This window comes from Lonchura striata, chromosome 10, assembly GCF_046129695.1.
Source record: "Lonchura striata isolate bLonStr1 chromosome 10, bLonStr1.mat, whole genome shotgun sequence".
Lineage (NCBI taxonomy): Eukaryota > Metazoa > Chordata > Aves > Passeriformes > Estrildidae > Lonchura > Lonchura striata.
In genome coordinates this window covers 24799779-24943957 of record NC_134612.1, presented here as the reverse complement: position 1 = coordinate 24943957, position 144179 = coordinate 24799779, and positions in this window count along the sequence as shown.

The following is a 144179-nucleotide window of genomic DNA, read 5'->3' as shown; positions in this document are numbered from 1 at the left end:
GAGGTTAAGTGGGAATCCTCTGGCTGGCTGTCAAAAGCAAATTTCCTTCCAAGAGGAAGCTCTTAAATGTACCTTGGGAAAGAGTTGTTGCTCATCTCTGTGGCTGATGATGGGCAGTGCTTAACACAGCTGCTGGAACGTGTTTGGGGTTGTTTTTTTTCCTCCCTTACACGGAGGGAATTTTCATCTTTCCACAGCTGAGAGCTCTGTGGCAGCACACGGTGAACTCGCACAACCTCCTCTCCCTGTCTGCTGGCATTTCATTGCTGACAAAAACGCTCCAATGTGCCAACACCGCCAGTGAGCACAGAGAACAAAATGTGTTTACCCTTTTAGTGGGTTTTATCAGCTCTATTGATTTCTCTCTAGAACGTCCCCAAGATCTCTCTGTTACAGAGCAGAGCAGCCTCACGTGTTCCAGAGGCTTTTCCCATGTGCCCCACTGGGAAAAATCCCAGAGCCTGCGAGGGCTAAATCCTGATTTCAGGCACTCTGCAGAGAAGGCAGCTTGGTGTTCTGTGTCTACAGGGAAACCACTTGGAAATGTGATTATTGCTGCCCCTTCCAGGGGCTTGGAGCAACCTGGGATAGTGGAAAGTGTCCCTGTGTCTTGGTTTGGAAAGCCAGGTGTCTGCTAAGGAAGGCAGGAGCCTCTCTTGAAATGGAAAATGCAAACCCCCTTACTCTCAGTTATTATAATTTTGAAATTAAGGGGCTCTCAGGCAAAGATATGGGAGTAGGAATAACAGTTCTGTACTAGGAAAATTAAAATACAAATGCAGTAGTACAAATCAGCACTGCCAGAGCCAGAGCAGCCCTGTCCCCTGTGGGTCAGGGAGTGGCTCAGCCCCATCCCAGGGGGGCTCAGCCCTCCTGCAGTGCCAGCTGTGCTTCTGCTGGAGCAGGATCCTGCACAAAAAAATAAAATAAAAAAAAGCTTAAAATTCCCCTGATATAACTTTTTGCTGCTCTCTTTTTCTTTGTTGCTAAAGATTTGCAGTAGCAAAATATCAAGGTCCAACTTTCATAAACATTGGAGGGATTTTTTTTTTTTTTTGCAAAGGTCTCTTTAGGCTTCTGCTTTCAAAAACCTAGAGAAATTTGCTAATTTTCAACATCCAGGCCCAGGCAGATTCTAGGGTTTATGATTTTAAGGGCAGCATTTTTAATTCAGCAACTTCCATGGCAAAAAGACACCACTAAGTCAAATACATTTAAAATTACGAGAGGTTAAATATATTTAGAATTCAGAGATTTAGTGTCTTTTGAATTTCTGTCTACAATGGATCTCTTTAGGGACCGTTATCATAACTGTTGAGAACTCTCATTTCACGAGTAGGAGTCTGATATTTCCTTTTTATGCAACTCCTTTTTTTGCTTTGGTGGCTCAGGATCAGGCTCTGAGATGGGAGATAGAAGCCCTGTGATAGAGGGTTATTTTTGTCAATAGCAATCCTGGGTAATGAGATGTATCTCTTGGTTTCATTTGAATTTTAGAAGACGTTTCAAGTTATTTTTAAAAACTTTATCACGACTGTCTGAAAGGAAAGATAAGCCAGAAAGGATGTGGAAAGTTTCAGAAACTGCTTTGGAGATGGGTGAGATAAAGGGTCTGAGTGCAAGTGGGAGAATGAGCCAGTGTCATGCCAAGAACTGATAATATAAATACAGATATAAATTTGGATATAAATATGGATATTAATATAAATATGGGTATAAATATAATTATATATAAATAAATATACATGCAAACATGCAGGTAATTAGAGTATTAATGATTTCAGCAATTTTTGCTGCAATATGAGAAAAAGTTACATTTTTTCACACCCCAGTTAAGTTCTGCCAGCTCATGGCTCCTCTGGAAGAAGGGCAGGGAGAGAAGGGATCATTCACTGCTCACTTCCATTGAGGAGATGTGCTTGGTGTCAACTGGTTCTGGGCTTTGGGAAAGGACAGTTTTCCCTCTAAATCCTCTCCTGGGAATACCCACTGAGCACTTTTAACTGGGTTTTTGTCACTCTTTTAAGGATGGCAGATAAGCTATTGCCCTTAGTGTGAAAACAGTTGATATCACAGGGAGTTTTCTTCAATTTTCACTTAAATTTCTGCTAAAAATAAATTTGTGTGGGCCACTGGAGCTGCTGGTGGCTGCTGGCCAGTGGGACACTTTAATTTAAGTGAAAATTAATTTAATTTTCATTTCACTTTTCATTTTTTCATGCAGCACCTGTGGAAAACATGGAGAGGGTGTTAATCCCCGATTTTGTTGAGAGGTGACAGTGTTTGTTCAGGAGAGGGGATGCAAAGATCCCCAGCAGAAATAAATAAAAATACAGGCATGGAAGGCAGCACAGAAGCCACTGGGCTGTGTCATGATGGAAATACCTGCTGTGAAAATTTAACAGGGTAGAAATCTATTTGGATTTAGGTAAAAATTTGCCACTTTAAGCTTGCTAAATATGTTGTTTAGTCTAGTTAATATGTAGCCTTAGCAAAATTACTTTAGCTAAGGAAAAGAATGTAAATTTTCACACTAAAAGATAAGAGATAAGAAAGGCTCCTCGGACCTTGAAACAGTGACCCAAGAATTCTTTCTGTACTTTTTGACAAAAACTGAGTACAAGTGTTAACTAGCTATAAGTGTAATGTGAAATCAACAAAATAAATTAACCTATTGTGAAATTCTATGCATATGGAAATAAGTAAGGGTAATAAAAAAGATCAAGAGTTCTCCGAGGTACTCACGTACATTAAAGGGCAATGAGTCCCCACATGTGTCCAGTGCTGTGAATAAACATACCCATTCCCTACAAATCTTCATTGGAATCGTGGAGCTTGACTTCTCATCCACATTTCAACAGGAGCTGGGATGATCCCTGGGTGTTGTCCCTTTGCTCTCAGGATATTCCTTGGTTTTTACAGACAGCAACAAAACTGATTTATTCATGGATTAAGCTGCAGCAGAAGTCAGTTAAATTAAAGCATGAGACTAAAGAATGATTTTCCTAGCCCAGCCTTGCTCTGGGCTCCCTCCTGCCCAGGTCTGACCAGCAGCTGGACCCATCTCCATGTGCCAGGTGATGGAAGGAAGGATCCAGCTGGTTATTAATAACCCCAGACCTGTCAGACATTAATTTCACACTCAGTAATGAGCACACCCTTCCTGACAAACTCTCTTACACAAAAAAAAACCCAACCCCAAACCCCTCCATATATTAAATATACACTTGAGAAACACGACCTAGCAGCACTCCAGTTGCTGGCATATGCTGCTGAGAATATGCAGCAATTTCAGAGTCAATCATATGCTCTCCAAGGAAACCCACTGATACCTAATTAGGGAAAAGATTACAAATGATAATGACAACATAATGAATTACAGAACCTTCGTGACTTATTAGCACAGCTTCCTGCTCTGCAGCGAGACACTTGGATGGGATGTGAGGAGAGCTTTGAGTGGCACTGGCTGGTGACTTCCAAGGGAGGCCACGGGGTGATGCCTTGTGCAGGCTGAGCTGGAGCAGAGGCTGGGCAGAGTCCCAGAACAAAGCAGGGATTTATTCAAGGATCTCCTCCATGGATCCACCTTGGGCAGCACCAGAGCCCAGCCAGGGCTGCACCCAAATGACCCAAAATGGTCCCAAAATGCACGAGCGCTCCCGGGGCTCTCCCTGGGATCAGTTCTGCTCCATTGGCACCTTGGAGTTCATTGTCCCATTCCAGCTCCAGCCCATCAGTCCCACCCTGCTTGTTTTTCTCTCTCCAGCCCACGCTGTTTGTGCTCCTGGGCTGAGGTTTGGATCATTTGTCCTTGGTGCCCAGCTGGAGCAGGAATTGTTTTGTCTCTGCTCTGTGAGGAGAGCTCACCATCCCATAAGGTGAAACCCAGACCCACACACTAAAGCAGCACAGAATGTGAAAAATCTAAAAGCTAAAACCCGAGGCATCAGGGGAATTACATCCTGGTTTTATCAGGATGGCACAAATTCTTGTGCCTGCTATGGGTTTTATAAAGTTAGTGCCAAAAAGATCCTGATTATGGCACTTTCAAAGCCTTTCCCATCTCTCCTGGAACCATGGTGTCTGCTTTTCCAGTTATTACATTGCCATGATCCCACTTTTTCCTTTTAGCCCTAATTTATTCCATTACCTTTCCTTCCATAACCTACAGGCTGAGCACACACAAATAAAATTGCAAACCAAAGGAATTCTGGAGTTTGATAAAGCCAAGTTCTCACTTCCTATCACTGCTCTTCCTCCCCTTTACCATTCATTGGGTTTCAGCCATGGACAAGACCACGCTGTAATAATTATAGATTTAATGTAGATAAAAATCTCTCTTCAGTCACAAAAGTACTGTTGATTTTAAAGAAATCATATTTAACCCCTGGTATGCCCCCAGATGCCACAGGGGTGACCCAGGCAGAAGTCTGTAATTTTATAATTATCTCCTACAGATAGTCCTAAATTCACTGCTGACTGGAAAAGTTGGGTTTCAGTTTGAACAGCTTAGCCAGGATTTCCTTCAGTCTTGCTAAGCTTTATTCACTTCTTGTTTAACTCAGCAATATCTTGGCAGAATTAGATACTGTGGTTTTCAAAGTGGAATTTATTTCAACCAAAAAAAGGCACAGGTGAGGTTTGAAAGAAAAGGAGAAGCCTTTGACTAAAAGGCAAAACAATATCCAAGGAATTTATAAATAATTTTCCTCCCTAAAGGGTATCATGGCTAAGCAGACAAGAAATGTAATGAGCACACAGTAAATGAAAAGAAATCTTGTATTTGTTTGCCTCATTCAAAGCCAATTTAAACCCAATGTGTTTTACCCACGGGAGGAGGAAAAGTTGTTTGTCACTGGTGTCAAATGCAAGACCTCGGGTCATTTTAAGAGAGGTGAAACAAAAGAATTTCATGAAACCAGTACATTGAGCACGAGGAAAATATCAAATATCCATGTGTGTATCTGTAGAGTTGTTGGCAGTGCTCTGGCTTTTGCTCGCCATGGAAACGAGCATTTTTATTATTTTTTTTTTTATAAAAATTGAACCCTGGAGTCTCCTTTTCAATGAAATGTCACTCTTCTCTTGTGGAAAACAAACCTTTGCAGGAAAACAATGTCCTGTGAGCCCTCCCTCTCCCTGATTTCTCTTAGGAGTGGCAGGAAAATCTTTTGCCCAATCCCATTTTTAAGTTTAGTTTTGCCACTTGATTCCTGGGAAGTGCATGGCAGCTGCTTTTTTATCATTATTCTTCCCTGGCAGCTGGGAGCCTCACCTGGGTTGTAGGGCTTGTCCTCATCTTCCCAAATCCAGAGTGACTTGTACAATTCCTGGGTCTGGGAACCCCGCATTTTGAAATAATTATGAATTCCTACTTGAATTCTGTTGTGAATAAGTGGGAATGAAGGAGCTGGCCCAGAATCTGGAGATTCAGTGGAACAGACTGAGGGGCTGGCATCAAAGAGAGGAAAGAGAGATCTGATATAGAAAAAGGGATTGTCACAAGCTTATTCTGGGAACATTAAAAAAAAAAAATCTTCAGAAATCTGTTCCAGATTTTTAACCACACCTAAATTCCTGCTAAAAAAACAATTAAAAAAAAAAAAAAAAATCTGTGTGCTCCTCCAGAGCTTCTTGGAGCCATTGGTGAGATAATTGCTTCCAGTTGTGACTTTTTAAAATATCTTTGAATTTCTTTTATGAAATAGAAATCTACCTTAGAGAATGCTGTTTCCAATATCTTATGTGTAGATTTTAGATAAAACGCTTCAAATAAAAGTAATTTGGAAATTTGAGGCAGGTTTAAAATCATTTTGTCATTGAGGGATGGTTAGAACCATGCATCCAAGTGTTGGGCTGTGTGTACGCAACTAAGGAAGAAACAAAGAGTTAAAAAATAAGGATAAGGAAATTATTATTTGACTTTTTTTAAGGGGGGAATGTGGGGTGTGAATTCTGTAGAAGACAGTAATTATGATTTTGGTTATATGAGCTATGAAATTGTTTAGGCTGCAAACCACCCAAACCCATCAAATTTCCTTTGGAGCCAGAGTGCCACAAATTCAGAGGAGCAGATTTGATCTTTTTTCTAATGTATGAGTTATAAAAAAATTAAGATATCTCATTCTACTTGCTGAATTAGAAAACAGAAATAACTGGAAGAGTGTTCTGATATTTCAGGCACTCGAAACCCAAGAATTGAATGCAAGACATTGATTTTCCCTTCCAGTAATTGTCCCTAAGAAAACGAGTTTATTCCACAAAAAAGAAAGGAATGGATGAATGCCTGTTGAAATATGTGATGGGTTATATTGATAAATAGATGGGCAGTCGGGAAACTGGGAGCCAGAATCAGTCGTTTAGTTATGAAATAATGATTAAATTTCCCAAAAGCACTCCCATCAAAGGGTTTCACTGCAGCCCAATGAGGAGTTCAGGCTGGAAGTCTGGGATACCTGCAGCCAGTAAAAAATCAGGCTCAAACACCTCCAGGGGTTTGTTCAGCACGTTCTTTAATTCCGTTTTTACATCTGTTCTGCAACCTTTCAGGCTGTTCTCCGAGTTAAGGCAACAACTCCAAAGGGCTGGAGTGGAAAACTTTATCTGTGATTCCGAGCTGGAAAATTGGACCAGCGGGTGAGCACAGGTAGGCAACTGCTTTATGGGAAGAGCAAATGGTTCTGTGATTGTTGAGGTAAAAGTGCTTCTGGAAACCAGAAATATATAAGAAAATATATAAGAAACCAATCATCAGCCGTAGCAACTCCAGGCTCACAGTGCCTTGATATTGGAAAGAAGTAATTTTTAGGTGTGCTGGAAGATTTGCTGAGGTTCAATTTCCAGTTTTTATTTAGTCCTTTCATTCGGTCTATTGTGTTTAAAAAAATTATATATATATATATATATATATATATATAAATCCCTCTGGCGTGAATGGAGGGGTTTCTCCTTTCAGTTCTGTTTGTTAATAATTTCATTAAACACCCCAAATATTTAGAGCCTGAAAGGACACTTATTTCTGAGTGTGCAGCTGGGTGGGATCCAGGGCAAGTTAAGATGATGCTTGAGAGATCCTCCTGAGAGAGTTTATTTTCCCGGCAGGGCTCCAGGGAGGGGTGGAATTCAGAGCCGTTTTGCAGGTTTTTCTGATGGAACATTTCACACCTATTGCTGGGAAAAGAAAGAATTATTCAGCTTATGTTTACTGGAGCTGATGTATATCCTAAAATCAATTTAAACACCTCTCCTGATTGAGGAACTAGAGAGGGTTTACATGCATCTCAATGTTTTATTTTTGCTTCAATTTGCGAGGTTAATTTGAAAAACATGCCCTCAGCCTAATAATTGAGATTTTTTTTTTTTATTTACAAGGGTTCTTCAGTGATTTGCTTATTAATCCAATTGCAAACAGATGGTGGTGAGTTGGTTTTTGTTGTTTTTTTTTTTTTCTTTTTTTCCTGGCTGTGTTTCTCTCCCATCTCACCTCATTGAGAGGTTTCCCAGTAAGCTGAGTGAGGAAAATTTGGTTTGGACTTAAGGTTCAAGAAAAATCCTTGGAAGAAGATGGTTCATGTGCAAAGATGGCAGAGGAAGACATTGATGAACAAAAATAACACCTGAGATTTCCTGCTAGACCCAGAATGGTTCACATCTGTTCCACAGCTGGGGAAAGGCTTTGTCAGAGAGAAGCTGAAAAACTAAAAAGTGACCAAAAAAATTCCATTTTCTGGTCTGTTTTGTGCTCTGACAGGAAACTCAGTGGCAGCAGATGCATCTCCCTTGTCCCCTCCAAATATTTTGCTAATTGAACAAACTCTGATCTTAAAATATTGAAGAGGAATTTATGCTGCACGAAGTGAAGCTGCTCCTATAATAATTTTATTTGCTGGGGTTTTTTTTGACATTACATGAAGACAGATTGGATCAGAGAAGTCCAATCAATCTGGTACCTGAGCAATTTTACTTTATAAATGCAAAATGCAGAATTGTTGAAATTCATCAATATTTCCCCTTCATTAATACTAAAGGAAAAAAAAACCCCAGTCATCTTTGAAAAAAAGTTCAATAATATTTTATCTAATGAAGAATGCTCATGCCTCATTTATTTCTGGAAAATTCCTTCCCTATTAAGTAGCTGGTAGTTTTTAATTATAATTTTTCTTTAACAACCAGGCCTTTTCACCATTCATTCTTGTGCTATTATTTTTAATAATAATAATATTTTAAGAACCATGCCTTTCCTCCATTCATTCTTGTGCTGTTATTATTCATATTAATATTTTAATAGCCAGACTTTTCCACCATTCCTCCGAGCTGGTTTTTGCAAGGACACAGAGGTGACAGGACAGGTGAGAGGTGGTTCTGGGCAAGGTTTTTCTGGGTATTTTTGCAGGAAACCCCTCTGAGCTGAGGATTTGGGCTGCTGTTGAGAGTTCCTGCTGTGAGATGCAGTGGCTTTGTTTGATTTTTCTGTCTTTTGAGAGTTGCAGTGACTGTGGGATGTTTTATCTTCCCATAAATTTAAATTAACTGCTTTTCCCAAGCAGCTACAGGAGATTTCCAAGAAGGAAACTGCAGTGACCTCGGTGGGTTTGCACGGAGAATTGCACCAGCCATTAGGGGTGGTTTATGATTTAATCCATTTTCAACTCTTCCTGTAAGTACTTATATTTTCCACTTAATTGTGTCCATTTGATCCTCAGCAGTCCTTCAGGAGACAAAGTTATTGGACCATTATCTAGTCATGAGGCATTGATTTGTGCTATATAAAGAATGTATGGATCTTGGTCTTTTAAAATGGGAACACCTCTTTGTACTTGATCTTGTAAATGGAAGAAGACTTTTCCCTCTGTGAACTTCAGGCTGAAATCTGTCCAGATCCCAATTTTATTATTTTTTTTTAACAATATACTGCTTATAACACCTTTAGAAATGGGATTGGGATTTTCCTTGCGACATTTGAACGATGACATTTAGAGTCTAATGAAATGATGTGCCTAAAAAAAGAGGACGAGGGCTATTTATGGGATGGAATTGGATTTTGTTCAAAAAACATTGTGTTAAAGAGGAGTTGCCAGGGGATGTGAGCAAGGGGGTTGGCAAAACTGGGTAAGCATTTCTGAAGGTTGGTGTCTGTGGTGTCTCCTCAGCACCATCAGCTTCCGAAGGTGCAATAAATCCTGAAAGAGTGTCGGGAATTCTGACTTCCCCCTCTTCCAGTGATTCAGCTCAAAGATAAACCCACAGCTGGGATGCCCTCAGTGCACACACCTTCCCCAGGGCACTCCAAGCCTTGGCTGGTGCCCTGATTTTTAAAAGTGTTACGTTTTCTTTTATAGTTCTATTGAAAGTTTTAAAGTTCTCGTAAAACTTTAGCCTTCTGAGAACATTTGCATCTTTCTACTGGAGTTGTCACGCGCTGTTCATGTAAATAATGATTATTTTGCATTCTTTTTTTGCAGGAGGGGAGAATTGATGCATTGTTGGTTTGACCAGTGTGATTGGAGAGGTGGTAATTCCACCCCCCAATCTACTATCACCTCTGGAATTCTATAAATACCAGATGTTAGAATAAAACTTTCTCTTTTTTCTCTTTTGAACTTACCAAGTTTCTGTGCTCTCACTTCGTGTCCAATAGTGACACTTGTCTGTGGGGACAACTAAAAGGTGCTTTCCCCTGCTTTTAGAACAAATGTGGAATATTTATTTCTACGAGCTGCTGCTCAGGGATTCCATGTGAGGGTGAGGTGCTGGCAGGGCTCTCATATTTTAACCTCATCAGCTGGTGGCATGACTACATGGAAAATTTGTCTTTTACAGGTCCACTTAAGTCAGAAACTCGTACTGGTGGTTCACCACCCTCCCAGGGAACAATTCCTTCCAAAATCCCACCCATCCCTGCCCTCTGGCAGTGGGAGCCATTCCCTGGGTCCTGTTCCTCCATCCTTGTCCCCAGTCCCTCTCCAGCTCTCCTGGAAGGACTCTGAGCTCTCCCTGGAGCTTCTCCTCTCCAGGTGAACATCCCCAGCTCTCCCAGCCTGGCTCCAGCCCTGCAGCAGCTCCGTGGCCTCCTCTGGCCTCTCTCCAGCAGATCCACGCTCTTCCTGAAAGTTATATCCCCCAAAATCACAGTTCAAGTGAACGTGGTGGAAGAAGGAATCCCTGTCCTGAGGTGCTGATGGCTGCAGTGGGCACAGTGGGAATCCACGAGAGAATCCCCCCTTGGATGGCCAAATTTATGGGCACAGGCTCACCCTGATAAAGCAAAATGAGGAGCAGTAAAGAACACAGATGTGTCAGGCTGAAAGGGCATCTCCAGTCCTGCTGCCTGTGGGAAAGGATTTCTGTGAAGGGCAGGAAACAGCACTTGAAGGAAAGGGCTCCCTGGGCCTCCTGAGATTGATGGGAATGCTCATCTCTAGCTTGTGACTAATTAACGCTCACCACAAATCTTCTGATGGTCTTTGCAGGCTCTGCAGCTCCCTGACCCTTCCCAGCCATTTATTCCTCTGCCTCTGTCTGTGTTAATATCCAGCAAATCCATTTGTGCTCCCTTGTGATCGCTCTGCCCATGGCACACGAGGCTGGAGGTTTGTTTAAGGCATCAGGAGTGATGTTCCTGTTAATATTTCTTCTGCTGAGGTGGCACCGAGAGGCCACAGTCAGAGCCTGAAATAATCCTGCCTGGCACTGGATATGGGCACAATTTCCAGGTAATGCAAGGCTGGGGACATCCATGTGGTGATGGTGGAACGTTGAAGTATAGGAGAAAAATTATAAAGAAAAGCTTTATAAAATCAGCCCTGTGGGAATCCAGAGCTTCCCTCTGGCTGCCCTGGCAGGGGTCAGGAACCCCCTGGACAGAGCCCCAGAGACACTGGCTGTGATCTCTGTCCATGGAAAAGAGTTTTCAATCTTACAGCATGAATTACCAGCTCTGAGTGTTTGATATAAGGAATAATTAAGTGTGGCACAGGTGCAAAAGTAAAATTTTAGGATTCTAGATGAGGTGTCCAAAGGGGATAAGATGGAGGAAATTGGGTGTGCCTTGTCCTTTTTCTCCTTCTTCATGCCCTCCATGTGTCACTGTGGTGTTGGCATTTCTCTGTTGGTTCAGGCTGGGGACACACTGTCCAACGTAGGTGACAGATATTGGCACCTTATTGTAAATGCAGCCCAGGGAGTTTCTGGTATTGAATGTTTGTCACATCCCACTGAGGGCAGAGCCCCACACGCTGCCCTGCAGGACAGAGCTGGGCAGGGCAGCAGAACATGTGAGAGATCAACAGAATAAACAACCTGGAAACCAGCACAGACCAATTATGGCTTCTGCTTTGGCAGGGGGCTGACAGACAGAGACTTTTACAATCTTGGAATTGTCAATACCACAGATCCTGACAAGGCCTGCTCTGGCTGTTCTGTCATTTCTTCTGAGTCAAGGCAGTCTCTGCAAGTTCCCATGTGGAAGCAATCCTGGTGTCAGCAGTTTGTTAACATAACAATCTATTCCTGGGGAAAAAACACCCAGCACCTGTACAAACTGCTTTTACACCATTAGAAAAATGAAAACGAGTCCTCACAAACAACTTTTCACCACGTGCACCCTGGGGTTTGAGTGACCAATGAATACAGAATAACAACTCGTTACTGACCAATAATTAATTGGCAAGAAAGCTGCTGAGCAACTGGAGTCACCCACGAGGTTTGTAAAACTGGATAATGAAGAGTTATGTGGATAAAGAATGGGCTTTTTATTTATTTTTATATTTTATTAATTTATTCCCACAGTGGAATCCCTGGAAGTGTTCAAAGGTGAGTGGATGTGGCGCTTTGTGATGTGATTCAGTAGCAGGGCAGTATCCAGTCAGAGGTTGGAACTGATGATCCTGGAAATATTTTCCAACTTGAATGATCCCGGAAATATTTTCCAACTTGAATGATGCCAGGAGTCTGTGTGGACCACTGGGACATCACCCCCAGCAGACGTCCTATTTAAGTATGGAGTTAAAAAAGGAGGATTAAACAGTCCTTGCTACAAGCTTGGCTCATTTTGTGCAGGTGATTATTTGTACAACTCCTTCCTTCTCATCCTTCAGTTCAGCCCATGCCCTGTCCCAGGAGAATCTGTAATTCCTGCCCTCCCTGTGCCACTCTTGCTCACATTCACAACTAACCTGTTGTCACTCCTTCTTTCTCTATTTTTAGAAGAGGAAAGTGATTTTAGATGTTTTCGTGGTGTGTGATGGCTGCATTTGTCCTGTTGTGCTTCAAATGCATCACAGGAATTTAAAAATATTACCAATATTCTCAGGCATGCACATTACTCCAAACACATCCTGATAAATTATTCATGTTTAATGTATTTATTATGCCCATGTGCAGGCACACCAGTAAAGTGAATCATGTTTTTAGTAAAAGCAATATTTTATTTTCTTTCCCCTTTGCCCTTATCACTACTTTTGAGGAAAGTCTTTACACACTTTAGCTGGGACTGGGATTTAACTGGGAACTGAGTCTTCATGTGCTTTGGAGCTCATTTTATTCCATTAATGAGTGTTTCTCTTTGGTTCTTCAGTACAAAATGCTGATAATAAGAAATATCACACTGATTTGGTCCCCAGTTCCCGAAATTCACAGACTCAGGGAAGGGAGCACAGGGATCATCCAGTCCAGCTGCTGGCCCTGCCCAGGACACCCCAACAATCCCACCCTGTGCCTGGAGCATTGTCCAAATGATATTTTCTGCCTAAAATCCATCATTGTGACCCACCCGCCTCACCCAGTGCCTCTGCACCCCCTAGATCTCAGCAGCAATGTCCACCAATCCATATCCTCCTTCCCCAAGCTGAGTTTTCTGCATTCCAAATTCCTCTCTGTTTCTAAATTTGTGATCAATGCTGCTGCTGCACTTTTCTGAGCTGTTGTTTTATTATTTTTTTTAGTCTGGAGTGCTTTAATTTGCTACCAATGCAAATATGTCTCTAACTACTGCTGAACTCCAGCTGACAGCACCTTATGCTAATGTGGCAAATAATAAAACCACTTTGTTATCAAGCAAATAATTGAAAATACATAAAGAAGAATTCATTATAATCTGTTGTAAAAGCAATGAGAAAAGGAAGACAGCTTTTCACAAGGCCATAAAACATGGCTGGTGGAGTTCACCCACAGCACAATCATCCAGGAGTAAATGATGCTATAAAATCAGCCTTGCCATCCTTAATTGCTTAATTAACACTGGATTTTAAAGCAGGATTTTAATATAAGGCCCTGCTAAGCACTGCAGAGATTCACCTGAGATAAAATGTAGGCAAGTGAAGTAATTTTTAATTTGTTTACAGCAGAGCTCGTGTCAGCCTTTCCTGCAGCTGTCATCACAAGGAGCAGCTTTGGCTCCTGATTCCAGCCATCACAGGGCAGGACATGCCAAAATATTCTGGATTTCTGAGCTGCCACGCTCCCAGGCCATTTGTCTGGAAGAGTGATAGGATCAGCATGGAGCAGCAGGGATATTTTTAGGGGAATATTTATTTATTATCCCACGGTATCGCCATAGGATGGCATCCAGAGATTCAGGAGCAGAGCCTTTGACACACACCAGAAATGGGACCCAGATAAAAAGTGTCTTCAAATGTGGAGTGGTGTGTTGTGGAGCTTAAATTAACTCAGTAATTAATTAATTGCTATGGGGTCTTTTCCTGAGAGGAGTTCTGTGTGGTGGGGCTCTGGTTGTATTTGTGGAACTGAGGTGGAATCTCACAAAGTTGTTTGCTCCATAAAACTCCCTGAAAAGAAATTGTGGCCAGGTGAGAGTCGGTCTTTTCTCCCAGGTAACAAGAGGAGGAAACAGCCTCAAGTTGCTCCAGAGGAGGTTTAGATGGATATTAGGAAAAATTCCTTCACCAAAAGGGCTGTCAAGGCTGCCCAGAAAGGGTTGGAGTTACCATTCCTGGAAGTGATTACAAAATCCGTGGATGTGGTGTTTAGGAGCATGGGTTAGCAGGGGATGATTTTGATGATTTTGGCAGTCTTTTCCAACTGGAATAATTCTGTAATCATGGCTTGGAAAGGCTGTGCAACAACTTCTACTTTAATTTTCCTTTCCTTGTGTTTTGTTTGATTTGGTGTGGTGAGGCTTGCTGTGGTTTGGTTTGTGGTGGTTTGGTTTGGTTTGTGGTGGTTTGGTTTGTGGTGGTTTGGCTTGTGGTGGTTTGGTTTGGTTTGTGGCGATTTGGTTTGGTGTGATTTGGTTTGTGGTAGTTTGGTTTGTTGTTGTTTGGTTTGCTTTGGTGTGGTTTCCTTTGGTTGTTGTTTTTTGGGTTCTTTTCTTGTTTTTTTTTTTATTTTTTTGGTTGCTTTGGGCACGGTGAAGCCCGGACATTGTGAAAAGAAGGCTCAGCCTGTATCAAACCTCTCCCATTTTACAGAGTTCCTGCTCTGTGCTTGCAGTGCCTCGGTGACACAGCCATACATCAACGTCATTGCCTGGGTGCCAGCTCAGGGATAATCGATGGATTTACAGGTGACACTCTCCCAGATGGGAACATTCCTTTGACTGATGGGTTACTGTTCCTTTGCCACTTGAAATTAAGCAAATAAATTAGCTCCAACTTCTGTGTGGAGTGAAAGGCAGCTGGAATAGGAGGCACATTCCCAAACAGAGGTGTGGGGGCTTTGCAAAAATTCAAAGTAATCAATTTAAAGTGCAGTTCAGACCATCAGTATCCAATTAACCTGTTTGCTCCAGTTCTGCAATTCCTGCTTTCCTGAGCCATTTGTGAAATAACACTTTACTGAGGCTTGAAGTATGGTGCAAGAAACAAAACATTTTGTTTGTTTATTTATTTATTATAATGGTACTGTTAATACAGGCTCGAAACAATGAAAATAACAAAATTTGATTTCTTATTTTAGAAATTCCAGGAGATTTTTTGGTGCTGATCCTAGTCCATGCTTAAGCCATGACATAATTGTGCAGCCTGGTGCTCCCCTCCTGCTCTGGGACAGCTTCCATGGGAATTACTGGGCTGGTGGCTGCAGCAAAGCCACAGGTGACACCTCTGCCTGTGCCAGGGACAGAACAGAGACTGGATGAGTTGGTTATGTGGGAAAATTAAATCCACTTTTTTAATTTCCCAGTTTCTGAGGCAGCTCTGCTTAAAAAGAATGGATTTAGAGGAGGTAACACCATGGTAGCACTTTACTCATGTATTGATTGAGCTTTATTGTGAAACACGGAGGTTGTAGGATCAGGAATTTGGCAATCCATGGAGTATAGGCATGTGAGCATCAGGAATTCTCTGAAATCCCATTTCAGATGTGGAAATTCCAAATGAACAACCAGGAGCCCGAGGGGCATTGGTTCCAGGACAAGCTCCTCTCACTTTCTCCCTGTCAGCCTCAAAGGTTTCCTGTGGACACGTCCTTGAGCCAAAAATAAAAATACTCTGGGAATAAAATGTTCTTTTGCAACTTTCCTGTGCTTCCCAAAAGTGAAAAATGAGGGAAAAACAAGGACATGAATTCCTACCTTTTCCTTTGACTGTGTGCAACCCACCTGACATCAAAATTCCTTTTCTTGCAGTGAAAAATGCATCTTTTTCTATGCTGCTCTTGGAAGCACATTCCAAGGGAAAATGTTTGGATGGAAGACTTGAAAAATAATTATTTGTTTTCCTGCAAAGACACCCTGTGCAATCTAAGCAAATAGAAATAGCACTCCTAAAATAGGAACTATTGTTTCTATTTGTGCTGCTTCATCAACTGAACCACTTCATGATCCTGTTTCTTTATCAAGGAGACATTTAAATGGAGGAAATGATTTTTAATACTAGGGCAGAAATTAATTTCATGCATCTGCTGGCAAATGCCTACTATCAAGAACCAAGTAAACAAACATTTGCACATCTGCTCCTGCTCTGTGACAACAGGATTCAAATTAAAAAGGAAGTTGGGGTTTGTTTTTTAACTTTCTAAAGGCTGTAGTTTGCCATTTTAAATGTGGTGAAACACAGTGGAAGAACAGAAAGTGATTTTGTAGCCAGGATGAGGTAGAAAAATGTTCTTGGTGGTGATATTATAGATCTTTAATATGAGCTAAATTTTTAGTTTAGTGTGTTTTAGTTTGGTGTTTGAGCAAGCCCAAGTCCTGCACTTGGGTTACTGGGAGAAGTGTTTGCAGATATGTTCCTCACCATTTTTTTTTCCCCCTTTTTGGATTTGGGTGGTGAAATCTGAGGCAGCAAATCAGGTTGCTCTCATTATTGGAAATTTCCTGTTCTTGGACAAGCTGGAGTCACAAACCTGGCAAATTCCAGTGGGGGAAGGCAGAGGAGCTTCTGCTGCTGGAGGTGAGAGCAAGCAGCAGGTTCTGAAGATTTTAGGGAGTTTCTAGTTCTTTCCATGGCTGTTTTTGTGTGGTATAAAGGTATGGGGTGAGTAGAAACAGCTAAAAACTGTTGGTGCAGGGTGAAATATGAATCTCATTCGATCACACAGACCAAAATCATTTGGTCATAGAATCATGGCATGGTTTGGGTTGGAAGGGACCTTAAATCCCATCCCATCCCCTCTGCCATGGCAGGGACACCTCCCACTGCTCCAGGTGCTCCAACCCCAGTGTCCAACCTGGCCTTGGGCACTCCCCAGGATCCAGGGGCAGCACCAGCTGCTCAATCCCATCCCATCCTCTCCCAACTCTCCCAGTAACAATTCCTTCCCAAAAACTGATCCCAAGCTGCCCCCTGTGAGTTTGAAGCAATTTTCCCTTTGCCTAGCCCATCTCTTGGCTAACAGGACTCGGTTTGGGATGTTTTGGCTTTATCCTGCCTGGCTCTGTTTGCTTTCTCAAGTGTCAGATGCCACACGAGGGTTTTTCATACTACAGGGGGAACGGCCTCTGAAGAGCATTTTGCCTAAATACTTCTGCAGTGTGTACTGAAGAGAAAGTTAAATTTCCTTTGGCTGTAGCTTTACTCGAGGAGTGTGTTTTGGATGGTGCTGATATTCCAGGAATAGCCGTAGAGGCACCAGAAAATGTGGGAATGTCTCCATAGGGAGGATTGTGCCAGACAGCTGATTACACACTATAAATAGAGATTTAAATTTGGTTTAAGCAGTCTGTGGAAGGCATCATTTAAATCAGTCACAGACACATGCAGTACAGGCATAATAACATATTTTATCTCTGACAGTGACTGCGGTTAATTCTCAGGTTGGATTTTTCGACATCTGGCTCCTCGCAACACATCCCAAAAAAACCCTAACAAAGCAAGAACTCTGATCTTGTTCAACAGATCGAGCTGAAGAGCAAATAAAGCCCTTGTGGCAGGAGTTGTACATCATTAGCTGTGATCTCCTGGGTGCAGGCCACCCTTTAATGGCATTGCTAAAAGAAAAGAAGGGAAAAAACCCACCCCAAATCTAAGCCAGTTCAAAGGTAACTTTGTTTTCATATCCTCAAAAACACAGAGAATAGAGAAGAGATTAGAGAATAGGATTGAATATTTTGAAAATGCAATTGATGCTTTTGAGATGCACTCAGGGATTCTCCTGGTTTTCTTGTTTTCCTGCGTCCTTAATAAAAAAACATCACAGAAGGTAAATAATGGATCAGAGGTGTCAATCCCAGAATTTCTCCTCACACAATAAGCAGGAAAACTGAACATTTTTTTTGCCCATTAACTGCAGTAGGAGCAATTCTACTTCCCTTGAAGTCAGTGAGACCTTTCCCATTATCCATAGCCCAGATCTCACCCTGAGAATTGCTGAGGTAGAGTCTAATAAAAAACCTGTTGGAGTTGATGGAATTCCTGCTCCTGATTTTAGTGGATTTTGCCTCAGGCCCAGAATGGACAGGATGTTGATATTACATCAGTGGTGACTCAAACTGCTGAGCCCTCCTTTTGTTGCCCCTAAACAATAAAATACAGTTTGTTAGCAGCAAGGAGACAGATTTTTTCTGGGCTCCTGTGAACCCTCTGACTCTGCCTTCAGAGGAATCTGAGGATGCTCTGTATTGTTTAAATTTAACCCCAAAAACTCACTGACAGTTGCACATTGTACACAGAAAACCTTGCATTTCAGCCATCCCAATAAGGCACAAGAAAAACAGAAAAATCATTTTTTTTTCCAAATTAAAAGCACTAAATCTTAATAGGGAAAAAGAAAGGGTCAGGCACAGATGTCTTGAATTAAAATAACTGTTTTGGATGGGTGAAGCAGAGCATGGAACAAATCTCCTCAAATAAAATACCAGCACTCTGGAGGATTAGTTGCATGCTCTATTTCCCCCTCACAAATGTGCCACGGAGTGCTGGGCAGTGCCCCTTGCTCTGCTGGAGTCAAGGTGTGTTATCTCCCTGATGCAGACACAGCCCCTCCTTGTCAACCTGTTGAACTTCAAATTGTAGTTGTTTATTAGAGGTGACAAAGTGATCAACTGCTGGAAAATAATAATATTTTTCCTACAAGCAAATGCAGCCATGTGCTAGAGCAAAATTGTGATGTGTTAATTAATTTGGAGCCCCTCTTTTAAACTGGCTGTAACTGAGGAGCTCCAAATTGAATTGAATGAAAAAAAAAATTATTATAATTATGAAAAACATTATTAAACAAAACAAATCCATGTCTTGTTTTGTTTCCTGGTTGGGAATTTGGATGCTTTGGGAGCTGAATATCATTGCAGCCCCCAAAGAAAGGAGCTTTGTCACCCTGCAGGGATGAGCAGGTTATTTCTCACTCCTTACCTGCTCTGATGTATTGAGGTGAAAACACGTGCCAGAGTAATGCAGAAAACAGGAATCTGCTGTGAAATTCTGCTGTCTTACACACAAGCTGACCTTTCCACAGAACTAAATCAGGAAAAGTCAGTGAGAACAAAGCACAGAACATCATTTACCACTCTCCAAACCCTGGCTGTGCCCACAGCTGGAGCAGCCTGGGCTGTCTCCATCCCTGCAGCCCAGGAAGGGCACGGGAGGCACCAGGATTGTCCAGGAAGGTGACACAGGTGACAAGGAAGGTGACAGGAGTGATAAAAGCTTGGGGAGAGGGCTTGGGAGAGATGTGATGCTTTGCTTTGCAGAGGAGAAACCTGAGCACTGTGACTGAGTTACAAACCCACAGTGTGGGGAGGGAATTTTCAACAGATTGCTCTTCTACTTCTCTCCTTCTTCTCCTCCTTCTTCTCCTTCTTCTTCTCCTCTTCCTTCTTCTCCTTTTTCTTCTCCTTTTTCTTCTCCTCCTTCTCCTCCTCTTTCTTCTCCTCCTTCTCCTCCTCTTTCTTCTCCTTCTTCTCCTTCTTCTCTTTTTTCTCCTCCTTCTTCTCCTTCTCCTTCTCCTTCTCCTTCTCCTTCTCCTTCTCCTTCTCCTTCTCCTTCTCCTTCTCCTTCTCCTTCTCCTTCTCCTTCTCCTTCTCCTTCTCCTTCTCCTTCTCCTTCTCCTTCTCCTTCTCCTTCTCCTTCTCCTTCTCCTTCTCCTTCTCCTTCTCCTTCTCCTTCTCCTTCTCCTTCTCCTTCTCCTTCTCCTTCTCCTTCTCCTTCTCCTTCTCCTTCTCCTTCTCCTTCTCCTTCTCCTTCTCCTTCTCCTTCTCCTTCTCCTTCTCCTTCTCCTTCTCCTTCTCCTTCTCCTTCTCCTTCTCCTTCTCCTTCTCCTTCTCCTTCTCCTTCTCCTTCTCCTTCTCCTTCTCCTTCTCCTTCTCCTTCTCCTTCTCCTTCTCCTTCTCCTTCTCCTTCTCCTTCTCCTTCTCCTTCTCCTTCTCCTTCTCCTTCTCCTTCTCCTTCTCCTTCTCCTTCTCCTTCTCCTTCTCCTTCTCCTTCTCCTTCTCTTCTCCTTCTCCTTCTCCTTCTCCTTCTCCTTCTCCTTCTCCTTCTCCTTCTCCTTCTCCTTCTCCTTCTCCTTCTCCTTCTCCTTCTCCTTCTCCTTCTCCTTCTTCTCTTCTCCTTCTCCTTCTCCTTCTCCTTCTCCTTCTCCTTCTCCTTCTCCTTCTCCTTCTCCTTCTCCTTCTCCTTCTTTCTCCTTCTCCTTCTCAATTATTATTATTTATCTGTGTCTATATATTAAAGCACATTACCTTTCTGTATTCTCCTATTTTGCACGTTATCTTTATAAACTGTACGCAAAATTTTTCTCTTTGAAGCAAACCTGCATGCCTAGAGGCTGGGGTTGGGAGTAGTTAAAATAAATTCTCTTTTCATGGTAAAATAAAGGCAGTGGAGAAGAATGCTTAAAGAAAGGAGCCGAAAACCCATCAGGATATTATCTGCCTCCTAGGTTTGACCTCACAGCAGGGCAGCTAAATCCATCCAGCAACTAAATAACTAAATGATTTTACTCTATAAAAGTCTTTGGAAATAGATTTTGTCTTTTTACTTTTTTCCTCGGGAACATATCAGAGCAGAGGGATTGTCTTCTTTGGAAAGAAAATAAGCTCCATAGTGTAAATTATGTTAATTACTGAGTAAAATGCCAATATTAGATATATGTGGAGATGCTCTGCTAAAACTCCTGCCCTCTTGTAGTTAAATATACATCGAACACAGATTTAAGAAGTAGTTAAATGAAGGGTTTTTTCCCCCAGAAAATGGGGCTGGATTTTAGAATAAATGGTTTCATAAAGAGGGTTAGATTAGTTATTTAACACAATTAACCCACCCAGTGCTATTCTAGATATTTTCTTGCAACCTAATCCTGTTTTGTCCAGACAAGGAATAATAAGACCACTTTGTTATCAAGCAAATAATTTGGAGAATTCACACTTGATCTGGGAGGAAAAGCAGCATGGGCTGGGTTTTGGTCAGTGCTTCTTCCTGAAAACAGAGAGGGGAAAAGTGGGAAAATGGCAGAGTGGGCACAGAAAGCATCAAATAAACCAGTCTGATTTGCAAACAGAAAGAGAAACTTAGCCAGATAATTCAGTGCAGGAGTTGGAGCAGCTCTTAAGGGTTATAACTTGTGTAACTCGGATTTATGTAACTTGTAATTCAAGCTGACACCGACTTTGCCACCACCGGGAGGGTCATTTTGAGCTGTTCTTGAGCAATCTCAGCACTGAACAAACCATCCCTCATGCCATGGATTTAATGTTTACAGCTGACACCCCGCTGAAAAAAATAGCTTTAATTTTGGGGGGAATCATAAAAAAAAAAAAAAGAGTTCTTTGTTGGTTGTCAAAGTCATCTTTTGTGTCTCTTGGTGCTTTTGAGGGCGGTGCCTGAGTTTCAGAGTTTTGTTCCAAATTCCTGTTTGCATTTTGGATCTTGTTTGAGAAGCCAGAGCCAAAACCCAACTGCTGGTGTTTAGTGCTGTCCTGCACCACTGGGTTTTGTCATTTGAGGATTGCAAAGGATTTTCTCCTGGTTTTTGGCATCTGTACACGTGGCACGGGCTGCCCAAACCAAGGGCTGCGAGTGTGTGTAGCAAAATTAACAGAACCGAGTCCAAGCTAAAATATGAGAGGAAAAAAATCAAATATTGATGGAAAGAGCTCCTGATTTTCCCAGAAAGTTTATCTGGAGCACTGCCATGCTGCGTTAATCCTCATGCCCAGAGCCCAGGCAAAGTGAGAGCTGGGATGGAAATGGTTTTTCTGGAGAAACCTTCCCCCAGTCCCCACCACTGTGCCCCAGCAACTCTTCCTCAGCTCCTCGTTTCTGCTGACCACAGGGACTATTTATTTTTTTAATTTCTAATGCCTTTTGATTTGCCCATGTTCAGTTTAGTTAATCTACAATAAAAATTTCCATTTATTTCTAGTGGCGTTTCCTGCTCCTGTTGCTGGCTGAGGGAAGAAGTGCCAAGTCAAGAAATGGGGACTGGACCATCATTAGTGATTTCTTGGAAACCTTTTAAAATGTAAGACTTGAATGCCTTTTTCCTTTTCAGGCCTATTTTAGTTTGGTTCTAGGCTGTTTTAAGGTGAGGAATTTGATTTATGCACCAAATAGAAAGCGCAGTGTTTGCTCAGGTCTGGAGAATGCAATGACTTTGGATTTCTCATCCTCTGAATCCCAAGATGGTTTGGGCTGGAAAGGGACATTAAATCCCATCCAGTGCCACCCCTGCCATGGGCAGGGATACCTTCCACCATCCCATGGTGCTCAAAGCCCCAATGTTCAGCCTGGCCTTGGGGACTTCCAGGGATCCGGGGCAGCCACGGCTGCTCTGGGAATTCTTTCCCAGATGCTCCCCACCCTCTGGGCCAGGAATTTCCTTCCCAAATCCCACCCATCACTGCCCTCTGTGTGTTTGAAACCATTCCCTGTGTCCTGTCCCTCCATCCCCTGGGAATTGTCTCTCTCCATCTTTCCTGTGGCTCCCTTCAGGTGCTGGAGGCCACAACTGGGTCACCCCAAAGCTTCTCCAGCCCAGGCTGGACAATCCTGGTGTCTCCTGGTGGCTCAGTCCCCTCAGAAAGGTCAGGACACACAGCCCCGTGGTGTTTTCTATTGGAGGAGTTCTTGCAGGATTTCTGCTTTGAGTTTTGGTAACATTTCAAATGGGAAATGGAAAACTTCAAACGGGAAATGGAGAACTTCATATGGGAAATGGAAAACTTCATATGGGAAATGGAAAACTTCATATGGGAAATGGAAAACTTCAAATGGAAATGGAGAAGTTCAAATGGGAAATGGAAAACTTCAAATGGAAAATGGAGAAGTTCAAATGGGAAGTGGAGAAGTTCAAACGGGAAATGGAAAATTTCAAACAGGAAATGGAAAACTTCAAATGGGAAAGAGCAAATTGCATTTGCTCTCCCATCTTTGCATTTGCATAACTCGGAGAGGGCTCTATCCTCTCTGTTATATTCTGGGAATTCTGTGCTTCACTTCTCACATGGAAGGGGGTGAAAAAGCAGCCTGCCTGTAGGATCTGTAGGATTTTGATGCAGAGTCCTACTAATTTCTACAGAAGTAGCTCAGAAGTGAACTTCTTCTGTGAGACTCAACTTTCCAAGAGCTTGGCTGGATGGAATTTTACACAAATCTGGATTACATCAAGCACAAAGCTGATTGAGGGGCTGTTCTTTGTCACCCAGGACTTTTTTGGACTCACCCTCCTCAGTGAAAGTTGAATAAATCCAAAATATTGTGAATTCCAGTGCTAACACTCACAGGGATGTTTTGTGAGCTCTCCTGCCAAGCTTTACAGACAATAGCAGAAGTGTCCAGCTCATTTTTGAAGAGGCAGAGATTTGTATGCCTGAATATTTGGTTAATATTTTGCATATATTTAAATGACAGCATGGATAATGTACTTCAGGAGATTTGGGAGCATAGTATATTAGAAATATTTGTTGAAAAATTATTTATTGAGGGAACTAAGTCAATTCGTTGCTCCTTGTCTGCGAACAATCCAAATATTGATTTTTAGAAATTATTGTACTAATGAGCTAGAGCTTACTTTATCAGAATGACATGAGGAACTGTGCAGCTAATAATATTGTTTATGAGAGTGATATAATCAAATTAATGTTCACATAAAAGCAACATCATAAAGATAAGAATTATGAATGTGTATTGACATGTCTGAGAAAGATTGGCATAAAAAACATTTTTATCCGGGAGAAAACATCATGGAATTTCTGCTGCATAGAGATGGATGGTCTCTTAAAAATCCCACAATAAATATATTTATGGAGAGCAGTAGAGGTGAGGTGTAACAGAGGATATTTTGCACTCTGGCTCTGTGATTCCAGCTCCAAAACGAGATTACAAATCCCAGCTCTCGGATTCCTGTTGCAGCCACGACATCAACAGTGTTCAAAGCAGAAAGGCACCGAGTGAATTTTATGGAGCTCATAAGTAGGTGTGTAATTGCACAAAATGCTAACGAGCACTTGGCAACTTAAAACTGGGCCAGAGCTCTGAGGGAGGCTCAGGAGTTCTTGTGGAAGTTGTTTATTCTTGTGGAAGTTGTTTATTCCAATAATGACTCTTGAGTGGTCAGAGTGCCCTGGGAGTGGCTTTTTGACAGGAGAATAACAAGCTGTGCTGCTCTGGAATAATCTTTAGTCCTCTTAGTGCCACTGTCCTTGTGATCAAGAAGGAGGCTGCTCAGGGGGTTAATCATGGGTTTAAATGGAGATTTGCCCTGGAGAGATGGGAAAGGTGGGACTGAGACCTGCCAGGTGAGGCTGCAGCAGCCACTGAGCCTACCCAGGCTGCTTTAATTTAACCCTCGTTTAGATTACCTGGGATAAGACTTAATTTCGAATAATGGGAAGATTGTGTTAATAATGATTAACATTAAATTCCCCCCTTTGGAACATTGGTGCAGGACTTATGTTCATAGAAATGTATTTTTTCTTAAAAACCCCTGGGAATACACTACTGAATGAGAGAGAATTAGGCAGGCTGAGAGCATCAGGAATAAATGGCTGCTGTCCCAAAGATTCCAGAAATGGGAATCAGAGAACCATGGAATGGTTTGGAAGGGACATTAGGGATCACTTTGTTCATCCTCCTGCCATGGCAGGGACATCTTCCACCATCCCAGGCTGCTCCAAGCCCTGTCCAGCCTGGCCTTGGGCACTGCCAGGATCCAGGGGCAGCCACAGCTGCTCTAGGAATTCCAGCCCAGCCCTCCCCACCCTCACAGTGAGGAATTCCTTCCCAATATCCCACCCATCCCTGCCCTTTGGCAGTTTGAAGCCAATCCCTCCTCTCCTGGCACTGCAAGCTCTTGTAAATGGTCTTCCTGTGTTGTAGAGGCAGGAATGAGTATCGCCCTTTGTGTCCAGAAAAAGGGAGAAGCACTTCATGAAAAACTATTCCTTAACAGGAAAAAAAAAAAGCATTAAAAATGTTTTCTTTCTACCCTTTTTTTAATGACACCCTTTTATATTCTGGCTTATTTGCCATTACAATGTGCTGAGCCAGTGGACAGGACAGGGGACTTAGAAAAATGCAGAATGCATGAAACAACACCAAGCTTTCCATAAGTTATTCCAACTCAAAATTCAAGAATGTCTCCATCTCCCTGCTCCTGGCTGGACTTTGCTTATTGGATTTTGGCTGGCTTAGCTGGGAGTCCAGAAACTTTGATCGATGTCAGAGCTGCTGTTGCATCTTTAGGACTGAAGATCAAGGGAATGGAGAAAGCACAGCTTTGGCAAGATGCAGGGGAGTGGGACAGTGAGCTAAATTAATATAAAATATGTTCACACCTTAGCTGCTGTTCCAGCAATTGCTCTGAGCAGGGCACAAACAGAAAAAAGCAGTTCCCAATTATTTATGGTGGCTGGGAATGCACATCATTACTGAAATGTGAGCCTTCACCTGTTACACATTTGCTGAAGAATTTATCAGCACTGACACTTCCCTATTTAGGTCAGTCCCAACAGCATCCCTTTGCCTTTCAGAAATCATTTAATAATCAGTCTGGGAGCTCTGTTAAACACAAGCTGGGAGTTCATTGTCATCTGGCAAAATCCCAGCCTGCACATTTGGATTTGGCTGTGCTGGAGAGGAAAATTCATCCTTTTGTCCACCAGAGAAGCTCAAAACAGGACAAGTTGCCAATTTTCATATCCAGCCAGAAACTGAGGTAAAAATACACAGTGTCATGCATGAGATGGTTAAAAATTCCACTTTTTTTTTTTTTTTTAATGTGAATTGGAAGTCTAGACTGCTCATTTGAAATATTGCAGCTACCACATCAATAAGAGATAAGAGAAATCTCAGTCCTTGCCTCCAAATTAATCAATTGCACATTGATCCAATAACAGAGAAAATAATTTTGTAGTCTTTTCCATCTCCTTATCACAAAGTGATCAGCCTTTACACCAAATTTGTGTGTTTCCTTATCTTATTTGCAGCTAAGAATATTTTTTATAAATGTTAAACATTTTCAGACTTTTTAAAAATTGGCAGAATGGATAAATGAGCATCTTTTTTTCTCTGGAGGGAGACCTCAGCACCTGAGCTCCTGTGTGGAGGCAGGGGATGGCCATGGCACAAGGAATGGGAAGAGAATGGAGATAAACAGGACTGGAATGTGAATTGTACTGGAATCCTCTTGCCTGCTCTGTACCCTCATACTGTTCCTGAATTTTTGCATCAGGAGACAGCAGAACAGGATTCCACCATCCCTTTGCTGTTGTAAGTCTAAGTTTTTTATTAATTTCTTACTTCCCTTGCGTCCAAGGCAAACAATGCTGCTTTTGAAAGTTTTCCTTGTCAATAATGGTTCTTATTGCCTCTTTCCAAAAGCCACCAGTCCAATGGGATGTTCGAGGTTTCATGAGGGAATCAGGGATTTATTTAATGTATTCTAATATTTTCTGTATTATTTTTCATCCTACTTAAATATTCTAAAGTTTCAGCTGCTTTTCCAGCAAAAAGAGGTCTGCTCTCAGCTGCTGGAAATGATTTTTCCTGCTTTGCTGCAACTCACACTGAAACTCAAAAGGGACCTGGATAGTTCAGACTCTCCTCCCCTGTATCCACCACTTTGCATTTCTTAGCACTCAGTTCCTTTTTCCCTCTTCCTGAATATTAATTTAGGCTGGATCTTCTGAGGAAAGCTTGGCAATGCAGACCTGACAGAATTTGCATTTTGGTAATGCTGTCTCATTTCCATGTTGGATGGAGCTCCCTGGTAGTGTTTTCCCGTGTCTGTCACACAGCTTTTCCCAAATGTTCACTCCAAGTAATTTTAAGTGACTGGAAGGATGTTTCAAATTTATTTTTAAAACATTTCCACCAGCAGAGTGTAATTTGTGAGGGGCAGAAAATTTTCTAAATCGAAGTTGAATTCCTCTGCAGGTACAGATTTTATTTCCTGTGATACCTGGAGAACACATGGAGTTGTATTTTATTACAGCTGAGCACCAAAAGGAAGTAGAACACTTTCAAACATATACATATTTATATAGGGTGTATTTATAGGGTTATATAGATCTTTATATAGGGTGTATTTATGGGGTTATTTATATAGGATGTATTTATAGGGTTATTTAGATATTTATATAGGGTGTATTGATAGGGTTATTTCTATATATATAGGGTGTATTTATGGGGTTATTTATATATTTATATAGGATATATTTATAGGGTTATTTAGATATTTATATAGGGTGTATTTATAGGGTTATTTATTATTTATATATTTATATAGGATGCACTTATAGGGTTATTTGGATATTTGTATAGGGTGCATTTATAGGGTTATTTATATAGGATGTATTTATAGGGTTATTTATATGCTTATATAGGGTGTATTTTATGTCAAGCTTCATGCAAAAGATCTCAAGCTTTGATTTCTGGGGTTATTAAAATACTTCTAATTTCTAGATATTTTTAGCTGTTCTCCATTTAGGTTTTTGAAAATTATATTTTGAAGCACGGTTGGACTTGATGATCTTGAAGGTTGGAAGGGACCTTAGGGCTCTTGTTCCACCTCTTACCTTGGCAGGGACATTTTCCACAATCCCAGGTTGCTCCAAGCCCCATCCCAACCTGGCCTTGGCCCTTCCAGGGATCCAGGGGCAGCCACAGCTGCTCTGGGAAGAATTCCTTCCCAATATTTAATTGACATTCCCTGGGATATTCCAGGTTAACTCTCCATGGTTCTGAATGTTGAGACCTGTGTTGGGTCTCAGGGGTGAAATGATGATGGTGGGTGCAGCTGAAAAATGAAGGACACCTTAAAAGATAAGGGACATGCTAAAATTACTCCTAAAAAAGCTGGAATGGAAAATTGTCAGGGTCATCTTGTTGGGACCCCAACAGTGTGAAAGTCATTTCCCCAGCCTGTGCAGCCAGAGAAGGAGTCTGGAATGTGTCCAATTGCGTTTTCAAGGTTGTTTATTTTCCCTTATCTAGAACATTCTTTCACTGACCTGCTGAGCTCTGTCCATAAAGAAAGCCATGGCAGTCTGCTGAGAGCCGCAGGCAGCTCCCACATTATATACTCAAAACTAGTTGTATGTTTACAGTTTCTTTACCAATATCTATCATCTATGTTAGACTGTGAATCTCTACCTTAAACCAACAGAAAAGTGTCACCATCACAGCAAGACATGGAGGACAAGAAGAAGGAGAAGAAGGTCAGGACATGCCCAAATTCCTCCATCTTGACCCCCTGAATCACATTCTAAAAACCCAAAAATTTCTACTTTTCCACCCTGTGTTAATCCAACTACCACTCTACTCAAACCCTTGTGGTTTGTAATTCCTCACACAGAGTTGGAAGTTTTTTCCATGGGCTAAAATTGAAGCCAGAGGTGTTTGTGACTTTGTGCCAGGGTCTCTGAGCCCCTGCAGGGTCTGGGGACAGCCAGGGCAGCCAGAGGGATTCCTGGACTCCGACAGAAAATCTTACACCCAACCACTGGGACAGGGAGCCCAGGGTCCCCCAGCCCCAGCTGGGTGGCATCCAGGTCCCACAGCTGGAAAAGTCTCCTGAGAAAGACACAGCTGGAGGCAGCCCTGAATTCCCCTCCTGCCTGAGCAGCACCATGAATGATGAATTACAGGTTTATTGCAGGTGCCTGAATGTTTCAGGCTGACAGGGAGTGTTAAAACACCGTCCTGAGCGCTGTCAGGAGAAGTTGTTAATATTGAGATTTTACACCAGCGCCTGGATGTGCACAAGGAGCAGGGGAGAGTTGTGACTGTGCTGCTAAAGAGAAGCAGAACTCAGAAGAGCTCTCCAGTAAATACAGAATATAAAGCTCAGCTCTGTGGCTTCTTAGTGCTGTGCTTTGCCTTTCTCCAGCCCCACGAGTTCCCTGTGCCTCCTCAAAAGTTTAAAAAATGTTTCCTCAGGAAACTTTTCCAAAGTGTTTTATTAAAATCGTGCTCCTCCTGACACATTGATGAAGTTCTTCTCTAGTGAAAGCTCCAATGATTTTAATTTCATCAGGAAAACACATGAAAATCAAGCAAGAGGAAAATCATCAAACCCTAATAAATCTTTTAAAACAAATTAAAGTGATGGCTGAGCTGACATATTCAATTTTCAATAAAAAAGGATTTTCAGCAAGCTGCAGGCATTACTCAAAGACTTAAATCTGCAAAACCAGGACTCTGCTTGTTTGTTTGCACTTTTGAGTGCACTAAATCAGCTGCGGGGCTGATCTGTGGAACACTGCCCACATTGTGGTTCCCAAAGCTGGAAGTTGCTCTTAAATAACAGATAAAGACAGGAAAATGACTTTTCAATGAACTTTCTGTGCACAAATGCTGTGAAGTTTCATGTTTGGGTCATCTGCCAGTCAGATAATTAAGGATAAGGTGTAGGATTTGTGTAGCCACATTTAAAGGATTTGTTCCTACATATTTCTACTAAGTAGTGTTGGATGTCTCATAAGTGACTTTGCTTTGTTGCCTGTTCAGCTGAACATATAAACACTAAGGAAAAAAAAAACCCAATCCTAACTAGAAAATTTCCTTCCTCCAGGCATCCTCTTTAAGGATAGCGCACCGCAGAAATAATATTAACCATTAAATTACAAAGCAGGGTGTTGGTGCAAGTGTTTTGGTGTAGAGGCAGCAGTGCTGGGGAAGAAAATCCTTATGGGGTTCTCTGTGAGCCTCTGATGCCTGGTGCAGGCTGAGCTGGGCAGAGTCCCAGAACAAAGCAGGGATTTATTCAAGGATCTCCTCCATGGATCCACCCTGGGCAGCACCAGAGCCCAGCCAGGGCTGCACCCAAATGACCCAAAATGGTCCCAAAATGCACGAGCGCTCCCGGGGCTCTCCCTGGGATCAGTTCTGCTCCATTGGCACCTTGGAGTTCATTGTCCCATTCCAGCTCCAGCCCATCAGTCCCACCCTGCTGGTTTTTCTCTCTCCAGCCCACGCTGTTTGTGCTCCTGGGCTGAGGTTTGGATCATTTGTCCTTGGTGCCCAGCTGGAGCAGGAATTGTCTCCTGCTCTGTGAGGAGAGCTCACCATCCCATAATATGAAGCTCAGAATTGCACACTAAAGCAGCACGGAATCTGAAAAATAAAAAAAAACTAAAACCTGAGGCATCACCTGAAGGTGATGGGATGCCCCTGAAGGGAAATGTGTGGATGAAAATGATGATTTAGGGCCAGGATTGTTGGTTCATGTGTCTGCCCCTGCCTGGAGTCCGTAGATGCTCCTCATTCCTCCCCTCTCTGATTCTTCAGCCTCAGGGCTCATTCCCATTCCAGCTCACAAAGGTAAACCCAACATCCATCCCACTTCCATGTTTGCTTCCTTCATTTCTCTTGTCCTGTGTCACCTTTTCCACATGGGGAAAAAAGGGCTGATCTCTAATGGCTGAGTAAACTCCAGAAAACAAAGCACTGCTTTCCTAACAGCAACTACAATTACTCTGCCTTAGCTTGATGTGCTCCTGATTAATTAGGCAGCATTTTTCCAAGCATGAAGCAGTTTTAAAATACCCTTTCAGGTCTAACAAGTGCTGCACGCTGGATGCCACAGTTTTTACAGTTGAGTTTATTCAGCTTTTGATGATTTGTGCATCCTGTCCCACAGTCCACCTTTGGATCTCTACCTCATTGCCTTCAAAGCTTGAGCTGCTCTTTTTATAATGAAATAATTAATATTGGTGACAGAAAAACACAAGGCGCAAATACAGCAGGAAGAGGGTTATGGCCTCTAATTAAAACGAGTACGGAGTACAAAAGAAATTCCTCTGTTATAATTATCATCTATATTATACTTTTAATGAATGGAGCATCAGGAGGTGGGATGTTATTGATTGCTCCAGAGCTGCACTCCTCGAGGCACTTCAGCTTTTTCCAGGTAAACTTTATTCAGCTTCTGTTGTGTAGGATATAAATCTTTATTGGGGATGGTGTGTCAGTAACAGCATCATAAAACTGAGTGTTGAATATTCCTGGTAATTTGTGGTGCTCTGCAAAGGTCAACCCTCAGCTGTGGGAGAGGGGGAGCAGCTCCCAGCATGGGCACCAATTTATTTGGGAATTTCTGCCTGGTTAAATGGCTGTCAGGCATGACAGCTGCATTTATAGCAAGAGTTAATGCTCCAGAATCTGTCAGGACTCGCTGACTCTCCCGACCTCATCTTTAATTCAGTGCCAGATTTCCATTTTGGTGGGCACAGGACGAATGTATCACAAGGATGGATTGATTCTTGTTTTTCATATTAATGGTTGTGCCCTTGTGGTGCTGATTTTGTTGTTGTTGATGTCCAGCCTATTAACCAGTCCTGTAATGAAGGCATTCATTTAAAGCCCTCTAATACAGGGCAAAATAAACTTCCTCAAGAATTGCCGTGGAGCTAAAGGTTTAGGTAAATGTTCAATCCCTGCGTGTCCAAATCCACCCCATAATTAAAAGGAAGAAAAAAAAATCCATTAATATCAAGGAAAAACACCCCCAATTTATATCAGCTCCCCGAAACAGACTTTTATTTTAACACACAGCATTCCTGATCTGAGATTTGTTGGCATTTAGGGTTATTTTAAGAGTTCCTTTAGGAATATGCTGATTGTCTATTAGAAATCCTTTTTCCTCCAGGCTGAGAATTTGTTATGTATCAGGAATTCCATATAGATTCTCATTTTTTACTGGCTCAGAGCTTTTCCTTTCTTTAGAAGGACACACTTTGTCAGCAAGGAAATATTTTCTGGCAATAATTTAATTGGGAGGGGAAAAGGCTCTTCTCTTTTTTACTCCAACAAAAAGGCTGTCCATGATTTTATTTTGTGAGTCATGGCACAGCCAGGGACTCAATTCCATTTTATCCCATCTCCAAAGGCACTGCTGCTTTGAGTTCCATCTCAGAGCTCCCTGTCCCGCCCCCCCACTCATTATTTTGTTTTTGGAGTTAAATTGCAGTTTGATGGTTCAGTATTTTAAAATCAGCAGCAAACCTCGAGCTGGAAGAGCATCCCTTCCCAAACTGATCCTGAACTTGAAAGTGCTGAGAGCTGAGTTGTTTTTAATTATCTCCAATCCTGCTGAAAGCAGAGCTCACATTTCAGTGTCTGTGTTGTGGAAATTGTCTGTATTTTATTTACGTAGCTGCAGGTGAGGTGAGAATAAAAAAGAACTTAAAAATAAGCTGAGCATTAACAGCTTGAAACAAGTTGAGTGCTAATTGTGTTACTAACCACTTTCATCTTTTTGATAAGACAGAAAATTTTAAAAGCCCACACTTGTAGATCTGTTGTGCAGATTTTCAGAGCCGCAGAAAAGTTCTAGACAGAGTAGTTTCTTTGCATGAAAAAATTATGGAGAGGCCACTTTATGTACGAGGGATAAACTACCAATTGATTTAGGATCAGTGTAATTGCTACTTTAAGGCTTCTTAAAATTTAGCTTGGAGTTTACAGGAAAATTTCCTCTGGCTGTAAAGGGAGTTTTGACAAATCCTGGGGAAAAAAACAAACGTATAAATACATATATATATATATATATGTATATATATAAAATGGAAAAGACATCAAAGCACAAGTTGGAGCACAGCTAGTGAAGGTGGCCACTGGGGTGGATGTGGAGGAGTTACTCTGATGGATTTTTATTGTGTGACTCTTGGCTGGGATTGTAGCAAACCACAGGAAGGGAAATGCAAACATTGGGAGCGCCGGAGAGATCCAATCCCAGGGAATCCAACCTCCAAATGTGTCCCTGCCTGCAGAACAGGCACAGGACAGCTGCGTGGGATGGTTTTGGGGGCTACCTGAAACCAGAGGCCAGGTGGAGTTAAGGTTGTATTTATTGAAGAGCCTTCAGGTATATTTGGGGCATAAAAAGCCCACTCAAAATGGACCACGGGTGTTGGAATCTGTGGTATTTAGATGATTCCGAGATTGTAAAAGTCTCTGTCTGTCAGCCCCCTGCCAAAGCAGAAGCCATAATTTGTCTGTGCTGGTTTCCAGGTTGTTTATTCTGTTGATCTCTCACATGTTCTGCTGCCCTGCCCAGCTCTGTCCTGCAGGGCAGCGTGTGGGGCTCTGCCCTCAGTGGGATGTGACAAACATTAAATACCAGAAACTCCCTGGGCTGGATTTACAAGAACGTGCCAATATCTGTCACCTACGTTGGACAGTGTGTCCCCAGCCTGAACCAACAGAAAAATGCCAACACCACAGTGAGACATGGAGGGCATGAAGAAGGAGAACAAGGACAAGGCACACCCAATTTCCTCCAGCTTGTCCCCTTTGGACCCCTCATCTAGAATCCTAAAATTTTACTTTTGCACCCGTGCCACACTTAATTATTACTGATATCAAACACTCAGAGCTCGTAATTCATGCTGTAAGATTGAAAACTCTTTACATGGACAGAGATCACAGCCAGTGTCTCTGGGGGCTCTGTCCAGGGGGTTCCTGACCCCTGCCAGGGTCCCAGACCTGCCAGGGCAGCCAGAGGGAAGCCCTGGACTCCCACGCACGGGTTTCACACTTTTATAAGTTTGGTCCATTTGCATATTGGGGGTTAATCCTCCAATTCCAGCTTCAGGTGATGAAGTCATTGACCCCCAGTTTGCTCCCCCAGCTCACTTTTGTTTCCATCTCTGCCCTGAGGCACTGAGGGGTCCTTGATTGCCAGGCCTGGAGAGGAATTGCTGTGTCTGCCCAAATGGGACAGCAGCAGCTGGCACTGGGTGTGGAGTTCAGAGTTCCACACCAAAGAACTGCAGGGTCACAGAGAGATGGAAAAGAGAAAAGCTCAGATCCTGAGGCATCAGGTGCCAGGGGCAGTGCTGTGAAATTGGGCAGCTTGGCTTTAATCCGAGGTCTCAGCCTGGCTCTGCCCAAAGGAATGAGACAAATCTGCAAGAGGGGACAGCAGAGGAACCTTTGGGAGCAGAAAGAACAACCTGAACCAAAGGGAGCTCATCTCCTGCTTACCAGAGAAATTTTGCCATGAATTATGGTTTTGTCATGCCAAAATGATGAGTTTTCACTGCTATGATGATTCTGGAATCATTATTTATTGGTATTTTTAACCTTGCGCTGTGGCATGCCAGTAAAGCTTGCAGGAGGTGGGGACATTTTTGGAAGTGCCACTGTCACCTTGTAACTTGGTGACAATATATTTCCTACAGATGTAGCTGTGATATTTTATTGATAGATAATGCAAATAAATCCATTATGGGCTAAAACTAAATCAAGCAGGCTGTCCAAACAGGTGTACATCCCTCTGAAAAAGAAAAATTATGCATTATATAACATTAATCTTCTCTAAAACAAATTAGAAAGTGAATAATTATCAAAACCTGTATTTATTCTGCTGTAAAATTTATCTATTGCCATTCACAAGTTGTTGCACTTGTTCCTAGGACTTCTGAACTACGCTTAAATCTTAGCATTTAAAATCTCTTCCCAATTCTAATAGTGTTCTACATATTTGCAAATTTTGTATTATGGCAACATAAAATCCATAAAGTGCTTTGAGCATTTAAACTGCACAAAAAAGCGACAGCAACTCATTACTTTGCCTCGAGTATGATGGGTTTTCATGTCTCCAAAATGAAGAGCAGGAAAGGGAATTCCAGGTATTTATTCTTAGTCTCAATTGGGCCTTTTTCATCTGTACAATGGGCTAGTTAATGGTATTTGAACTTTTATTCAGGGGAAGAATTTAGTGTTCTGCCTTGGTAAGGATTTTTTTCTTTGCCCATATGCTCTGGTGTGACACAGGCAAAAATAATAATATCAAACCATTGGCTTTTTGAAGGACTATTATCTTTTTATTAATCATCTGATGAGAAGAATGCATTCAGCTCACAGCAGCAATTTCTCACGCTCCACTCCTGGTGAATGGAGCTTTTGTGAGGCAGTAATTTTACCCTGACCTGTAACTCAGCTCTGAACCTCTCTCTCTGTAAGGAATTGTTCCAATTCCTTCTCTTCAGCATTCTGCATTTTACTGAGTGCAAGGAGCTTCAGAATTCAAAGAGCTCCATTTACCTTGCCTGTGTTCAAACCTAATTCCACCGGTATGAAAAAAATCAGGATTTCTTTTCTGTGCCTTATTCCTCAACTTTTCTGCATCTGGATGTGCAGCATTAGCAGAAGGTGGAAAGTGGTTTTAGGATAGGTGCTGAGAAGTTTTACACCTTCCTGGAGGTGCTGGGAGATGGTTTGAGATGTTTTCCAGAGCAGCTGTGGCTGCCCCTGGATCCCTGGAAGTGCCCAAGGCCAGGTTGGAAGGGTTTGGAGCGGCCTGGGACAGTGGGAGGTGTCCCTGCAGCAGCTGGATGAGCTTTAAATTCCCTTCCAATCCTCACAAATCCATGATTTTATGAGTGGCTGTGAAGATTTAAACTCCCCTTTGCCTGCCCCTGAGAGATCTGCATTGGAATGTGCAGCACTTTTTGTTCCATATTTTGTGTCTGTGAACTCTTGCAATGGAACAGCAGCTAATGCTACAAGAATTCTGTGATTAGTGGAGTCCACATCCCTGCTATTTACTCTTGAACTTCATGGGCTTTTTACTTTTTGGTTGCACGGTTGTTTAGGTATTAATTAATTTAGGTATTAAATTGTAGTGGATTTAATAACAGAAGCAGAATGGAAATGGTAAATTAAATTAATTGCTCTGCAGTAAAAACTCCACAAACACATCCCTTCAATCTAGGTTTGATATAACCCAATTAAAAACAGGATAGAGCTCATCCTTTTGTCTTAATAAGCATGTTAAATTAGCTATTTCCTCCTCAGAGAAAAACACGCTTAGAAACAAACTCTAGAATGTTTAGGAATGGGAAAAGAGTTGATTTCTTGTCCCCTGCTATTTGTAATCTGTGATTAAGTGGTGTGAAATGGGGCTAAGCCTTCCTGGCGCTGCCTTAGAGCGCTTCCTCCTCCCCTCTGCACTCCAAATGTGGCTGGAACAAAAGCAGAGCAAGGCAGGACTAATCTCCATTTTCTCCACAGCCTTGGAAAATCTTTCCTAGTGATGTAAACTCCAAGAAAAGGCTGGCATATGTTTAATCCCATGAATCTGGAACTTAGGGAGGAGGGATATTAAAAAAAATAATAAAAAAAAGAAAGGGTGAGGAGCTCCCGTATTCCATGGTAAAAGGAACTGGAAGATGTGTTTCTGTCTCCATGTATAAAGTCAATTTCTCAGGTCCTTTTTTTTTCATTTCATTGCATTTTTGGAATTGGAAATCCCACTGATCAGAGGTTGGATTGCAAAATGTTTGAATGGATATTGTCATTGTTGAACACAAAATGAGTACACAGAAACTTGGTACATTCAAAAGAGAAAAGACCCAGTTTTATTCAAACATCTGGTATTTATAGAATTCCAAAGGTGACCATGGATTGAGGATGGAATTACCACCTCTCCAACCACACTGCTCCAAAGATCAGTCAATCATCTCTCTCCACCCACAGAGAAATGTGTAAACTATTTTATTTTTCCATGAAATTCTGTGGGAACTCTGACTCTCAAATATGGAAACCTTATCAGAAGGCTAAAGAAGTTTTATGAGAACTTTAAAACTTTCAAAAGAACTATAAAAGAAAACTTAACACTTAAAAATCAGGGAAACAGATACTCAGATGTATTATAAAACATGCTTTTAGTGATGCTAAAAATGAAGTTATTCAGCTGCTTTGCTGTGTTGTATTTACACCTGCAACCACATCCTGGGGAAAACACACCGAGGGATCATTCTCTGCCATTGATGCTGCAGAAATAAAAGCATTACAATGAAAAAAACTTTAATTTGGAAGTTCTCTGATTGCATTGATGCTTTCATGACTTCAACTTGTTTGCCAGTTTGATTTGTAAATGGTCCTCACTGCACCTCTTTTCTTTTTAATCTCCTGTTAATTAATTTCCTTTTAATCACCCTAAATTTTATTTACTCTGAATTTTACTCACATCAGAATAAAGGGAGACACGGTGCTGTCGTACCAGGTAAACTTTTCCCTGTGGAATTGTGGATACTTGTGGTTCAGCGTGCTGTAATAAATAAAGCTTTGCTGAAGCAAGGTTATAAAACAGATTATTATTTTCTTAAGAGTGATAGAGACACACAGGAGTTGCCCAAGGAAAAAAAAGAGGAAAATTCCGGATCCTAAGGCAGCTGGAAGCAGATGTGCAAATGGAACAGGGAGTACCCACTAAAATAAAAGGTTATTTCCATATAATATATAGTGAACTTTAGGGCTATAAATTTCTGAAAAGACCTAATGGTGAGGCAGAGGACAAAAGAGATTGGAAGCAGAGGATTGCAAGAAACAGGAAATGGTAAAATAAATGAGGGTCACAGAATATTTGGGGAGACTGATAGAATGAGAGAAATAGGAGCTTAACTGTGGTGCAGAACTCGGGCAACCCCAGATTTTAAAATTGTTTTGGAGGTAATTTGGCCATGAGAGCATCTCCTCAGGCAGGGAATGTTGAAAGTCAGCCTTTTGGGTAGTACCGACCTCCTAGGGGTTTATGGGGAGTTGTTTTTGGTGAGAACCCCCCACTGAACTTGTTCATTTTCTTGTATTCATGTTGAGGTAGAACAAGTCTTTCCTGAGGTGATGTTCTTTATAACAGGAGCTGCATTCCTTGGTTTTAGTCAGGTTCACATGGGGAGGATGTGGGGTCCTCCTCCTCCCTCCAACAGGAACAGCAAAATATCAGCTCTGTGCCCAGGGCAGGGAGAATTCTGTCTCCAGGGTCAGCTGCACTCCACAGCCTCACCCTGCAAAGCAGCAGCTTTGATTAAAAAAGGGCAAACCAGCAGGAGCCATTCCCATGGCCTGGAAAAAATTTAATCTCCTCGACTGTGATCTTAGAATTTGGTCCAGAGGAATTTGTTGTGGTGCAAGCACTGAAATACTGGGGAGTTGTGTTGGTGCTTTCATTTGCAGAAGACATGAAGGTTCCAACACAAAATTAAATTCTTCAGTGAGTGGCAGCAGTATATTGATCTACAGAAACGTGTTGCAGTTAATAATTCTTTTGTGAAAAGTATTTGGTTTATTATTAAACATTATTGAAGTTTCGTGATTCATCCATCTTTTCTTTCCCAGTTTGTTGTGATCGTGGCACACCACAAAGGCCTGGAGTGACTGGACAAGAGGAAATGGATTTAAATTGAAAGGGATTGTGTTTAGATGGGATATTTGGGAAGGAATTCCTCCCTGTGAGGGTGAGGAGGAGCTGGGATGGAATTCCCAGAGCAGCTGTGGCTGCCCCTGGATCCTTGCCAGTGCCAGGTTGGACACTGGGGATTGGATCACCCTGGGATGGTGGAAAGTGTCCCAGCCATGGCAGGGGCTGGAATGGGATGATTTTTGAGGTCCCTTCCAACCCAAACATCTTGTGATTCTATTATTCAAATAATACAACCTCATATATTTTATTTATCTGAAACACTTTTAGGGATCTGGACTATCCCATGCTCTGTTGTAGAACACTTTAATCACATCACCTCTATTCCAGTGTCACATATTGAATCTGACTTACTTTTCAGTGGAATAAAAGCATTTCAAATTGAAATTTTTAACTACCACAATCAACCTGTGAAGGTAAATTCAGTAATTATCAGTGCTTCAGTAAAGAATTTGGCTCCTCAACATACAGTGGATGTTCACAAGAGAGTTTTTCTACAGCAGGTACTGACTAATAATGGAAGCACTTCCTTTTGATTAGGTAATTATACCTGTTAATTAAACTCCATTTAATCACAGTGCTTCTAGCTAAACCTTGTTGTGGGGAATATTTCTTAATGTACACATGGCTTGTTTGGGTGAATAATTGCACTGAATATTGTTTATTAATAATTCAGAGCCAAGGTGCTGCTGTAATTTCCCGGGTAACATCCTTGGTGGGTTCTACTCATCCAGGACATTTTCATTTTAAAGAAGAAAATGAGATTTTCCTTTTAAAGAGGCTCCACTGCTACGATTGGCTTCAGTGGAACCTCAGTGGTTCTCACCAAATTTTATTCAGTATCATTAAAGGCATTTAAAAATCTGGTTGTGTGAAGAAAAAACTATGTGATATTAGAACAAAGTTAAGCTTATTGCTTCATTAAATTCCCTTGGAAAACTCCACTTTTCCTGACTTTTTCCTCTCTCTCCTGCCATGAGAAATGTTGGAGGCTTGGTGACTCAAAGTGCCCACGTGCTGTTGTCACCCTTGGGCAGTCCTGTCCTCCTCCTGGTGGCTTCCCAAATCCAGCCACTGAATCCACCTGGGAGCAGCTGGGAATGTTCTTTTTGCAGCAGCAAGTTTGCTCCAAAACAATGAGTGCACACATTTATCAGAATTTTTGGTTTATCTAAATTGTTATCATTTTTAAGAACGAATTTAAAGTAGGTAAGTGGGAAGCAAAACTGTTTTTCTATTGAAAAAGTTGTTTCTTTTTAAAGAAAAAGTTGTTTTCTTTTAAAATTAATTTTATTTATAATTTCTTTTAGTTCATCACCAACCAGGCTGGACCTTTAGCTTTCTGAACAAAATTTTGTTAATCAGAGGCACCTCTGAAGTGACTTGGGCTGTAGAAAATGGAATAGCAGCATGTTAATTTTTAATTATTTTGTAGAATGTGTTGAAAAAAGAATATATGACTGCAGTATATTCAATATAAGCATCACTCTGAGATGATTTATTAGGTTTGAGCTATTTTGAACTTCCAAAAAATGGGCACATTAGTGGTGCTGTAAGTGAAAGAGAAGAACAGTGGTCGCTAATGAAGTGGGGAAATCCAACCTCTCATCTATTTCAGGCCAACCAGAATTGTCCTGGAGCTCTGCCAGTCCCTCCCCTTCACCTGTGCTAAATGTCAGAGTTCCCGAGGGATCACAGCTCAGCCTCGGGAGGTGGGGATGAGCCAAAGTGGCACAAATATGACAACAGAGCAAATAAACACCCCCAGCACTGCAGTGCTGGGCCAGGAGCGATGATCAGCTCCATAATGTCCAGCTCCAGAGGCTCTCCTCGAGGAGCAAAAGTGATTTTGTTGCTTAAAATGGCATTAAAAAAAAGGTAAATTGCCTTGCCTGGGCATCGTGCTTGTCTGATTTAAGAGCTGCTGAACTCCCTGTCTGAAAGGCCAGTTCCAATTCCCACTCATGTGATTCACCCGGAGCGCAGGGAGCTGGGAGAGATAAAAAGCTTGTAGAGCAGTTAACACTATTTTATGTTGGAATTGATGCACCAGGCGGCCAAGTAGCACAGATGCTTAATACACTCAATTTGTAAGGGAGATTTTAATCTTCACAAGTACATCTCTTTTCACTTTCACTCCCCAGCTCTGCTCGGTGAGGAGGAGAAATATTCAGCCAGGCTGAGGACACTAAACCAGCTTAAAGAAGCCTGAGATGGCCACTAAAGGATCTTGAAGTTTGTCCCTGATATTCAAGTGTACAAATTCCAGTTTATTCCAATAAAGCACCACGGGACGTGAGGCAAAAGCTGGACAAAGCTGCAAAGTGTCCTTGGAAGTGGGGTTGTTTGGGATGGTCAGGACTGAAATTCAGCTTCTGAAAGAAGTCCTGACTTGCCCTGTGGCTGGGAAAGCTGGAGTGAAAAGGTGAGGAATATCAGCCTCCCGTGGTATTTTTGCTTGTATAATTAAGGAGGAGCAGAGTCTGTAATATCTAGGTTGAGGTTTTAATTAATTTGGGGGTTTGTTTTTAAATATTGCTGAATTCAGCTACAATCTGGTCAAGTTTCTTGTTCTTGGCTATAACAAATGTATTTTTCTTTGGGACATTGCTAAAATAACATCACTAGGTCTGTTCTCCAACACCTTCCCCTCATGGCTGCGTCCCCACCCTCTGATAGTGTGGTGTCTGCATCCGTGAGTTATTTCAGGATATTTCACACCCTTTTCATGTTTAACATTTGGTTCATGCTTAGAGGTTTAAATCTGGATTCTGCACCATGAAAAGCTGGGCAGTGGGATTTGTGACCTTTGCAAACTCCACACGAGGAAGGCATTTGTGGTAAAAAATATCTTTAAGGGTCAAGGGCCCAAGGGGAGAGTGAGCACAATTAAACCACTGGGAGGAAAGGAACAAAGTCCAGGCCCAGCAATTCCATGTGGAGACTGCTTTGCACTTGGGAGCTGCAGTTACTCGAGGGTGTTGAATTCTGGGGTTCAAACTCCCAAAGGGAATTGGTACTTGGGAAAATGGCAGGAAAACTGGTGGGGTTGCTTGCCAGAGGAAGAGTTGCTGTGACTGGTCAGGTCAATGAAGTGACTGTCATCAATCCAATGATGATATTGTCATCATCATCATCATCATCATCATCATCATCATCATCACTGACCAGCTCCTCCAAAGTCCAGGCAGGACAAGGGACTTAGTGTCAGTGACTTCATCACGATTTGTATCAAGCCCATGGTGAAAATGTAACTCTTATTGAACAAAATTCTGGTACAAAATACAAATACATTTTTATCCTTATGCAAATACACCATATTTGGGTTGATAAAACTGTATTCCTGTGTTTTATCCCTGTCCCATTTGCAGTCCATGGCTGTGTCCCCCTCTGATTTAGGAAGGGGGACTTAGCCATTTCCCATATAACATTTTCTTTGGTTTTATCTGTCAGGGCCAGGAGCTGGACTTGATGATCCTTGAGGATCCCTTCCAACTCAGCTTTTTCTAGGATTTATTAGGGCTAAAATGATGAATCTACTTCAATCTCCCCATTTTCCCTCTTCCTCTCAGGATAAATGACACCATTTGTTTGGCTCTGTACTGACTCTGGTGGAGGCATTGCTCAGATTGTGACTGATTTAATGAACATCACATCATTAAACCCAAAAACCCTCCTGAGAAAGCACTGCAAGCTACGGGTGGAACTCCTAGAAACACAAGTGGTGAGTATTTAATCCCATTATACTGGATAAGCTTCTCTAGGGTGGGTGTGTTCAGAGCCAGAGCTCCCTTAATTATAATTTTTTGGCTGGATCACAGATCTAGACTGGCATGACCTGTCTGAGGCATTCAAAACTCTACTGAAGTGCTTGCCAAAGCAGGATTGCTGTGCCTGATGCCTGTGAGCAGCAAAGGAGCTGCTGTTGAGGTGTTCCATGTGCTGTGCAAGCTCTGGGGATGCAGCCTATTTAAATATCCACAGGTTAGGCAGCGCTTTGCATTCCTGCTTCCTGGAGCATGACAGGGAATCTCACCCGCTACCCATGTGCAAATAAATACAATCATCACTCCTATCACCATGGATTTTCTGCTTTGCTTACCCTGCCCTGAGCTCTGAGGCATGCTCAGACTCCGATGGCTCCCGTAACACACGTGAGAAGTGGATTCAATTGTAATTTTGCTGTTTAAGCTGCTCTCACGGTGCTGCATCACTGTTTGTTTTCTTTTTTTTTTTAAGGAACAAGTTGTTGTGGCTGCTGTTACACACATAACTCCAGAAAGCTTTGTGGTAATAATACAGATAAGCCAACAGCGCTCATAAAAAAAAACCCAACGTTTATAATAGCTGGAGAACATTCCTATTTGTATTTCAAATTTCCCTTGTACACGGTGGCTGGAATTGATTTCACGCCGGCCTCGGCGCTTGGGCTGCGCTATCTTCGCTTGTGCAGGGAGAAGATCCTGTTGTTCTCCTGCAGTGGATTTGTCACGTTTGCTCCTGTCTGAATTGAAAAGGAAGCAGAATGGGAAGGAAATTTCTCCATCTTTCTTTGAACTCTGGGTAAAATCCCCACGAGCAACAGCGGTGGGGCTTGGGGTGACGGTGGCTCCTGCTTTGTGACATGGTGGGGGTGGCTCAGGGGACAGCTGGGGTGGGATTTGGGGGCTCTTCTCTGTGGTTCCTGCCATGGTTCCACCCTAATTTTTAAATTATTATTTAATTATCAGTTATTTCATTATTTATTATTTTTAATTATTTTATTATTTAATTATTAACTCTGGAATGGGAAGGAGCTGAGGGAAGGGGCTGCTGCCGGGAGGTGGAACCACAGGATGGTGTAAGTTGGAGAAGACCCATAAGATCATCAAGTCCAACTGCTCCCCAAGGCCACCACCAACTCATGTCCCCAAGTGCCACATCCACCCAGCATTAAACCCCCCCAGAGATGGGGACTCCACCACTGCCCTGGGCAGCTGTGCCAGGGCTGGACAGCCCTTTCAGTGAAGACGTTTTTTGAGCTACAAAAAACCTTCCCTGGTGCAATTTGAAGCTGTTTCCTCTCATCCTGTCACTCGTTACCTGGGAGAAAAGACCAACCCCACCTGGCTCCAACCTCCCTTCAGGGAGTTGCAGAGAGAGAATCCCCGAATCACTAGGGTTGGAAAAGCCCTCCAAGATCATGGAGTCCAACCTGTAGCCCATCCCCACCTTGTCACTGTGGCAAGCACATTTCCCTCCCTCTCAGGATTTTTCATAGAGGTGCACAGAGGGAAATTAAAGAGAAAACAATTTCTATTTCTGCTCCTTGCTTTTCCCATGTGGAATGTGTTTGGAGAATTGTTTCCCTGGGGTGATGCTTGGCTGGATTCTGGTGAGGATTGTTGGAGCCTGGTGGCCAATCCAACCTCCCTGGGGCTGGACTGGAGAAAGAGGGGCACGAGTTGTGTTAGAGTCAGAGAAAGTAGTATGTAGTTTTAGTATCCTCCTTTTATATACTATATTAATGTATTTTAGCACAATTATAATAAAGAAATAATTCAGCCTTCTGAATTGAGTCAGACATTGTCATTTCTTCCCGTTGGGTTCGCCTGCATTTACAGTAAATCACCATCCCAGAGCACTGAGGGCCATGTCCAGCCTTCCTTGGACACCTCCAGGGATGGGCACTCCAAACCTCCCTGGACAGTCTGTCCCAATGTTTATTCACCCTTTCCATGGGGGAATTCCTCCTGATTCCACCCTGAGCCTGCCCCATCTCCTCCTGTCCCTGTTCCTTGGGATAAGATCCCAAATCCCCCTGTCTGTCCCCTCCTGTCAGGAGCTGTGCAGAGCCACAAGGTCCCCCCTGATCCCCCTTTTCTCCAGGCTGAGCCATTTCCAGCTCCCTCATCAGACAAAAGGATCATGAGCCATGTCCCGAGCCTGGTGTCCACTCTCAGCCTGGCTGCTGCACTGGGACACCTCTGGAGCATCTCCTCACCTGGCAGGAGACAGGAGACTCCACTGGCAGGACAAGGGGATGAACAGTGATGGCTAGCTTGCTCTGGACTGTGAGAATGCCCCAAGACTCCCAACAAAATCCAAATAATCCAGTTGCAGCTGTAGCTCTTGGTGCAGAATGTCCCTGGCTTTTTGGAAAAAGGAGCAAACATGTCTGAGCTGGGTAAAGTCCATCATGACCCAGAAATGATTAAAAATACAGAATAAAAACTTACCTGGAGGGGCTTGTGAGTGCAGAAAGGGTCTTAGTGCCAAATGATTTTATAATGGCTGAGGAGGAAATTATTTATTAGTTCATCAAACATAAAGGAATAGTTAATGAGAGCATTCATTATAATCTTTGTTGTGGCACATAATTAGCAAGCTCTGCTTCTGTCTCAGTGCTGCTGCTGAGCATGACTGGGAGAGTAAAATGTGTGATTTATAGTAATATTACAAGCCACGATATTTCCCCTGAAAATTAATGAATCCTAGCAGAGAGAAACAGGGAATGCATTTACCAAGATTTGAGTCTGGCTCTGAAACAGCAAATTGTGAACCAGCAACTGTTGTCTTGCAAATCTTGTGCTTTTTGTCAAAATTTGGGGTGTTTCAGGCTGGTGGAAGCCACGTTTCTAGCAATGGTCATCATTGCTGGAGAGTTTGGGTTATTTGTGACATACAAAACATTTCTGTTCAGCTTCCTTATCAGCAGTTCCTCTTTCAGTCCATCCTTCATTTCTGAAGAGGAAGAGGACAGGGAAGCTTCTGATTTTATGAGGCATTAGGTGCCCAACCCCAAAATTCTGGGCTTTACAAGGAAACCTCTCACTGAGCAGGAAATTGAACCTGACATTTTAATTTAGGCCTTCATCATCCTCTTAAAATGTAACAATTCCTCCGTGGTTGTTTCAAACCCTTTGAGTGTCGACCACTAAAATTTCCCAAATCCTCCCTCACTAACATTAATTTAAGGCTATTAACTGCTAATAGAATCCCACCTCCATTAGAGTCTACAACACAGAATTTATGCTAAATAAGCATTTTATGGGCTTCTAATTTTCTAAATGCAATAATAGAACTGCCCAGGATCTTATCAGTGTAATTGAATAATATCCACATTTACCTTTCTTTTATTTCTTTATCTCTTTATTCTTCTCAATTCTGCCAAGGTGGCTATTTTTGCTTCTTTTAACAGAGTCTAAAATACAGAATTCTGAATAGATATCACATGCCTGGATAAATAATATGGGATTTTTTTTTTTAATGCTTTATAGTCCCTTTTGAAAACAGAGCAAAACAAATGGCATCAAGTTGGGTTAAGGAGGTTCAAGATGAATTTTAGGAAAAATCTCTTCCCTGGAGGAGTGGTTAAGCACTGGAAGAGGCTGCCTGGAGCAGTGCTGGAATCACCATCCCTGTAAGTGTTCAAAAAAGGCATTGTGGCTGTCTGGGATATGGTTTAGTGGGAATGGGGATATTCAGTCAAAGGCTGGATTTGGTGATCTTGGAGGTCTCTTCCAGCCTCAAAAATAATTAAATGCTTGACAGCTGTGGGAACTCAAAATGTCCCTCAGACATTTTTGGAGGTTCCAGGCTCAGGTCAGAAGCATTTGAGACCCTGGCAGGCAGCTGCAAACAGCTGTGATTTTGGGTTTGAGCCATGGGATGATTTACCAACCTTGCAGGAAGAACAAGAAGTCACAAAAGTTTAGATATTAGAGTAGAAGTAGTCACAAAGTAGAGGGAAGAATTTCTGAGTGCTGTACAGGGGGTTTTGGTTTTGTACATGGGGGTCAGAGGTTTTAAGATGGATTTGGGATTTGGGCCTGCCCTGTCCTCCCTCTTTCTCCTTCCTCACCTCCATGTTCTTGGTGATGTTGGCACTCACAGATTGGTTTAGAGTAGAAAATCACCATTTAATATAGGTAATAGGCATTGGGGAAAACTGTAACCATGTAACACGTAATGTACCATATAAAAGATAGAAAAGCACCATTTAATATAGGTAATAGGCATTGGGGAAAACTGTGAACATGTAACACGTAATGTACCATATAAAAGATAGAAAATCACCATTTAATATAGGTAATAGGCATTGGGAAAAACTGTAACCATGTCACACGTAATGTACCATATAAAAGACAGCAGCAGCCCTGGGCGGGAGAGAAGAAGCAGTCGGGGTCAGAGAGGATGTCAGGGTGTGTGTGTGCCTCTGCCTGAGCTGTGAGCAAACCACAGCAGCTCGAGGAGAAAATCTTTTAGATAACTTGCAATAAACATAATGAGACCAATGAAAAAATAGCAATGAAATTTAGCTTTAGAGACTGAGTGAAGCTAAAAAACCTCAAAATAAAGGAGAGATCCCATTGAATGGAGCATCTTGTCCTACTAAATTCTGCATCCAATCCCTCTAATGTTGGGGTTTGATCATCGTATTAGGTCCTGTGTGCATTAATTAATAGGCTTCAGTTTGGAAATTGATTGAGTTTTGATTATTGGTTATGTTTATAGTCAGTATTACAAGACCAAAATAAATATTATATGTATTATATTATATATTTCATTACATTACATTTTAAATATCTAATATATATTAGATATTTAAATATATATATTCTAATATACATATATATGTGTGTATATATATGGGTATATATATGTATACACACACACACACACACACACACACATATATATATATATATATATATATATATATATTTATATATATATCTGGGTTTTTTAAATAAAAGCCTTAGGTCCAACTTGTACGTGAAGCAAAAATTCTCCCTGATTTCAGCACACTTGAAGGAGAACTCCAGTGGATTTAGGAAGATATTAACTCAGTGCTGAGATAGATGGGATTAAAAGGTCAAACTGGAAAGAAACCGAGCAGAGTAGAGCCTGAACCTGACACACCAATCCGTTGTTCTCATAGATTTTTAAGCAAGAAAATGCCATTATAAACATCTTTCCTGACCTCCTGTGTATTGCCAGGCAGGAAATTTAATCCCTGATTGCTGCATTAGGGGAAACCTCTGCTCTGTTTCATAAAATGCTTGTCTTGTTTGTTTTGCTGGGTGATATTTTACCTTCTCAGGGTGGAGAAGATCAGCCATTAGAAAGCCAATTTCTGCTCCCGTTGCTGGGGATTTCTTTCAAGCATTTTGATATTTGTTGTCTAAATAAAGCTTCACAGCACAAACCCCACTGAAAACAGTGCAGTCACTGCTCTATTCTTGGTTATTTTTTCCCCCTCTCCTCAGATTACAAAAAGCTCTTTCTTTGTTCAAAAGCCTGAGCCTACCTAAGCCTGGCTTGGCCATAAATCCAAGATGAAAATCCTCACTCTAGTCCCAGGTGGGACATTTAGTCCCACACAATCAAGGTAAAATGATATTTTTGTTGGGAACCCACCTCCAGCTCAGGAAACTGGAGGGGTGAGGTTGGAATTCTGGCCAAAAGGTAAATCAGAGAGTAAAATCATTACAAACCCAGAACTGTGCTCCCCACATTGAGAAAATCTGCTTTTTTTATATCCTGGCACATCTTCAGAGACTGGATTGGTCTGCCCTCACTTTATTATGACAAGAAATGAAATCTCAGGGGAATTTAGGCACTTAGGCTGTTCTATTCAATCACTGTAAATATATTTATATGTAAAGAAATCTGAATTTCCTACCACAAATGAATTAGGAACTGTGCACAGTGTATTCAGGTGTCTGAAGAGAAGGTGTAGAAATATTTAATTTCATTAAATCAGAAGGAATTGCCCTGCAAACACTCCCAAAAAGGATAATTTTAGAGTTTGGGGATTTTGCAGCTTGTTTAGATGAGTTTCTCCACAATCTGATTTTTGCTGCCCAAATTAATGGAATCACCACGTTCTGTGGTGTTGCTGCCATCACTGCTTTATCTTAATTATAACTAATTTTCAAAAGTGATTGGAGTGAAAAAATAAACAAAATAATAAGAAAAATCTCAGCTAAATGCAGTGCCAGAAAGATATAATTATATTATTGATTTAATTATCAAACATTAACTAATTTAGGGTTTTAAATCAGCTTTTCAAAGCATTGCTCTGAGAGTATTGAATAATCCTAGTGTTTTGTTTTCCATTTTTTATTAGATTTTCCTCTGGAAGAAATTTTTGCACTATGAAGGTGGATAAAAATAATCTGAAATTATGTTTTAAGATTTTGAAAGTGCGTTTGTTAGAGTTTTAATTGTTCTGAAAGAGAGGAGCCAGAAAGGGAAAGACCAGCTTGGCCCAGAGGAGCTCTGGGGTTGAGATCAGAGTAAAATTTCTGCATGAAACATTTGAAAAATACAAACTCTGGAAAAAAACCATCCTAAATAAAATCAGGAAGAAATCAATTTTCAGATTATATTAATTTCAGCGTAAAAATCATTATATAAGGGGTACCTGAGGCCATTGGATGGCTCAGGGACCCAAACGTGATTTGTGTTCTGGTTTGGCTCTGCTGGAATTTTCAGTCAAGGCTTGCTGGGAATTCCTCCCTCTCCTGGTGCTGCCTTTGCTCCTTGGCTGCTTTGGGTTTTCTTTCTCTGGAGGAGCTGAACAAGAGACACCAGAGGGGAAAAAAAGAGAACAACTCTTCCCCAGGCCCTGTGAGCACAGATACCTGTGGGTTATGAAGGTGAAGGATGTGCCCATGCATCTTTTAATGTATTTATTTGTTAAAACCTCTGTTTTTTATGAGTTTCATGGGACAGAGGTGTTTTTATGGTGCTTTAACCTGACCCAAGCACTTGGCGTTGTCAGAGGTGTTTGCTGATGGTCTCAGCTGAAGAGCATTTGTGATGTGCTATAAATCACCTAGTAATATATTTTTAGACAGAGTTTGCTATCCTTTTTGCAGACAATAAATAAGAGGGAAACTGGCCTGCCCAAATGCAAAAGCTCCTTGGCTTTGCAGGGTGGAGATCCAAAACCTTTCCTGAGGGGTTCATGACAATCCAGGATGTTGGCAGGGCCAGAAAATTCACCTCATTTAATCATCTGGAGATGATTAAATTTGCATACAACTGGTTGGAAGCGCTTGTGGTACATTTTGTGCCTCAGTTTGTTCTCCCGATCAGAAGGTCTGGTTTGGGCCTTGGTGGATCCAATTCTTTGGGACACGAACAACCAAAACCCCTTTTTGGTGCTTTGTGCTGGGTGTGAGCTCCCACAAAGTGCTGATAAACCAGAAGTGCAGGTGAATTTAAGCAGAAGAAAGGTTGGAAGGCTCCAAGGAAAGGTTGGGAAAGGCTGGAAGGCCCCAGTGGCTCGGGGAGGTTTCAGCCTGGCTGGCACAGTGAGACACCGAAGGGAGGATGTGCTCTGTGTGATTTATCTCTGGCTTCTGTTTCCAGGTGAGTTAATAAAAGCTCATTTCAGTTAATCTGCATCCTCTGGGTGTTGTCTGTGTGTCTTTGTGGCTGGGATGAGGCTGCAGTCATGCCTTGGCGAGGTGAGCAGAGCTTAAAGCTTCTGATGTCCATGAATTAAATGAATCAATCTCTTCCAACACACTTTAAATTGATCTTTGATTGGACCACGTGGCCCTTGGATAAGGCACCCTGGTATTAGTCAATTTGACTTGGAAAGATGATGATACAAATTCAGATGGAAAGATGATCTATATTGAGCAGCTGTGGTTCTGCAGAGTGATTTTTTTTCTTTTTTCCTTTTTTTTTTATTAGTATGCTGCTCTGTTTGTGAAGTCCTTTTTGTGAATACTGATGTCTGAGCCCAGAGCTGTGTCCAGAATTGCAAACTTGGGCATTTGCATTAACGATCTGTGGCCTGTATTATTGCTTTAATCCTGCCTTCAAATTGCTCACAATCTATAACACAAAATGCTCCTATATCCTCTGCTTAAAAGAACCTATTTATGTCTAACACAGTTACTCAGAGCTGCCTGCTGATTTGAAGGGTCTGCCTTCAAGTAGTTTGAAATTCATATTGTAATTCATGTGAAGGTCTTGAGAATGTACAATTGAGATTAAAGCCCTGAATTCCCAAGGGAAGGAGTTCTATTCAGGCACCTGGGCTGCAAGGGAGGCTCCTTGTGTGGAGTTTTATGTGCCCAGTGGAGAGTGGGCAAGTGGAGTAAATCTTTTCCTCGATTTCAGCAGGATTTGTGTGACCTTTGCACAAGTGACAATGTAAAACCGACGTGTGGAATGATTTCCAGCTGATTTATTTTTGATTAACCATAAAGCAAATGCCTGTAATTTTTATGGGTGTGGAAAAGGTGAAACCTCGCTGACCTATCTCAGATGTTCTTTAAATGAGGCTTATCCCCACAAAGCAGTGTTTCTTTTAAAATCCAATAATTACCTGATTTATTAACGAGCTAAACCAACACATCTTCAATGTCAAGCACCTTCTGCTTTCAGCCTCTCTCTCCCATGCAGCTCCAAACCTGATTTCTAACCCCAGCTGATTTCAGCCCATAATTAAAATTTCATGGCTAAATTATAAATAACCCTTTCCCCTTATCCCCTGCCAAAGAAGATTTGTAATGGGACAACTGACGAGGCAGGACACTTGTGAATTTAGATGTGGAGGCTCCATTGTGTCAGCTCCATAATGCCATTGCCTTGTCAGCTGCATCAGTAACACAGGGCCAAGATCAATCTATAATGAAAGGAGATGAGGTCGTTTATCCAATTCCAGGGCTGGGATTCTTCCTCAGGAACTGGAAGCTGAAATTGCCGTGGACATGCTGGATGCCCCTAGTTTGGAATAACCAGCAGTAAATAAAATTAAACCTCCAGAGCAACGTGTTGCTCCTAAAGATTTGAATAAAAACAGGTCATGTTTCAGGTTTTGGAACGTAGTTCATATCTCTAAAGCACAGAACACAGCGTTTTGCCTCTGTTTTGTTGTTTCTAAGCTTTGTGTTGTGTTTTTTCATGTGTTCAGCTGGGGAGCTGTGGGTGAAAGGGGGAGAAGTGAGAGCCTCAGGTGGCTGCAGCCAGGAGGGTTAACTGCACAAAAAGCTGCTTGGGCTCTGCTCTGTGGGAATCTGCAGGTCATGGAGGGGATGATCCAGGTGGAGGAGCCCAAAAGAATCCTCTGAAGCCAAAAATGATGCCTGAACATGCCCCTGATACTTCCTGCTGCTTTTCCCATCTGAGGCATGACTCGACTGTTCCACCTCCTGCAGCGTGCCAAAGGCTGGCTGACTGCTCTGGACAGATCCTCGTGAAGGGATCACAGTTTTAACAAGGTTAAAAGGATGCTCAGGATCACTGTTCCCCTGCAGGAACTTTCCCACCAGCCCTTCTTACACACGGTTTCATGCCCCATTTTCCTTTGGCAGTGTGGCTTTGAGTTCCCATCCCAGCAGGGGCACTCCACCCTGCTCTGAAGCGCTCAAAAACATTACAAGCAGGTTGTTTTCCAGGTAATATCTTGGAGTTTGGTGTCTGGGAGAGGGGCTGAGCTGCTGGAATGCAGCAAGCCACTGACAAGTGCAACAGGGTTGTGTCTGTGCCCAGCTGAGAGCTGAAATTGGTTTCTCTAAAAATCACCCAGAGCTGTGGTTACAGCCTTTGCAGCAGCAAAGAAGTGCTAGAAGCTGGGATCTCTGCTTCTAATCCTTCTTTAAAATCAGTGGTCTGGAGGTGGGCAGGAGGTTAATGATTGAAAATTAATAATTATGCAGTGACAGAGGGGGAAAGCGAGGATATGCTTGCCACCTGTGTCCTTGCAGACACTGTCACAAGCTTTTGAGGCAACATCCATCCTCCAGAACCCCCCCTTGGTGACCGTGTGGTTCCAGCTGTCTGTCACCAGTCAGGACTGGGTACAGACAGCACTGACAGCCAGCCAGGGGTGCCAGAGGGACACAGAGGAGATTGGGAAAGCTCTGCTGCCAGGAATGCCAGGAATGACAGCTCCAGGGCTGTGGGCAGCCAGCCTGGGGGCAGCCAGGAGCTGGGATCCAGCTGCTGATCTCCCCAGGATCTGGGGGGGCATCACTGTCAGCCCTGGGCCAGGGGATTTGGGAATAAACCTCTTCAGCCACACAGGTTCCTCCTGGGCAGGAGGAGTCCGAGCAAAGAGGATTGTGGAGGGTTTTTCTTGATTTCTTTCTGACTCTAAAATGACTCCCTTCCAAGCGTGTCTCGGCTTGGGGCTGCTGATAAGGACAGAATGAGACTCACAGAACTTTGCATGTTTGTTGAGGATGTGTTGGAAATTGAGCCTGGGTGAAATGTGCTGCAATATTTTTTTTTCCAACTACTCATTGCCATGTGTTGGAGTAGTTTTGTTAATTGGCATGTTACTTTTAATTGACAAAGAATTTTATGGTTCTTGCTACGGATGTGCCATTCCTGCAGCTTTATCATTCACTGTTCAGTTCACTCCTCACAAGGGTTTCTTCTTTACTCAGGTGTGACTCAGGTTAAACTACCATTAATTTAATAAAATTAATAGTCTAATTTAATATAACTAATAGTTATTTAGTAGCTGTTTAACACTGCTTAATGTAGAAAACCTGTTTTAACCAACACAGGTTTAAAGTGACAGAAAAAAAAAAAAAAAGAGCTGCTCTAGAGAAAAATCTAATGGCATTTAAAAATGAACATAATACAAAGCATAATTCGTAATTATTTGTGTACTTTTAGACTGGAGGTACCTGAACATTCTGGTGTAGTGTCAAAGATTTAAAACCTGAATTAAATTAGTGACAAAATGACTAATTAGATAATTCTGATAGTGAATTCTGTGTACCTGGCAATGTGTTGTCCAACCACTGCCTGGGTTTTAATTGAAAAGAAGCTCTTGGCATTGAAAGATCTTACAGAGCTGGAAGGGTCAGTAATGAGGAACCAAATTAAATCAGAAGTCAGCTTTTCCCAAATTTAATGTCTTTCTAAAGTGAATTGGGATTAGTTTATCCACTCACTTGTTTAACTTGTGATTCTTGTTAAAATAGAATCATCACAGAATGGTTTGGGTTGGAAGAGTTCAAAGCTCATGCATCCCATTCCACATTTTCTTCTATCCCAGGTTGCTCCAAGCCCTGCCCAGCCTGGGCTTGGACACTTCCAGGGGTCCAGGGCCAGCCACAACTTTTCCTGGTAGTCTATGGCAGGGCCTCATCACTGTCCTGCTAAAGAATTTCTTCATCAATGTCCTAAATTAACTAAAAACTACTCTGCATGCAAGTATGGAATATTGGTGAAGGCCATCAACCAATTTTGAAATCAGTAAAGACTTTTCTAAATTTTTCCACTCGTAAAACTACTTTTTTTTTAAAAAAAAAAAAAAAAAAAAAAAAGATTTGGCAACATTTTTAGAGGTAAATCTGGAATTTTCAACGCCTCCTTTAAAATCTGCCTCTCCTCAGCAAACATCCCTCCCCCTGTAGATTGCCGCTAGAATTGGAAGCATTAAAAATAACCCAAAATGCATCTCAGAGAACTCCCTTTTCGACCTCCTGAAGGAGCCACTCTAAAGAAAACTGATATGAAACCCAGTCTTGATAAGGAAGGAGAGGAAAATGTGTCCCAGCCATGGCTCAGAGGGGGAATGAGCGAGGGATGGAAAGTCATGGCTTGATGAGCTCGACTTCTCCAGCTGGCTGAGCAATCGCTGAGCAGTGCCCAGAGTCCTGATTTTCCCCTCCCTCGGTGGAATTTTCAGATGGATTTAACCCCTCCATCCTCACAGAAATAATGCCTCCCTTATCAAGCTGTGCCTGGGAGGATTTTGTGCTTGGAACAGAACTGCTCCTGCTAAAGCGCAAATGGGAAAAGCCACTTTGTGTCAAGAGGAGGGGCAAATATCAATTTTTTTAATATTCAAATCAACTCATAGATTGACTTTCTTCAGCAAATGAAACATCCCCGTCCATTTTTTATAAACTGTCATTTCAGAAAAACCACAATTTGTAAAATATTAGGGTGCACTTCTCATTTAATGCACCCCCTTCCAAGCGTGTCTTGGCTTGGGGCTGATGATAAGGACAGAATGAGACTCACAGAACTTTGTGTATTATATAAATATAATACACAAAGTTAAAGTCAATACTTAAATATTTATACTAAATAAAGCAAGACCTTCAAGTCTATTAAAGCAGAAATAATTCGGCTGCCACAGCAATTGTGTGAGGAGTTCCCATTGAGACATGAGGAAAATCTCCCTGTTTTGGTTCACTTAAAAAATATATGGATAATTTTCTTCTTTCACAAGTGGTTTTGCTGTGGAGATGTTTCTCACAATGGCATGGCTGGAGTCACAGCTGCCCTGAAGGGGTTTGTGGCAGCAATTTTGTGCAATCCAGGGATCTACAGGGGATTAATACCCCAAAAATGCCCTCACAGCTGCACTTTCAGCTCATGTTTAACACAGAAGGTCATGTAGAGCATGATGTGATTATTATGTGACTTTTTAGATCCTAAAAGATGTTAAGATGGCATTTTTTTAGTTATTTCTTTAATTATTTTTTTCTTAGATTATTATGGCCAAATTCTTACATTTACTTAAAATTGTAGATTCAATAACATCTAACGATTAAATTATATATTATAATAAATAGCAATTAATTTATACATTATAAACATCTAATAACAATTAAAAACCCCTGGTTTTATTTTTTAACAAGTTGCAAAAAAACCTCAAGAAGGGTAACAAGAATGACTCAAGTTTTGTCCTTGACAATAATAAATATTTTTTATTGCTTTTATGATTTTAATATTCCTAATGATATAAAAATCTGTTCTAATGTTATTCTGGAAGAGGCCAGATGGCAAAATAGTGTGTAGCATGTAAATTAAATCAGCAGTCTGATCAAAATACTTATCCAAAACCAAACACAGGCTGTGACAATAATTCCACAACCATTTGCAAAAGACAGGAAAAAAGAGTCTTGTGCCAAAAACTGTGCTTTGGGTATTGCTTAAAATTTCATTAGTGGTTTTCAATGGAAGGAACATGGAAATTGATGTTTTGTATGATAGAAGGAAGTATCTGTATGATATAGAAACATAAATATGATTAATGATTCAATGTTTTAGTAATGAGTTATTTTAGTATTGGCTTTTTATGTTGGGTTGAAGGAGTGTGATCTGTGCTTGGCAGCTCTGTCCTGTGCCAAATGTGCAGGGAAAGTTCTGTGGATGTGCAGTTTTCCAGATTTTTTGTTTAAAAGTTGTTCCAAAACACTGCCATCAGCAAAGCAGCCCCAGCTCCAGTTAATCCAGTTAGGCCAGTAATGCAAACCAGTTCAAAACTGTCCAGGCAGTCTCTGGAACTGAAATTAGGATTAAGGATATCCTAAAAAGGAGTATACCCAAGTGATTTAACATTATTAGGATTTTTTAGGATGTCCCATACGGTTCTTTCCTTCCAAATTGCCAGCTTCAATTTCATTGTACAAAGGAGTGTTGCTGAGTCCCAAAAATCTGGATAAAATGAGGTTTTTCTGGAGCCAGAGGCCTCATCTCACTTTATCTCTTTCATTCTATCCAGCAGATCGCTGGAGATTGTTCTTGATTTGCTCTTGCCAGAGATTGTCCCTCTTTATTAATATAATAATACTGAGATTTCATTAGACCACATATTTTATTTTACTTCCCATCCTGTCAGCAACAAAAGGTGCAAGGAGAGCAGATCATAAAATATGTCAGCCTGGGGGGGGTGGCTCCATCAGCTCTGCCCCACAGGGCACGGAGCAAGGTTATGGAAAGCAGCACAGAGGAGGGACTGATGGATATTCTCATGTGGGCTTAGATCTGCTCCTCTTTAAATCAAAGTTTGAACACAGCGAGACTGATTCTGGCCTCTTTTAGCAAACACTCTGTGGAGAGCAGGATCCTCCTCGTGTGGAAATCAAGGGAAATTTAAGTGGCACTGAGGTTTGGTGGCAGTGGCTTAGGTGACAGGAATGCCTCATGAAGTTTTTTGCCTCTAGGTCAGCTCTCCAAATCCAGTCTAGGTCATTACTGACACAGAGTCGTTATCATCTCATGAATGCCATCAAATGGCACTTCAAATGTTAATTATCCCATTCTGCAATCGAGGCATGAGGAATCTTCCTGTCAATTTTCAGGATGATCAGGGAATCGCTCGTTGTGTCGCTCCTCACCCGTAGCCTCTCCTTTATCACATCCAATAAAAGCCATCTCCTGCCAAGGGTGGTCGATATCCCGTGGCTAACCTGCCATCCTCATTTTCTGTAGGATAGCCTGAATAATTCATTTGGTTTGTGTCCAATATGATTTTCGTCCTGTCATTGTCTCACATTAACATTTCCCCTTACTTGCACCACCGTGGAGGTGATTTGGTGTAGTAGATATTTATTGCCAAGGGGTAAATAATAAAACTCAAAATGTGCTTTTCATCTCTGTGTTGTTATTTGCAGAGGTAGCTGGAGGGCCGTGTTGGCTTTACCAACGATATTATGTCCATTTTATGTTTCAAGACACAACTATTAATCCAGTTCCAATAATGCTAAAACTTCAAAATTGATGCAGGAAAGCCTTATCAATAAAATACTCAAAGTTAATTTATAAGAAAACTTTCTTTTATTTGGTGTCATGCTCCCCCAACATCCTTCTGAATCCGCAGTCTGAATTCACAAAGACAGCTCCAGTCTTTGTGAAGAGGGATAGGGAAAGGATTTTCAGTGCTGCTCAGGGTGGGGATTTCTTCCATTTCTGTTCTGGGTACATCTCTATTATCATTTATTTTAAGTCCTTTTCCCTTTATTATTCATGCTGCATCTCAGTTACATTTGGAAAACTTCCCAACAGCTCCTCCAGCCCAGTGAGATGTGAAGGACAAGGTTTTGTGACCTGGTGGCAATGTGAGCCTGTCAGACCTTGGCCATGTGCAGCCTTCACGGAGCAAGGACAGGTGAGACGTTTGCTGGCCAGGGCTGAGGTTTTAAATAACACCAGCCCTGCTGGAACAGTCTCTGCTGAAGCTGGACTCCTTTGTGAGGGTGACCCTCCTTTGGCCAAGAGGTCACTCTCCATTGCTTAGAGAAGAAAAAAGGACAGACAGTTGGAGAGAACAGTGAGGAGAAAGCCAAGGAACTGTCAAAATGTCTTTGGGATATGAGCAAATTATTACCTCTTAATGTGCTTAAAAGACACAGAACTGAAATAAAAACTAGTAGCTCTTATTTTTTCCAGATAAAGTAGAAAGAATCTGTGAAGTTTTTCTTTCTCTTTTCTTCCTTTTTTTTTTTTTTCTTTTTTTTTTGACCCAGAGATTCTAAAATATTATTTAACTAGGACTGTACTGTCTAACTTTCCTTTTCCAGTTTCCTCTTAGCTCTGTTTCTACAAAGGCTCTTGCTGGTACCAATGGAACTTTCACAGCCAGCCTGCTTTTCCCCATCCAAAGTGCAAGCAAGGCTGAAAATGGAGAGCTATTAAAAGCCCTGCTCCAAATCCAGGTGGAGAGCGGTGTGCCGGCTGCTGAAGAGGAAGGAAGTCTGAGGTAAGTGGGTGCTTCCCTCATCTTTTAGAACAAACAAGGTTTAAAAGTCGAGGGCAAGACCCCTGTGCAAAGAGAAGCTCAGGGAATCATTTCTGAGGCCAGTTGTGCATGTAAAATAAGGTTAAAGTTGTGCACAGCTCAGGCTCCGGGTGGCAGCTCCCATCCAAGTGCAGAGGTATTCCTGGAGGACCAGCACATCCATGGAATAATGAGTGCTCAGCTGCCTTTTTCCTTTTTCCACGTGTGTTTGCTCCAACCCAAAAGGACATGAGTGCATGGGCTGGTACACACTGCTCTGGCTTCAGGAAAACACACAGGAAGGAAAGAAACCAAGCTGGCTCAGCAGTAAAACCTGGGGAATTACAGATTTTCAGCCTGGCAGTGCTGAGGAAGGCACAGCAGGTAAAGAGGAGGGAACAAGATATGCCTGGACACATCCCCACCTATTGTAAATGCAGGTGAACCTGGTGGGAAGAAATGATGATGTGTAGGCTGAATAATTTCTTTATTATACCTATATTATAATACATTAATATACTATTTAAAGGAGATACTAAAACTACAAACCTACTTTTTTTAACTACTCTATTTAACTAACTTATAACTCGTGACCCTCTCTCAAGTTTAGACCCAGGGGGGTTGGATTGGCCATCAGGTTCAAACAATCCTTACCAGAATCCAACCAAGCAATCACCCCAGGGAAACAATTCTCCAAACACATTCCACATGGGAAAAACAAGGAGCAGAAATAGAAATTGTTTTCTCTTTCTTCCCTCTGTGTTCTTCTATGAAAAATTCTTGAGAGAAAGAATAATGTGCCTGCCACACCCACACAAGTTTCCCCTTTGTAAAAGGGAATTGAAGCAACAATTATAATTCAAAGATATTTTGATTTTTGAAATTACCCTGGTTTCTGCTTCCAGGTTGTGTAAGCCTGTTAAAAATCAGTTTGTCCTGAAGAACAGGTGGATTCCTTTCTATTCATTGTGATAACAAGATGGACTCTGAGGACCCCATTACCTCAGTTTCCCTTACAAGGACCCAGTCTCAGACCAGCTCTGCTAACTGTGAAATGTGATTAGAAGCTCTGCTAGGCCAGAGAGGTCTTTCTTCCTCAAGTGTGAAAATATCTTCCTATGTAATAGACCATCAGAGTGACCAATTTTTCCAAACCATCTTCCTAAATAAAAATAAATTAAATAAACTTGAAATTATTTAGGAAAATCCTGTGAGAAACTGCATCTTGTGATCCACATGCTAAGATCTCAGAGTCTCTTGCAATCTTTTCTATTTTATGTGTTTTTAAGGCACAACTCCTTTTGGTTTATTTTGTTTTTATTGGTACAGAGCCTTCTAAAAGATTTTGTACACATAAAAGAATGGAAATACAGGCAGCAGCTGAAGCAGTTTCCAAGGCAAAGCAAGAGGAGGATGATTTACTGAGAGCTGTAATGAGGAATGGACTCTCCTTTTCATAAATTCAGAGTAAGTTCTGGTGCATCTCCCTTAACTGATGTCCTCTCCTGAAGTGCCACGCGACTCCGAGTCCATCCACCGGGGAAAACGCATGGATTGCACTGGGTTATTTAATAATGCAGGCAGCGAGGAGGGAAAAATCACTGCAGGCAGAGAGAACTGCTCATAGCTCAGGCCTGAAATCCCCAAAAATGAATGGCAAAGTCCTGCCCTCCCTGCGATCCAATCGGGAAGATGAGTTGTCCTGCGCAGCTCTTCTCATTAGATCCCGAGCAGCGCTGAGGAATTATTGATGGAGATATCCATGGGTTGCAGGATGAGAGCCTTGGAGGCAGAACTAGAAGGTTCTTTTAACCCAGGAATTGCTGTTGCCTGTTGGAAGCTCCAGGAAAATGGACTGTCTTTGAAGGTGTTTGATTCTGCGCTGCTGATCAGAGGAAACGTGACAGTTTGCCTTGGGAATGCTCTCTGGAATAATTTCTTACATCATTAAGAAGCATTTTGCCTGAAGGTGTGAATTTCAAATCATGCACTAAGAATCTCGAGATGTGGCGCTGGGTCTCATGAAAAAGGGAAGAAAAGGGAGAGAAATGCAGTAATGTAATGTAGATAAATAGAAGAAAATGAGATCTACATGAGAAGTTTGATTAAATTTGGAATCGGCTGCTGGACCAGAAAGATAGAACTAAGTAAAAGCATGGAGTTAACTAAGGGAAAAATGAGTTTGGAGCAGGAACAGAACTCAAATCCATCTTTGCCAGCGAGGCAGGAAGCTGGAGTGACCTTGAGAGCTGCTGTGAGTGCCATGCACGTGTGAGCCCTACAGCGGCACGCGAGAGCCCTTCGCAAAGGCAGCTCTGATTTTTGTTTTGGTGCATTTAACACAGAGCTGCCATGGACCGTGTGTGGCAATCTGTGTTAAATCTATAACTCAGCCTGCTGAGAAACCAATGAACAGGCAGGGAAACTCAGGCTCCTGAGGCCAGGGTGGTTTTGTATCTGAAGCAGCCTCAGTCTCTTTGTGGTGCAGAACTGGATGTGTCATTAGATGTAGATTTGCAGGTGAAAGCCTCGATCTAGATCTGTTTTTTACAACAAAGGGATTCTTCCTGGCCAGCAAGAAGCATTTCTTCATGGAAAAATGTTGTTAAACATTGGAAGGGGCAACCCAAGGAGGTTTGGAGTTCCCCTCCTTGGAGGTGTGCAAGGAATGCCTGGACATGGCACTCAGTGCTCTGGACTGGTGACAAGGCAGAGGTCGGTCACAGGCTCGATTTGATGGTCTGGGAGGGCTGTTCCAACCTCAGTGATGTTGTGATTCTGTGATGGGACCTTGGTCAGTGGTGATAAAACCAGTGGTGACAGTTTTAGGTTCTCTGAATTATTAGATGGGTAATTTACTGCTATGTCATGGCCAGTGGTTGTCCTAAAGCTCTTGTGCTTTTGGTCTTAAACTGAAGAACTCATCCTCCCTCCACAGGAGCCATGGCCATATCCTGGACCAAGGCTGTCCTGTGTCCCACCAGATGGCTGAGCTCCTCTGGAGGGTGTTCCCCCAGCCCAGCTGAGATGAACCAGCTGGGGAAGGATCCTGTTGGGATGTGCAGGACCATAAAATAACTGAGGGTGGAAGGGAGCTCATGGGACACTCCTGCCCAGTGCCATGAGCTCTCACTGCCATTGGTGAGGCTGCTCTCGTCACTGTTATGTGCCCAGAGGGATCAATAAAACATTGAGGGAGAGCAAAATAATGCAGTGACACCTTGAGAAAAATCCCAGGCACACTTCCCACTTTTGAGACACTCAACAGTGCCTTCCTGCAGGTATTTCCATCCTGCTGATCCTCTATGCACTCATTTTTCTGCTCCCATGACCTATTTTTTCCTTTCTGTCCAGTCACAGCCACTTCATCTCCTTGTTTTAGCATCCTATTCTTTCTGTCCAGGCTCTGTTTTAAAATTTTTTTCCCTCTGCTAGTTAACTGTAATTATACAGCTTTTTAATGAGTTTTGATTCATTTAAACGTGCTTTATGTGCCTTACAGCAAACCCCCTGCTGGTCTAATTTTATATAGTGTATTTAATTGAGACCCCTTTTGCAAGTACACAGTTTGTGTGTGGTGAGCACAGTCCCCAACCATAATTTTTGCTTTATTCCCACTCTTCTGATTAGATTTTTATTTGCATTAAGTGAATGTTTTTTCCCACTAAAATCTTGTCACGTACATTTTAACCACTCCAGCAAATTAATTCTTGCTATATTTAATGCCATACAGAGAAACGCCTTTATGGAGCTTCTAATTGTTCATTTCAAGCATTCTAAAATTAGTTCCCCTTTATTAATTGGGGAGTCACTGCATTGTGGAGAAGACAGAAAGCTCTCTTGCAAACCACATTAACTGGACAGATGTTCTGAAATATGTTAAATATTGCCCAGTGAGTGGTGATACAGTTCATCAATCATTTTAGTGCCACAGCCACTCTGGGATCTGCTGTGGGGTAAAGGTGCTGTGAGAGAGGCAGTGTCAGAAAGGATGAACTGACACTACAGACACCACTTCTATGTTTAGGGTAAAGCAGGAAGAAAATCATAATTTAAAATAACTGGAGAAATGTCATTATCCCCAGTAGAGAATTATAGAATGGTTTGGGTCAGCTAATTCCAAACCCCTGCCATGGCAGGCACACCTCCCACTGCCCCAGGTTGCTCCAAGTCACAGGGGAGAATTCCTTCCCAAAACCCCATCTAAATCCACCATCCAGCTCAAAGCCATTCCCCTTTGCCATCACTGGACAACACTGAATGGAACCTTGTAGTGCTCAACAAGGCCATGAGAAAGGAGGGGACTTGGTATGGGTTTCACTCTTGGTTTGGGCTTCACTCTTGGTTTGGGCTTCACTCTTGGTTTGGTTTCTTTCCTGGTTTGGGTTTCTCTCTTGATTTGGGTTTCACTCTTGGTTTGGGCTTCACTCTTGGTTTGGTTTCTTTCCTGGTTTGGGTTTCTCTCTTGGTTTAGGTTTCACTCTTAGTTTGGCTTTCACTCTTGCTTTGGCTTTCACTCTTGATTTGGGTTTCTCTCTTGGTTTAGGTTTTACTCTTGGTTTAGATTTCACTCTTGGTTTAGGTTTCATCCTTGGTTTGGCTTTCACTCTTGGTTTAGGTTCCACTCTTGGTTTTCCCTGGAGCTCCAACATTTTACAAAGATTTGGGATCATTCTATGAGTGCCAAACAGAAAATTCAAGCAAAGCAAGAGTTGTCCAGGCAAAGTTTTCCTGAATATATTGACTGTGTGGGTAAGAGCCAGATTAAGAATTCCTTTCCAGAGTGGTCACCAAAAATAACCCACCTACCTCCTGGCAACAGCTCATTAACTGGGTCATCTGCATCCCTCTCTTCAAACAGATCTTATCAGCAACACATCTGATGGGATAAGAGTGTCTTGGGATGTACATTTACATACAGAGAGACAGATAAAAACCTTACATAACCCTAGGAGCAGAAAATATATCTCCTCCTGACAATTGCCAATGTTCCCTTGCTAAATCCTGCATAATGGGGCTTTCCTGCCATGTCAGCAGCTCCATGATAATAAAGCCAATGGCACAGGTATCCTGAGAGCCAATTTCGATGACCACAAGGCAAGAAATGCCAAGTTCCCTTCCTTTTTCCAGCTAGATGGATGATGTTTGAGCAAAGAACAAAATCTGCATTATGGTTCTTAACTAAGCCATTCAAAATAGCCTCGGGAAATATCCGGAGCTCTTTGTTTTATAGCAGGGTGTTCAAAACGGTTTAATCTTTTTCAAATACGTGGCAATAAAATTGAATTTTCTGAAGCCTTTCAAGAACCCAATCAGAGCATGTACTGACAAAATCCCACGTGTTGAAAATCGTGTGCACAAAAAGAGCACTCCAAAAATTAAATTTCAGTTTTGAGGTGCTGGGTGTCTTTAACAAGCCTGCTTGCTGAGTCAGCACTTTTGATTTTGTCCTCCCTCATCCAGGTTTTCCATAGGATTTGCATAAACCAACTGATGGATGTGGCCAGCAGGAGCTGTGAGGGTGAAACTTGAAGCACTGGGACTCAGGACAGCCACTGGAATCTTGTTCAGCTTCCATATTTATTTCCTGTCCCCACTGTGTGTCCCACAGTGCTCTCAGAGGGATGAGTTGGGATTGGATGTGGGGTGGCCTTGGAAAACAACTCTGTCTCATGCTGCTTCCTGAGGGATGATCCTAACTGATCCTAACTTCATCCCACAAAGCTCTTTGTGGTCCTGAGGAGTTCTGTGGAAGTCTTTTAGGAAATGTAGAGCTCAAATGTGGTCATTTGGTGATGGTCAGACCTTACAATGGACAGGGGTGACCTGATGGGCTTCGTGCTTCTCCCAAGTCAAGGACTCTCCATCCACTCAAGTCAAACTTGCTTAGGATGGAGTAACTTCTCTGGGATTTGTCTATATAAAACAGAAAAATGAATTCACTCAGTCACATCATGGAAAATAAGAAGTTTTTGGTAGTATGAGAACACTTTGATTAGCTGTAGGATCAGCAGAGAAAAAAAACCTACCATAATAGTCACAAAATCTACTGAGGTTTATTTTTGCTGTGAGCACTTCATTTTTCTGCAAAAGCCACAAGCAAACAAGACTTTTGAACCATTTCAATCTACTCTAAGTCAGAAAGCACAGTCTCTGTTGGCATCTGTATTTTATTATTTTGTCAAAAATTAGGTGAGAAGGAGAAGCCTGAATTAAGAAAAAGCCTGTGTATTATGTGTTACAGGAATCATTTTTGCCTGGCTCTAAACAGGCAGCTCCAAACCCCAGCAGGATTTTGGTGTTAGCTCACAGAAGAGTCAATGTTTGCTCAGTTTTCTCTTCAAACACTTCCAGCATTTTGACCACTCATTTGAAATCCTCCAGCATTCCTTTGAAGGGTTCTGCTTTCCTCAGGTGTTGAAACAAAGGCTGGACATCATTGTGACTCTTTTCAGCCAGTTTTCCTGTGGTGCCAACCCAGATCTGTGGGATTCCTAACAGGGAAAAAGGATTCAGGACCAGCTTGCACATCGAGTTGCGACGCGCTCGATATTTGCAGCAACTGGGGAATGTTAGCTGAGCCCATGTAAAGTCCACAGAATCTCCATTTATGGTCAAAGATCATCCAGGCCAGAAAATGTTCTCCAAAAGCTCTGCTCTTTGTGTGGGACAGAAGTCCAAAACCCACAGGAGATGCTCAGCACAATCGTGGCCATGTCACGACGCAGCTGCAGCAGGAAATTTTTAGGGGTCCAAAAGATTTGAAAAAGGCCAGAGAAATCCTTGCAGATGATTTTCATTCCATGCTTTAAAGAAGAATTGGAGTGTTACATTTTCCATGTTGGAGCAGAGTCCTTCATCAGAAATGGGAATGTTTTTTGGTACCTAATTTTGATCAGAGTGTTTCCCATTCCTGCTGCCCAAAGTGTTTTGCTGGTGTGCACTTACATTGTTTTTTGGTGCCTTACATCAATTTTTGGTGCTTCTGACATCACTATCTTCAAAAGCACAGTGAGAGCTTTAATCCAGCAGGATAAAATTGATAACTTTTATGATGACATAATTATTACTGGGAGTATTAAAGAATTACTGCATTTCTTTAAACCAATGTTATTTTTAGCCTTGAAGCTACAGTGACACATTGGATAACACTATCCTTGATATTATTTTAAAATTCAGTTTAATCATCCTTGATACTATTTTAAAATTCAATTTATCACCAAATTCAATTATGTGTGAACTCCCATTGCTGGCAGGTTACCTGCCATAGTTTCCTTATTCAAATCCCACTGTAACTTCCATATTAGTGAATTGGCCTTCTCCACACATGAAATTAAAATCAGAATTCAAATTTCTGAATGTTTTGGGGGTTCTGGGGGGAGTTTGCCCATTACATAGTTTTTGTATCCTCTCCATGGACATTAAATGAGCTGTTGGGAAGGTGAAGTCCTGTGCACCCAATAGGAGGTGTTCTCCAAAATTGCTCTGTTGGCTTACTCTAACATAACTCACTGCTCCTGTGAGTAAGAGCCTGCTTCTCAGGCTGGCACTAATCTACAATCAAGAAAATCCCTCTTGGCTTGTTCACCTGGGGAAAAGGGGCTTGAGCATCACCAAAAGTTTAGGAGGGAGTGACCCAGGAGGGCATAAAAAGAGCTCCTCTTAGCCTGGCATTTCTATTTTTAAGTAGATAACTGTGTTAAGCTTTAGATTTTTTTTTTTTTTTCAGTAGCTGAGTATTTGAGGTTCCTTTCCAACCCTTTCAGAGCTGTAGAGAAAAGGGAAATAAATCCAGTGGAAACAAATCAGATGAAAATATATATCCAGGATATCTCCCCTCCACGTTTTTCAGCTGAAACCCTGCTCTAGGTAAGCTTGTTTACTAATGGTGTCCTTAAACACATTTGAAAGCTTTTATTTTTAATTGAATTTGTTCTAATGTTGCAAATTAAAATCTAATGTTGCAGATTTAAAATAAGATGTTTATTAAATCTGTAAAACCTCATGTCATTGGGTGACAGGGTTGTGAAAGCAGGATGTGTTCAGCAGTGCTTGTAGGGAGTGCAGCTGGAAATTCCTGCCAGAAATTCTGGAATCAGAGTGTGATTTCTACACGGAGCAGCGGATGCTCAGGAAGAGCAGAACTGGAAAATACTCTCAGATTCCTGGGAGTTTTCTCCAATTTCAGCTCAGCACAAGAGAAATTTTCCCTGGGTCTCCCTGTGGGATTGTTATCAATGATGCTCCTGCATGGAAGCACCAAGGAGATGCTGTAGAAGTTCCTCCAGCCACGGGCAGGGCATGTTTTCAGGGGAAAAAATCCAGGCAAAGAACCAAATTGATAAATCAGAATAATATTTATGAAGGGTCTGCCTTTCACAAGCTCAGGGGAAAAATCAGCTGTGTTCTAAACTGAAAAATTACTCCCCATCTTCTTTTAGCTGGAATAATGAGAGTGGAGAGAGATTTGGATGTCGCTGCCTAAATCCCAAGGTAATTTATCCAGCGGTTAACAATGTTCAGAGGAAAATACCTGTGCATAGGATGTAAATCAAAGTAGAGCTAAGAGGGAAAAGCTGCCTATCTTATATAACGAGTTTGCTGAATGGGAGTTACAGATGTTTTAGCATAAGTATGAAATTATTGGAATAAGGGAGACATGGCTGAATGAGAAAAGTGATTGGGGATTTAAAACATCAGGAGTTTCTGGGAAGGATGTACTAAATGAAATTGGAGGTATTATTGGCAAGGGATTATGGAGGCTTGCAGAGAAATGATGGATATATTTAGGTGATACGGAAAAGAGTTTTGCTTTGAAATTAAGAGCAGGGAAAGTGGCTTTGGTATTTTGTCTCCAAGGAAAGAAAGTCAGGTCATTATTTTAAAAATATATTAAGAAAAGGGGTTAGTGCATCAATTGCTGCAAAAGTGCATCAAAATTGATAGTGCATCAATTACTGCTTGGTACTGTGTATGTGGATAAAGGAATAAAATTGGAACATTGATTTGCCCCTGGAATATGCTGTTCACTGGGAAGAGCTGTGGGGTTGAACACTGCCAGTGAAACTGGGAAAACACTCCCCCAGTTTGCAAAAGCAAACTCAGTATTATCCTGACCTCCTTGCTCTGGGAAATGGCAGCACTTGGTGCTAAAACACCCAACCCAAAGCTGCAGCAAGGCGCTGCCTGCAGATCTCCCAGTCCCAGACTCTCAGCTGATCCAAAATGAGCCAAGTGGTGGTGGCTTGTGTGAACTGTGGCTGCATCCCTAGGGAATGTCACATCTGCCAGAGCTGGATGGAACACACAGATTAGTTAATTATTTATTAATTGCAGGTGAGCTTTATTTGGTTTGGCTTGTCAAGGGAAAAAGTTTCACACTTCCTTTGCTTCCCATTTTTCTGTTAATTCCCCTTTCTCTGCATCAACTCTCCCACCATTTGATTTTTCTGTTTGCCTTTTAAATGGCTCCTCATGGAGCAGGGCATTGATTTCTCCTGCATCTTCTGAATTTCACCTCTTTTTCTGCCTTTTCAAGCTCTTTTTTCATCTCTTTTCCGTGCTTGTGTCACTCTGGTGAAACAACTGCCCCCAAATTGATACCAAAGTCGGCTGGTACCTCCCTGTCCCCAAACCTGCTCCTGTCAGACACGAAACATCCTTTTCCTTTTCTTCTTTTCTGTTTTATCTTGTTCTAAACTGATTCCTATCAAATGATTGCCCAATCCATCTGTCCACCAGGCTCCTTTCTAATCTCAGAGAGATTTGCTGCCACTTTAATTTCACGTTGCAGCCACTTCATTGTCTTGCTTTGAGAATTAATCTCTCCAAGCACTTCAACTTCTTCTTTTCTTTATTGCTGCTCTCTCTTGCTTATTATTTCCTCCAACATGCATCAAATTCCCAAATAAAAAACCTGACAGTGGCCTTTCAAGAACTGTAAATATTGATAGTCTGGGTTTTCCTTTCCTTGGATGTTGATTCATGTGATGGCTCTTATCAAAACTTGTGTGGTTCTTCCCCCTAAAATATCTCAGCAGGTGGTGACAGAGGAACAGCTTTAAAAATAGAGATTACAGCCTTGGAAAAGAGGTGAAATTACTGATACTGGGGACGTACTAGGAAAAACTGCTTCCCTGAAAATGTTGTTAAAACTTGGAACAGACTATTCAGGGCAGTGGTGGGGTTGCCATCCCTGGAGGAATTTTAAAAATATTTGGATGTGGTCCTTGGGAACACAGTTTGTGCTGGGACTTCTTGATCTTAAAGGTCTTTTCCAGCCTAAATAATTCCATGACTCCCTAAGTTTTGAGTTTCGGAATTCTGCACCATCTCTGTTTACTGCCTGAGATAATTGGAGCAATAAATATGAGAAATCTCATAAACTGTGCTCTGAAATACAGAAGATATTTGAGTCTGGTGTGGGACAGAGAGTTTAATCCATGGACTGGGAATGGGAGCAATGAAAAGCTTTCAGAACCTTCTTCTGTGCCATGGTTCAATCAATATTATTGGAAAAAAAAAAAGGCAGAATTACCCAACACAGAAATATCGCTCAAAAAAAAAAAAAAGAAAAAAAAAGAGATATTTTTGTTCAGGTTGAAAAACCATTTAATCCAAAAGAAATGGGATTTTGAGGCTGTTTTTTTGGCAAACCAATCCATATTTCTGCATGCAGATTCTTTCTTTTGACAGGTTTTAGTTAACAGGTGTTTAAGGGGAAAATGGAGTTGTTAATGTGGCAGGTGCACAGAATTTTTGTCAGTGCATGTGACAAAAATCCTGTGGACAACAAGTGGAGTAAAATACCAAGTTAATATGAGATGTGGGGCTGTAGTCCAACTGGAATGGAACCCCAGCCATGAGGTTAACTTGAATTTTTAAATTTATTTTTAACACAAAAATTGGAAATTCAAACCAGCATGGAAATGAGGAGCTCTCTCTCTCCCCATTACATGATTTTATTGAGATGATTTGGAGGACAGACTGTGCATCAATACAGCAGCTTTTTGTTGGCACAGCAATTTTTGTTGATTGATAAATTGTCTGATATTTCCAAATTTAAGAAGTGGGTAGTGGAAGGTGTCCCTGACCCTGGCATGAGGTGATCTTTAAGCTCCCTTTAAACCCAGAAAATTCTAGGAGTCTCTGCCTGCTCTGTCTCTGCCAACCTAAGCTAAGTCTTAACACTGAAATTTTTAAAATAAAAAGTCAGATTACCCAAATTCTCATTGCAGGGCCAAATACCCTCTTGCCTGATGTTTGTTATATATTGTTGCCTCCAACCAATAAAAGAATATTATCATTAACTTTATTTAATGGTCGCCACCAACTGCAAACTGATTTAATTATAACCACGAGGCGAGCGCACTAGTTAGACTGATTATTTATCAGCCAGAGGTTGATGGCTTTAATAGGGCAGTAATCTCCTAATGAATGCACTTTAATTGCCTATATGGAGAGGCTGTGGAATTGTTATTTAAAGTGCAGAAGAACCCCTGCATTGCCAAGGCCCAGACAGAAAAGGGTGAAACGCTGCTTCCCAAATAAGTTCTTTTCTGGAGTGAATTAAACTTGAACCAGGGTCAACCACCTGCAGTAAAACCCAGTTTTTATGGCCTCTTTGGCTTTTGAAATGTTATTCTTCTTTTTTCCCCCCCCTGTTTATGGTGTGTGTATGAGTGTTTCTTGATTTACAATGGAATGTTTTATTAAAAACGATGCTGGCGGTGTCTCTGCACCGGCAGAATACTGAAACTGGAGGGATTATTCACACACACACATTGAAAAGCCAAAAAGTCACCCCAGCCTCACCTCCTGCTCTCCTTGGGAACAATAACTGTCCGTGGGTTTTAGGTAGACTGCAGTAGAATGTCATGAATTTATTATTTCATAGTGATTTATGCTGGTAAATATTTTATTAAGAGTTTGAATTTATATTTTTCAAGTCATACCCAGTGCTAGAACTCCTTTAGGATATTGGTGTTTTGCTTGTTTATTAAGTTAAATTTGTGTCTTTAAAGTGTTTCAGAGTGGTTTGTGGTTGGAATTGATCAATATCATTTGGAGGGTGGGCAGTGACTACAGGGAGCATCACAAAAAAAACAAAATTTAGCTCTTTTGGGCAGTTCTCTCAGGATATTCAGGCTATATGATTTCTGTACCAATGTCAGGATCCAGGAATATCCAATTCCCATCGTGTGTGCAAAGAATTAGACTTTGAGAATCATTCCTGACTCTTGTCTTTTTCTTTGCCTCAGTGTCTTTAAAACTTAGCTCTTGTCATGTTTTCCATGGCCCAATCAAACATTAGAGTAAAGCTTGTCTGTGGAATCTTGGAATAACCTTTATATGGAAAACAATCAATATGCAAATTAACAGCAGGAATGGGCAGTTAACCAACACAACATTAAAAACTAATTAGATATGCATAAAGCTCAAAAGGGAAAAATAACATTGGAACCCACAGATGCTGCAGGTTTTGGAGCAGGGGAAGGGCCCTCTGTGGTTTCTTGGCTTCCTTGTGCTCCAAACTTTTTTCCAGTCCCCTGTTCCCATTTAATACTGGCACATGGTCATAGCAACAGCTTTCATTTCTTCTCCCATTAAAGCATCTGGATTAAAAAATAAAAATATGAAAAGCACACAGTGAGTAGGTGGAAATCCTTTGTTGTGGAGCCAAACAGAAAGATGGACATTCTGTAATTTTCTGACACAGTGGGAGCCCTTCACGGGGTGGGGAAAAAAGAGCTCTTGAAGCCACATTTCCCTTTATCAGTTCCTGTGCCTTGAGTGCACTTTCTAGTTAAAACTTTTAAATTACTTTAATTACAGCAACTCAAAAGGGCTGCTGCAGAAATTATTCCCACGCAAGTGAAGAGGTCATTAAAAGTTGTGGTACTGCAGCTAATTTGTGAACAATGCAGAGTGTGAGGGGCTCCAACTGCAATAATTACACTCCAAGATCCATTTGCATTTCCCAGCCTGTCCGTGCAGCCCCTGGCAAGGCCCTCCCTGAAATCCTTCTGCAACATAAATACCAAGCTGTCATTGTCAGAGATAAAAATTGGGAGCCTCACATCAAGGTGCTGGTGTGATCCTGAAATCAGTCCCTGACAGGTTGAGCTTTGCTTGGATTCACCTGGAATATTGTGAGCTGAGCTCTGTTGTGCTGGAATTTCCCAAGGAAATCTGTCTCTCCTGTAAGATCCCCTTAGGAAGTGCCAGTAAGGCTCAGCTTGGGCCAAGCTTTGAATCACAGAAGGTTTGGGTTGGACTGGACCTTAAACTCGTCCCACTCCCAGCTTCTACCATGGGTTCCACTATCCCAGGCTGCTCCAAGCCCTGTCCAACCCAGCCTGGAACGCTGAGCTTTTATTTTTTAGTTCAGATTGGTACAGAAAATGGTGAATAAAAAATTCTGACCCAGAGTAGAGATGTTTTTTAATAAACATTGCAAAAACCTTATATTGTCTTCAGGTCCAGAAGGTCAGGAAGTGCCACAAGTGTAACTTCAAACATCAGGTTGTGACTCTTACCTGTCTGATGGGTTTGCAATAGAAACACAGAATTGTTTAGGATGGGAAAACCCTCTGGGATTGAGTCCAGCCATTCCCCAAGGCCACCACTGCCCCATGTCCCCAGGTGCCACATCCACGTGGCTGTTAAATCCCTCCAGGGATGGGGACTCCAAACCTCCATGGGCAACATCTTTCCATGCCTGACCAACCTAAGTTAGAAATTTTTGCTGATATTCAGATTAAACCTCCCCTGGCCCAGCCTGAGTCCATTCCCTCTCCTCCTGTCCCTGTTCTGTGGGATAAGATCCCAAATCCCCCCGGCTGTCCCCTCCTGGCAGGAGCTGTGCAGAGCCACAAGGTCCCCCTGATCCCCCTTTTCTCCAGGCTGAGCCATTTCCAGTTCCCTCAGGATTCTCCAAACCCTTCCCAGCTCCTTTCCCATCCTGGGGCTCCAAACCCTTCCCATCTCCATTCCCGTCCTTGGATAAGCTCCAGCCCCTCAATAATCCATCTTAAAGATAATAATTCTGGAATTCTGAGTGTGTAGGAACCAAACCATGATTTCTAGATCCAGAAATTCACTCAGTGATTTTCAGCTCCTCCAGTCTGGAGCAAGGGAAGGAACCAGAGAGCTCCTCCCATTCCTCCACTCATTGCTGGGAAATGAAACCAGTTGGGTTTTAGACAGATCATTTCATTTCACCTTTCATTCCAACTGGGTGTTTTTTGCTCTTTGGCCTCATTTCCTGCAGAGTTCAGTGTTATCAGCCACACAGGGGATGTGACCTGATGACACCTTGGGCCTGAGGAAGAGGAGCATCCTCTCCAAACAGGGATGGGTTTTAAACACGTGACAAGTTTTGGCATGGAAAGAATAAAACACAGAGAAAGATTTGCCAGGGCAACATCCTGAAATAAACTGGAGTCAATAAATATGAACTCTCCTGAAATATCTGATTTTGTCCCACAGAAGGTGTACCTAAGCCTTGGCACTACTTAGTTCTCCTAAAATATCCCACTTTTTCTTATATATTTATGAAAATACTTGTAAATATGTCATAAAGGATGAGTGACTTTGCTTTCACCCCACTCCTTTGTGTACCATTTTCTCAGTCCTTTTAGTGATAAAATAACAAAATTCAGTTGCCTTACCACAGGCTTGAAGGCTTAATTTTAGTTTTCTTTAAGAAACAAAAGATATTTTGCATCTATAACTACCTAAGTCACAGAGTTCCCATAAATATTTGGGATTTTTTTTCCTCCAGGAATTTTGGCCTGTGTATATTTCCTCATGTTATGACATAAAACTGCTTTTCCTAACCATTAGAAGCCCTTTTCACACTCCTGTTTTTATAGCCATATGTTCCAAAGCAGTAAATTCCAGCTTGGTTGAACACTTAATGTGGTGTTGGCAGCAGGAGCTGGGCTGGTTTTTTAAGTCTTGTGGTACTTAACACCAGCAAAGCCCTTAAGTGTGACAGAAGAAATCAAGCCTGAAAAGCTGATTTTTGCTCCATCTTGTACATGATGCCTTCCACCTTGAAAACAAGCCGTGAAATATTAAATTTAAACATAGAAGAACATTTCCTTCCAGTCATCCTTTGCTCAGCAATAGTTGTGGTGTTAACACTGATGTTTCTGTGATAAGGGGAGGATTTCAAGGGGGCTGGATTTAAAATTACCCAAAAAACGTGGGGACCTGTGAGTTGGTTTCCTGTGAGAGAGCTTTTCCTAAGATTTAATGATAGCAGATTAAATCCCATCTGTGTTTAATTCCGGCAGAAATAAAATAAATAAAATATCCCATTGAAGGCACCTGGGCAATCCAGGGTGTCCCAGACAGGCAGGAGCTGCCTGGTGCTGAGGGATAACAGGGAGAAGGAGAGATTTTGGGAATATTTCATGGTTCCAAAATTGAGAAATGTCTTTGATATATATAAATATAAATAAATTTATACATTATATTCTATATATACACAATATATTGTATATATATATATTGTATAATTCTATAGTATATATATCCAGGGTGTCCCAGACAGGCAGGAGCTGCCTGGTGCTGAGGGATAACAGGGAAAAGGAGAGATTTTGGGAATATTTCATGGTTCCAAAATCGAGAAATGTCTTTGGTATATATAAATATAAATAAATATATGTATTATATGCTATATATGCACCATACACCATATATCTCTACAATATATATATGTATATATATCCAATATATTTATATAGTATAAATATACAATATATATACACACTATACATATATATGCATATATATACAATATACTTTTATATACGTTTATATATATACATACATATACATATACATATACATATACATATACACATATACACACACACACATATATATATATATATGTATATATATCTATGTATTTTAATATATGAAGATTAAATTATATTAACTAATTCCTCCCTGGACAGTGCCTTAAATTGTGACCCTTGAATTGTAGAATCCTGTCACAGGGTCCATCACCTCTCCATCCCAAGGATCCAGGATAGTTCCCTAAAAATAAACCCTAAACCCCACTTTTGTCCCACTCTCTTGGAATTCAGTGTTGTTTTCCTACAATCCCAGTTTGGGCAAGGACTTGGCAAGATTTTGAAGCTGCCTGAGGTTTTCAGTTTCAAGACTTATTTATTTCCTCACCACTTTAAGCAAACAGATTTTCTTGCCAGACCCTACATATTTCTTTCTTTTTTATATATATAATGTAGTAACCATATTTTATTATTTCTTTATAGAGAGTAATAAAACACAGCCCTGGAATGAATGAGGAGGAATACAAAAACAGTTGCAAAGAAAAATCACAATATAAATGTAAATCAGGCATGTTTTTACTTATCAGAGCTGTGCTGGGCTTTTCATCAGTTGGTCCATTGTGCTAATCCTTTCCAAATTGTTTAAATTTTTTTTTTTCCTAAATCCATGGATTCGTTGCTCTGCATCCTTATCCTCCACAAAGTTTCTTTCATGGAGATCCCACTAATGCCAACCAATATTCTGGAGATCTCTGGATGTCTTGGTGGAGCAAACATTGATCTGGTGGGGGGAGAAGATGGTTTAAAGGGAAAAGAAAAGCTGAACCATTTCATCCCACTGTTCATAGTAAATTACTGGCAAAAAACCCTAAATATGTTACGGGAGATGAGAAAAAGTTGAAAAAAAAAATCCAGATCTCTATATCATTTATTTATTACTTGAACAAGTTCAGTAGAAAATATTTCTGAAAACTTTTACTTGTGTAATGTTGGGGTTTTTTAAAATTTCTTCCTGAAATGTCTTTCTAAAAAAGTTATAAAGCCCAGCTGCAGAAATCAGGAAAAGTGAAAATAGTTTAGTTTTCCATTAGAAACGTCTGTGGTCAGACCCTTCAGTGAAATCCTCTTCTAAAGAGGGCTGTGAAAAATCAACTTCTATCAAATACTTTGAGGAGGAATGAAAGGAGTGACAAAGCCCATTTCATGTTTCGTACCCAACTTTTTATTGCATTTTTCATTCTCAAGTCCCTTTCAGGTGAATATTTCTGCTTTCTTAAGTCAATCCTGACCCTTCTTTTGTGTCCATAGAAAACTTTAATTAAAGCTGACCAGGGAAAAGACCATTATTGAAGAGAGGAGCAGCCAGCGAGGGTTTTCTGGAACCAAACCTTTTGTTCCCTGAACAAGGCTGATGCAAATAGGAAGGGCAGCATCCCTCTGGATGAGGGCTGAGCCATGACTTGTCTTATAAGAATTATTATATTTAAAATATGCATATAGATGTTAAAATATGACACGGGGTTGGAATATTTCTTTTTCCTGGTCTATCTCTGCTGTCTCTGCTCTTAAAATTCTACCATTCTAACAGAATCAGCCCCAAATATGTCATTAAGAGAGAGGAGTGTTTGCATTTAAAGATCTTTTTTGTTATGTAAAGTAGTTCACCCCTTCAGATGTGGACAGGGTCATTTATGTCCCCTCAATTCTGTTTTCCTGCTGTGTTTGAAATAAAAAAGTGATTTTAAAATAAGTCAAATTTAAAAAGTGTGGTTGGGAAAAGTTGGGGAAGTTTCTTACCACTCAGGAGTGGTAAGAAATGCATATTCTGGCTGATGTTTAGCATCCTTCCAAAGATAAAATTGTGAGCTTATAAATGACGTGGAAGTGAAGCTGAAGATTGGAGCAGTTGCAGATGCTGGAGTTTGAGACTTCAGCAATTTTTGGAGACTGGGAAATGGAATTAGAGGAGATGGAATAAGGAGATTAGTGAGGCCTTGATCATAAAAATGAAATATCATTGAAAACTCTCAGATCTGTGAGAAGTCTGATTTGTGTTCCTGATGCCTTGTGCAGGCTGCTGAGCAGAGGCTGGGCAGAGTCCCAGAACAAAGCAGGGATTTATTCAAGGATCTCCTCCATGGATCCACCTTGGGCAGCACCAGAGCCCAGCCAGGGCTGCACCCAAATGACCCAAAATGGTCCCAAAATGCACGAGCGCTCCCGGGGCTCTCCCTGGGATCAGTTCTGCTCCATTGGCACCTTGGAGTTCATTGTCCCATTCCAGCTCCAGCCCATCAGTCCCACCCTGCTTGTTTTTCTCTCTCCAGCCCACGCTGTTTGTGCTCCTGGGCTGAGATTTTAGGGATAACTGTGATGTTGTCCCAAACTGAGGCTTGTTGAAGTGAAATTAATTTCTCACAGAACTTTAAATTATTTCTGGTCAAACTGGAAGTGCAAAATGTTTGGGTTATGTCTTGTAATTGCCAGATTAGACAGTACTTCTGTGTGGGATTAAAATTATTATTTTAGAGCCAGAGCAAACCAAATCTGGAGCCACAGAGGGCAAGAGCAGAGAGTTTGATGAACTGGGTAAATTCCCTCTGGGATGTTTTTCTTTCAATATCTTTGAAATTAAATAAAAAAATCCCAGAGGGTTTTATTAATTCTTTAATTTTAAAATAACTTTTAAAATTCTTAATTTTTAAATAAAATTTTTAATTTTAAAATAAATTATAAAACTTTAAATAACAATTTAAAAATAAATTAATTTAATTCTTTAATTTTTTAATTATTTTCAATTTTTCAGAGCTGAGGTGAGCTCTGCCTTCCATGTAGGGTGAGCCCCAGCCACCCTGCCCACATCCCTCTCCCCACAAAGCTGTTGTCAGCTCCCCAGCAGGTTTGTCCCCTTTTTTTTATCCTAAAATAAAGGGATTTAGAGACCTAGCTCTCTGCATTCCTGTGCATGTGGTATTTTCTTTTATTAAAATGAATATATGTGGAAATTCCCTATTCCTGTGAAGAATGGGAGGTTGGGATGATTCATTAGAAAGTTTTGCAAGAGTGATTACCCAATGCCAACTTTTCCTTTAAAAATTATTTATAATTTTGCTTTTTTCCTTAAAAAGGCTTGGGAAGGCAATTTACTTTTTATCTATTTATTATTGTCTCACCTTAGGGTGGGAACTACAGGAACTTTGATAAATGGATTCAAAAGTTTGTCCAGCTTTAAAACTGCTTTTATAAATCTCAGCTTTCTGCTGTTCTGAGGCCCTGGCACAGATTCCCAGAGCAGCTGTGGCTGCCCCTGGATCCCTGGAAGTGTTCAAGGCCAGGCTGGACAGGGCTTGGAACACCTGGGACAGTGGGAAGTGTCCTTGGATGACTGGATGATTTTTAAGGTCCCTTCCAAACCAAATAATTCCATGATTTTCCATGATTTTGAACTGATACACATATTTACAGATATTTATGCCATTTAACATCCAGGAGTTATTTCATTGTTTTGTTCACATTTTTGACTTTCAACTGCTCTGAAATTAATTAGATTTTTTTCCTTGTTTTTTTTCCCTGTTTGCTTTATTGTTCTGGATGTGCTGTGTGAAATGACAGAGCTGTGGTCAGGTTGGCAGCCGGGCTTTGCCCTGGGAGCAGCCACTTCTCCATGACAACAGAGAGTTCTTGTTTCCTGTAGCTATTTAAAGAAGTATTTCTTGAAACCATCCTAGCCTGACGCTAATAAGCACAATTTTCATGGAAGTAGCAGAACGAATTCACACGGACAACAAAAAAATTCCCCATTAATTGCAGCCTGACAGATTTGGACCTCCCTCTTTTTTTTTTTTCCTCTGTGCTGTGGAAGGAGCGTTGGGAGGTAAAGTGGGATGTGGCTTTTGCCCAGCCCCTCCTTGCACCAGGGTGCCATGAAGCGCATGCAGAGAGTGATTTTTCATTTGGAACCAAACAATAAAGTGACATCTCAGGAGCAGCAGCAGTGACCTCCAGCTCGCCCGTCACGGGCCATCAGTCCCTGAGTACCTGTCACATCCCGGGACTGCGCTGAGGCAATGTCACAGTGGCAACACATTTACCATGTGAGACTTCTCCGTTCGTGTCTCCTCTTGGTTTATGTCCCCATCAGTCAAGCCTAAAGCGTCCGAATTCCAGCCTTGGAAGTGGAGCAGGGATGTCTGGGAGCAGAATGCTCGTTTCCTTGAAGCGCTGCCATGCAGCCCTGAAGATGTAATCACTTTACAGAAGTTAATAAAGAATGGATTAAGCTCCAGCTTTGAAGAACTCCTCTCCAAAGGGCCTCAAAACCATTGTCTAAAAGCAATATTAGCAGTGTTAGGTGCTGAAAAATTGCACCAACAGATCTAGGTCAGTGCATTATAAGGAGAAACAATAGAGCTGATGTCAGGAATATTACCCAAAATCTGCCTCTGGCAGTCCAGGGGGATTTAAATCATCAGCTGTGCTTTCATTTGGAGAGTTTGGGGCATGGCTGTGTCAGTCTGCATCCTCACGTTTGGGATTTGGCTCAGCAGAGGAGGTTCTGCTCCAGGGTTTTGTTTGAAAGCGCTGTGGTGGAGATTTCCCTGCGTGTTTGTTATCCACATGTGGGGACTGCTGGCAATGAAAACCCGACTGGATGTCAGGGGACATGGCTTCGTGGAAAGGGGCACTGGTGGAGTCACCACCCCTGGAGGGGTCTCAGAGCCACGAGGATGTGGCACTTGGTGATGTTCTGGTTTGAAAGCAGAACCAGTGAGAGACTCCAAGTCAGAAATAAAATTTGTTAGGAAAAGTGAAAAAGAAAACAAAACCCGTGCAACGGACAGAGTCAGAATACAACCTGACACTCTTTTTGGTCAGGGTGTTGGTAGCCATCCAAATTGGAATGGCTGCAGTTCTGGAAATCCAGTGGAAAAGCCTGAGCCTGGTGTCCCAAAACCCAGATTATATCCAGGTAGGAATTTTTGGCTCCTCCCTCAGGGCAGAGCATCTCACAATGAGATTTTCTAGTTCTTATCAGTCACTCAGCGACATTCAGTAGCCCGTTATCAGCAGATGTCTCCCCTGAGAGAGGACTGGTTGTGGAAGAGATAAGGAAAACTGCTCACTTAACAGAAGACAACTGCCACGCAGATGGGAAATGAATACATCTTGCTCTTCAGTCTGGGACAGACATTCAGGCTGGCCTCGGAGCTCTTTTCCAACCTTAACGACTCCATGCTCATTGTGCAAATCCCAGTTTCCTCTAGGATGGTCCTTTCTGGGTCTGTGGTGTTTAGAGAGCCACAGCACCACGCTGTGACCCTGCTGGTGACATCCGGGGACAGCCCCCTGCACGATTTATCACATTTTAAACCCCAGCAGATGATGCTGATAAAAACCTCCCTGGACAGGGAGAAGAATGAGCAGAGAGGAGGGTGGGCAGGTTTCCATAACCACTTCTGTGTCCTGCTCAAAACACCTGCAAAAACAAGGCCTGTGTTTCTTTAAAGTTCTGTTTGGGGTTTTCTGCATATTTTTATTGAAAGGGAAGAGCTCTGGGAGGTGCTGAATGCTGTGAATGCATTATTTGCATTGGTATTAAATGTATATTAGAGACTAAAAGCTCATTGGTGTGTACAACAACATCCATCAACTTCAGCCTGAAGATTTGAAGTGAAGACACAAAATTATAGATTTGATGTCTGGAGGTTTTATCAAGTCACTCTGAAGCCTCCTGTGCTTCAGAGGAATAGAAATTATATTATTTATATTAATCTACATTACAGCACTGAGGCCTGGGAAGAACCTGGTCACAAAGGGAGGTAATGCAGGCAAAGTTTTAAGCCTGATAAAACAAATTTTTTATGCTATATAAAACTAAGATTTTGAATTGCAGTTGAAAGCACAATTTTAATAATAAGATAATGGGGAAAAACAAAGATGACTGGAGTGTCTGTGACAAAATTATGCAAACATTCTTTTCTCTTGTGAATGCTGACGGATACCAGGAAGCCACCTCTCTAGCAGCTGGGTAATTTGATTTTGTGTACTATTGCAAAAGATAATTAAGCATCTGAGAGGAGGAAAAAAGAACTAAAGGGAAAAAAAAAAGCCAGAATAAAACTAGTTGTACAGCTACAGGAAAGCTATTAAAAAAAAAAAATCAATTATTCCCTGAAACATGAGAAGCTTCATTTCAGAAATTGCAACAAAAGGAACTGCTGGTAACCACCCCAATACATCTCCATTTCTCAAAATAGTACAAGCACTTGCAGAGAGAAGCCAAGTCATTCATTATAGAGTACCCCCAGGAGAGAGATTTTCTCCAAGTGAACTTCACATTCCTCTTTTGCAGAAAAAAACAACCCTGAAATAAAGACAAGGGCTTAGAAAGTAAACTCAAGTGGCCTTAAAAGTTTATACATTTATAGGCAGTGTGGGGATTTCATGGGTCAGGTTGTTCATTTACGTATTTAGGAGTTTTTAAATCCTTGGGTTTAGGTAAAAACTCTCTCTGTAGGAGTAATTGGGCTGTAATATATCGTTGTTTTAAATAATTGGTTGTAATAATTAACTTATTAAAGTGTTGAGGTGCATGGTGTTAAAGGATTGAGAAGAAGAGGTTTCATAGGTTTGATTCACCACTGGAGACAGTTGCTTCTGCAAAATGACAGAATTTTATGCAAAATTCTTGATATAATTCCTGGAAAATCAGCCAATACATACAGTAGTATTTTCACAATAAATAGATTTTCCACAAGAGAAATTACAGTTTTGCAAAATTGGCAATTCAGACACAGAAAAGAGCCCTCTCAAAATTGATTTTTTTTTAATCCTGCCATTACTTTTTGATAATAAGTCAACAAATTACTGTGTTCTGCTAATTTATAATTTGGCTTCTAAAGATTTCACTTTGGTAAAGGATTAGCAGAGCTGGTGTGCAGCACTCAGCAAGGTAAAGAGACTTTGCTTTTAACTGTTTTCAGAGGGATTAGATGTTTGCCATCCCTGCAGAGCTTTCCCTGGGATTGGTCATCTCAGGGAGCTGGAAATGGGCCCTTGCCAGCAGAGATTAACCCTGGACCTTTGCTTGGCAGATCAGCTCAACGTACAAGAGAACTTTGATCAGTTTATGCATAATTCAGAGCCTCTGATGAGTTCATTTGGAAGCACATCTTTTACATGAGCAAGGAAATAATCTGAATTTCTGCACTGCTCCTCCCAGTATTTTCCTCGTGTACAATGCTGCCCCTGGCTGACATTTATGTTCTTCCAAAAACTCAGCTAATTGGGAAATGAACCCACAAGTTTTTCAGCATCATCCTCCCTCTCTGAGACCCCAGGACACTCCAACATTCCCTGAGAACAGGATGGAGCCTTTAGGTGTAGCTGTGACCGTGCACTCCACAGGTAGTGCTCCAAACTGCAGATTTTGCTGTTGATTCTTCATGCAGGACAATTCATGAGGAAAAATACCTTGATTTTGATCTTTAGGGTGGTGCTCTGGTGGGTTTTTTTTTTCTTCTCTCATTTGTGGTTTGCTGAGAAGGGTTTGGTGGATGAAGGATGGAAAGGATGAGAGGAGGTGGTCAGGGCAGTCATGGTAATGATGTTTTCTTTTAAAAGATAATTTGATGAGTGTGATGGGGAAATGGAATGGTCACCACCACAAACTTCACCAAAAGATGTGTCTCCTCTTCAGCTTCTTCAGCTTCTTCTTGACCTGGGCCTGTGAGATTTTTGGGAATGCATCTGTACCTGGCTGGAGTGAGCAGGAATTACGACATCACACAGAGGCTCAAGTGATACAAAACAAATTCATCTTTTCCTTCCTCAAGCCAAAATATTGGAGAATTATGGATCACCTAAGAGAAATGAAAATTGGTGTTTGAGGCTGATATAAAAGGTCAGGTAAGGCTTGAAGAACCATGACCCCTTTTCTAGCTTGGTTCCCCGTCAGGAGCTGTGGGAAACTCTTGGGATGTTTTCCAAAGGAAAAAGTGGTGGAAACCACATTTGTGCTCCATGGGCTGCTGATTGCTGAAATATCTTCATTAAATGAGGCACTCGATTACAGGGACTTCAGAAAAATGAGACAAAACTCATCAGCAGGTCTTTGAGGGGATTTTAACTTCCATTCCTGTCAGTTTGGAGGGATTTGTGCACTTTTACAGTTTTGGGGGAAAGTGTTATTAATTCTTCTTTCAAAGTGAGATTAAATCTTCAATAATTCAATCTTACTTGGAATTTGAGTCTGATTGTGGATGCTGAGGACTGTTCACCTCCTTTAAATATGTTAAAACCATCACATAATCCATTTTTATACTGGAATTACTAATGTTGCTAATTAAGTGACAGTGAGCATGGTGGTGTTCAGTGGAAGGTTGGGCTTGATGATTTGGAGGTCTTTTAAAACCTTAATTAACCCATGATTCTATAATTACGGTTCTATAAATCAGGCTATTCTCTGAATTTTCCTAAAACAAGTTTTTTTTTCATTTTGACCAGCAGTCCTTATCCCAAAATAAATGTTTGGGCCTGGCAGCAAATAAAGCTGTTCCCTTCCCTTTATGACATGGGTTGGTTTTGGTTTCATCACAGAAACCAAGTCAGATGAGGAAAGCTCTGACAAAGCTACAAAAATATGTGGAGCTCCCTCTTCCCTTTAATTTCCAGGAAGACTTGGATGCCTCCAATGCTTTTGTGCCTTTGAAAACTGCACCCAAACAATTTTTAATTGAGGCAGAAATCCAGATGTTATAATCAGGGCTTTTCCCATCCTTTGTGTTCATTGGCAATAAAAGAATTTTCAACACCAAGAAAACAGCAGAAAATACTGTTTATTTTTCTGTCCTATTCCTGTGACTTTTGCTATCTGTAGAGCTTCTAAAGTGGGGCAAAAAAAAAGAAAATTAGGGCCAGCGTGGCCGATATTCAAAGCAACAACATAAGAAAGATTTATTTTCCCTTTCTTTTTTTTTCTTTTCTTCATACTTGGGCAAATTTTTTTGAAGTTGACATTGCGAGATCAGTCTGGCTGGTAGTGAATGATGTGTGAAAGGGAACAATCCCTGCCCATGCACAAATAAACAGCCACTGCAGGCAGGTGGAGTTTTTGTGCTGGGCTGTTGTGGCCAGCCTCACCAAGAAGTTGGAGCAAAGAAAAAATGGTCTGGAGTGTGTATCCCACAAAAAAAAAACAAACAAAAAAAAAAAAAAAAACAAAGTGGGAAAAATTGAGAAGCAGACACTCAAAAGTTTTTGTTGCTTGTTTTTTCTTACCACCTCTCTGAAGAATCCCCTTTTTTGTGTGAGTAAATCTGGTGGAATTTGGTTTTTTTAATGATAAAAATTCCTCATGTCATACCCATGGATAAATTCCTAATGATGTTCTGAGAAAACACAGGAAAATCCCAATTGTGGTGTAATTATAAAATGCATTTTGTCATGCAGTGGGAAGGGAATAAAACAACAAGTTCAGCTTTCCTTTTCGAATTTTTTTTTCAAATATTTAGTTGAGCAACAGTCTGATAGGCTAAATATTTATAATTAAATACACCAATTTTGCATTTGCAGAGTAAAGAGTGAGCAAGGATGATTGGTAGATGTTGATGTTCTGAGGGTGTTTATTTGCAAAGTTCCTTTCCTGGGGAAATGGGACAGTGAGGATTTCTCTGTTAGCAAAATATTCTATTTTTATTTTTTGCTTGTCCGTATTTCCATGAGCACATTGAGCATGGCCCTGCTTGTTCCTTGGACCGTTCACAGAACAGTTCTGGGACCTATAAAACCTGTAATTAACACTCACATCATCAAAAGTAACAATTAGCTAAATTGTTGTACCTAAATTTTTAAGGAGGTGGTTTTGCCACATCTTTTCATAAATGCATTTTATAAACAAGACCAAATTAACAGTGAGCAGTTTTAGGCATTCCTGCATGTAGGTTTATGCTCATGAAATGATGTTTTTGTATTTTTAAAGATCATATTTATCCAAGTGGGATGTATCTTTAAGTTGAGAATTGACCTTTACCTCAAAACAAACAAACAAAAAAAAATCGAATCTTTAGATCTCCAGAAATTTGAATACTCTGCTGCTGGAGGATCATATTTGTGTTTAGGTTTCCCATAATTTACCATGAGTCAGTTGTCGTGTCCCAAGGAGCTGAAAGGAAGGAAGTGACAAGTTGTGGTGACAAGTCTGGAATGAAAAGATGGTGGGATGAGCAAACAAAAATAAATGCAGACATAGCTGCTCTTTTCTGTGCTGCTGCAGAGAGGAAATCTTCAGGCTGCTGAGTTTGGGTGTGCTGTGTCACTTCGTGCAGAGCAATTCATGAAGAAAAATACCTTGATTTTGATCTTTAGGGTGGTGCCCTGTTTTATTTATTTTTTTCTTCTCTTTTGTGGTTTGCTGAGAAGGGTTTGGTGGATGAAGGATGGAAAGGATGAGAGAAGGTGGTCAGGGCACTCATGGTAAGGATGTTTTCTTCTACAAGATAATTTAGAGTTTGGGTGTGCTGTGTCACTGCCTGGAACCCCAAACTGGGCTCAGGGTCCTGGTGGGCAGGGAGCCCTGGGGATGGGGAAGGAGGAGAGGATCTCGTGCAACACGCACAGAAAAGAGGGTGGTGTAGATATGACTGAAATGCAAAATGCCAGCAGAGCTTCTTCCCCCTCCCTTTGTGTTTTCCCCTGAAGTTGGAAGCTTTTGAAGAGGCAGACGTTGGTTATTTTAACCGTGGTCTTGTTGAAAACTTCAGCCTTCCTATGCAGAAATAACTGGGGAAAACATCAAAATATAACCTGAACTTAAACAAATGTAGTAAAAGCAGAATTTTCATAGAGTCACAGGATGGTTTGGAAGGGAAGGGAAGGGAAGGGAAGGGAAGGGAAGGGAAGGGAAGGGAAGGGAAGGGAAGGGAAGGGAAGGGAAGGGAAGGGAAGGGAAGGGAAGGGAAGGGAAGGGAAGGGAAGGGAAGGGAAGGGAAGGGAAGGGAAGGGAAGGGAAGGGAAGGGAAGGGAAGGGAAGGGAAGGGAAGGGAAGGGAAGGGAAGGGAAGGGAAGGGAAGGGAAGGGAAGGGAAGGGAAGGGAAGGGAAGGGAAGGGAAGGGAAGGGAAGGAAAGGAAAGGAAAGGAAAGGAAAGGAAAGGAAAGGAACAAGGACAAGGAAAGGAACAAGGACAAGGAAAGGGACAAGGACAAGGAAAGGGACAAGGACAAGGACAAGTGGAAGATATTTCACATTAGAGGATAGAAAAAACTGCTTAAAGCCTTGTACCAACCTTTTTGACAAAATGAAATTAATTAAAAACAATGAGTCACTTGAAGTCCAGTGTAAGTTAATTGTACTTTGGGTTCAACAGCTGCAAAGAACCCCAAAGTTGCTCATGGGTGATGGTAAATAATGCATCCCTCAGCAGAAATCATGGATTATTGCTTATTCCAGGCACTGAGGGGTCTATTTGGAATTGTTTTGTAGTTGTGAATGTGCCACTTGCCCCTTGTGGATTTTAGTCATTCCCACCTCTTCCTAATGCAATTGTACATTGCTTATTTTTTTTTTTTTTCCCTTATCCAGTTCAATAGATCAGGAAGGGTAAGGTCACCTCAAGCTCTGTCTTACAATTCTTTCCAGGGTGTAATTGAACATTTTGTTTAAAAAAATTGACATTTGAGGAAGGAGCAGCATTCATTTCACTCTCAAAACTGATGCAATGTGAATTTATTTGGTTCTCAAGACTGTTCTTATCAATGCCTAATTCATTTCTCCACAATGTGGGAAGATAAAGAGAAGCTTTTTATTCTCCAGGTTCCAACTCTCCTAATTCATTCCAGCTTCCTGGCTTGAAGCAGGTCGTGTTTGCACATCCAGGGATTGATCACAATTTGTTAGAACAAGATAGAATTCCCCACTCATCCCTTGCTGCTGATTTATAAATGGGTTTTATGGGCCCATCTGATCTGTGCATGCTGTTCCTGCATTTCAAGAGGCTTTAATACATTTATTTTGACGGCAACTTTTTGTTTAATAATAATATGTCAGTCTTACATCCTGGCTTGCATAAATAATTCCTTCCAGCAGCACGCTGCTCACACAAGAAAGTGTTCTTCAAATTATTCTTTAGTAAATGTCTCTAGAAATTTGTTTCACTCCACATTGAGAGCTCATCATGTGCATGTTTTGTATTTGAATTGTCTGGTAGGTGGGGAATCATTCCTAGTGCTCCTTTAGGGGCTGCTGACCTCTGATTCTGGGCACATTTGAGTCATGGAGCATTTCTAAAAATATAATTGTGATTTTGCTCTCACCTGTTATTAAAATCAGTGGGTGTTACCCACCTTTATTTAGGGAGGACAGAGAATTTGAGGTTATTTGGAAAACCTCATTATTTACTGCTCCTGATCAAACATTTTGACTATGAAAAAATGAACCCATGAACTGCAACACACTTGGCATCTGTAGAAGAAACATTTCAGAAAATTCTGATTTCAGCTCTTCTGGTTTTAAGTGCAATTAGGAGCTATTAATTGCAATCTTTAATTACATGATTGTTGTCATTTAAATCAGCTTTCATCAGTCTCCAGCTTGCACTACAAATCCATCTGAAGAGGTTGGGGGAAGTTTGCCCTATTTATGACCATGTGTGTAGAGACGTTCAGAAGAAGCTACTGAGGGTGAATTTTGATCTAAATGGGGGACTGGGGTGTAGTTGTTCCTTTGGGAAAAAAAGGGAAATTTTGGATGTAAAAATTTCTAAGTTATTATGAGACATTGCCTCTTCAAACCACAAATATTTTCAATTTTGAGGCAGATTTTTGCTGTCTGGAGCTGAGCGAGGCCCTTCTGGGGCTACCCCAGGGTTTGTCACGAGCTTCTCCTCTTCCTCCTTGGGATAACAGCAGGGTTCAGCTGCTGCTCCTGAGTCTCTCTTGGAAAACTCCTCATTCTGCTTCCACTCGTACCTGATGTTCTCCAAGCTGAAGCTTTAGGTCAGACTCAAGAACTGGGCTTATATTTATAATTCCGAGACTTTTCCTGTTTTTTAGAGTCCAGACGACGTCTCTGCAGCTGGTTTTCAGTCCATGCTTCCCAGTTTTTCCTCACAGTCATGGAAAAGAGGAAGTTTTTTAAGGCACCAAAGATTTCTGTGAGCCTCTGTAACTCCAGGAGCTGGGAGGGGAATTTGAAACCCTTCAGGTTTATTTTTCCTTGGCGAAGCTGATGCAATTTTAGGATTTCTCGCTGTTTATATTCTCTAGGATGGCTTTAAAAATTGAAAACTGGTGGGGGGGAAAAAGCAGCACATCCTTCCACCCTACCCAAAATACAGCCAGGGGAGGTATTTTTGTGCACTGCAGTTCTCAGAGCACAAATTTAGGGAGAAGAATGTGAATCCAGGATGGGATGATCCCAAACACAGGAACTCTGCACGTAGCAGGATTTTGTTTTTATGGAGGACATTTCTGAAGGCTTTCCATCAGAACCAATGGCCCTGTGCACAGAAGCTGTTGAAAAATGCTTTTTTTGTTCAGTGAGTTCTTGTCTTTACATTTTGCAGGGTTTGTTATTCATAGTTCAGGGAGAATATCTATTAAATAAATTAAAATACTCTGGTTACAGAGTTTATAGCTTGTGTTTTCTAAATAAACACAGAAAACCTGCAATAGCACAGAGAGAGAACTTTTCTCTCTCAAAATGGCCTTTAATTTGATAACAATGAAATAATAATAATAATTATAAATATCACTGCCATCAGTTGCACTTAAATCGCTGTGAATATTTTATTTAAAGGAAAGATTGCAACAAAGTAATTTTAAGGCAGAATTGAAGTCAGTTCTTGTGGGAATGGACTACTGTTCTTTCCTTCAGTCTATGATTAATTTTTAAATAAATGAAACTACACAGGCATGAGACCTTAGAGGCTTCTGATTTTCTCCTCTCTGAAATGTTCTGATTAAACAGCGAGACAGAAGAATTCCAGAGATCCAGAATTGAGAACTATTGTAAATATTGCAGTTTGTTTCACACTGCAAATGTGAGATACAGTGGGCCTGGCATGAATATTTCATTCCACGCTCTCACCAGGGCTGGGTGATACCAGCTCCTGAAACTGGGAATGTTTTAAGTGGGAGCTGGGGGTAAATACAAGGTTTAATACAGCAAATCTATCCCATCACCCTAAGGGGAATCCCAGGATCACTGAGGTTGGAAAAGCCCTCTAAGATGGAGCCCAGCTGTCCCCCACCCCTGCCCTGTGTCCCCAAGTGCCACATCCACACAGCTTTGCAATCCCTCCAGGGATGGGGACTCCACCACTTCATAATTATCAGATTATTGATAAATGGGCAGTGCTGCATTGAGATTAGGGGTTCAGGAAGGGCTGGGACAAATCCCTCAGGCACAGGGTGGGATTCGTGGGATTGACCTGTCCCAGGGCAGGTCAGTATTTCTGCTGAATAGATCATTCCAAATATCCAAAGTAAATCTCCCCTTGTGCAACTTGAGGCCATCTCCTCTCGTCCTGTTCCTTGGGACAGGAGCCTGGCCCCACTCAGCTCCAGCCTCTCCCAGGGAATTTTAGGTGCTCACTCACTCTCAGCCTCCTTTGCACATCCACCCAGCACACCCAGCTCCAAACACCCAGAGTACACCCCTCTGCTCTTTAGTAACTCACAGAATGCAGAGAAAACCTGATGCTGTGTCTATTTTTGCCTCCCTGCCCAGCCTCTCTCTGCTGTGGCGTTTAGCAGGAGTTCTTTGTGCAGCACCATTCACTGGGGGGGCTCTGGGTTCATTTTGGGGGCTCTGGGTTCATTTTGATTTAAGCTCAAAGTCAAGCCTTGGTGATTCACACTGGTGTCTGAGAACTGTAAATTTAGAAAATACAATCCATAATCCTCAGCCCAGCAGCTGTTTACTCCATCTGATGAGAATCTCTGGTGCTTTGGCTGCAATAGAATATCTAAAAAATACCTTAAGTGGCTTAGGTAATTCTGCCAAATCCTGTTTGATTAATGCACTTTGTCTCCCCATTGCTCCACTTGCAGCTTTGGACAATTCTCCAAAAAAAAAAAGTCTCAGAAATTAAATTTAGAGTGGATGTGACATCTCCTGACAGTGGGTCCCTCACAGCCTCTTAAAGCTTAATTTACTTTCCTGTCTTAGAATACTTCTAAAATCCAAACCCCCAAAGTTCTCAAAGAGGACTTTTGGTTTTTTCTCTTTCTCCCAGAAAACAATTATTGTTCATGACTAATTCAATCGTGTTGGTTCTTAAATTCTGGAGCAAATAGGTAAAGCCAAAGGGAGCAAAGCTTCGTTATTTATTTATTTCTTGCCGTTGCCAACCGTCTGTGATATTTTTCATCCTTAATCATCCCTGCATGAAATCGGGAATAGAGAGGGGCTGATCTGCTAAATGAGCCCAAGTGGTGCAGGGCTTCTGGCCACCAGATGAAAGTGGTGTTATGTGATAGAGCTGATCTATTTTAGCAGATTTTTGTGTGGATTAGAGACTCTAAATCTGTTCTGGGCTGGGTTTTGTCCTGTTCAATATGCTCTCCATCCGGGCTGTATTATTCCACACACCTCCTATCGCAGATGGGATCGGATTCGTTCAGCCTAATGTGGTTTGTAGCCATTTGGCCATCTATTAAGTCTAGATTTTTATTTTTTCCTAATAGATTTTGCCTTTTTTATGGAATTAATTAGATCAGACAACGTCTATTGAATGATGTGATGGTTTTGTGTGACTGTGATAAGAATGGATCTGGCTTAATATTAAGAAAATTTAAATATCTGCCCTTCAGGCAGTGGAAACAATACAAACTTCTGAGGGCTCCCTGCATGGATTCCATGCTTTAGACATCTGCTCTGATAGCAGAAAAGCTGCATAAGTGACTAATGCTCTGTCAAGGATTTGCAAAGTTTTTGCTCAGAGTTGAGCACTTGTGACAATGAATCTTTTTGCTAAGCTGGAAAGAGTAGAACAATCTGGGGGAAAAAAAAGATAATTCTCACGACCACCAACCTCAAAATCCCAAACTGTGCTGCTTGAGAAGCTATTTAAAAAAAAAATCATTAATTTTGTCATCTCAGGAGCTTTGAAATGGCAGAAATATGTGATGGAGCCAGAGTTCCACCACACACAGGCTGTGAGTTCAGAGCTCCTGGTGTCTTGATGGTTTCTTGATTTCTTATCTAGATATAGACAGAGTTCCAGATAAATCTCACTGTGCATTCACTTCATAATTATCAGATTATTGATAAATGGGCAGTGTTGCACTGAGACTGGGAGATCAGGAAGGTTTGGGACAAGGTCCTCAGGCACAGGGTGGGATTCTTGGGATTATCCTGTGCAGGGGCACGAGTTGGACATAGATGATGCTTGTGAATCCCTTCCAATTCTGGATATTCCGTTATTTATGACCCCCATATCATGCAGGAGCACAGCTGTATGTTCTCTACCCACAGGCTGTTGGTTTCAGACATTTCTTTATAGAACAGGGAAAATGGAATTAAGGAAGGTGTTTGAAATGGGAGAGGTCCCAAACTGGAGATCCATGTGTGTGCTTTAGGTTGTACGTCCTAGAGGCACCTGCTGCCAAAGCCTCAACTCTGTGGGAGCCAGGATTGTCTCCAACCACCCCACTAATCTCCAATCCGTGTCCTCCCATGAGTAAAACTACCATGGACTTAATTAACCATCAGCTAATGGGGAAAACAGAGAGAAAATCTGAGGGTTTTGGCTCAACAGCCCCTCACCATCAGTGAGTCTCACAGGGCTGTGGGGATGGAGGACACACACCTGGCTGTGTCCAACTAAGATATCCCAGGTGTAGTGGAGCTGTGCACCAAAACACACCTCAGAGGCAGCAACATCAAATAAGTGAAGTCACTGATGACTAAAAAAAATCCCAAACCACCCAAAAAAGAAATGACTACTGGATGAAAGCTCCAGAGATATCCAAACCACACAGGTTATTCAGAGAAGTGTTTTGTTGCCGGTGTTCAGTGAGTGACAAATCAAATCCAGAGATCTCCAGTTGGGAGAATCATCTGCCACCTGCTCTTCAATCACTTGGGAAGTCTTTTCATACTGAGATGGGAGAGATAAGATCCAAATGATGGGGAGGCTACAGACAGAGAAACGCTGTGTGTCTTTTTATCCTCTAAGAAATCCCATAAAAAACCTTTTACTTTGAATTTGGTACAAAAGTAGATGTCAGGCTCTGCAGTAGAGCATTTCTGTTGGAGGTGATGAATCTTGAAAGGAAAAAAAAGCCATTTTTTCTTCTTGGCAAAGTCTCCCAAGTTGATCAGTTGGATCCATTTAATGAAACTTGGAGGGTTGGACTTTGACCAGTGGTGTTGAGATCTGTTGGAGTCCAGGAATCCCTCTGGCTGCCCTGGCTGTCCACAGACCCTGTCAGGGGGCTCGGAGACCCTGGCACAAAGTCCAAAACACCTGTGGGTTCGATTTTAGCCTGTGGAAAAAACTGTCATTTTTGTGTGAGGAATTACAAGTCACAAGGGTTTGAGTAGTGTGGTAGTTGAGTTAACACAGGGTGAAAAAGTAGAAATTTGGGGGTTTAGACTATAATTCAGGGGGTCAAGATGGAGGAATTTGGGCGTGTCCTGACCTTCTTCTCCTTCTCTTGCCCTCCATGTCTTGCTGTGATGGTGACACTTTTCTGTTGGTTTAAGGCAGAGATTCACAGCCTAACATGGGCGATGGGAATTGGTAATACATTTTAAACACAGACATGTAGTTTTGAGTGTATAATGTGGGAGCCACTTGAGGCTCTCAGCAGACTGCCATGGCTCCTTGCTAGGCAGAGCTCGGCAGGTCAGAGAAAGAATGTTTAGATAAGAAGAAATAAACAACCTTGAAAGCACAGTCAGAAGCATCCCAGGCTCCTTCTCTGGCTGTGTGGGCTAAGGGAAGCAAAGACTTACCGTCTCAAAGACTCTTTACAATCTTGGGGTCACCCTGACCCTCAGAACCCCGAGAAATCAACAGGGATCCACAGCAGAGGATGGATTGCCTGGAAGGACAGCCATGGATGAGCCAAGGGAATTCAGTCCCATTGAGATTCCTTCTGAAAGGGACAAGAAATTTCCTCCCCAGAGCATCCCTGGAGACATCTCCCAAAGCAGCAGAAACGGAGACAACAGAACGAGGAGATTTTGTAAAAATCATGAATAAGCACAAAGAAATGCTACAAAATGTTCATTGTCAGGCTGTTGATTTAATTCCAGTTGTGGGGAAACATCTCTTTGTCTTTGCCCGAGCTTGGGAAGCACCGTGAAGCATCAGAAATAATTCCAGAGTTGTTACATTTGCCATTTCATTGTAGTTCTGGCTTTGTTCTTTGATGAAGCACATTCAGAATCGCAGCAGATGCCAGCTTTCAGCATAATTTTTGAAGGATTAAGTTTTATTCTGATCAGGTTTGAAATAAAACAGGTAAAGGGTTTCTGAACTCCTGGTAAATCCCTTCATAATTAAAAAGAGGGGAATTTGTTTCAAGCCTAATTTGAAGGATTTCTTTGGGATGACACTGCTGTAGTTCGTTACCCACCTTTATTATAATTAATAATGTAATTACAATCAAAAGGGATCTGAGTAGGAATACTGATAAGAAATGGGGATTTTGATAACATTGGGCATCATGGGAAAATCTGTTGGCATACAAAATAATTAAGGACTTCTGTCCCCCACTTTTAATGTTGTTTGACCAAACCTGCAAGGCCCAGAAAAAATATATTCCTTTATTTTAAAATTAAAATAGTTACAATAAATTCCCTTATTTTATAGGAACTAACAGAGCCAAGAGACTTCCCAGCCCATGTCCAACACAGAAACAAATTTAGAAGCTGTTATCTGAAGAAGTTACAGAAAATGCATTTAAATGGTTCCTATGAATGCACATCTTCCAAGTGAGCTTTTTTTTCATGAAACCTTTGCCCTGACTTTCTTTTTGTTCTGCAGAAATATTTGGGGTTTTTCTTGCTTTGTTTGGGGTTTCTTATGGAAAACTTCTGTTCAATGATTGTTACAAGCCCTTGAAAGGACACAAATTGCCAGGTCTGAGCGTGTCTGTGGAAATCATGATTGATGGGCAAGGGAATAAACTCCAGCCTCCACCCCGGCTTAGAGATAAAGCTGAAGTCCTGAGACGTGAACTGATTGTTTGTGGAGACAGAATGGGTCTGAAATGTCAGGAGGAATATTTGGTTTGTTTTCCCTGATTTTTACGACTCTTTTCCATGCCTGTGTTTGAAAGCAGCTGGAGGATTTCAGGGAATTAAAATCAAGTCTTTCTCAAGTAGTGAATTCAGCAGGAGAGAGATGTTAGTGAGGAATCAAAAAATATAAAATATGTAAAAGATATAAAAAATAAAATATATAAAAAATATTAAAATTATAAAATATATTTTATATATTTTATATCTTTTATATCTTTTATATATAAAAGATATAAAATATATAAAATATATAAAACAGAAATTATAAGATAATACCAAATAAATAGAAAATATAAAATAATATTAATTAGACATAAAATAATATAAAATATAAAAGAATATAAAATATAAAATACAAAGTACAAAATATAAAATACATGTGCATGACCAGGGAAGTCAGCAGTGATGGAAAGCTGCTCTTGTAGATAAAAGAATTGGGTTAGAGGAGAGAGAGATGGCAAAGACGAAGTTTTGAGCACCTTTATCAGGAAAAAAAGGAGCTGGATTGGCTGTCAGAAAGGGAGAGAAGGAGATTAGAAAATCAAATGGCAAGGCCTCTCCTGCTCCCCCTTGTCAGGGTTCAGCTGGGCATCCTTCTGAATTTCTATTGGCATTTTCTTTGGACATGTGGAGTAACTGTAAACTACAGCTGATACTGAATTGTTGGGAAATCTCCCTTAAAACGAGGGGACTATACCCTAATTCCCAATTACAATTACCTCAGAATAATTCAGAATATAAACCATGTCCTAAATGGTCAAACCCATGAACTTTCTGTCTTTCTGTCCCAGGAAATGCCATCAGAACTTACCTTAAAGCTTGCAAAAGTCCTGATGTTCTAAATGTCTGAAATAAAATTTTAAACATCTTTGTATTATGTAGCACCTCAGACTTCATTAGAATACAAAAGTAAACTTTTGGGAAAGGTCTACAAATATGGCTCAGCCACTTTTTTTATTGCCTTCCCAATATGGAAAATAAATTCTGTTTTATATTTGCAAAAGATAAATTTAGGATCACCACCAACTCAAAAACCGGGTGCTTTTGACACTATTCAGGTTGTACTACATTTAGGCCATTTTCTTCCTGCAGGTGAAGGATTGTGACAAGTTTGAAACTAAAAATAGCTGCGGAATGACTGGAATAATACAAAAATAACACCATGGCCATGGCCAGTGCCTCAAATCTGTAATTGTGGGGGAAGAGCTCTCAAAGGACTCCGACTGATGTGAAATTCCATGGGCATGGAGAGCTCTGGCTGGAGGGGAAGGGCAGCTGCTTTTCGCTGGAAACTTTTCTGCTTCAGCTGAATTATTGCTCCATAATTTGAGATTTTATTTTGTTTAAATTCCAGCCTGATTATTTCATCTGTATGCGTATTTTACAATAATGCATTTTGATTTGAGCTAAAATACACACACAGGTTTAAAACCTCACTAAGGATATCAAAAGATTTTTGCTTTTATATTTTTTTTTCTCTTGTAATCAATATCACCCACTTGCTAATACTAAATACAGATTTTTGTTCAAGAGTTCTCCCACCCAGAAATTGCTGGAGGCTTGGAGTTTATTCTATAGAATTATTTTTCTTCTAATGGCATCCATTTCTAGAACATTTTCCTAATGTTTATGGATTAACTCTGGTTCTGGATAATTTTAGGGAAATTTAATGTATGAAAATACACAATTATGGCAATATTCAGGTTGAAAAAGAGCTTTAAGATCATCAAAACCAACCATTAATGAACAGCTTGACAAATTAACAACAAATTAAGGTTTAACAAATTTTAATTTTAATTCAGGTTTAAAATTTAATTTTAATTTAGGTTTAAAAATATTAAATTGTCCCCAGGTGCCACATCCACCGAAAGGGGCTGGAGCCCCATCCATCCACATGGAGTTTCATTAGAAGTGAAATAAAAATTGCATTGTAGAGCCAAGCATGGCCTCTTTTTTCTGTAGGGAAAGTATTTCTGCACAGCGTGAAGAGCATTTGTTTGGCAAAATTGCATCAATTCTGCTCTCATTTCCAAGGGGAGGGTAAGACAAGTGGGCAAAATATTATGGGACCTTCAGAAATTGGATTTTTTTGCTTCTTTCATTCAGCCTTGTTAGTGTTAAACCTTCCAGTGCCCCTCTCCAATTGCCAGATTGATTGGAAAATGCACATTTTGATAAAAACTCTCTCTGTTGTTTCATCTGGCTCTTAATTTCTAATTCTTGAGGAAAAGTGGCTCTTTTTATTGCTTAGTTTGGGATGGTTCTGATTTAACCCTGGAAGGAAGAGCTGGATGAAATATAGGCAATATGGACCAATATCAACTGAGTTTGCTATAAAAATACACTGAAAATTCACCTTGCAATCTTTTTCCTGCACCCAGATGGCAGCAGGATGCTCTCTATAACACAGGACAGGGCTTGGGAGAGGCTGTTCAACATCCCCACTTAGGTTTATTCTGATTATTTAAACCACTTTAAAGAAAAACAAACACCACTTCGAACCTAATAAATGTAAGGCAGCTTCATGACCTTGGAAAATCCGGGTTAAATACAGCTGAGAATTCTCCCACCACAAAAATCTATACAGAAGTGGAAGAAACAGCTTTGGATGTCAAATTTTTATTTTTATTTTTAATTTTAATTTTCTTTTTTTTTTTTTTTTTTTTTTTAAGGAGGAGGAAGGACAAGGGGAATGAGAAAGTGAGGTTGTCCTGTAGTGTCTGAACTTTTGCAAGGGGAGATTGTCTTTATAGGATGGTGCCAGTGCCTGGTGCAGGCAGTGTGGGAGGGATGGAGGGAGCAAGGACAGGCAGCTCTGTCCTGGCTTGTAAGATCAGCATGGATTCTATTTGCCATCTGTTGGAGGCTGGGCAGTTTTCTTATCTCTTCAAGAACAATGTCTCCCTCAGGGAGAGATCTTCTGTTAATGGCCCATGGAGTGACTCCCTGCATGGCTGGGAAAGTTCCATCAGCCCATGGTGAGATGCTCCGCCCAGAGGGAAGAGCCAAGCATTCCTACCTGCATAAAATCAGCATTTTTGGGACACCAGGACAGCCCTTCGCTGGATTCCCAGAGGAGTAGCTCCTTCCCTGCTGATGCCCAGAGGAAGACCAGGCCCACCACTCCATCCCCAGACTTCAGAGAAAACTCCACCCTGCTCCAGGTCCCCGCTCCAGCAGCATTTCATCTGCCCCTGCAGGAGGAGCAGCCACCATTTCACTGGACTATTCCAAACACCATGACTCCTCAGGTTTCTGATTCTATCACAAGTGTTGTTTGTATTAATTACATTTTTTTATTATTATTTTTATTTAGTTTTTCTTCTGGTAAAGAACTCTTATTCCCATTCCCATATCTTTGCCTGAGAGCCTTTTAATTTTGAAATTGTAGTAATTCAGAGGGAGGGGGTTTACCTTTTCCATTTCACAGAAGGCTTTTGCCTTCCTTCACAGACTCCTGTCTTTTCAAACCAAGGCATGCTCTTATTTCTTCAGCTGGGAGAAAATCATCTTGGGGAAAGAGCCACTCCATCATGCAGTGAATTATCTCAGCTGCTAAATTTTCAACGTTTCCAGGCCACTCTTCCAAAGCTGTGAGAGAGGCGCATGTGGGGAGCAGCACGGAGATGATCCATCACTGCTGACAAATCCAAGTTTTCCTGTTAGGATGTGCAGGAGTGCATGGCAGACATCTGTTCCCCGAGCCACAGCAGCACCACCACTCGTTTTCCTGGCTCTTTAAAAAAGTAATCTGCCAGAACCCGAGCAGAATTACCTGGAGTGGTCACCTCAGTGCGCATAATCTGGGGAAGAATGGATTTCTGAACAGAGGAGCTCATAAATGCTGGGTTTTTGACATTTAGATTCATCACAAGAACATGATAAACCCGGCTCTTTTGGAAGTACAGAACACGCTCAGGCCTTGCAGATGTGATTAAACTAACCTGTTGTGCTCCAGTGAATTCCAAAATTTTTAATAAAAGCCCACCCTGCTTTTATCCACGTTTAACTGCCAGCAGCCTCCCACCTCCAGGTACCCACCTGAGCTGCTGCTGTGTCACTGAAGTGTTTTACCATTGAACTCTTTTTATAAATCAGCTTTCCTGGTTAAGTCTTCTATTTTCAGGTACTTAAATTCAGTGTATATTTAGAAAGTTCTCTCTATACAAGCTATTTATAGTTTATTCTATATATTTTTTTTTTTTCCTTACATTACCTAAATAGTTTAGATAGTTGTTCTCTCCTTATAGAATCTTTTTTTGTAGTTTACATAGAAATTCTGTAGAATCTATTTTTGGAGTTTACATAGAAAATCTGTTTTTATAGAAACTATTTCCATAGATAGTTTACACAGATATCCTCTATTTATATAAATTGTTTCATGTAGAGAGTATGAACTCTATTTAGAGTTCCATCTATGTGCTATGTGTGGAAATAGGTGATATTATACAAATGATACTTTTTATTCTTATTTTTTAAATTTTATTTTTATTTCTTGTTTTTAAAAATTATTTTTATTTGAAAAATTATTTTTATTTTTAGAATTATTTTTATTTTTTAAATTATTTTTACTTCTGGCATATACTGTCTCTCAGGAAGGTTGGGTTTAGCTCCAGTAGAGGAGCTGTGGATGCCACCTGTGACCTGTGGCTGAGATCTGTCCCCTCCTTGAAATTTTGTGTCCTCACAAAAGCCCAGCCTGGTCCTGGAGAGGCTTCCAAGCAACTCAGGATTTTGCAGAGTTTTCATGAGAGGTCTGAGGGCAGTGGGGATTCGATTTCCTTTTCCACAGCCATCTGTAGGACAGGGGGAACAGCTGCTCCTGCAGCAGGTGCCAGCTCCCAGATTTCCTGGGAGAGAAGCTAACGAGGTTGTAGGAGGTCTGGCTGGCAGATCAAGATTGTCATTGGATGTTTCTGGTTTTGCTCCATTAAGCAGGCACTGTGTTTATTAAAAATCAGAGGTTAAACACCTGGAGTAAAATCCCTCCCTTGGAGATTGTGTAGAGAATGGGGATGGTCACAGAGAAGAACCTGCACGAGAAGTCTGTGTGATAAAGGCAGGTTCTGATCATGTTTTAAGAGTTTAATCATAATTTAATCTGGGGAATCAAGGGGAGAAGTGAAGTGGAGAGATAAAAATAGATAAATATGAGCAAGCCACCGGTGTGAAAGGCAAGGAAGCAGCTCTGGTGCAGAAAACCATGGGCAGGGTAGAACCCAGAGCAAGCAATAAATGCTGCAGTTGTGTGTTCATAGCAGGCATTGAATGCTGCAGTTGTGTGTTCAGGCTGCTGCAGAAATCCCCGTTTATGGGGAGAATTAACAAATTCTGGAGCCCAATTTCCAGTGCTTAGACTGGAGCAGCCTCGTTGGATGAACTGGGCTTGGTCCAGCTTCTGATGCTCCTCGGTGGCTGAAGATTTCAGTCCAAATATCTTGCTGATTATTATTTTTTAAAATAAATTTTCTGGTGCTTTGCTTCTATTTATCCAAGAATTCAGTATTCTATTTATGTCCTTTTTTCTTTTGTAAAGACAAACTTTTTGCAGCTTTCTCTAATTCATGGAATTATTTCATTTGTCTTCCAGGTTCCAGGGATCACCCTGAGCACTCAGACCATAACCAGGTAATTGAGGTTACTGATTTCTACTGATCAACCCTACAGATTATAGAGGCCAAAGACAACACTGAAAAATAGAATATTTTATCTCCAATACTTATCCAGACTCAAATGAACTCAAATATTTCACTCAGAGAATCTATGGGCTGATGACTTCACAGTTAGTGCAGTGCCCTGTTACAAAAATGTAATTAAATCAAAGGAATCTCTTGTTTTCATTCCCATATTTTTTACTAATAATGACAATAAATACATTAATTTGTTATCACCCTCATTCACTGAATTGTCACATCCTTTCATTAGGTCAAATCAAAGGTAGTGCACTGAAAAGAACAGATCTGTCAAAATTTGACATTTCAGTTTTGTTGATCTTCTGAGAAATATTTCTTTGGTAAACACTGATGAATGTTCTGTCTATTTTAATCATCATTCTCAGCTATCTTGGACAAATATTTCAATGACTGCTGTGGCTGAAATTCAGATTAAAACCCCCAAATAATCTCTCTGAGGGTGTTCACGACCCAATCACTCAGGGCTTGGAACCTTCCCATTGAGCTTTTTTCAGTCCCATAACAGAAATCACTCAAAGCTGAAGGTCTGCATCAAATAAATTCTACTTGTGTTTTATTCCATAAATTGCAAGAGTTTTTTTGGAATATTTTCATCTTAGACGTTAAGGCTAATTTCTCTCAGAGTCCACTTATGATGTTAGAAATAGTTGTAACAACAGAATATTTGATACTGAGAGTTGCCTGGAGGCTTGGAAATGATTCAGTGGAGGGAGGCATTTCCCAAAAGAAAAGGAGCTTTTTTTCCCCAAACTGAATCTAAAGGTCAGCCCATTTCAGAAATATTTTAGTTATTAGTGGAGATGCTTAAAAGCTTGAAGGAAAAATGTGAATGTGTCATTCCCAGTGTAGAGTTGCCCTCTAGCTCATTTGATTTTAAGATAGTCTCACTCTCATGGTATTGTACAGAAGGTTTTTAAGATAGGAATGTCACAACCAAAGGAATTAATTATCTCTGTCCTTAAATTTGGGTGGAATTCCACACATTTTTACATCCGGTCTGGGGATTGTTTGCAGGATTTGAATACTGCTTCATCTGGTGATAGTTGAACCAGCAAATCTGAGACCAAACATATTTTGGGAAAACCAATTTATGCCTCAGTTTAGCAGCAGCTTTTTACAACTCCTGCTGCAGTGTTGTGATGTTCAAAGTCCTTGTTTTTCCAGAATTTGTAAGAAATCCAGCAGAGCACTAATTCCACGAGCCTGAACCTGCTTTTTTCCACAGCTGCTGCTCCATATCTCATTTTTTCTCTGGAGGCTTTGGAAATGATGCTGCTCTGGAGGTTGAACTAAAAACTCTCCAGGGAATGCAGACACTTTATCTGGGAGTCAAAGGAGAGGCTGGGGAGGAACAAAAGTCTAAGGCAGGTTCTTGAGTTCATTGAGCTGTGCTTAAGAAGAATTAATTTCTTCAGAAATAATACCTGAAAAGCAATGCAAACAAACAACTTATTGAAAAAAAAATTACTTTACCTGTGACGAGAATTATATCTGCTTCAGTGAACCTGAGCAGGTTCTTTTGTTATTAATGCCTCCTGGCTGATTTAGCTGCTAATACCTGCTAATTCCATTTTTATCAGCTCGGAAGAAAAACCAAACCCCGTCATGAAAATGCTGCCTGTAGCCAAATAAACTCTCTGGTGACACATTTAAAACAAGTTACACGAAGCTTCAAGCTTGGTGGAGATTAAAAGGAAGTGGGAAAATTCTCTGAGAGTCACAAGAGGTCTCAGTGCTTAACAGCACTCAGGGAAACAAAACTTTTGGGTTCTGAAATGGATGAAGGACGGAGGGTGATGTGTCAGGGCCATCCCATCCTCACCGCCAAGAATTCCTTCCCAAAATCCCATTTATCCTCCTTCCCAAAATCCCATTTATCCCTGCTCCTCACAGCCAAGAATTCCTTCTCTGTTTATAGCCTGCAATGCCTCCAGGCCCCATAAATGTGGCTGGAATTAAGTGTTAATATCAGTCTGCACGAGGAGAGCAACAGCACATCAACTCTGAGTGTTATTGTATGGAGGTAATTATTGACACAAGTCTTCAGCTGGATCTTAATGTATTTATGAATAATTCTTTTACAAGCGCTGCTGCTCTCCCATTATTGTGATTTTATTCTTTGTTCAGCTGGTAGATGATAACCTTGGAAAAGATCCTTGTAATAATAAACTCTGGCCGTTGTTTTTAAATGTGGAATATGTATTTAAAACATAAAGTATTAAGCCTAGAACTCATTCGCATTGATTTTTCCAAGAAATAGAATTTCCCTCATCTAATAGGAGTAAAAGGAATAAAAGAGGACAGGAACAGGAATAAAAGAGGACTGAACATTTTTTTTTTTAGACAGTTCTCACTTAGCAAATTATTATATTATTACATTTCCTTCATCCCTTCTAATCAGAAATGAAAGTGTACAGAGGTTGTTAACACCTAGGTAGTGAAGGTTACAATAATTTCTTTGGAAGTTTGACTTAGAATAAAAGGATTTAGGCTCAGAAAAACACTCAACACAAGCTAAATTAAATCTTTTTGAGATAAATTACGTCTTTTTGAGTTAAATTAAGAGCCAAGGAAGCAAATATCACAGACTAAACTTCCCACAGTCAATAAACCATAAGTAACCTGTCAAATGTAAATAAAAGGGGGGGGAAATTAGGCAGTGTTGGCATCTACAAACTGGAGCAACGAGGCAGAAGAGTGAGAAAATTAAAGCCAACACCTCACAGAAATTACCAGTGGCTTCAGCTGAGTCTCTCACAAGTAAATGTCAGCTGAGCCAGGGCCAGCAAACACCTCTGGAACTTGAATATTGAAATTACTTTGAAGGCAAATACCTCAAATACAGGGAGAAAGGTGCCAGACTTGGAAATTGAGGAAAGCATTAATGAGCAACAGCTGAGGAGAGGCAAAGCAAGGCCTGGAGCTCTGTCCTGATGTTCCACCCCTGGGTTAAATCACTGCCATTTGGGGCAGGATTTCATTTTCATTAACTTCTCTGTTGACACAAACAGATCCTCACCGGGAATCTTTTCGAATTCCTGTCTTGTTAAGGCAAGCTAGAACCTACAAAAAGCATTTTTTTCCTGTTTCAGCTGCTCGTTAGAAAGCTTTTTTTACGCTTTAAAAATGCATTTCTGTATTTTCATCTGCATCATCCTTTTTTTTTTTTTTCCCTAAAAAATGTATTTTCCCCTGGAAAATTCACGTCAGGAATATTCCCAAACCCTGGTGAGAGCTGAGCCAAGACATGGCTGAGACAATAAAGGTGGAGCCAGAAAGTTACAGAGTGCTGGAACTGTTTGTTCACCACTGAAATTCCTCTCCCCAGTTTCAGCCCTACTCAAACCCTTCTCTTTAATTCCCTTTTTCTTTTTCTTTTCCAGGTTTTGTCCATTTTGCTGGGTGAATCCAAAGGGGAAGGGCTCAAACAGCACCTCCTATGCTCACTCTGGTCTTTCCTTTCTGGTAGGATTGGCTGGGTGTGTGGGAAAGAGAAAATGGGAATTTTTCCACTGCCACAAATGGCTGGGATTGATTTTTTCCACTTAAAAATTGTTTTAATTAGGAACTGAGTGGCAGAAATGCCTTTAAAATTACCCTAAACAAATAATAAGGACCTGTTTTAATCCTGCATCTACGGCAGGGTAAGTTAGAAGCCCAATTTAATGTTAACTCCTACATTACTGTAGGAATTATTAATTTAATTATTTTAATTATTATGGCCCAGTGTCATTCCCACAATAATCAATCAAAATTGGAAATATGACAGAAATTAATCTGCAGCTGTGGCTTTTCCCTTGTATTTCAGAGTTTACATAACACGACTCTCATAATACCTTCAAGGAAATTAAAAAAAAAAAAAAAAGAAGAAGAAGAAATAGCGGGCAAGAAATAGATGTCTTGGTCTTTCATCTAAATTTAATGAGAAAAAGAGTTGCAATGAAATTAGAGATGTGCTGAACTATCCATAAGAGATTCCAAGCCATTATTAGCCTGCTCACCCTGCTACTTATCTTCAAATGCACACACCAGCAGCAGAAAGGATTTAGGTTACATTTTAGTAATCCAAATCTTGTAGGTACTGGGGTTTAGTGAAACTGGAGCACTCGTTACTATAATTTTGCTACAAAAAAAAAAAATCAGTATTTAGTGAAGTGAGAGGTCTGGCTTTAATGCACAAAGGGAAGGAGTTTGGGGCTGTGGCAGCGAGGTTGGAGTGTCAGTCTGGATTGCCAGCCCTAAAGCTGAATTTCCTTGGGTTTGGGGATTTGTCAAGTATTTAAGAGCGTTGAAATGTAAGCTTGCTCCTTGATGAGACTCAAACCTTTGTAAAACAGCCTTTAAAGAAGGAGAAAATACAGGAGGAAGAAGCAAAATCAGCAAGGCTGGGGTGGCTGTGGTAAGGCACAAATCCTTGTTTTGTATGGCCAGAGTGGGAATTGATATTCAAATTCCCTCCTGACCATGGATGAAGAACTGAGATCTCCCAGGATAATTTTTGCCTCTCTCTGCCTCAATTTCCTGGACCAGCAACTGGAGAAGCCTCTTTTTCTGCTGGTAAAACTGCAATTTCACTGAAATGTAGCCTTTGAATAATATGATATTATAGCCTTGGGTGTCTGAATGTAATTGATCAAAAGTAATAACTGTGATGGAAAAATTAATTGGAAAAATGATTATCAGGGATACAAAACCTACATCTATTTCTCTATTAATCTAAAATCTCTATTTCTCAGTAATCCAACTGATTCTCAGCACAATCTCTCTATTAATGGTGCTGCGTGGAAGGAGGAAGCATCACTGTGTAGAACACAAATGTGTTGGAAAAATAACATTTTATGGCATGTGGAAATGTTGAGGATTGGTTTTAATTCTGCAAAATTCAACAAATTCTGGACAACAGCACATTTTAACAGTGAGTGCAGCTCGTCTTTTATCCATGTCCCCTTGACAGTTTCTACCAGCCCAAAAATACTCAAAATTCCATTTCTGGGAGCTGCTCAGCCATTGATTAACTCAGGTTACCACAGGGGTCTCCCAGCTAATAAAAATCAGGATGCAGTGGTGCTGTCAGACACGGGGCTGCATTTCTGATGGCAAATTCATCACTTGGAGCTCTGCCAGGTGCTGCTCTCCCTGTTCCATTTCTCCTCCTTGCTGGGCTGGGCTATGGAAGCAGAGCTCACTCCTTGGTGGAAGAAGTTATTCTCACTGAATTCAAAATGGGTGGCATCTCTTTTATTAATTTTCATCTAAATCCAGGTGAATTTGCAATTAAAAATGCATTTTGCATGGTGAATATGCAATTAAAAGGTCTTTGTTACCTGGAGAATAAGTCCTCTATTGTCTCTAAGTTTCTGACCCTGCCAGGCAATGTTTGGAGCATGTGAGAAATGATCACTGAGGGTGGGCAGGCAGGGATTGTTACAGAGGAGGGGAAAAAGCAGGAGGGAGGTTTTTGTTATGTTTCCACTGATGCCTTGTGCAGCTGAGCTGGGCAGAGGCTGGGCAGAGTCCCAGAATAAAGCAGGGATTTATTCAAGGATCTCCTCCATGGATCCACCTTGGGCAGCACCAGAGCCCAGCCAGGGCTGCACCCAAATGACCCAAAATGGTCCCAAAATGCACGAGCGCTCCCGGGGCTCTCCCTGGGATCAGTTCTGCTCCATTGGCACCTTGGAGTTCATTGTCCCATTCCAGCTCCAGCCCATCAGTCCCACCCTGCTTGTTTTTCTCTCTCCAGCCCACGCTGTTTGTGCTTCTGGGCTGAGGTTTGGATCATTTGTCCTTGGTGCCCAGCTGGAGCAGGAATTGTTTTGTCTCTGCTCTGTGAGGAGAGCTCACCATCCCATAATGTGAAACCCAGACCCACACACTAAAGCAGCACAGAATCTGAAAAGTATAAAAGCTAAAAGCTGAGGCATCACCACCAGGATAAACAAGTCCTCAGAGTGGACAGGACTTAGTGGAATTTAAATCCCTGGAAGTGTTCAAGGCCAGGCTGGAGGAGCAGTCTGGTTTGGGGCAAAGTGTCCCTGCCTGTGGCAGCCTTGAATTTGATCATAAGTAAGATCCTTCCAACCCAAACCATTCTCTGGCTCCATGATTTTATGATATGTGATATATTTTGCTCCAAAACCATGTAAAACCTGGGTTTTTAAATGATTATTTGTCATTTATTCATCTAAAAGCTACAATGAGGATGTCCCAGAAATTGTGTTATAAATATGTTTCTGGGAAGTTTTTGCACCTTTGTATCCTACAGTCCTATTCTGGCCTGAGGCTCAAGATTTATATCATTAATTCTCCAAAGTTAACCACTTTGGGTTCAGTTCAATCTGCACTTAATTGAAGTTTGAGTAACTAATGACACAATGAACCAGTTTGTTATCCATAAATACAGGGGTTTTTTCTCCTGCTTCATGCACTGTAATGAACCACAGAGACAGGGTTATATTTCTTCCAGAAAAAATCGAATTTTGAGTATTTTTGGGCAGGTAGAAACTTGTGCAGAGGCAGAAACATCCCTGAACATTCCTTCATTGATCTTTAAGGCCTCTTACTTTCTGTGCAAGAATTGACTTCTAATTTGAAATCATTACTCTCAATTTTCTAAGAGCAGCCAGCAAACATCACCCACATCAGCCCTTGCAGAAATCTTCCACGTATTTCCCACCAAACCAAGAGTTTAAGAAGCAATTAATTGCTGAAAGGATGCAGAGCTATCTGCAATCAGCATTTTGAGACATTGCAAGAAATTCAATTCAGAAGAAGAATAAAGAGGAGCTGGTGAGTATTCCTAATTAGACCTGATTTAAAAATAATCAAAATAAAACCAATAAAAAGCCAGAGGGAGAGATTATTTATAGGAGGTCTGGAGTGACAGTGAGAGAAGGGCAAGCTGTCAATTTTTCAAGCTGAATTTTACAACTCTCACTTGTAAACTTCCTGCACCTGAATAAACTGAAAATTAAGCCACAGGGAAACATTTTTGGAGTGAGGTGGAGAATCCCACTGCAGCTCCCTCTGCCCTTGAGGCACTCCTAGGTCATTCCCAGGGCGGCCAGAGAATAATTCCTGAGTTTCTTGAGAATAAAGGACTCAAACCAGGCAACTTTTGAAGTATTTATCTGTTAGGGCAGTCTCTGCATGTGATATTTTTATTATAACACTTATTTTTGTGGTAAATTATGGATTAAACCTTTTGGGATCTGCACACCAAGGAATTGGGATGAAGACAATGATGTCAGCCATGACTTAGAAGCCCCAAATCAATAAATTAATAGAGTTTTAGAAAGAAATTGCACCTGGCTCTTTATTGGGAAGGACCATTGGAGGCAGGATTCCCCTGGAATGTTCCCTCTGGATCCCAGCACTGGGAGAGGAAATCACTGTCACTTTATTCTGCCTGCAATATTATCAACATTTATCCAAAAGATGAGCTGAGCAAGTTTCCAGCACAGCTTTGCAGGCTCAGGGGTGGACAGGGGGTTTCTATTTGCTTTGTTTTCAATTTACCCTAACAGAACAAATCCCATTTTTTCTCCCCCTGCAGCTGAAAAAACTCCTGAATTCCAGCAAAATTGTGCCTTTGCAAAAAATCCACGGACTTCTAAATCTTTCCTGGTCTTGCTTAAGGAATTTTAACAGCTAAAACCACATTTTTATTGCTTCAAATGTTTTTTTTTTTTTGCCTCTCAGTGCTCAGCCTTTGCCCCATGAGTAGCTGCTACCTGCAGTTTTTCACACAACTTGTTAGGAAGCAGGAAAATTGTGATTCCTTCCAGTTTGCCATGAAAGAATGGAAAGCATCCACTGATAACTCTAAAGTGGCCTTAAAAATGTTGCCGTCCAAATATTCCTGCTCAAATCTAACTGCCCTCAGCTGGGTTTGGGAAAAAAAAATCTCAAGGGTTTAAAATCAACTCTCTGGGAAGGTTTGGAATGGGTTCAGGCATGGTGGGAATGCTCAGAAGCTTTAGAGCTGAAGGCAAAATTCTCACCAAACCCATTAAATCCTGGCTGGTGGAAATTGCTGTGGTCTTTAATACTGTAATTCTGGAAAGTTCTTTATAATTAATGCTTTGCCTAATTAAGCCATTCAGTTTGTCCCCTGTTCAGCTGGTTTTAAACCTAAGGTTTTGCTTGGAAGTTCTTGGTGGTATCTGAATATTTCTCCTGATGTCCCTGCCTGTATTTATCCGATCCTCTGGTAAATCTTTCAGGGCTGAATCTCCTGCATCCATTATCCAGGCTGCACTCGTGGAATCCAATTCAATAATTCAATACGACTCAAAAAAAAAAAAAAAAAAAAAAAAAAAAAAAAAATTAAACCTATTTTTAGAAGCTCAGTTGCTCATTCAGATTTTTCTGTACAACCAAATGCAGCTGGGGATCATTTTTCATATTTCCCTATCAGTGTTTTATCAGCTTTTTCAGTTTGGGATGTTAATTGAACTGAATTAATTCTTACCAACACACTGTAAGGAAAATGTTACACCCAGAGTTTTATAAATGGTACCTCTCTAATTATTGACATTTTAATGTATTTATGTTCTAGATACAATATTTGACCTCTAACCTAAAAATTGGGGATTGATGTGGCACAAGAAGATGGACTTTCATGATACAGCAGCAAAAAGAGACTGATACTTTGTTAGAAGTGCTTGCACATGAAATGTGCTGTGAAAGTTAATTTTATTACTAAATTGGTATACAAAGCTGAATCCCCAAAACGGAGCTCAGCTGTCAATTCTTCAAGCACAATGCTACAACTAAAAATAAAAAATTCAATGTTCACATGAAATTTCTTGGCTTAAAGCGTGCAGAGCAGATTGTGCAGCTCTTCTTGCTCCTGAATACTAATTTTACATATAAACATTTCCTTTTTCTGGAAATGTTCTTCGTTTGCCTCTCACAATCCCTGTAAAAGTGGAAAATATGAAATTGTCTCCTTTACAAAGGGAGGCTGGAAATAGAAGAGATGTGAAACCACAGATGAAAGGGCCTTAGAAGGAAATTTTGTGTCCAGTGGTGCCTCTCAGCATCCCTGTGCCAGTGATTCCTGCTCCCATGGCATTGCTGTGCTCCTGCAGCCACCCCAAGTCCTGCAGAAAGCACACTGGGGTGAATTGTTCTAATATTTCACCCAGTTGGGGTGAAATATTGGAAGTTCATCTGTGTTTTGCACCAATTGAAACATAAAAACGTCAGTGCAACGAGTGAGATTTAACAAGGTGATGGCTGGGGGAGAAGGGGGAACATCAGGCTCTAGCTAAGGCTGGTCTTTTCTACCAACAGGTGACAGGATGAAAAGGAATTTGTGTCTGAGATTTGGGGAACAGCAAAAAGAAATTTTTTATTAATTTAGTACCTCTAGCACAGTGTTCTTCCCATGAAAAAAACCTACAATTTTCTCTTGGAATAAAGTCCAAGGCCAGGTTGGACAAAGATTGGTGCAACCTGATCTAGTGGGAGATGTCCCTGCCCATGGCAAGGGGTGAAAAATAAGATTACATTTGGCACTCTGCACCTACAAACTGAGCTTGCTTTAATCCCTTGTTCCTAATTTAGGTTTTCCTGCTGTATCACATTCCAGGGGCACCCCTGGGCTATAAAAGTCTTGTTTTCTTGTCACAGGAGTGTTGTGATTTCCAGCCAGGTGTGGATACACTCCCTGCATTATTCATCCTTCCAGGAGCATGGAAATCCCTGCAGTCTGTAGCTGCTTCAGGCTGAGACCTGATTTAGATTGGCACAGAAAGACTTTTTGTTGCTGTTTCCCTGTGTAAATAATCCCATTTTCCTGCAGACGTTCCTTTATTAATCCAGCTGTTCCCCAAAGTCACCTTCTCTACTCTGCTGGTTGGGTTCTTCCACTGCAAAAAGTGATGGGGAATAATTCCTTGATAAATATAAACCATTAATGGAGGTTGGAAAGGGGATAGGAGAGACTAGAAAGTGGTGGAGGAAAATAATTAAATAAGAATTTGTTTTAATTACAGGTTTTGGAGAGGAGGGAATGAAAGACTTCTATTTCCAACTTGAAAGTGTTGTGAGTTTGTAATTTCTGGTTGGTTTGATGTGGCTGCATTGGTGTAAAAGCAGTCCTGGAGGAGTGGCCAGGACACTAAATGTGTGTTAGATCCCAAAGCAGGGCGCTGGGTGTGTGCTTGGTGATCTCAGAGGTCTTTTTCAGCCTTTACGATTCTGCCATTGCCTCATCCCCCACCTGCCAGCTCCACCTTCTGCCTTGCCCTTCAGCACCCACCTGGGACCTGCAAAGTTGGTTTTGCAGGTGAGATTTTGGAGCTTGAAAGGTGCAGGAGGACTTTGTTGAGCACACAGCCATTTTTTAGACGAACTGAAGAGTCTCTTCTCCAGCTTTGACAAGAAGAATTCAGCTCCACAAACGTTTGGGTTTTCCATCTGACCCTGAAGTCAGGGGGATCCTTCCCGTGGGAGCAGAAAGCAGGAGGAGGTGCTGCATACCCCAACATCATCCCAGCAGCAGAATGTTCCTCCCTGGTGCTTTAAGCTCTTCTCTGACAGCTCATCAGGCAACACGAGCTGAGCATTTGAGCATTTTAAAGTCAGCATTTCAATAGGAGAAGCAGCATCTTTGCACGGTGTCATTAGGAGGTGACATTTCCAAAAAAGAGTCAAAGACTTATTAAAATTTGATGTGAGCTTCAGGAGCCTCTCTAAAGTGAATCATCCCCACTTCCAGCCAGGCTTTGTGCTGACTCCCAGGCTGGCATCCCCCAGTCCTCTGAATTTTGGGAGCTTTATGAATTCCCAATTACAGAGTGTCAGGAATTCAAGGACCAGCTTGCCACAGAGCACGATTTGGATGGGAACATTAAAAATTCCTGCCTGGAAATGTTGTGGCCCACCAGTGGGAGCAGAGCTGCTGCTTGCTGGTGGAGGGGAAAGCAATTAGAGGAGAGGCTGCTGCTCCTGGTTGTTGCAGGTTGCAAACATGCTGAGAGCTGTTTATTTGAGCAGAGACTTACTAAAGGGAGTGATATTCATACATTTGGGTCAGTGACAATTTTATGTAGAGCTGTGAAGTGCTGCTGGTTTGTTTTTGGTTTAGTTTTTTTTTTTTTTTTGTTTGTTTCTTTTTTTTTTTCCTCCCTGGAAACATGGGCTGTAGCAGAAACAAATTGCTGCAAACAGAAGCAGCTGCCAGAGAGGTCAACGAGTAATTTCTGTGGCCAGATATCATCAACTGGTGTTGAGAAAGAGGTGGGTAGGGAAGGAAATTGTGCAGTGCCTTTGTTTCCAGAAGAAGAGCTGATTAACATGTCAGCTTGTTCTGCTTCCATCTTCATTTATTCAATTGTCAGCTTCTATCTGTCCCACGGGATCTCCCCGTAGTGAATCTTCTCTACAGAGGGAGATTTCTGGAGCTAGCTTTGATATTTCAGACTCAGCTTCCCATTGAAACTGTACTAATTTCAGGGCCTTAAAGATGGGGATAAAAAGCAGCTGATCTAAGTTTTTGTCATTCATCACATGGGATTTTTTTGGCCAGAGCTTTGAGATCAATCTTTGGTTTCCCATTCCATCAGTGTCCTGTAAAATGCATCTCTCAACTTCCAAGTGACTTTGGCTTCCCTTCAGGCACTTCCTGACTCAGGAGCATGAATGCAAGAAATTTTGGCTGTCACTGGAGCCCTTCCTCCTTCTCCAGGCTGACCTGGACCCACTCTTGGAGGTGTTAGGCCATAGGTTGGACTTGATGATCTCACAGATCTTTTCCAACCTGCTTCATTCTGTGATTCGTTCTCTGATTCTCTATGTCCACAGACTCTCCCAGCCCACTTGGTCCTAAATCAGCCTCGCTGTGTTTTGTGGTGCATCCTGTGACCATTGTCCATGCACAGAGTAGAAATGCCTTTTCAGACACCTATCAGATCATTTTCCATGCACAGAGCAGAAATGCCTTATCAGACACCTATCAAACACCAAATCCTTGCATCCTGCTGCCCTACAGGTGTCAACAGCAACGCTTGGCCTGAAGGGGAGATCCTTTGGCTTCCTTTCAGCTGACCTGATTTTTCCTCCCAAGCTGAGCTCACACTAAAAGCATGCAAAACCTACTGAAAACAGCACCTGGATCTGTGAAAAGCTGCAGAATCTCACTGAATTGAAGGTGCAAAACCACTGATTTGATTGAAGAGTCTTCAGTTTGCAAACACCTTTATTGCACTCAACACAGGCCTCGCCCAGGCCCACCATCAGGGAATAAAAATCCTAATTTGTGTTCTTGCCCCCTGTTGGAACCTGGCTGGTGCCAGAGGCTTCCCAGAGCTGCAGCAGAGCCTCTGAGAGCCAGAGCAGAGCGTGCTCAAAGTCACAGCATCCTTGAGCTCTCCCTGCCTCCCTGTCATTACTGCTGCTGTTATTAGACTTTGTAATGCACTCAGCTCCCGAGTGCTGCTGCTAGTGCTGAGATTACACAATCCTTCAAGGAATTTTAAAAACAGCTGTTTTGTGCAGGCTCCAAAGGAACAGAGAGGGGGAGAAGCTGCTTTTTGCACTGCCAGGCAGCGTTGCTGTGCAGAACTGAAGCGTAGGTGATGGAGAAAAGACCTACGAGATCTCCCATGTACAGCAGGGGGAGGGAGGGGCAGCTCTTCCCAAAAAACCCATCCTGCATGGCACAGCTGGGATTTTGAGGGAGGTGCAGTGAGGTTTTTTTCAGAATGGCGATCCAGAGCTTCATAGCAGGAGGAAAAGATTCCACCTTGACAGAAATTTATTGGGCAGTGGGGTGGTTCTGGAAAGGAAATGAGATCTGGTTTGGGAAACTAAAAACTACACTGAGTAATCACTGATTGGTACAGTAAATTATAATAATTTAGCAGTAATTAAAGGGTAAAATAAGATTTAATAGCATGTAAGAGTTTCACTCTTTTCATGGTTCAGGGAAAGGAGGATTCCCAAGCTGCAGAGTTCTGCAGGGAAGTTACAGAACCTCATGGAATTCTGGTGAGGGTGGAGAAAGGATGGACCCAGTGCTGTGGGAAGAGGTGAGAGCCAGAGGTAAAACATCAGAATTGTGACTCACTATGACAAGAGGTGACAGCCAGAGGTAAAACAGAGGAATTTAAATTGGAATCATTCTAGGAATTATTTTTTTACATCATGAGCGTGGTCAGACATGAGATGACACTGTGGGCTCACCCCCTTACGAAGGGTTAAGGAAATCCAGAGGGGGTGGAACACGTTGGTTTGGCAATGCTGGTGGAATAAGTTAAATTGTTTTATTGGGCCTGAAGTCTGAAGGCAATCAGAGAGAGAAAGGAACCAAACCCATCCCTCTGGCTCGCTGCCAAACAACCTGAACGCTGCCAGAGCAGGATAATAACACCAATTGGCTCATTGTCTTTTCTCAAAAGCCATCTCCATTCATTCTGTTCCCTAATTGTTCTCCCAGCCAGCTCCCGTTGCTGTGTTTGGGCTGCACAGCTGAATTCTCTCTGCTCCTGCCTTCAGCTCCCGCCTGGAATCTCAGCCTGGAGCACCCGGGGGTCAAAGCAGCCCTGGAAAAGCACAGCAGCAGGGGATGGATTTGTAAGCAGGGCTTTGCTAACGAGGGAACCCACAGCAAATTAGGAGAGGGAGGACACCAAGTCATGATTGGAGGTGAGGTTCAAACGGGGATGATCCAAGGAGCGCCGTGGAGCACAGGATGGGGGTGAGGAACTGGGCAAAACTCCTCTTTCCCCTCCTAAAAGTTGCCTTGGAGCTGCTGCTGCTGTTTCAGAGGATGCTCAAACCCTCAGATCCTCATCTTTTGCCTGATTCACAATTCACAGGAACAGCAAAATGCGTGATGAGGGGATTCTGATGAGACCCCTCTCACTTTTGTAGATGGAGTATTCATTTTTACAGCCTGAGATTCAATTTCACTTCTTGGGCTTTGCAAGAATCAATAATTACTCTTCAGATGTTGAGTAGAAAATAATTGTCTGGGTGTTGTTTGAAATTGCTGGGTGTATGAAATGATCAGGAATGACCCCTGGAGAGGCGGTTCAGGAAGGTTTGAATCACCCACTTTGAATCACCACCCTCTCTGCCACCTGCAGAGATGAACAAGGCTTATCTTACATCTTAAATATTTGCAGTAAAGACCAAACCATCCCTAATGTCTTCACCTAACAGGTTTTGACACAGTTAAATTAAAGCTGCCGGTGAAATCAGGGTTACGTGGTTGCTTAAACCCCACCAAACCCACTATTAAATGTTACTGGACCCAGAATGGATCTTCTGGTAAAATTTGGCTTCAGGACTGCTAAATGATGCTAATAACAGATAAATTAATCTCGATCTGCTGCTTTTCACAGCATTTTGTGGTGCTTGACTATTCCTGCATTGCTCTGATGCCTCTGCTCCCCTCCAGTCTGCAAACAGCCATTAATAAATTTGGGATATGGAATGACTCAGTTCATTATTAAAGGATACTGAACCTCAGAGACTGCAGATAATTACTTTTGCATACTATTAAAAGTGTTCGTAAAAACTGACATTATTTTAAGGCTCAACAAGAGGTACACGACTAAAATAGCATTAAAATTTTATTTTTTTCCCCTCTCTGCAAATCCAATGACATTTAAAATATGACATTTGGAAGGCAGAACCTCTAATATCCAATAATGCCAGCGCGTGTGGCCGTATTTCTTTGCTGGCTGCAGACAAATGCTTGTCAATGTCACCTTCAGCACCTGCCATCACTTATTAGCAGCTCTGAAATCCTGCTTGGGAAAGTTTGGGAGCATTTTACAGCCACCAGGAAAGTAATTAATTAGGCAATTATTTCGCCTTTCCCTTTGATTTTCTGTTGACCAGAAATTTTCAGGCAAATCTTGGAGGCCAATTAAGAAGTTGTAGGGTTGCACACAAGTGCAGATCCCGTTCCTGTGGGCTCTGGGCTGGGGATTTGCTGTGTGTAACTTTGATTTGTTCTTTTGTTTTGTTTCTGCTCTCGTTGCTGCCATCTGCGTTGCTCTTCAAGGAAATCCCTTCTTTTGAGAGCTCTTCCTTTCAAATTTGACACACAAAGTTGGAGGTACAAAAAGCAGTTTGGGAAGTGAGTGGATTCAGAATCAAACCTGGCTGAGTTCTTAGTTTAAAATTATTTCTCCTAAATATCCAGCTGTAAAAATTTAGATTTTACTGTGTTTAGCCTTTTTTTAACTCCTTTCATCAGCTATCTGCAGTCATGGAATGAGTGGATGTGGAACTTTCTGATGTGGTTCAGGGTCATATTTGGTCAAATGTTGGACTTGGTGATCTTGGAGGTCTTTTCCCACCTTAACAACTCCAAGATTCTCTAATCACACCCCAGACCAAACTCTGAAATTCTAGTTAACATTTAGTCAGGGTCCCATTCAACAAAAAAGCATCCCACGACACAGATTATTCAAACAACATTCATTTTCACCTGCTCCAGAAACGGAACTTCTAAAGGATGCCAAAATAATAATGAATATTTTTGTTAATACCCACAGCAAAGGCTGTGCACATATTGCTGTATGGCAGGAAAATGTTCCAACCTTTTGGAGTTTTTGTTTTCACCAATCTGTCCAACAGAGTCAAGTGCAAATGGTTCAGAGAGGGAATTCTAGAGAGACAAGTGAAAGATAAAAATCTCTGGGCTTGGATTTCCACTGAATAGCAAATTAATTTGGGGACTGGGTATGACAGGGCAGGGGACTGGTCTCCATCTGCACCATCTGACCCAAATTAGATCAGAAATCAGTGGGCTGTCAGGAGTGAATCACACTGGAAGTACCTAATAATAAACTGAGTCCTGACAGGCAGAGGGGGAGAGGGTTTTGAAGCCTTTTTTCCAGGGCTACCTAAAAACAGAGGCCAGACAGAGTGAAGGGAATAAAAAGCAGTTTTATTTATTGAAGGGCCTTCAGGTACATTCAGGGCAGACCAAGCCCCCAGGGGCTGCACCCAAAATGGACCATGGGTCATGGGTTTGCACACTTTTATAAATTAATCTTTAATCCTCCAATTCCAGCTTCAGGTGATGAAGTCATTGACCCCCAGTTTGCTCCCCCAGCTCACTTTTGTTTCCATCTCTGCCCTGAGGCACTGAGGGGTCCTTGATTGCCAGGTCTGGAGAGGAATTGCTGTGTCTGCCCAAATGGGACAGCAGCAGCTGGCACTGGGTGTGGAGTTCAGAGTTCCACACCAAAGAACTGCAGGGTTAGAGAGATGGAAAATAGAAAAGCTCAGATCCTGAGGCATTTTCAGATGTGAAATGCTAAAAGGAAAGGAGGGAGCTTGTTGCACAGGGTCTGTTCTGAGGAGCTGGGCTGAAATCAGCCTAAGGACAGGACTGGCATTCCTGCTAAAGGATTACCCAGATTTTAGACCTTGTGTGGCTGAATGTTGCTAATTTTTGATTTGATTTGATTTTCAGTTGTGCTCATTCTCCAATCCAGGTTTTAAGGACATTCCAGGCAGTGTCTGAGCCATCTCCAGCACTCCGTGAGCAGGAGCCACAGGCAGCAGTGGGATCCATCCAGGAGCTCCAGGGACAAACCCCATGGAAGAAACACCACTGCTCCTGTGAGGTGACACCTTCACTCCATGGATTTACCAATTTCCCCTCCTCTGTGCCTGCTCCATCCCCCTGCAGCACCCCACGCTCTGGCCTGCTTTGCCAGGTGTTCAAGTACTGTTAAACCACATCTCTGAATTTAAAAATTCCCCTCAGATGAGGTCCTAGCCATCAACTCCTCTGCTACTCCCAATCCCTGTATCCCCTGCCACACAAATCCAGCAGGAACAGCCTGCTGCAAAGCTCCCAGGGATGAACTCCTACTCTCCAGGAGCAAACGGGCTGGATTATTTCAGTGCTGCTGTCAATAGGTGGCAATAATCTCCTTCCCTGCAGCTCCTTAATAAACGTTTACACTTTTCCACCACCCTGCTTGGAAATTTTCTCTCAAGAGTCTCCAGTTATTTATATCTGCAAAGTCCTGCTTTTCCCCCATTATAATTTTTCATGTCACCACAGGCCAGCGATGGGGGAGGCCTGGCATGACATTGCTTTATTGAAGCCGACACCTCGCCTTGGAACCAGTGAGCTCTCATCTGCTGCATTTGCAGCCACAAACCATCAGCATTCCACTTCTGTCCTGCCATCAACTAACGTGCTCCCAAATATTTGCACAAAATCAGATTTTATAAAGAGAGCTCCATGGAAGGGAGTTCACAGAATTCACAGAATGACCAGGTTGGAAGAGACCTTCAGGATCATCGAATCCAACCCAGCCCCAACAGCTCAACTCAACCCTGGCACCCAGAGCCACATCCAGGCTTTGTCAAACACACCCAGGGATGGTTACTCCACCACCTCCCTGGGCAGCCATTCCAGAACTTTATCTTCCTTTCTGTGAAAACCCTTTTCCCTAAAATGTGAGGCTCCAGGCTCGTTGAGGTGCTCAGAGCGTGGAGGAGTTGCAGCAGCATCACCAGGGATGCCCAGGATTTGCTTTTCTGTCATTGTTCCCCCTTCTGCTCCTGATTTATCCAGGATCCATCACAAGTCTTTACAAACACCTTTTTCTGTTCCCCTCTTTGCTCCTGATTTATCCAGGATGAATCCAAACATGTGTTTTTCTGTTTTACAAACGTGTTTTTACAAACTTGTGTTTTTCTGTTGCCCCTCTGCTCTTGATTTATCCAGGATGAATCTCAAGCCTTTGCAAATACGTGTTTTTCTGTTCCCCAAACGTGTTTTTCTGTTTTACAAACATGTCTTTACAAAATCGTGTTTTTCTGTTGCACCTCTGCTCTTGATTTATCCAGGATTCATCCCAAGTCTTTACAAACATGTTTTTCTGTTCCCCCCTCTGCTCCTGATTTATCCAGGATCAATCCCAAACCTTTATAAACACGTGTTTTTCTCCTGCTTTATCAGAAAGGGGTGATGACATTCAGGCTCCTTTTAAATTTGTCACCTTTAAAGTTCATGGAGTGAAAATGCATCTTTGGATTTTCTGAATGTGTTGAAAACCCCTCACACCAAGTAGGAGTCTGGAAATCATTCAGACAAATCTCAGAATGAACCAGGGTGGCCACTGCCAAGTGCTTTTTGCACTGGTTAATCTGCTTTTCCTCAGGCTGGGTTTTTTAATCTCTTAAAAGATGAGAACACGATTTTCCTGCCACTTTTGTCCTGTTTCATCTTGACAGCTGTGGCTGTGCAATATTAGCAGTTACTCATGAAACACTTCCCCACGCAGGGTTTGGGAGCATTTTAATGTCACATTCACATCACACTCACACAGGTTCAGCTGCTAAAGTTGGTACACAACAGTCATTAATATTTTCCTGAAGTTTTTATTTTTTTTATGTGAAAAAACAGGATTTTGCTCACACTCCACAGGAATTTATATTATAGAATTATAGAATCATTAAGATTGGAAAAACCCTCTGAGATCATCAAGAGTTGAGACCCTAAATATATAAATAATATAAATATAGAGAATAAAGTTACCTTGAGATTTGGGATCCTGAAATTTGGGGATGGAGCCCAAGGCTAAGGTACCTTTAGAAAATGCACATCACACTGGCTGTAGTTCTCAAGTTTTTATTAATTTTACTTGATTTCCATCCCAACCCCTCCTCACCCTCACAGGGAGGAATTCCTTCCTCACACCCAACCTCATTATCAATCATCTTTCTCACTCCCAATCTGAACAATTTTATTTTTCCCCACCCCAGGCACCCAGCACTGGTCCTGCTGGGGGTGACCTGGAGCAGATGTCCCCAATCAACCCATGGGCTCGTAGTTAATATTTTAACAAAGCAAATCCAGCAAATTAATATTTTGACAGAGCAATATTTTAACAAAGCAAACCCTGAACAGCTGGGGATGGTTGGAGGAGGGAAAACACTCAGGGGGAAGGAGCTGCTGGGGTTTATAAAAGCAGGAAGAGCAGCAGGAGCAGAATTTGGGGTTTTCTTGTCCCAAAAGAGGAAAATCTTCCTGCTAGGAGTGAGGAATCCAACTTTTCATTTTCTCCAACTGCTGGAACCACGGAAAGAAATCTTCTGTCCAAGAGGCAAGGCTGGTCCCAAGGATGCTCTTTGGTTCTTTATTGCTTATGTTGGAAAATCCTAGAAAAATGTTGGAAAATATAATTTATTCTTTTACTTTATTTAAAGGGGTGTAAACAACTCACTGCAGTTGGGGCTTTTGTTGTTTGGCTGTTAGCTGTTGCAAATCTTTGACTTCTTAAAGCTCTTGCTTTTATGATGTATGTCTGTTGGAGAACTGATGTTAGAAATCTGACATATAAATTGTCTTCCAATTGTTTTTATTCAGGCTTTGAAAAATCTAATCCACCCCTTTTTTTTTTTTTTTTTTTTTTTTTTTACTTATTTAATTCATCCTCTTCTCTTGTCAGGCCTGCCAATATTTAATTCTCAGAGTCCTAAATAATTTCAGGGTGCAACTTTTGCCTCTAAGTAAACAAGAGCATAACAAACTCCCAGGAAGAGGCAGGCACAGGCAATGAGTAATTACCAGACAAGGCAGATGCTGCATTTGGTTCCTGAAGAATTTTCTCCAGCTACAAAATGCTCATTTCTTTCTTGCCAAAGCCCCAAAACTCTGCTGCTTAGAGGTTGCAGAGTTCTCAAGGCTCTGGGTTCATCCTTTTCTCTCCACCTTTTGACTCTGGCTGCAGGAGCAGCATAAGGAAATTCAAATTATCCCCCTCAAATCACACCTCCCTGGCAAGAACAGAGGAAAGAGGCTCTAAATGGGGAGAGTTTAGCAGAACCAAACCCAAAAGCAGGGAATTCACCCTTTTTATGCTCCATCAGCTGCAGCTCTCTAAGCAATGAGATTGTTTATTCTGATTTTTATATTGCTTGTTTGGAAGGTGCCTTGTTCTGCAGAAAAATTCATGATTATTCAAGTGGGCTGGTTTGTGTTATTGATATCCAAATATTTCCCTAAATTGGTCAGAGCTATTTACATGCTGTAGCCTAAAAATCACACCTATGGGACAGGCATCACTTGTAGAGATACACTTGAGCCAACCAGAAGCTTTATTAATTTATTTATTTTCCTCAGGAGGCATTCATGTAGCTTTCTTTATATTTTTCTGCTTGGTGAAAGAGAATTTTAAAACCACATGATTTCACCAACTAATCAGAAATGTAGGGCTTTTCTTTGCTTTGAACTGTTAAAGGAAAATATTGACTGAACAAAGCGTTGTCTCTCACCACCTTGTTTATTAGGAATAAAGGCAGAACAATTAATTAAATTAATTCATTTAATAAATTAAAAGAATTCTCCTCAAAACTTCGAGCCCCTCTATGGCTCAGGAGCTCAGGGAATGAGCTCCCAGCCCTGGAATCAAACAGGGAGCAGAAATTCACATTTTGTCAGGTCCTGCCTTTCCCAGGACATTGCTCCTCTTAGTTCCAAATCAAGCTGGAATCTTTGAAGGTTTAACTATTTAAATGCCTCCTTCAGGCAGCTTTTTTCTTTCCCCACCCACAATTATTGTGGTTTAAAGGGAATATGTGTTTTGATCAATGGTAACTGCTGGCTTTATACCAACAGATCAAATGTAGGAACTTTTTGAGCATTACGAGTGCATTGTTCCATGTAGCTTAAATTTAAATATTGATTATGCAGCTCTTGGAGCACCAAAACCCATAAAACCTGGATATAAGGTGAGTGCATCCACCACTAGAGAGAAGAATAAAGAGATTAGAAGGCAGAGCTTTTAAAAACCTATAAAAAAATCAATTATTGCACTAATTTAATCCTCATATTTAGCAAAATATTCTGCACCAGGGAGTCCCAGCCCTGTGCTGAAGTGTTCTGATAAACAAGTGTGATGCCACCGAGGGTGGTTTTGGTGTGTAACCGAGTTTCTTTCCCATTTTAAAATGTCTTTCCCAAGATGTGCTGCAGGACCCGGGCTCGGTGGAGCTGAAATAACGCACGCCCCGAGGAGCTGAAATAACGCACGCCCCGAGGAGCTGAAATAACGCACGCCACGAGGAGCTGAAATAACGCACGCCAGGAGGAGCTGAAATAACGCACGCCATGAGGAGCTGAGATAACGCACGCCCCGAGGAGCTGAGATAACGCACGCCCGGAGGAGCTGAAATAACGCATGCCCTGAGGAGCTGAAATAACGTATGCCCCGAGGAGCTGAAATAATGCACGCCAGGAGGAGCTGAAATAACGCATGCCCTGAGGAGCTGAAATAACGCACGCCAGGAGGAGCTGAAATAACGCATGCCACAAGGAGCTGCAGGGAGAGAGCTGGGGGGAAAAACATCCCACCTTCCCTGGGGGTTTGGGATGCAATTTCTGACTCTTCTGTCTCGGAAAGAAAACCCTGCTGTGTGAAACCAGGAGGGGTCATCCCTTTTCTTCCAGGCCAGCAGCTCCCACTGCCTGAATAATCTCTGGGGCTGCTGTTTATCCCTTTGGGATTTTACCTTCTGGGCACTGGAGCAGCCTCGAACTCTGTTAATTTTCCTTAATTGCCTCATTAAATTGAGAGTGGGAGAGGCAGGTCTGAAGCTGTCAGCACAGACAGGTCTTGGTGTCTCCATCCTTTAATTAATATTTACTTACCTCCCATGAATCCGTAAAGATGATCCCAGTGTCTTTACAAGCCTGGATTTTGGAGTCTGCCAAGGCCAGCTGCAATCTTTAAGTCTTTATTATTCCACAGACACATCTGGGTGGACAGAACAGACTCTCTGTACATGTTTCACTTCGTGTTTTACAAGGTGAAGCCAATTATTCACTGCAGGAACCACCAGGAACTCGCTGAAGAGGAGAAAATGAAATATAGACTTTGCAACCCACCTGGCATTGCTCATTCCCTGTGCCTTGGACACGTTTTTATCAGGAATAGACAATTTTTTAGACCTTTTTATTGGGAATAGACAACCCTAACCTCACTCTTTGGATCTTTTAAACCAGGAGTTAAAATTAATGTTTTAAGTCAATAAATAAATAGGAAGGAATCTTTATGCAGTGACACTTTCCACAGCCCCACTCCCACTTTTCCCTAAATATTTTCAGGGATGGGGCAGCCACAGCTTCTCTGGGAAGCCTTTGCCTCTCCCTGCTCCCAGGGAAGAATGATGTCTGGGAAGAGAGCAGGTTGGACAATGAAGAGTAGGAACAGCAGATCCTACAAAATAATTAATAGTGCAGGGAAGCTTTATCAGCTGCTCCTGCTGATGCCTTTGGATGGGAACATGGAATTTAATGGGAAGGGAACATGGAAAGAGCTGCAAGAGCTATCCCACACAAGGAGCAATTAACACCTGGGAGCTTTGCACTGCCAGATAACTTCAAAACCAAGTGCCCAGAAGGCTAAAAAGGGGATTATATTATATTCATGGTGATAATGAGAAGATCAGGATTTATTCCTGAAAATCACAATGCAGAGGAGAAATCATCCTGTTTATAGGATTTAAACTGCCAGGATCACCAACCTGTCAGCAGCGGGCAGGAACTGGGTTTTCACCATTAATCTAAAAAAGGTTTTTTACACCTTTTTTGAAAGTTCTTATTCCTACATGTCTTACCACTTCCCCAGGTAGAGTGACACACCAGAATTTTTAAATCCCTGGCAGCTTTTAAGAGCAAAGAGTTGTTCTGGGCACAGGTTTGAAAGTGTTTACAACACTGGCAAAGTTTTTTCAAGTCTTTTAAATGTGCAGTAAAATTGAGGGGCAACCTTTTAAGGATAGAAAATGCATCTTTTGGGGAGGTTTGGGTTTTTCTACAAAAGTTATTTGACTCACTGCTGAGTTGGGAATGTGTCTGAGCATTTTGGCTCCTAAACACAGCATTTTGGAGTTTTTTAGTTGTGGATCACTATTACTCATCATAATATCCTTCATAATTATATCTAAACATTATTATGTATATTAAAATCAAGAATAAGTGGAAGCAGAGTGAAAAATTAGGAAAAAAAAGAAGTGGAATTTTACCTTGTGGATCACTACCAAGACTGGAAAAAGGGGAGGAAAATCCCAAAACCCAAATATTTTATAGGGAACTGATTACAAGCATGACCCTCCAAGTTCAGTTATTTTTTTACAATTCTAATTCTGGGATTCTGAGGTAGAGCAATACCAAAATACCAGCTAAGATGCAGAGTTAATTAGTGAGCAGGGAATATTTGCTTTTAGTCCTATTTTTTTGCCCATTGAAACACACAGTCTTAAGTAATGAACAAATAATCATCTCTTCAATGATTTAGCTCTGTTTATTTCCTTCAATATTCCATTGTCTTGGGAGGCAATGGATGAAGTTGGGGAGAAACTGTGCAGCATGGTGGGAAATGATATTTGTACCCCAATCACAGCAGATAGGTTTCTGCTGGGCACATCATAAATCCCCTGCTCCCTTTAATCCACTCCTTTCATTATTCCTTGCATATTGCTTTTTGCAAGAAAAAACTAATTTCAAAACATATCTTTTTGCTGCTAGAATGGCAAGATCAAGGTTTGAAGCAGCAAACACTGAATTATGGTTGTCATTCACTTGTTAAGCTTTCTCTGGCCTGATTTAGCTGGCAGCAGATTCCAACAGAGTTAAGAAGGACAGTTGGTAAAAAAATAAAATGATAAACTGTGAGAGGCTAAACTGAACACCAGTTTAGCTCAATAAAGCTCTTTATGGATAAATAACAGCAAAGAGCCACTGATTCTTGCTCTGGGCTATTATTGACTTGGAGAGAAGTCTCCCATATATCAATCAATAGGGAGGTTTTGGCTGGGAGAGTTTTACTACAAAGGGAAATGGACTGAAAAAGTGACCTGAAAAAAGAGGAGCTGAAGTTCAGTGTCTCAACAAGTAATGTTTTATAAAGTCGAGTTCCAATGAGAGACTGCAGCTGCAATAAAAATGGGAGTTCTCTTCAGACTTGAGCCAAAAATGGGCAGGCAAATATCTGGGGGTTATTTGGTTAGTGCAGCTTGGCTGTGCAGGTTGTATTTCTGCTCCTGGCCTGGGCAGAGCAAATTAACAGAGATCCCATCAGCAGAGCTCTTTTTATAGCAGATTTCCCTGGCAGTGCCCAAGGGAGGCTGGATGGGGCTTGCAGCACCCTGGGGCAGTGGGAGGTGTCCCTGCCCATGGCAGGGGGTGGCACTTTAAGGTCCCTTCCAACCCAAACCTTTCTATGAGGGATAAAAAAGCCTCATTGAGGTTTCCAGGATGAGCATGAGAACTGAAAACAGGTAAAAACTCCAAAGGGAAGCAGGAGTGATGCTGGATGATTTCCACGCCCTGCCTGAGCGTTGTGCTGATAACCCTTTGTTACAGAACATAAACGTGGGTTTATTTTAAGGTTTAATTTACACCAGATCAAGGCCTTGCTGGAGGTGGTGAGAATGCCTGAAAGTCCATGCAGTGATTCCCACACTGTGGCAAGCACATTTCTCTCCCTCTCAGGATTTTTCATAGAGGTGCACAGAGAGAAATGAAAGAGAAAACAATTTCTATTTCTGCTCCTTGTTTTTCCCATGTGGAATGTGTTTGGAGAATTGTTTACCTGGGGTGATGCTTGGTTGGATTCTGGTGAGGATTGTTTGAGCCTGGTGGCCAATCCAACCCACCTGGGGCTGGGCTCAGAGAGAGGGTCACAAGTTGTGTTAGAGTCAGAGAAAGCAGTATGTAGTTTTAGTATCCTCTTTTTATATAGCATATTAATGTATTTTAGCATAGTTATAATAAAGAAATCATTCAGCCTTCTGAATTGGGTCAGACATCAGCATTTCTTCCCAATGGGTTCACCTGCATTTACAATACCACACCTTCCCTGTCCCTCTCTCTCCTGGCGCAGCTGGAATCTGATTATTCCCAGCACCAAATCCCTTTTGTCCCTCACTGTGAGAGAGGGACGATGGTGGCCCTGCTGAGGTTGGCTTTGTGCTCATTCCACAAAAATCCTCTTCTTTCCTTTCCATCAGCAAGAAGCTGGCTCCAGTTTAGTCAGTTCTGCTTCTTCTTCAGCAAAAGGTTAATTCTGAGCACTTCAGTGACAGGAGTTCTGGGTTCTGTTTATTTTTACTTTAGCAGAGTAAATTCTCCTCTGTGAGAGAGCTCCAAAGGGCCTGGTCAGAAAACACTGCTGGTGTTAAACACCTTGGAGTAAACAGAGCTGAAACAATTAGAAATGTCAGCTTTAGGGTTTCTACTTACTAGAGGCAGTAAATCAGTCCAGCAGAGGAGAATGTTCCAGAAAACACCAAGATCCAGCTGCTGCAGAGGGTCAGGGCAGCTGCCACCTGCTAGAAAAGGTATAAGAAACTGCTTGTGGTGTCCCTGGCATTCTTGGCAATTTCAGGTCATCCAAAATGTAGAAAACGAGATTTTTGAAGCTGAACCAGCTGCATGTAATTACGTAAAAAATGAGCCTCGAGTGTATTTTAAGAGTTGAAGAATGCCTGAATCAAGGTGATGTTAAATTCTGTTTGTTTTCGTGTCATGCAGTAGCTCACACATTAAAATATTGTCTGGTTTGTTGATAATAACATTCAGTACAGAAAAAAAACCCTGATTTTTTTTCTTTCCAAGTGCTTCTTCTGCAGGGGCCTTGCCTCCTCTGTCACATCTCCTGGTTTTGGGAGCCCAGGTGAAGAAGGCTGAGCCTGAGCCATGAACTCCTGTGCAAATCAAACCTTTGCAGTGCCCAAAGAACACACCATGAGGGAGAAAACTGTGGCTGAGGCTTCGTGTCAGATCTCTGAGGGTGCTGATAGATGTGGAAATGTGGAAATGTCTGCTCCTGTCCATGCGTGAGAAGGGCAAGGGCCAGCCAGGGAGGTTTTTCTCCTTGCATTGATCCCACAGCTGGGAGTCAGCAGGAAAATAACAAACATCTCCTCCGCCAGTCTCTCCTGAGCCCTGCTATAGGTCAGGCCATGCTTCAGTCCCAAACAGAACAGCACAATATGTATGGACACTCGTGGGAAGAATGGATAATTATTTCTCAGTCCTGTTGTAGTATTTATGGGCCCTTCTCCAGGAAATGTAGTGAAAATGGAGAAAAATGTTACTACAAAGCAGCTGTGAAATCCCATTTGCAGCTGTAGCTGCTCAGAATTTTTGCTTGATGAATCTGTTGCAGGAGCAGCTTCTCCTGCACCCTGAGTGCTGACCTTTCTCTTCAGCATGAACTTTACAGTGCTCACTTCCCTGCCAAGCTGAGAAGGAAATAGATACCAAAACCCCTGCCTGTAAATTCCTCCTGTATTCCTCTTTTATCCTCTGTCCTCAGAAACGACATTTCATCATCCACGTTAGAGGAAATATCTTAATTTTCTAACAGATTTGGGGATGGAATTGTGCTTTTCCCCTAGATTGCTTCACATCTGGAGCCCTCTGGTTCCAAATGTTTGGAAGCTGAAGAGCTCAGCAAATCCCACTTTAAATTGTGAATTTCCAGTTGGAAATGCCTGGGGACACAGGCTGGTTACAGTAGGGACTTTAGGAATGGCTAATTAATTGTCTAAACACATTAGCTGTTGATAGGCAGAGGGAGAGAGTGGCTGGCATGAATAACAATTCAAGGTAAATTATCAGCCACAGCTCTGAGCATCCCCAAATTGAGAAACACTGATTTAATCTCTGCTGAAAGGCACCTGGGCACAGCCTGCCCTGCAAAACTGCTGGGGAAACTTCGGTGCTGCCAAATTAAGGAACAATTCCAAGTTGGGTTTTGTCCTGTTTTTCTCATTTTTCTCTAATCCTTCTTTTAAAACTAAAGCAAAAGCCCTGCCACTATCAGTTATCTTGCCACAGGAAGATGCTTTGTGATTATCACGTATCCCTCATGTTTATTTAGCTCAATAAACAACACAAAGGCAGCTTGTAGGAAATGATTCCTCCCTGCATTATCTTGTTATCTGTATTTCCTCTGGAAGAAACAGTGCTGGAATTATTGTGTTTGCATTTTGAATTATAATAGAAATCAGCCTGCAAGAGGAAAATGCTTGGCTTCCCCACACACCACATTCAAACCTTTCCAGGTTCTGTGTTTAGGCTGTAGTATTCAGGATGAATACTGAATGTCCTCGGTGTTAAAAACTGACTTTCCTTGGTATTAAAAGTTGGCCAGATGGGATATTCAGTTAGCTGGGAATTTATCAGCTCTTTCAGGAATAAAATCAGAACAGAGTAGTAAAAAAGTCCATGTGAAGTGTCCCCTGCTGGAACAAGGCTCTGCTGTCACATTTTACATTTGGCTCATTGCTAAGCAAAACACCAAATTCCTCTCAGCAGCCAAGCCACCAAGGGTGGCAGTGGTGGAGAAAAATCTTCACACCACAGCAGGAAGAGCACTTTGTCCTTTTAGAAGTGCCTCAATTGTCTCAAAACTTGAAATTCTTTAGAGAAGAAAGTGAAGGGCAATAATTGAAATGATCCCATCCCTGGCTGGGGTCTGTGCTGCTTGTCAGGAGTGTGGAGGAGATGAGCTGAGAGCTGCAGCTTGGATGCTTCCAGTGGAGACAGTGTTGATTTGGGAGGGTTTATTGGTTTCTCAGGGAGATGGGCTAAGACGAATATTTTCTGTAGGAAAAATGCTCTGGAAAGTCATTTAAGGTTTTATTTTTGAAGCAGAAACACTTACTGTGGCTTCTGGAGATTTGACAGTAAAGCAACAACTCTCTTTTCATTATTGAAGCCGAGGAGATGAAGAATTTTGGGTTCTGTCTTTTCATTATTGAAGCCGAGGGGATGAAGAATTTTGGGTTCTGTCTTTTTAAGCCTTTGCCTTGGTAGGGAAGCTGGAAGCACATTCCAGGCCTTTTCCAAAGTCCCTCTCCAGCTCTCTTGGAGCCCTTTTAGGCACTGGAAGGGGCTCTAAACTCTCCTTGGAACTGTCTCTTCTCCAGGTAGACACTCCCAGCTCTCCCAGAGCAGAGGTAGGACAGAAACTGAACCTGTTCCTCAAGACTCAGCACTTATTAATTAAAAGATGAAGTCAATAATTGCTGCAGCGTGAAGGTTTGGATGCAGATAAACATGTAAAAGTGCTGAGAATAAACTAATTGAAACAGAATTACATCAAACATTTGCCTCACATCAAGGGGGCTCAGTGTTTGTTTTGTGAGCCCTGGCAGAGGGGATGTTTAATATCTGAGCAACTGCTTGCAGGGAAACACTGGCACCAAAAAGAAGCTGAGCCTGCGAGTGCCTTAGCACTTTAAAATGTCATTAAAAGTCACTCCACAAGATAAGGACTAAATATATATTCTGCCTCTCCACGCCAGCTCGCTGTGGGATGTGCACAGAGCTGTGCATTTATAATATCCTGCACCTCAAATCAGGGAGTTAAGGAATATCTCAAGCTGGAAGGGACCCACAAGGACCATGGAGTGAAACTCCAGGCCCTGAACAACCCCGCCCTGTGCCTGAGAGCTTTATCCAAATATTCCTTGTGTTGTTGTTGAGGCAGGATGGGAATGAGAAGAGTGACTTAGAAGGTTGTTGAGAGTAAAAACTTTGGTTTATTTTAATGTATTGCTCTTTTACATAGAGCTTTGTGAGGACCAATTCTATTGGTAAGTGAAAATAACTTAACCATTGGTGTACAGTGCTTGATGTACAGTGATAGAATTTAACTATAAACAATGTGAACAACAAGAGAGATAAAGAATTATTTACATTTTTATTCTTCAACTCTTTCCTAGGCTTCCTGGCTAGAAACTCTCCGTTTCTCTCTTTGACTCTGAGACCCACATCTCTGAGCTGTGGCATCCTCGGTGCCTCCTTCATCCCCAGTTTTTAGGAAAGCACGTGGGTTTTTTAACCATTTTCCCAGCTGTGCCCAGCTGTTTCCACATGCAGGGAGGTTTTCTTGCCACTGCACCCACTGCAAAATAACCCTGCAGCACCTTGGGATTGCCCTTCCTGCTGAGAAGTCCCAAGTTCAACGTTGATCCTTGTCTGAAACGTGGATTTAATCCTTTCAGCTCTGACTGGGAAGCCAGGCAGCAGAGGACTGAAACTCCAGATGTTTGTAGCAACAACTCTAATTTTGTATGTAAATTCCTGTTTATGCTGAGATTATCCTGCTGGATTCATTCTCTTAATTCCTGTTATTGATATATCCTTCTACATATGCTGAAAAATATTAATTTTTACAGCTGTTCCCCAATGTCCTTGTGACTCTTTAGGTTCTTGGTTCATGCAGAAACCAAGTCATTATTCTCTTCTTTTTTTAGTTCATTTTAAATTTATTTTTTAGCATATTTATTAAACATTTAAAAAACATAAGGAGAGTCCTTGAAATAATAGCTGAGCCTCGGCAAAATATTTTTTTAATATTTATGAGATACACAAAATGCAGAGATTTGCTGCGCTATGAATCTTGAAAAGTGCTTATAATCATAATATTTATCTCTAGATTTCTCCTGAATCAGTGTTTTATGGTAATTAACAGTGGTAATAGTGATTTGCTGAGTTATTTTTCAAATTTTGAATCCCCTAAATGTAAATTTTAGTTATTAATATTCTTTTCTCATGAGCTGTTTCCATGTGCAATCCCAGTGTTATCCCAAATTCCTGCTGGTGCTTTGGAAAGGATGTGGCCCCCTGAGTTGGGAACAGTGCTGTCAGAAATTAAATTAAAATATAATTTTTGGACTTTTAAAGTATTTAATAATTTGAATTGAGGAGCTTTCCCCTCCGGCAGTGTGGAAAAATCTCTTTTTTTTGAGGTCTCATCCTGCCCAAACCATTCTGTGATTGTATTTAATTCAAAATTCTGTTCAAAAACACCAGGTGGGAAAAGAACCTTATCCTGAGGGAAAAAATGATATTAAAAATCAGAGCAGCTGGGGGAAAAATCAGCAAAAACATGAAAAAAAAATGGCATCTCTGAACTCGCACTCACCTGTCCCAACGGAGAGGAAAACCTCTGCAGCTCTCAGCTCGGGAGTGGCACAGAATCCTTTTTCCAGTCAAATATTGACCTTTTCCAGTGCACATCAATATTTGACCTTTTTTTCAGTCAAATATTGACTTTTTCCAGTGCAAATCATTGCCTTATCTCATGAAACATGATCACTTTGGGAGCAAATAGTGGTCATAATTAACATAATTAATAATTATTGATAATAATTAACACAAGCTGATAATAAATGTTCTGCAGTTATATAATATATATAAATATATTATATATAGACATAATATCTTAGGCCTTAACACTATATTAAAATAGAAACTGTGCAATGTTAAAATGCTTTTAATTGTGTAATATATAGAAATATATATGTATTTATATTATAAATATATAAAATAAATAAATATTATAAACAAAAATATATTATCATATATAATATATTTATATATAAATATATTAAATATATATATAATATAAATATATGCTACATATTTATATTATAAATATATATTTTTATATTAGAAATATAATATATATTATAAATATATATTTAATAGTATGTATTTATAATATAGAAAGTATATTATATTAAAATGTATTATATTGCATATATATTAAAATATAATATATATTTATATTTATTATACATTATATTATAGTATAGTATAGTAATATTATATTATAGTATTAATAGTAATAGTATAATATTAATGGCATTAATAGTATAATTAGAATTATAATAGTATTATTATAGAATTATTATATAAGTATTATAGAATTATTATTATATAATATATTATATTAATTAGGTATACTATGCTGTATTATGTTATATACTATATAAAATATAATATAATATTATAATATAATATAATATAATATAATATAATATAATATAATATAATAATATATTAATATATTATATATTAATATATATAATATATGTAAAATATATATTTTTATACACTACTATTTATATAAACTATATGGAGCATACATAAACCTGAGTATACTATACCAAAAAGCAGTTAAAAGGGATTAAAAATGGTAACATATCAGAAATCCTCTGTTTAATCATAACTTGAACTTAAATGATAATAATTGATAATAATTAATATTTCACATTTATTAATCCAGTTATTATTTACTGATTGATAAAATAATGTTTTTTATCAATAAATAAATAAAACCTTGATTAATAAATGTGAAAGCCAATACTGTTTTGTCATTTATAACAAAATTATTTCCATTCCTCAGTGACTTTTCTTTGGCTCCTGCTTGGTTTTTGGCCTCCTTCAGTATGAGAAATTTTGAAGCAATTTGAGAAAGGACTTCTGAATTATTTTTGATGAAATAGTTTAATTTTCTTATCTTCTACAGAAGTGAGAAGGGTGAGTTCAGCTCACACCTTTATGGCACAGTGTAGAAAGGCCCTTAGTTTAATAAAACACGACTGACAATGATATTTATGTTTTTAACATATCTTTAAATATTTTGTCTTACAGACCTATGTTACAGTGTTAGCTTTCTTAGTTAATCATGTTGCGACACACAAACTTACAGTACTGTATTCAAAAATTCTGATTTACTTTTATAACTACGTCTATTTATTAATATCTTAAACTCTAGAACTCTAAACTTTACCTTATTTAACATGCCTCTACTTTAAACTATGAATCCACATTCTCACTTCTAACACTTAAGTTTAGGAACCTTTTCTAAAGTTGTAAATCTTATGCTTAATTCTAAATTTCAGCTTGCAAGCCGAAAAGTTTAGGACTTCCTCACATTTCAAATCCCAGCACTTCAAATCCAATTCATTGAGAGTTAAATGCTGCTCTTTGAAGTTGTCATTTTAATGAGTATTCTGAGTTTCATCTTGTTGCAGTTAGGATCTGTTTATTTAAAAAAGAAAAAACACAAACCATCTTAAATTTAGTCCTGCTTATTGAACCGTGACGAAATCACCATCGCGCAGCATTTGGGGTCATGTTGAAGGTTCTTCTGAGCTCTGAGGGAAATTTCTGACCCATAAAGCAGAACACAGCTGATCTTTATTTGTTCCATTTGCACTGCCATAAAATTTGGTGACAAATGAGCAGAGGACAGATCTGTAAATGAGTAAATGTGGGAGCTCGGGGAGAGATGGGGCAGAATTTGCCTCGTTTCATATTTCCATTTTTCCCTTTTGCCATTCCACGGCCCTTCTGTCAAGCCTGGCAGATCCTGATGATTGTCCAGCAGATTTAAACTTTGATTTTCACTCATATTTACCAAGCTTTTTTTGTTTCTTTAACCCTCTCCCAAAATCTTGATCTCGCTGCTAGTGAAGCAATGACTGGTGCTGCTCTTAATTAGTTTTCAATCTCCAACCCTCAGACTGCAAAAATATCATTCTGTTAGATGACTTTTCTAATGAACATATCTAGTTCTGTGTCAGTAAATATCTATTTTCACTGCTGTGCTGAATAATCACTGCTGCCAGCTTGTTTGGAGAGGAATCAAAGTGATGTTCCTCCAAATAACACAAATCATCGGTGCCTCAAACCCACAACGCTGAATTTCTACCAACAACTTGCTTCTCGTGTCTCCTGAAATATTTCCCATCCCATAAATCAAATATTAGCACAACACCGAGTTGTGGCAGCCCCAGCAACTCCTTAGGATGAAACAAAAAGCAATTTTTTTTTTGCAGAAGCTTCCAAGTGTGAGACAAATCTTGTAGCTGAGATGGTCCAAAGGAGGCTGAGGAAAACAAATGCTGAGGTGGGAGCAAATTCTCATTGTTAGAGTGCTTTAATATTAATAATTCTCTGTTTTAAGGAGCTGACCAGACAGGTATAGACCCAAAAAAAGTGATTTTCTGTAATTATTTCTGTATCCTGCAAACAGTTTGGATACTCTGTGGTCAGCTGATTTTTATCAAGGAACAGTCTGTACCCTAAGAAGTGATTATCCTAAAAGATGCAGTGCATAAATCCCCACTCGATATCATCCTTTATTACCCCGTGCTAATAAAAGGAATCCTGAATTCCTCAGTGTTGCTGTAAAAGTTTCCAAGCAAAATGATGTTTATCCTCATTTTTCACTGCTGTCACGAACTCTGCGTGCAGAACCCATAACTGAGCTCTGAGAATCAAGTGAAAAGTTGATTTTTGTGGCCCAACATTTTGGGTTTTGGCTCATTTAGCTGAGCCCTGGTGCCCTTTTGCTGGCAGAGCCTCGTGTTTGCTGCCCCAATTGCTGAGGAATATTCCATCAGTCAGTGCTCATCGCTCCAGCACATCCACATTTCCATTCCCTTCCTCCCATTAACGTGCTTCCAATCATTTTTTTTATTTTTATTTTTTTTTCCAAAACTATATTATTTTGAAGCATTTGAGTTCATCTCATTCACATTGCTAATGTTTCTATTTGCTGTATGTGATTTCCAAATTTCATTTGGATGAAAATTGCCAATTTTTCCGTTTTTTTTTTTTTTTTTTTTTTTTTTGTTCTATATCATTAGTGAAGATAAGAAATAATTGATCTCTCTGGGGGAATATATTGCAGAAGTTGTGTCAGTGATGTTATAGAAGTGATTTTTTTTTTTCTCCCTTTTGGGGTCCAGGGAGGGTAAAACTGACAGAACAAAACCCCTGGAGATTAATTTGGAATTTGTGGGCTGAAAAATGAGGATTTGAGTCAGAGCTGACCACACATCTCTAGAATCAAAGAATCATTAAGGCTGGAAAAGACTTTCAAGATCATTAATTCCAACCTTTGTATTTGCAGTTAACAAGGTGAATTCTGACTAAATATCCAAGGTGGTAGAGACCCATTAAAAAAATCCATTTTTTGCCAGTGTTAGATGTAATTACATTCCTTCTTTACTGCATGTAATTGTCTTTTGGGTACATATTATTATTAGCAATCAGAGAAACACCAGTAGCAGCCTAAAAATATGAAATATTTAATATAAAATATGAAAACCTCATAGCCTTAGTGGAAAAAACTTAAATATAGGTTAAAATAGCACAGAAGTTTGGGATTAAAATTAAATTAAATATCAATTTTGTTCTAGAACTCTGTGTTTGGCATAAATAAGATAAAACAAAAGGAAAAGTGCTGCAGGAAAAAATCTGAATTTTGCTTAGAAAGGATAAAAAAAATGGGGAAAAAGGTGCCTGTACTGGAGATTCAGATTGTACATGCAATGTGTTTGAGTTGCTGAATCTAGAGTTAAATTGTTAATTTATTCCATGATATCTTTTAAAACTCATGAATAGCAAAGGTAATTCTCTCTAGCTTACTACAGAGCAGGTACTTGAGGTCATGAATCTCCTCTGCTTTAGTTATAAGGTATAGGAATTCTTGATTATAACCTTCAAATCTGATTTTTTTCACTTTCTTCTTCTGTCTTTCCTTTTTTCCCCCCCAACAGAATTTCTGTTTTCTCAGTATTCTCTCATCCTCAAATGTCACTGTAAATCAGCCCTCCAGCTGTCTCCATTCCTCTTTCCTCTGCCTCCTTCCACAGTGCACTTATTAAATATAACAATGACAATAAATTACCTCCACTCCTCTGTTTAAATCACAAACATTTCTTTTGGTCAGGTTGCGCCAGCAAATCCTGCATCCTCTTCTGTCCTGCTCTCCCAAATTTCACTGCTGGCTGCCCCTTTCCCATCTCTTTTTCCACCTCTACATCCCTACTCCAGTCTCTCCCTACCACTCCTTTTCCTTCTTCACAACATTCACCCCTCAGTATTTCGGTGTGCCATCTACAGGAAAAATCCTCTTAAAATTCAGATATTCCAGCTTAAAATTGCTCTGCTCTTGAAAAATCTTCTGGTGACATCAAGGCAAAATATTTGTGGAGGCTGGAGTATGGGAAAAGTTGTTTCTCTCTTGTTAGTTGTTGTTATAAAGTTCTGAGTAACTGTGATTAAATTTTAAGAACGATAAATTGGATCAGCTCAAGGATTTTTTTGTTATTTCAACAAAGCCAAAATCTGAAGAAGTGACAGCAACCCAGGCTAACAAATAAAAACAATGGCTTTAATTAGAATAATTCATTAGAAGCAGAAATCCAATGTGCATTTTGTATGAAGACAGGAACAAAGTCCAAAGCGCTGCTGTTTGCATTCCGAGATAAATGCAAAAAAAAACCCAAGCAATGTATAAAATTTAAATCACAGCATTCTTCCAGAACTCCAGAAACACGACTTCCTGCAGGGCTCTGTGTGTGTTACAAAGGATGCCTCATTACATCTCCCAGTTTGAGGCAGGTATTTGTTCGACTGTTTTTGATGCTGATGTTCGGGCTTTCATTTGAATCCAGGCTGCAGCTCTGCGAGCACCACCCTGAGTCTCCCCGTGGCTTCTGCAGAAGGAGCTGTGGCTCCAGCACCAGCGAGAAAAATCTGCATTTTCACTTCTTTTCCCAGCCCCATTTTTACTTATTTTTGGCTTCTGGGTTGAAAACTTTGGGAATCCAGGGCTTCCCTCTGGCTGCCCTGGCTGCCCTGGGACCCTGGCAGGGCTCAGGAACCCCCTGGACAGAGCCCCCAGAGACACTGTCTGTGATCTCTGCCCATGGAAAAGAGTTTTCAATCTCACAGGATGAATTACCAGCTCTGAGGGTTTGATATCAGTAATAATTGTGTGGCATGGGTGCAAAAGTAAAATTTTAGGATTCTAGATGAGGGGTCCAAAGGGGACAAGCTGGAGGAAATTGGGTGTGCCTTGTCCTTTTCTCCTTCTTCATGCCCTCCATGTCTCACTGTGGTGTTGGCATTTTCCTGTTGGTTCAGGCTGGGGACACACTGTCCAAAGTAGGTGACAGATATTGGCACGTTCTTGTAAATGCAGCCCAGGGAGTTTCTGGTATTGAATGTTTGTCACATCCCACTGAGGGCAGAGCCCCACACGCTGCCCTGCAGGACAGAGCTGGGCAGGGCAGCAGAACATGTGAGAGATAAACAGAATAAACAACCTGGAAACCAGCACAGACCAATGATGGCTTCTGCTTTGGCAGGGGGCTGACAGACAGAGACTTTCTACAATCTCAGAATCATCAATACCTCAGATTCTGACAGAAAACACCCCACAAACTCTCAGCCCCCCAGTTTTTTCCTTGCCTGCCTCTTGTCTTTCACATCTGGGCCCATCCCTTCTTTCCAAGCAGCATTTGGAAGGGATGGGAGAGGCAGCCTGAGGTGACAGCCCAAGGCTGTGTCCTGTCCACCCTCATTCCTCATTTCTTCAGAACTTCCCACCACAAAGAGGAGCCCCATGGATAAATCTGCTCCTTCACACCCATGGGAATCTGTCCTGTTTTCATCAGAGCCCAGCTCATGGTTGGTGTTTCCATGTGACGGTTGGAGACACCTGTGGCTCTTCTTCACTGCCAAGGTGGATTTCACCAATTAATGGCCAAAAGATGGGCATTTGATTTTGGGATGGAGTGTGTCCAGGGAGGGGAATGGAGCTGGAGAATTCCTGAGGGATCTGGAAGGGCTCAGCCTGGAGAAAAATGGGATCAGGGGGAACTTGTGGCTCTGCACAAGTCCCTGCCAGGAGGGGACATCCGGGGGGATTTGGGATCTTATCCCAGGAACAGGGACAGGAGGAGAGGGAACAGCCTCAGACTGGGCCAGAGCAGGCTCAGGGTGGGTTTTAGGGAAAATTCTCCCCTTAAAAAGATGATCAGGCACAGGCACTGGGCAGTGTGGAGCTGCCATCCCTGGAAGTGCCCCAAAGGCTGGATGTGGCCCTTGGGGCTGTGGTTCTGTGGCAGTGCTGGGCTGATGCTTGGACTCGATGACCTTGGAGATGTTTTCCAACCTTTCCAACATTTCCAGTTCCAGCATAGGGGCAGCCAGGCTGCTCATGGACAGCAGCCAACCTGGGACCTCCTGCACATTCCCTTTAGTATTCCCTGTTTCAGTGCAGGGCAGATTCACCCATCACACCTCTAATTTCTGCACCCCTGCCTCTGCTTTATTGAGTTGGATCAGGTGATGAACGGGCCAAGGCACTGCTGGGTTACCTGGGAAGATGAACTATCAGAATAAATCACACAAGACTACATTTTCTTCATGCAGGAAAAAAAAAAGCCTCTTCTTTATTCACATAACTCATTTCCAATTTTACGGACTCCAGTGGTTCAGAAGCTTTTTTTGCCAATTACTTTATTGGTTAGTAAAAGGTGTTTTATTTGTCTATCAAATCTCTCTATTCTTAAATTGTTTACATATTTTCTTCACGGATAGATTTAAAGTTTATGTAAGTGCTGGTTGTTTTTCAGGAACAGATTGTTATGTTAATGAGCTGCTCACACCAGGATTGCTTTCACATGGGAACTTGCAAAGTGCCACCTTGACAGGCCAGCCACTGATCTAACACAGCAACCCTGATTTTATGAGGCCTTTCTTTTATACTTTTACATAATTTTTTCTACCTTACTGCAACAATGAACCACTCCACAAAAGCCAGGCGTGGAGGATTTCCAGCGTGGTCTGCAAGTTAAAAGCTCCCTTAGAAACCCCTGTGCTCCCAGCGGTAAATGCAGCCCAGACATGCTATTATCTATTTACTTGGCATGTTCTACCAGGTTTTAAAGCCAAAAGAAGTGGATTTAAGAAGAAAATGGCCTTTAGAAGTGCTAGGAATTCAGCATTTCTATTGAACTAGTTAAAAGCAAAGGATTTCTTCCCCGTTGCTTTGCATTTTTGTGGCTTTTTAGACCAAGAGCATCTCAAAGCACAGTGTATAAAATGCTTCAGAATGAAGGTGCTGATGTTTAATTCCTCCTCGTGCTGATGTGAATTATCCTTCAGAGCTAAAGGTGATGAAGTGGCCACCTGTGAATTATAAAGAGAGGAGAAAGCAGAGCTGTTTCCAGCGTGGGTATTACTCCAGGCCAGATTGCTGTTGTGTCTGACACTCCTCAGGTTTTTTTGTGCCTCTCCCACAGCACAGATGGGACCTGAGGTACCATGAGCTGAAATGACTTCCCTGATATGACATGAGCAGTCTGGAGCAAAACCAAGAGCTGAACTGAACTGATTTTCCCCTCAGTTTAGTGCCTCAATCCCTAAATCATCCTGTAAAATACGATCCAGGAAAATTGGAAGAATTATTAAATACTCGTTGTTGTTGTTGTTGTTGAAATTATTTGATTTTTGGGAACTAGAAGGAGAAATTGGCCAGAGCAGTTTGTGAATTTTTGTTTGCATCCTTCCCAGGGCTCCCTGAGGTCCTGGGTGCATCAAATCCCACGCTCACATGCTCAGTCAGATAATTGAAAGTACAAGCAGGTAATTAAGTTCCAACTTATCCCATTAGTAAGTGCATATCCAGGATCAGATCTATATTCCTGCCTGCCCAAGGCTCAGAGGTTGCCCTGTAGGAATATCTGACTGCATCACACACTAAATAAAGCTTCTGCCACAGCTTTTGCCAACATTTAACTTCCCACTCTCTGTTTGAACCACAACTCTACAGGGCAGCAAAAAATATTGTACATTAATGCCACAGAAATCCATGCCAAAATATTATCTCTATTATATATGTAAATACATGCATTTAAGTGACCCTTTAGAGCAATAGCACTTAAAAGAAATCATGTTTAAAATGCTCCCAAATGGAGACATTAATATTTCTATCCTCCTTGTGCTGCTGATTTCCCCTTCAGCACTGGTACTAATGAAGAATTAACCCATGAAGAGTGAGTAGGATGGAAGCAGAAAACCTCTTTTCACTGCTTGTGTTTTTTCTATTTTAAAGTTAAAATTCTGGCTAAAAATAGAAATCCCAGATCTGTCATTTTTTTATGCTGAAGGAAGGAGCTGTAGCCAGAAGTAAAAATGCTTGAAGTTCATAGTTCATTGGAACAGGCTCAATCAATTATCCTATTTTAATGGATGAGCCAACAGGATATTTAAAGTGTCCTAAAGTCATTTTAAGAATTTCTACTGTATATTTTACAGCAGCTACCTATTTCCAAGCCATTCTTTCCCCTTGCTGCACTTTCCTTTGAACTCATCCCAGCTGCTGCCCCCCATCAGGCTTTTCCTCCCAGGGTTATTTCGCATTCCCATTCCCACAGGAAGATTCCTTGATTCCTTCCCCATTCTCCCAGGGTGGTGTGCTGGGGTTTTTCACCAACAGGATCCATTTTTTTCACTGCTGGGATCCCTTCCTTGAGCTTGATTGCAGCACCAGCCTCGTCACAGGGTTGAGACAGCAGAAAGATGGCAAAAGCTGACGTGCAGCAGCAGCCAAAGATTTCTTTGTTCCAGAGCATTTTGAGAACTTCCTGGCCAGCAGCAGCCAAAGATTTCTTTGTTCCAGAGCATTTTGAGAACTTCCTGGCCAGCAGCACGTTGCTAAAGCTCTCGGGCAGCTGTTCCAGCCAGTCACTAAAGGCACAGGTACACCTGCTGCACACAGAGCTGGTTTGCTCTCTAGAACAATCCACAACACTCCTTTATTAAGCTTAAACCATTCTCTTATTTGCTGAGCATGTTTTTCTGCACTCTTAAGGTCTGTCTTAGCCAAGCCTAAAACTCAAGGTGTTGTTTCATGTCCTTGCTCACTGTATTAATGTGACTTTTTCTGCTTTCAGACTTTGCAGCTGTAGCTAGTTTTAAGTTTTCTTTCTGTTCCTGGGGTCTGCTTTTACAGCTTTCTGGAGATCTTCTTACCTTTACTATTTCCCACAGGTGGTTCCATGGGATGATCCATGGCTGGTGATCCTTCCAGGCTCAGGGACCTGGGGAGGTGGTGTGGAAACCTCAGAGCAGCATTGGAAGGAGCCTCCAAGGAAGCTGAAGAAGGACTGTGGTGATAAAACAATGAGGGATGGCTTTAAAATGAGTGAAAATGGATTTAGATGGGATTTGGGGTAGGAATTTTTCCCTAGGAGGTCCTGGCACAGATTCCCAGAGGAGCTGTGGCTGCCCCTGGGTTCCTGGAAGTTTCCAAGGCCAGGCTGGACAGGGCTTGGAGCACCCTAGGTTGGTGGAATGTGTTGCCTCTGCTATTTATGCACTCTCATTTCATTGTATTTTATTAAAACAAAAAGATTTTTTTTTAATTTTGTTTTTTTTTTAGAAGGCAGGCTTGGCATAATGGCAAGAAAATTCTGTTCTCCTGGGGGCTTATGAAAGTATTATAAAGTCATATTAAGTTTAAAACTGCTGCTCCAATAGGTCATGCAGTTCAAATTTGAAAACGCAGCTTTAATTGTACAAACAAAATGAGGACCAGGCAGAGAAGAAAAGCTCATTCCTGAGACACTGAAAAACTAACTTGATCTTTTAATGATCTCCTCTGACCTGGGCCAAGCTAAGATGATTTAGAGCTCAACTTTTCACCTCTTTTCTGAAAATCTCAGACTTTGGTTTGGCAAAGTTGTCCCATGGTGCTTTCAAAGGCATTAATCACTTCTTTCAATGAGAAAGAAAAGACTTGCATTTTGAAAAAAAAAAAAAGTATTTTTAAATATTTATTTATTTGCCATGTAGAAAGTGTTACCTGCCCTTGCTCTAGGCTGGCATTTTAATTTATTTGTCTCTCTTTCTTTGTCTTTGGACCTTGTAAAATGGGGTTCTTACCCCAGTTTAACTTTTCTTGCTGTAACACTGAGCAAGTAGTACCTGTTTGGAATTAAAGATACTTTTGAATGAGGCAGAATCTAACTTATAATTAAGACTTACTATGGAGCTTCCAACAATGTGAAAATTAAGAGTAAAAAATAGCTCTGTGCTGGCTCAAAGTCATTTTTGAATGTAGTGTTTGTCAGGTCACAGTGTAAAACATCGCAATGGCAACAAGTAATCTTCATTAATAATGCAAATTTGTGTGTGGTTTTCTGAAATGTTATTAATTCCAGGGAGCAGTTTATGCAACTGTGAGCTAACATGCCATGTTTCTTCCTGTGACATTTGGAAAAACCAGGAATTGAATCCCAAGAACAGCTGTCTCCTGGAAAACAAACAGCTGCTTGGCATGAACAGAGGCTCCAGACCCACCTATTATGGATCATAAATATCCCCATTTGTGCACAACTGGCTCACTCCTGCAATTAGCACTCAGGTGGATAATTGCATTGTCCTCCTTGGGATTGCAACAGGGCCACCAGACGAAAATCCAGCTGCTTCCAATCTTTTTAAGGAGACAAACACAAACCTTCAGCCTCACTCCCACTTCTGCACTTGTGGCCGGGATTCCAGGAGGGGTTTAGCATCCAGAGTGGTAAAAATTCTTTATTTGCTTATTTAACCCAGGGCACCAAGGGATGCTGAGCAGTTCTTCTGACACTGAACCCAAATCCACAATTCCTGGAAAATCCTTTAAAGCTTCCCAAGGTGCTGCCTGAGGATTTGGCTTTTCTCACAGGGAGCTGAACCCAGTTCTAGGTTAAGCCTGGGCGCTGAAAAGTTGTGAGAAATTAATCATTGTTTGTAGATTGGATATTAGGGAAAACTTCTTCACTGCAAGGGGTGTAAAACATTGCAAGTGGCTTCCAGAGCAGGGATGGAATCATCATCCCTGGAAATGTTCAAAAAAGGTGTGGATGTGGTGCTTGGGGACATGGTTTGTTGGCTTTCTTGGAAGGCTGTCCTACCTTTAATGATTCCATAATTCTATGGAACAGGGCTGCTTTAGGGTGTGGATTTTGACCCTTTTCCCATATTATTTGGGATCTAACAAGAAGCAGAAATCATTTGATGATGATATTGCATTGAGCACACTGGAAAAAAGGGAAATATTCTGTACTTCCTTCCGTCTGTCCATCCCTTCTTTTTACAGAATATTCCTGAAGTGTTCCCTAAGCAAAATTCAGTGTTCAGTTGCACTGTATTTGAAACTGGAAGGGAATGAGACAGAGGAAAGTGTCTTGGAACCAGCCCTAGGCCAGCCTAGGGGCAAAACAATTTAGGATTTGGGCACCATGGTGTGGAAGAGTCTTCCTTGGGAGATCCTCATCCCGACCTGGGCCCTGGAACAAAGATCCCAGGGTGAGTGGTGAGGTCTGCAGCTGGCACAGCTGGAGCTGGGAAGGGCTTTGAACTGCCCTTGAGCAACTGAAAAGAAATGTCAGGAGAACTCCCAGGGAAGAATTCCCTCCCAGTCTCCCACCCATCCCTGTGGAAGCCATTCCCTGTGTCCTGTTCCTCCATCCCTTTCTCCAAGTCCCTGTCCAGCTCTCCTGGAACCACTTTAGGATCCAGAAAGGGCTCTGAGCTCTCTCTGGAGCCTTCTCTTCCTCAGGATGACTAACCCAAATATTTTCAGCCTATTTTCAGCCCCCTGCTCATGTTCACAGCCTCTTCTGGCCTCGCTCCAGCAGCTCCTTGTCCTTCTGATCCCTGGGGCTCCGGAGCTGGGCACAGCTGGCCTCTCTCCCCTTGGTCAGTGCCCAGGGTGCCTCTGATGGCTGTGTGAAGGGTGGTGGTGGTGATATGAGCTTAATTAGCAGAAAGGGGTTAAAACCCTTGGCTAGCCCAGCTAGGGTGGGCTAAAACATCTTGGAGAGCCCTGGAAACACCAGGAGATGCTGGACTGGGGAGGGAGGTGGTGACAGCAGCCCAGCACTGCTGGGCACAGAGTCTGGAGAAGAAGCACAAAAGGTCAGACAGATCATTCCTCCTTCCCTTTAAAACACATCCCTGTGGCAGCACATTTCTCTCTCTCCCAGGATTTTTCATAGAGGTGCACAGAGAGACAGAAAGAGAAAACAATTTCTATTTCTGCTCCTTGTTTTTTCTCACGTGGAATGTGTTTGGAGAATTGTTTACCTGGGGTGATTTCTTGTTTGGATTCTGGTGAGGATTGTTTGAGCCTAGTGGCCAATCCAACCCACCTGGACTTTTGAGAGAGTTTCACAAGTTGTGTTAATTAGAGATATAGTTAGAACGAGTAGGTTTGTAGGTTTTAGTAGCTTCCTTTATATAGTATATTAATGTATTTTAGCGTAATTATAATAAAGAAGTCATTCAGCCTTCTGAACTGAGTCAGACATCCTCATCTCTTCCCATCACCCGCATTTACAACACATCCGAGACTGAGTTGAATGTCCAGAGCTTTTCTCTCACAGTTCCTGTGATGTTCAGGCAGGGTTTGGTGTCACTTCACCTGTCCACAAGATCTTCTGTCATTAACTGCTGCTCACAGGGATTAAAAACCCATTCCAGAGCCACAGCAGGAGTCTGAAAAGACAAAAACACCACATCAAAACAGCTGCTGGAAAAGGCCAGATAAAAATCTGAGCAGCAGTCATTTAAATAATGACCAAGGTCATTATGTTTGGAAAAAGTCACAGAGCTAATGCAAAGTGCTCCGGGCAGATTGCACATCCCAAGGGTTTGGCTTTATGGAATCTCTCAGTGCAACAACTGTCTGTGCCCACAGGATCTCTTCTGCTGGCACATTTTATGGATGGTGGTATAAAATGGGCCCCTGACATTATTTACACAGGCTGTAGCAAACTACAAATGGGAAAAACATCATGGATGGATTTGCTAATTTTTCACTAGGAAGAAAATAGGGAAAAATTGGAATTTCTATGGAAATGCATGATATTTTGCTAGAGGAGCTGTGACATAAAATAGATCTTGAAGGGATTTTGGGGAATATTAAACTTTTGGTTGCTCCAAGCCCTTTTCAACTTGCCCTTCGACATTGTCTAAGGATGGGGCAGCTTTTCTGGGCAACCTCTCCACCCTCACAGGGAACAATTCTCTCCCAATATCCCATCTAAACCTAATCTCTGTCACTGTGGGGCCATCACCCTTTGTCCTGGAATGCAGTGCCTTGGTGAAGATCCCTCTCTGATGGAACCCAGGCCTGGTTCAGGGGTTCTGTGTGGTGGAAAATTCTCTCCTCCAACCCGAGCTTCCAAAGAAAGGCTCAGCAGTCTCTGTTGTCTGGTCTCAAGGCAGTTTATTGCAAGTTATCTAAAAGATTTTCTTCTGGGGCTGCTGTGGTTTGCTCACAGCTCAGGCAGAGGCACACACACACCCTGACATCCTCTCTGACCCCGACTGCTTCTTCTCTCCTGCCCAGGGCTGCTGCTCTCTTTTATATGGTACATTACATGTGACATGGTTACAGTTTTTCCCCAATGCCTATTACCTATATTAAATGGTGATTTTCTATCTTTTATATGGTACATTACGTGTGACATGGTTACAGTTTTTCCCCAATGCCTATTACCTATATTAAATGGTGATTTTCTACTCTAAACCAATCTGTGAGTGCCAACATCACCAAGAACATGGAGGTAAGGAAGAAGAAAGAGGGAGGACAGGGCAGGCCCAAATCCCAAATCCATCTTAAAACGGCTGACCCCCATGTACAAAGTAAAAACCCCTCTATACAGGTGTTAAAACCCCCCTGTACATCACTAAAAAAAAATTTCCCTCTAATTTGTGACTACTTCTACTATAATATCTAAAATTTGTGACATCTTGTTCTTCCTACAAAGTTAGTAAATCATCCCATGGCTCAAACCCAAAATCACAGCTGTTTGCAGCTGCCTGCCAGGGTCTCAAATGCTTCTGAGCTGGGCCCGGAACATCCAGAAATGTCTGAGGGACATTTTGAGTTCCAACGCCTCTCCAGTTCTCTGGATAAAATGGGGACAATAGAAAAGGCGTCCTTAACCTTGGCTGCTGATGGATTTAAAAGGAAAAATTGTCAGGAGAAAAGGCTGGCAAAGAGCAGGATGGGCTGGGGGAGGAAGGACAAAAGGAAGGGGCTGGTCCAGAGCCCGGAGGGGGTTGAGTGAGGGGTGGGAGCCCTTGATGAGCTTGTTGGGGCCATTCCCTCCTCAGGTGCTCCAGGAGGGAGCTGTGGAGTGCTGTTCCTGAAGGACAGAAGGACAAAATGCACATTCCAAGGGCAGCCAGTGCCAAAGAATCCATGTAGGCTGAGCTGGGGGTCAGCCCCCTCCTGTTGTGGGTTCCTGAGGAATCTGATAGGGTTCTGTGCAGGATTAGTACAAGAACATGAGAAATGCTGAGGGTGAGAGCAGTGGGAACCCCGGTGAAGGTCAGTCCCCTCCTGTTTGGGCTTCCTGAGGAATCTGATAGGGTTCTGTGCAGGATAAGTACAAGAGCAAGAGAAATGCTGAGGGTGGGAGCGGTGCCCTCGCCACATTCTCATTGCAGCCCCTGCCTCTCCCCAGAACGGCGAATAAAAAGAACATTTGTTCATGTGAGAAGGACAAACACGGGGAAAACTCTCTGAGGAGCCTGAGTAGGGAGATGTTCAGGCATTTTCTGGCTGTCTGGGCTCCTTCCCATGCGTGTCGGGCAATGGGCACACAAAAAGCCACCAAAACCCCCCAAACAGGAGGGGCTGGTCCAGGAACTTAACACTGAGCTGCTTTTAGAAACCCCAAAGCACGGAATAAAGCGCTGCAGGATGAAAATGAGCCAGGGATCGTTATTGACGGGGATTGCTCCTGAAGGAGATGCTGATTTCTATGAGCTGCTCGCTAAACGAGAACAAGCTCGCGTTAATATCGAGCTGCCCAAGAGAGGTGATCAGCGGGAGGATAAAATTATCATTAGTGTTCTGCTTAATAATTGGAACTACATCATGCATGAGGGTGTGAAGAGGTAGATGCTGGGCTTGGGCTGAGGTTTCTCCTTTCCCTAGAAACTCAGGAAAATATTGATATTTTACCTTTTTTCTGATGTTTGGTTGTTTATTCGAGTATGTGGTTGGGCTTATGGAGTTTTTTTTAGATGGGTTTTTGCGTTCGCGTGAAAACAATGCCTGGAAGGCGGGTTGGGAAAGTGAATTCCTCAGGGAAAAAGCCTAGATTTCCTTGGGTTTCCTGAGTTTTTGGAGAAATCTAAATCTGCAGTCTGACGTGGTGCTGTGTCCGTGTGGCGAGGTAGCAACTGTAGGTGCAGAGACACCTTTTACTTTTGTGTTTTGTTTGCATCTCCTCCCTCTCAA